The sequence below is a fragment of the Suncus etruscus genome, chromosome 4, assembly GCF_024139225.1.
Source record: "Suncus etruscus isolate mSunEtr1 chromosome 4, mSunEtr1.pri.cur, whole genome shotgun sequence".
Taxonomy (NCBI): Eukaryota; Metazoa; Chordata; class Mammalia; order Eulipotyphla; family Soricidae; genus Suncus; species Suncus etruscus.
Window position 1 is genome coordinate 95,754,491 of NC_064851.1, and position 116,020 is coordinate 95,870,510.

Here is a 116,020-nt window from a genome sequence, read left to right on the forward strand (position 1 = left end):
TACAAGCAAGAATTACCTTCTTTCAGTTGTTTTAAATAAAGTAACTATGCAAAAATAAGTTTCATGGGGCCGGAGAGATAGCATGGAGGTAAGGCATTTGCCTTTCATGCAGGAGGTCATCTGTTTGAATCCCGGTGTCCCATATGGTTCCCCCCACCCCCCACCCCGTGCCTGCCAGGAGCAATTTCTGAGCCTGGAGCCAGGAATAACCCCTGAGCACTGCTGGGTGTGACCCAAAAACCACACACACACACACACACATACACACACACACACACACACACACACACACACACACAAGTTTCCTGTTGTTTGGGGTGGGGGTGAGTTATTTGCTATTTTAAACAGTTCCTGGGCCTGAGTGATAACACAGTGTGTAGAGTGTTTGCCCTTCAGGAGGTCAACCTGGGTTCAATCCCCAGCATTCCATAAGGTCCCCTGAGCCTTCCAGAAGTAATTCCTGAGTGCAGGAATTTTGGCCCCCCAAAACAAAAATAAATAAATAAATAAATAAATATACAATTCTTGATCATGGTGTTAAAGTGCTGTCCAGTGGTAGAAAGGTTATTTGTAGCCTTCGAAAGAAAATAAGGTCTTACTGCAACAACTGTGATTGTGAAGAACTTTCACTGGGATCACAGAGAAAGACTTTGGGGTTAGATAATTTAGTAGGCCCAAAATCTGTAGTTTGTCTTATAGCAGAATGCTTCATGGGTAGGGTTCTCTGTTTTTAGGCCAAAGATTTTTCCTTTTTAGTTTCACCATATTTTGTTGTGTTTATGCAAAACTACAACAATAAGAACAACAACCCCCCCAAACCAGTCGCACACACACACACACACACACACACACAACACACACACACACACGCACGCATGCACACACACACACACACCTTTTTAAATTAAATTTATTTTTTTATTTTTTATCTTTTAAATCAGGGTTACTGTCTTTATCATAGAATCTTGGGATATGGATTACTTTGTTTTATCACACATTCACACATTTTTTTTTTTTTATAAAACTAAGAAGAAAGGATAAAAGAAAGGCTGGGGGCCAGGAGCCAAGTGGACTTGGATGCACTGGTGGGAAAAAAGTAAGGACAGAACTAAATAGTCAAGCCAAAGTCAACAATGTTAGGATAAAGGAACTTAAACTTTAACAATCTAAATTTAAATGGGCCTCTTATACCGGCAGGCCAGGGGGCAAAGAGTGGTGGTATAGGTTGCACTCTGGGGCCATTGGTGGAGGGAGAGTGACACTGGTGGTGGGAAGGGCCCTGACTCATTGTTTATCTGAAATTCAACTATGAAGGACTCTGTAGATCACATTTGTTTTAATAAAATAAAAAAAATTAAAAGAGAAAGGAAATAAGGTCTTACATAGACTTGATAGATTTCATTCAAGTGGGAGTTATAGTGCTGAAGGATCTAGCTCAAATCTAGTGATTCAAACCTACGCACTGAATAATATGCTTGAATTTATTCCCCCACTTCCCTTTGTCATTGTTGTGATGACATGGATTCGCATAAACTTGGTTGTGCTTGCAGTTGGTTGTGGTGTGTGTGTGAATGGGATGATCCTCTCACTCACTTGCTTACACATTCTGGCTGATGTGTTAGTGGAGTTGCACTACTGGCCATACTGTTCATACAGTATGAGATGAGATGATTCTGAGGTACAAAACACATCTGACTGTATGTAGAACTACATACTCTGTTGATGTGTTGGGGAGTCCCAAGCTATATAGTCTATGGATGAATGTGAGCAAACCCAGAATGGAGTTCATGCCTTCACTTGGCAAGGGCTTTTAGCTAAGGAAACTGAATTCTAAATTGAGAGAGAGAGAGAGAGAGAGAGAGAGAGAGAGAGAGAGAGAGAGAGAGAGAGAGAGAGAGAGAGAGAGAGAGAGAGAGAGAGAGAGAGAAAGAGAGATGTTTTGTTCTTTTTTTTGGGGGGGGTTGCACTCAGCAGTGACCAGGATTTGCTCCTAGTTTTGTGCTCAGAGATCACTCCTGGAAAGAGCTCAGGGCATCATATAGTGTTCCTGGAACCGAACTCCTGCTGGCTGCATGCAAGGCAAATGCCCTACCCATCGTCCTGTCTATCCAGCCTGGGGGAGAGAGTGAGACTGCTATTATCTCTCTGATCCCTCCCCATAAAATACTTTTATCATACATAAAATGTCTTTAATCAATTGAGAAGATGTTGGGACCAGTAAAAGGAACAAATTGATATTTGTCATTTCAAAGAAACAAAGCCTCATTATTTGAAGTCCCCAAACCTTGCTATTTCGCAGGACAATTTGCCTAGGTGCAGCCAACTTTATTTTTTTTTAAATAAAATCTTTATGTAAGCATCATGATTACAAGCATGATGGTAGTTGGGTTTCAGTCATAAACAGAACACCCAACTTTAGAGCGAGCAGGTCTTAGCTCAGCCAGGAGTTGGGTCCCTGAGCCGCGGTTGGCGCTCTGCGCGCTGCCGCCGGCAGGTGGCGCCCAGCTGTGGGCTCCTTCGCGACACCGCGGGGCCAGGTGGACTGGAAGGGGCGGAGGGACCAGCAGCGGCCAGTGGCGGTGCCCGGCCGTCCCCTACTTGCGCGCGGTGCCAAGCACACGGGAGGGGAGCGGGCGAGGGCGTGAGCGGCGGCCAGCTGCATTCCCAGTCCAGCCACCGCTGCCGGCGTCTCTCGCCAAGCACCGACCCCCAAGGCACCACCGGGGAGCATGGAGCCGCAAGCACAAGGTGAGTGATGGCCAAGAGTCCCGCGGCCAGCCCCGGCATGCCACGCAGAAAGGCGCTTCCCTGGACCCCAACTTTCCTTTCGGACCCAGCCCAGCCGAGCCAGCTCCGAACGGCCCCCCAACTCGCCTCCTCTGTGCGCTTGCGGGATGCATCGATCCTGCACCCCAGAACTCTGGAATTGCTGGAAGATTGGGGGGCAGGGAAGGGGCGGTGAAATAGAGGCCCCTCCGCCGAGTAGGCGCCCCCAGATGCGCATCCCTCTCTCCCCCCACCCCAGATCCCCAGCTCGTCGCCCAGGGTGCCCCGAAAGACCTGTTGTGCGGGGTGCAGGATCCGGTTTCCGTCTGTCTCTTTGCTCCAAGCAGCCGGGAGCCAGGGCGACTACGCTGGCCCCCAAGTTCAGGCCATTGCCGGTGGCTCCCAGTTTTCGAACTCAACGGGGTGGTTCGCCGCCGGGCCTGGGCTTTTGCAGCAGATCTGGGCCTCGGGGTTCCACGTGTGTCGGGGTCCCCCCACCCCACCCACTCCCGTCCGCCCCGCTCTAGGCTCCCTTTGCTCCCCCAAGGGCTCGCCTTGGCAGCCTCGAATGGTAGAGTCACACTCGGTCCTAAGATCTGGCATCTCGACGGGGAAAGGCAAGAACCAGAGCCTGGAAAGGAACTTCATGGGGAGGGCGGATGGGGGAGCTGAGGAGCCTCGAGTGAGTTTGGTTTGCAGAATTCAGCCTTTCAAGTTGTTGGCATCAACGTGTGTGTGTGTGTGTGTGTGTGTGTGTGTGTGTGTGTGTGTGTGTGTGTGTGTGTGTGTGTGATGGACAGTCAGACAAGCAGAGACAAAGAAGGGAAAAGAGGAAGAGGAGAGAGGGAGGGAGAGAGGGAGGGAGAGAGAGAGAGGGAGGGAGGGAGGGAGAGAGGGAGGGAGAGAGAGAGAGGGAGGGAGGGAGGGAGGGAGGGGAGGGAGAGAGGGAGAGAGAAAGAGAGGGAGAGAGAGAGAGGGAGAGAGAGAGAGAGAGAGAGAGAGCCTGGAGCCCCACAGGTGTCAGGATTTTCCTGAACTGCAAGAACCAGCATCCTTTATTTCCATCACCCAAGATTTTGCTGCCCTTTGAGGGAGCTGCTTCTAGTTTAGACACCTTGACCCCAGCTGGCTCAGCATTCTCTGAATAAGCCAGGAGAATTCACCAAGGCAGAGGGTCCAACTTCAAACTTCCGTTGGCGGCTCTCACCCTGGAAAGACAGTAGGTCCACACAGAACTTCACACCGACCCACAGATGAGAGGTGTTAGAAGTTCTTCCACAATCGGACAGATCTCAGCTCAATCAGTTTGTAACTCTGCACCCAGGGATTCGGTGTATTTGAACGTTTGCCAAAGCTCTGAAAGGCTGTTGCTTTAAAGCTGGAGAGAAGTTAGAAGATAGGAAATGTGCCTGCACATTCTGATTCTAGAACTGCAAGCTGGAAGCTCTGGGGTCTTAGATCTGCTTCACCAGTGAGATTTAATTGACACATTCATTCCAGGACGTTCCTTTGCCATGCAGGCATCGTAGGGTAGAAATAAACATAGACTTGACTCCTGCTTCAGGAACTTTCAGGAGAGGGAGTGATAGGCAGTCATGTGATAAGTTATGAGATCAGCTTGAAAGTGCAGCCATGTTAGAGGCGAAAGAGCCACAGAGTGAGGTAGCATGTGAAAAATGTTAGGTCCTGTAGGAGAGGGTCAAGTTAGTGAGGGTATATTTCCTGTGCTCTTTTGTCTGTTTTGTGTGTGTGTGTGTGTGTGTGTGTGTGTGTGTGTGTGTGTGCTTTAGCTGTGTTGACTCCTACAGCACTGCCATTGGTAGGTAGTGTTTTCCTCTTGTTAAAAGGGAGCAAAGCTTATTTTGGGGGGATGAAAGATTCATCCAAAGTTCCCACCTTTTCCTCAGACTCCTTTTGCCACTCTCTTAAGGATTGGGACAAGCATAACCACAGAGATAAGGGATGAATGAAATCATTCTAGTGGACAGGTTAGAGACAATCTGCTAAAATACAAAAAGGGATTGTAGAAAACCTTGAGATGAAAAATAAAAATAACCCAGGTTGGATTTGAAGAGGTTAGTGTTAAAAAATGAGCCTTGAAAATTCATACTATTTTTTAGTTTTGTGTTTATTTTGTTGTTGATTTATTTTGGGCCACACCTGGTGATGCTCAGGGGTTATTCCTGGCTATGCACTCAGAAATCGCTCCTGGGTTTGGGGACCATATGGGACGCCAGGTATGGAACTGAGGTCCATCTTGTGTCAGCCGTGAATGCCCTACTACTGTGCCATCGCTCTGGCCCCCAAAATTTATACTTTTATAACCAGATAGATATTTGCTTCTTAATTTTTAATTTCTTCACAACCCCTAATCCCTGTGTTTAAAACTTTTTACTTTAAGATGTGTGGATCTTTTCATCCAGCAGTATACAATATTTTTTAAGGATAACATTTGTCAAGAAGTTATAGTTTATACAGTTTATATTAAGGGGAAATATTTTTTGCCACTTGGCTGAATGTATGAACCCTTATCTAAGAGAGTCCCGTTGTTTTCTACGTGCAAGTTTTACCAATACAGTTTATGTTAGAATTACATAGAGTAGGAATGTCTTACCTGTCAGCATCTTAGTCTAGATACAACATACAGAGGTGAAGTGGGCAGTTATTGAGGAGCTGATCTCTTGTGCTTTGGGAGACGACCCAAGTGATAGTGGACTTAATATATACCTAGAGATCAATTAATGCAACAAGGAGACTTAGAAACTTCCACAAATGTGTACTCTAATGCTGTCAAAGACCAAATTACTCCCAGTAAAACAAGACATTCTGGGAAATTAGTAGACTGGAAAACACAGACTTGGTTGTGGGCAGAGCCATTAAATGAGGGGGCTAGGGAAGACGTTCCCCATCATGTCAGGCTTTCCACCAGCTCATTAATATTTTCCTCTTAATATAACTGATGTAGCAGAGAGGAAATTTGGTTTAAAGTATAGTATTTCCCCCAGAACATTTGGCAATCCTTTAAAATAAAAAGATTTTTCATCTTTTATGATGATGATGATGATGATGATGATGATGATGCATCAATGGCACTGCTCAGGGGCTTACTCTTGTCTCTGCACTCAGGAATCACTTCTAGAGGGGATGGCGGAGACATATGGGATGTCAGAGATCAAGGCCCAGGTCAGCTACATTCCAAGAGAAGTACCCGAGACTGCTGTACTAGCTCTGACCTGGTCCTCATCTTTTAAAACTACCTTTAGATATTTGATAATTCTGGGAAACTAACGTTTTTTAAGATCTTTTCTGATCTCTTTAAGTTAAAAAGGGAAAAGAAGTCTTTCCACTAATCCCTTGTATATATTCATCTAAATAGTTATATTAGTTTCCTTTTCTGCAACAAGTGACTAAAAATTCGGTGGCTTAACAAAACAAACATTTATTCTTTTCACTTTCTAGAGGCTCAAAATCTAAAATTGCTCTAACAAGACCAGAATCAATACATGAATTAGGTTTTTCTACAGAGGCTTGAAGTAAGATTATTGCTTGTTCCTTCCAGCTCTGGTGGCTGCTGGCACTTTGTGACCATGTTACCTCAGTTTCTGCCTCCTAGGTCACTTAGTTTCTCTTCCATCAATTAGATTATCCTCTGTCCCATGAGATTCCTTGTGATTTCACTTAAACAGACCTAGAAAATCCAAGAAAATGCTCTCAAGAGTTCTAACTTTGTTACTCATACAGAGACCCCCTTTTTAGGTGCCATATACAGGTTCCAGGCTTAGGACTCCATATCTTTGGGGCCTTTACTCAGTCTGCTAAAGTAAACACTTTTTTTTTTTCATATTCAGACAGTCTTCCCTGGGGTGGAGTGTCTCAGAAGTTTATTCCTGAAGTGCAGTCCTAATGTCAAATGAAACCTACTTATTGTGCAAATTCCATTGAACTGAAAGTGTTTATACATCTTATATTACACTTTGCTAACAGTCTGCTTTCTTCCAGAAAGAGTTTAAGATAGCTTATACAAGTCTATAAAACCCAGCATGGTAAACAAAGTTTAATAACAAGCAATAAAGAAAAGGGATGAAATGAGTGGAAAAATGAATACAATCACTATTTGAAGTAATAGTTTGAAAAGATTTGATAAATGTTTTTCTTTTTCTTTTTTAACAAAACAATTAAATATCCCTTTCTGAATCAAATAGCTTCTTCATATTGTAGAAATTAGATAACTGAAGGGGAAACTTGTCTTTTGCACATTTAAGGTACTATAATCAAAATGTCAAATGCATAATTAAACATCCATAAAGTTATTAGTAGGAGTCTTCTCACTGTCTTCCAAGCTACGTTCTATAGTTTTATTTTCCCTCTTCATAAGTTTTAAAATGAGTAGTGATATATACCTTAAATGAATGTAGTTGCTTTTTAGCAACTCATTCTCTTATAATTAAAAATGACTGATTTAATCATGCAAGTGATAGGTGTTCTATCACTTATTGATAGAACAATATAGCATAGTGAAACCTATTTTGAATTGCCTTTCCAAATAGACAACTTTTTTTTTTTAATTTTAGTTTTTGATGCACGCTTGGTTATGTTTCTGGTTTTACTGCTGGCTCTTCAGTTATGAATCATTCCTGGCAGACTCGGAGAACCATATGTGGTGTCCTTACTCTCTGGTTTATTGATCCTGCCCAACACTTTATTTTCTTAATATGAAAAATATGGCAAGTTACTTCAACATACTTAAAAGCAAGTGTGTTCATTTTTTGTGGCCTATGTTAAAATTTAGTACTGAATGAAAAATAGTAAATAATAAATATGTGCTTGAGCAAATATTGATTTAAACAATAAATATTTTAGCATTATTGATTGCTGTAAAAGGACGAAATATTTGGAAAGCACTCACTGTTCAGAGGCATCAGAGATAGTGATTAGAATGAATGAGTCAAGGCAATTTATTGGATTTTAATCTTGAAATAAACTCTTATCCATGTGATCCTGAGAAAGTTACTTGATTTCTCTGGGCTTGCTTTCCTCCTATACAAAGTAAGGATAATAATAGCACTGATATTATAGATTTGGAATCAGAATTTAATGAATGCCAACATGGTTAAAATATTTGGTATTATATAATTTGCCATGGCTTTTAGTAGGATGGGATTGACGCCCACTTTATTTTATTTTATAATGATTTTTATTTTGACCAAAGTGGATTACAAATATTTCACAGTAATATTTTAGGCACATAATGACATTGAATCAGGGGCATTCCCATCACCAATGTTGTATTCCCTCCACCTCTGGTCCCAGAATGTATCCCATATTCCCCTCCTTTACCCCCCCGGGCTGCTAGTATAAGTGGTCCCCTTTGTGTCTAGCTTGTTGTAGATTGGGTATCGATCCTGTTGTCATTGGCTTTGGATTTAGTGTTTAAATCTGATAATTTTTTATTTCTACTTAATGTTCATACTATTGTTTAGTCTTGGTACCCTCCATTATTTCTCCCTTAATTTGTGAGGTGGAACAAGATGGTTCAAGTTATGTGGTTCTGTTTGAAGGAAGGAAAAAGATAAATTGGGGCAAAAATCAAACAAGCAATAAATGGGTGGAGTCCTTCTAAAGGCTATCAATATCAATTTGAGAGAAGAAAGGGAAAAAGGAAGAGAAACCCAACAACAATACAAAAAGAAAAATCAAACAAAAAATCCAAAAAGCACCACAGCAATAAAGACAACCACCACACAATAACCACTGTCCTGACATAAAAGCAAAACAAAGCCAAAAAATGAAAACAACAACAGCAACAACAACAATAAAACAAAAAAAAAATTTGTGCTGCTTCATTTTTTTTCTGCACTGGCACAGTAAATTGGAGAGATTAGAAAGGGAATTCCCTTGGGTTAAGAGATACAGGGTTTCTCTGCCCTTGAAGTATACTGTCATGGGAATAACTACAGGCTCTGTACATGTTCTTTTACTCTCCGTTAGGTCCTTTTGTGGTGTCTAGAAATTTTTTGCTCTTTTGTGGATGATAAACTCAGGCCTCTATAGCTAGAGATCTTGGTATTTGCACAAGTCATAGGATGGAGCCTAGGATGTTGTCTTTCTTTACGGTTCTAGAAGTTCTGTTCCATTGTTGTTGTTTTAATCAGTCTTTTGTTGTTGGTGGTCTTGGTTTTTGCACCTATCCTAGGAAAAAGTGTAGTATAGAATCTTTCATTATGTTTCCAGAAGATCTGCTCAGTTGCAGTTGTCTCAGTCAGACCTCTGGAATTAGAGATCTTGGTTGTTGTACAGATCATAGGCCAAACCCTAGACTAGGGTCTTTTTTATTGGTCCCGGGATAAGTTCTGCCCAGTCATGGCTGTCACAGTCAGTCTTCTGTAGATAGCAATCTTGGCTTTTGCACAGATCAAAGGATGACATGTCTTCTGATTTAATCTTGTCATTAGATGGTGAGGTGAGACAACCTGCTTTTAGATCAAGTTGTTGCCATTTCCTCATTGTCAGGGTGTTATATCAGTACTGGTGCATGTTGGTGTCAGAACAGTATTAAGAATATCCCAGAGGGGCCAGAGAAATAGCATGGAGTAGGGCGTTTGCCTTACACACAGAAGGACGGTGGTTCGAATCCTAGCATCCCATATGGTCCCCCAAGCCTGCCAGGAGCGATTTCTGAGCATAGAGCCAGGAGTAACCCCTGAGCACTGCCGGGTCTGACCCAAAAACAAAAACAAAAAAAGAATGTCCCAGAGGGAGTTTGGTTCCTGGAGCTGTTGCAGAGAAATGTATCAGTTCTATGTCTGGAATCTAGGGGTCGAGGTTGGATGGGTTCCATGCCTACCTTTAACTCACTGAATATATACATTTATGGGGATAATTAAATCAGAAAAACTAATTGTAGGAGAAAGGATTCAGCACCAGGTTCTTATGAGTTCTTATCGCTGTATTTATCAGTGCATGAGAGCTCATGCCTGCTGATGGGAAACAAAGATGAATTGGATATGAATCATCTTTCCCAGGTCACCTAGAAATTCATCCCCATGGGTAATGCCATTTAGAACCAATGAAATGGTAAATATTTTTTAATCTCAATGGGGTCTTAGAGTGTTATTTAGAAACGATTCAGATTGAGGGCAATAATAGTATTTTAGTTCGTCATTTTTATTATGTGAGATACCATGGTATGTGCTTAAATATTGTTATAGTACAAGCAAGTGATAGGAAGCAATTTATTTTGAGTGTTACTTATTTTACAGTGAAGGACACTGAATTACAGAGTAGTTCTACAGTTTTATCTAACTTAGTTAGGACATGTTTAAGTCTGGATGAGGATCAGAGAGTCTCACACTATACTTTGGAATTTTAATTACTATTCCACATCATTTCCTTAACTTGGTAAGCAGAGGACATAGGAGTACAGTGTTATAATATTTTTGCTTTATATTTTATATGGTCAGGACATTTAAAAAGACAGAAGACAGACTTAATTGCATTGTCCTTCCCACTTATGAATAGAACCTAGAATACCTGAGTTTTGAAAAGAAAATAAAAACTAGTTAATATGGCAAAGTGGGTGGGCAGAAAGTTGTAAGATATACATTTGGTTTTGTTTTGATAAGAATTATATAAAAGTCATACAATGTGATTCTTAGAACCCATAAATAATTGTATCGTTATGTGCGAGGAAGAGAAAAAATCAGTTTCAATGTGAAATTGTTCAAATAGGTCATATCCTGTAATGTTTATTCCTATCTAGTGATCTCAGGAATTCAAAGTAAATAAAATGCACAGGATCTGCATACTGATTTTATGAGGGTGGAGTCTGTACTCTTTAAATGCTAGTTAAAGGACTCATATCTCCCCAAAGAGAGATTTTTAAAATAACCTTGTGAGAATAGTAATCACTTATTTCTATGAACATTTAATAACCTCCAAATAGAGTAGTACAGAGCATTTTAAGAAGGTACCTAGTGGGAAAAAGATCAGAACTGGATATGTTTTTAAGCTATTAAAACTATCTCTGCTTTAAGTTTTAATGGCTTGCTCCCCATATATGTGGTCACTGACCATTACTCTGGTTTAAATGCATCCCATGATGACACCTTTTTAAAGTTGTTGATAGGAGAAATTACACGCAGCAATTAAAGAAAACAATGACAATTTTCAGCACTGATAACCTTCAGAAGCAAAATTGGGGGAATAAAATGTAAGATGAGAATGATGGGTTTTAGTATAATACATGTGTAAAATGTACTGTAGGCCATCAAAAAGGATAAATACCAAATCAATTTTTGGAGAAGTGATGTAGAATTAAGAACAAGGCAAGTGCTTTTGCTAAGGGGACTTTGAAAGTATCTGTTGTGTTGATTTTTTTTCACAAAGGCTAGAAAAATATGGAAAATGCTAAATATTTAAATTCTGGAAAGAAAGGGTGTGAATAGGGATATCTATGAAGTCTTTATACTATCTTTAATTTTTTTAATTTAAATTATACTTTGGCCTATTTAACATAACTCAGAAATTCTGGGATCTGAGACTTTCCCTGAATCATTTTCCAGTGCCCTATTCCAGTTTTACCTTTGCCCTCCATATTACAGCCCCTCCCACATATTGGGGTCACCATCTCCCATACTTTGCCATAAGACTTCCTTTGTTTAGCTTGTCACCAGAGAGGGTCACATTAGCTGTCAGTGCTCTTTGCTATTGGTATTTTATGATTTTATTTTTCCTAGATAACTGATAATAATAAAAGCCTGCACCAACATTTAACTCCTCTAACACTTTCACCCCTACATTAGTCCCTTCTGATACCTTAGCTCTACTGTCAGAATCTACTCAACTATGATTGTTTTGTTTTGTTTGCTTATTTACTTTGGGATGCTTTTCTCCACATAGTGGTGACTTTATCTCATGTTTGTCTTTATTCTGACTTTATTTAACAGCATAATCCCTTCAAGTTCCTTTCACTTGTTGCAAATAAAGCATTCTTTAAGTTTGATGACACAATTAAAACACATAAAAGATAACCCCAAACAGGTCTGACATTCTACTTTTCATTGACTATTTAAGAAATTGACTGTAATTTATTTAAAAGATATGCATTTAATTAAGAAGCTTCATTAATGCACAAGGGAAGGTAGAACACTGTAATGCATTTGAATTGGTTGAAAGGAAGTATTGAGTCTTCAAGGAAATATGAATTTTAAATAGCTTTCACAGTGTGAATCATTTATAAAGTATTGCATTTTGATGTAGTGGAAGTAAAATTCTCAGAATAAAATTATAATCTTCAACAATTCCCTGCATCCCTTCTTTTCCAAAAGACAAAAACCTCATACTTTGCTTTGTGTTCTTTAGTCACATAATATAAATATATATGTGAATATATGTTAGCCTCATTGCCAAACTTACCTATGGGTGCCTGTATTATATTTCCATGACATATATTTAAAATAATGAATGGAATCTTCAAGTCCATTAGACATTGCAAGTCTTTTCTTAAAATTATCCTGAAGAAGACTCAGGCTAACAGTGCCTGCCTTACAAATGTGAGGCTATGATTTTATACCCTTTATGAGTTGAATAAGGTTCCAGTGGCTCTGCTCTGTATTGACCCCAATTCTGCATGAGGTTTTATTGTCTCCAGTGAATATGCATGTGAGGCCCACAGAGAATCAACAAGCACCAAAGTCTGTTTGAGCAATGCAACTAGATGAAGGTGATCCCCAACATGCACCAAGATAGAGTGTGTGGGCATCTCAAACCAGTGTGACTTTGGGAAAGCACTGCAACCAAGAGTTTTTTTTAATTAATATCTTTATTTAAATATCTTGATTACAAATATGATAGTAGTTGGGTTTTAGTAGTGTAAAGAACAACCCCCTTCACCAGTGCAACATTCCCATCACCAGTGTCCCAGAGCTGAGGAAAAGGGCATCACAAACAAGAACAACAGAATCACGGGAATATCATATCCAGAGAGGGAGCATCTTCTGCTTCCAAGAATGGAAGCATCACCACCAAGGGTGCCATCCCTACATGAAAGAGAGGAAACATCAGACCCAAGCAGGTTCAGCCTCCTGCAGGCATAGACACAAAGGGAAGGGGAAAGTAAAAAACAAAACAAACAAACAAACAAAAAATAACAAAAAAAAGAAAAGAAAGAAAGAAAGAAGGAAGGAAGAAAGAAAAAGAAAGGAAAGAAAGAAAGAAAGAAAAAAAGAAAGAAAGAAAGAAAGAAAGAAAGAAAGAAAGAAAGAAAGAAAGAAAGAAAGAAAGGAAGGAAGGAAGGAAGGAAGGAAGGAAGGAAGAAAAGGAAGGAAGGAAGGGAAGGAAGGAAGAAAAAAGAAGGAAGGAAGGAAAGAAAGAAGAAAAGAAAGAAGGAAGAAAGAAAGAAGAAAGAAAAAGAAAGAAAAAGAAAGAAGAAAGAAAGAAAGAAAGAAAGAAAGAAAGAAAGAAAGAAAGAAAGAAAGAAAGAAAGAAAGAAAGAAAGAAGAAAGAAAAAGTCTTGCCAATTAGGAGCACTTTCTCGAAGAAAGAAAGAAAAAGAAGGAAGGAAGGAAGGAAGGAAGGAAGGAAGGAAGGAAGGAAGGAAGGAAGGAGGAAGAAAGAAAGAAAGAAAGAAAGAAAGAAAGAAAGAAAGAAAGAAAGAAAGAAAGAAAGAAAGAAAGAAAGAAAGAAAAAAGAAAGAAAGAAAGAAAGAAAGAAAGAAAAAGAAAGAAAGAAAGGAAGGAAGGAAGGAAGGAAGGAAGGAAGGAAGGAAGGAAGGAGAAAGAAAGAAAAGAAAGAAGAAAGGAAGGAAGGAAGAAAGGAAAGGAAATAAAGAAAAAAGAAAGAAAGAAGAAAAGTCTTGCCAATTAGGAGCACTTTCTCAGAGGTCCTGGTGGTGGGGTTAGTTCATTTAAAAAATAACAACTTAGAATGGATAGTAGGAGATAGCTTCAAATCTCTCAACTTCTGAGTCCCTAGACATAAGTATTTTTCCCCATGGATTTTCCCACTGCACATGTCTTTTTTTATTTTGGTTTTTGGGCCACACCCGGCGGTGCTCAGTGGTTACTCCTGGCTCTCTGCTCAGAAATAGCTCCTGGCAGGCACGGGGGACCATATGGGACATCAGGATTCGAACCAACCACCTTTGGTCCTGGATCAGCTGCTTGCAAGGCAAACACTGCTGTGCTATCTCTGCGGGCCCTGCACATGTCTTTTTTAGAATTAAAAAAATTTTTTTTCTTTATTTAAAGAAAATGCATCACATAGTTGGAATAGTTGACCATAATACATTTTTTTATAGATAAGTGAGGGCAAAGTTATTAAGAAAAGAATAGAAAGAAAAAGAAAAGGGAAGAGAAAAAAAGAAAATTTCAAAAAGTACAGTGATAAGCAAATTTGTGAAAATTATTTTATCTCCAATGAGGTCATTAGTAAATCATTTGTTGCCATGTAGGTGAGAACAGTTATTTAAAAAAAAATAGAAAGAAAAAAGAAAAGAAGAAAGAAATTTTTTTAAAAAAAAGGAAAAAAAGAAGTACAGTGGTAAGCAAATTTGTAAAAAATCATTGTGTCTCCAGTGAAGTCATTAAGACTTTGTTGTTAGCTGTCCATTCTGTTTCCTCATTTATTTCTGAACATTATGTGACCTCAGCTACACATTGGCATCTAAATTGGTATGTTCCTATATGATCATACAAACATACAGTATCAAACAAATCAAAGTTATTCAGGAATTCGAAGCACTATTACTGATACCAAGGCTTTATGGTTTATGTTCTCTGCTGCTAGGACAACCAGAAGAAAGAGGATGTGGGGGGAGGGTGCCTCCACTTGCTACAAAAATACCCTGACGATATTACCCTAAATATTGGTGTACTACAGTTTGGTCACATTGGTGTCTTTGAAGAGAATCATGGAGGAGTGGTAGGGCAGGGCCATAGAAAAAAGCAGTCATTATGGGCAATAGATGTAGCAGGCATGGCTTCAACAGGGTAAGGGCTCGGCCTGAGATTGCTCTCCTGAGATTGCCAACTTTTCGGCTGCATAGCCAGTGTATCCATGACTTTTCAAAGCTTGGATTGCATCTCTTTTGAAAAAAGAGTGAGTCTGTGGAGCTGGCCCATTGTGAACATAGCAACTGCATTTGTGGCTTCTTAGATTTTTTTTTTTCTGTTATGTTCTTATTCCTTCCACAAGGCTGAAGAGAAATAAATATTTGGTTTCATTAAAAGTTTTTTGTTTGTTTTGGGGCCATGATTAGTAGTATTACTAGTTCTGCATTCAGGGATCACTCCTGGCGGGCTTGGGAAACCATATGGTATGCCAGGGATAGAACCCAGGACAAATATACGGAAGACAAAGTCTCTACCTTCTGTACCATAACTCTAATCTTATATTTTGGTTTAATTTAATGGGCACTATCATATGCAATGGAGTCACAGTGTTCCCAAATACTAACCTTGAATTAGGTGTCACTTTTTGTAAATTTGGAAACGTTAAAATTTTTTCTTGATCCTCTAGTCTAGAGTTTTTATTGATCTTAGCTCAAAATAATTATCTGCTTCTTTAAGTTATAGTAGCAGATTCCTTCAGGCCTACATCCTTTGTTAACCTTTCTTAACTTTTTTTATTTGTATTTGTTTTGGGGTGGGACATACCCAGTTGAGCTCAGAGGCCAGTCCTGGTTTTGTGCTTGAGGTTTATTCGTGGTGGTACCCAGGACATCATCTGTGGTGCCAGAGTTCTAATGGTAGTTGGCGTCAAGTCATGTATTATTTCTCTGGGCAGTTTTAGTCCCTATGCCAAGGTGATACTGAATGGGGACAAAATATCTACCCCGAGGGACTGGAGCGGTGGCATAAGTGGGAAGGTGTCTGCCTTGCCCGCGCTAGCCTAGGAGGACCGTGTTTTGATCCCCCAGTGTCCCATATGGTCCCCCAAGCCAGGAGTGATTTCTGAGCGCATAGCCAGGAGTAACCCCTGAGCATTACCGCGTGTGGCCCAACCCCCCCAATGTACACTGGACATGTATTAAAAAGTTATCTAAATTCATTTTCTCTATGAACTCCTCATGATTCATGAAATTCAAATTTTACTCAACACAAGTTACTCCCAGATTTATTTCCCCAGTCTGGACTTGGTGCCAGACTGCTTCCTTTATGTCTGCACCTTGAAGGTGAAGTGCTAACAGAATATCTATTATTCTCTCAATTTTAACTGTTCTGTTAGTGGCAACCCCCTTAAATGTAGAAGCCTAAAACCCAAACCACACTAAGGATTTTGTTTTTATCTATCTCTTTCTGCACTGTATCCTCATTTCCAGTTCCTTTTGGGAGTTCTTCTTCCATATTTATCTTTTTTTTTTTTTTTTTTTTTTGGTTTTTGGGCCACACCTGGCAGTGCTCAGGGGTTACTCCTGGCTGTCTGCTCAGAAATAACTCCTGGCAGGCACGGGAGACCATATGGGACACCGGGATTTGAACCAACCACCTTTGGTCCTGGATCGGCTGCTTGCAAGGTAAACGTCACTGTGCTATCTCTCCGGGCCCCCATATTTATCTTGACCTCAACTCTCCATGGTTGATTAAAATATGAAGTGAACCCAGAATTTAAAGGAGACATTTATTTAAACAGATTATTTAGTCAAATTGAGCATCCAGATTGAGAACCAAGCCACAGATTCCTCTGAGGCAGTCTCTCCTTCACAGACTTGGTTTTCATGTGTAAGTCACATTACTGCACTTCTTTCAAACAGAAGGCATCTAGATAATTCAATTTATAATAAAAATTATCACTTTGGGTCAGGAGAGATAGCACAGTGGTAGGGCATTTGCCTACCATGTGTCTGACCCCGGACGAACCTGGGTTCAAATTCCTAGTATCCCATATAATCCCCTGAGCCTGCCAGGAGTGATTTTGAGCCAGAGCCAGGAGTAACCCCTAAGCGCAGCCAGGTGTGACTCAAAGACAAAAAAAAAAAAATATATCACTTCATTTCATGCTGCTTTTCTTCCACCCTCTTCTTTTCTCTTTTGCTGCAATGACCACGGGTTGCATGTATTTGGTTGTGGTGTTCAGGGGTGTGTGTGGGGCAGATGGGGACATGATATTTATGCACCTAAGTGCAGTGACTTTGATCTGCCTTCAGGATCACACTCATGTAAATCAGTTCTCAAAATTGAACTCTTGGCCTCATTCCTGCAAGACAGGCACCCTACAGCTTGACCCACATCCCTGGCCCCCTTTATGCTTTTTCTGACATGATGGGTGATCTTGGACTGTGAGCTTTCTAGCTGTTTTCTTTGCTTTTTTGCAATGGGGTTCTTCAGAGCAAAGATTGTCTACTGATTTCCACGCATGGTAGCCTCTGGCTTGGCAGAGACAGTTCCAGTAGAACAGAGTGCAATGATATACACTCACTACATTAGATTACCCATGCATATGGCATATGCATAAGAACCTTGTTATTACTCAAACTGAGGAGAACCTAATGATTTAGATATTGCATAATCCTTTTCCATAACTTTCTTGCAGAGCTAGTGAGTTGCTGTTGCTTCTAAATAATTGATTCTTTTTTAAATTGCTTTATTTAAGCACAGTGGTTACAACATTGTTCATTGTTGGGTTTCATTCATACAATGTACATCATTCTTCATCATTGCACAGATGTCCCCCATTTTCCTTCCACCACCAATCTCTCACTACTGCCTTGCTCAAAGCCAAACAGATTGCACCCTACATCTTTCACTTCCTCTAGTTCTTTCCTTTGTGACACTGTGATTTTCACTATTGTTAATGGAGGGGGAGCCTTATCCACTGTCATTGTCAGCTCAGAGTTGTCCAGAGCCATCAGTTCTATGACTATGATTGCCCTAGTAGATTCTTCACTATTCTAACTGCACTCACTGCTCTTTGCTGTGAGCTTTCTACCCTGGGCTGAACCTCCTGATCTTGGTCTCTATTATCTCTAGGTATTATTACCGTGCTATTTCTTGTTTTTTATATCCCACAAATGGGTGATATTATTTTCCCTCTTCCTCTGGCTCATCTCACTCAGCATAATAGTTTTCACATCCACTCTTGTGTAAACAAATTTCATGAATTACTTTTTTCTTTCTTTTTTTTTTTTTTTGGTTTTTGGGCCACACCCTGCAGTGCTCAGGGGTTACTCCTGGCTGTCTGCTCAGAAATAGCTCCTGGCAGGCTCAGGGGACCATATGAGACACCGGGATTCGAACCAACCACCTTTGGTCCTGGATTGGCTGCTTGCAAGGGAAACGCCGCTGTGCTATCTCTCCGGGCCCAATTTTTTCTTAATAGTTGCATAGCATGCCATTGTACTACAATTTCTATAGCTATACAAATTTGTTGTTTTCAGATTCTGGCTGCGCTGGACATAGGAGTGTAGAGTATATTTTTGTATTGTGTTTTGTGTTCCTAGGGTCTATTTCTAAAAGTGGTATTGCTGGATTCATATGGAAACTCGATCTTTAGCCTTTTGAGGAGAGTCCATTTGTTTTCCAAAAAGCCTGAACCAGTTTGCATTCCCACCAACAGTGGGTGAAAGTCCATTTCTCCCTGCACCCATGCCATCACTGATTGTTTGTGTGTGTGTGTGTGTTTGTGTGTGATGTGTGTTAGTCTCTATGTTGTGAGATGATATCATTTTAATTGTTTTGATTTGCACCTTTCTGATGATTAGTGATGAGGTGTATTTTTTCATATGGCCATCTATATTTCTTCTTTAAGGAAATGTCTGTTCATTTCTTCTCCCTATATTTTAATGAGACTCGTTTATTTTTCTTGTAAAGCTCAATCTGTTCCTTGTATATCTTAGATATTAGTTTGTTATCTAATGAGTATGGGGTAAAAAGTTTCTCCCATTCAGTGGGTAGCCTTTGTATCCTAGTCACTATTTCACTTTGAGGTACAGAAACTTCTGAGTTTAATGTAGTCCCATTTGTCTTTGCTTCCACTTGGCTATTGGTGCTTCATCCTTAAATATGCCTTTAGCTTCAATGTCATGGAGTGTTCTGCCTACATTTTCCTCTCTGTACCTTGAAATTTCAGTTCTAATATCAAGGTTTTTAATTCATTTTTTATTTATTTGCACATGGTCCTAAAGAGAGGTCTGAGACAGATAGAATCTTATTTTCTTGACAGCATTATTTCAGCAAGACTTTGCCATAAAATCCTAGAGCCAAGACTATGTGGGTTGATAGAGAAAGTACCCTCTAGAGGAATCAGACAAGGACATTTGATAGAACCTAAGTAAGCTTTCTTGGACAGTTTCTAGAGATGGACACTTGCTAGGACCTGAGTTAGTCTCCTCTTCCATAGCCACCAGTAATCCAGATGATCTTAGAACTGGATGATCCCCTCTAAATCAATGTTTCTCAACCCTTTTCTGATCGTTGCCTTTATCTAACTTTGTTTTTCATCCTGTGGCACTCCTGTTTTATTGGTGGCCTCTCGTATTATGGAAATTTCATCTGTATTATCTTGGAATGTTCTGGGTGAACAAAAAGGGTCCAAAGAATGAGATCTAATCTATATGAGAATGGAGCTGAGCTGACACCTGAATGTAGCTTTGCAAGCCCAGAGAAAGGAACCAGGAAAGCTGTGTCCAGCTTTGTGACCCATAGAAACTATGGGATCCTCAGCATATAGCTAGTTAGGTGATGGAGTGGTGCAGCAGTTGTTCAGTGGTACTAGGCAGGGATCTGTGAGGGGAGGGAGGGTCTGCTATGCACCTTGAGAGATTCTTGTTTGGGTCTTTTCCTTGCCAGGACACTTCGTGCATTTTTCCCCTTACTTTTTGTCTTTCTCTTTTTAATAGCCATTCCCCTCTCACATGCTTATTGTATGTCTACCTAATTGATTTTGTTTATCTGTCTCTTGCCATTTCTTTTACTTGTAAGATAAAAAAGGCCAAAGTATTTTGCCATGTTTGTCACTGCTTAATCTCTAGCACCTAGAAAAGAAATTGGAACATGGTAGAGATCAATAGAGCTCATTTAGTATTAAATATGAAATGAATAAGGTAACCTACAGAATTTTTTGGTCCCTTGTTAATGCTCTGTTGAGATCAATAGATTCTTCCTACTTTTTTAAATTTAATATCAGAAAAATAGTATAAATGGGCAAAGGCAAATATAAAGGAAATAATTGATCCATGAAATGATTAAATACATGAAAAAATGATTTTCTTTTTTTCTCTTGCTAAGAACAAATTGATCCTCGGTTTGTCTATTTTTTGTTGTTGTTTTTCTTAGAGACACTTCATCGCTTAGTTTTTGAGAGAGATCATGTGGTGTTAGGGATTGAGCCTTGAGCTCAGTGTGTTTGAGAGAGATTATGTAGTGTTAAGGATTGAGCTCAAATCTCCTTCATGCAAAGCATGTATTCCAGCACTAAGTCATCAACCCAGGCTCTTAATTTGTCCATTGTATGAGATCAGAATATTGTCACTGACTATAACTTTTTCTATTAGCATCTCTCTCATTCCAGGCTACTAAGTATTTTGTTTTGTTTTCTCTTTTTTATATAAACACATGCTCATATTTCCATTGATTTTCTTTGCTCAGTAAAGGAATCAGAAAAGAAAAAATAAGTTTAAATTCCCCTTAGTCTTCCCTGTTGTCTTTCCTTTCTTTCCTTAATAGGCTGTGCTAGTTCAGTCATTGGAACAAAAGGATATTCCATAGTGAGTCAGACCTATGGCCTAAAGTTATAGTCTCCAATGGTTGTCCTTATAAATCTCAGTTTTCCTTTGGATAGTTGATTGTTCTTCATTTTAATCATTCATGTCCTGATCAAACTCTTTTGGGAAGCAGAGAGGGGACAGAGCTTGGCTGAAAATGTTTGGGTCTTGTCTTTATTCACTACTTTACTCACCTCACAGTTTCCTGTTGACACACTCCCTCCCCTGAGAGGGTTGGATCAGATGTCCTTTGAGGTTCTCAGTAGGTTATTCTTAAAAGGCTCATTCAAATTTCTTAAACTTGCTTTGTTTTACTGTGTATAGTTGTGCATTTATAGATATCTGTGTATTAAATTTCTATCTCCTAATATATGCTTGATTCCATATAATATGTGTAGTTTGTATTTAAAAAGATTTGATAACAAATAATTTGATAAACACATAATTTAATTAACAAATAATCTGATAACAGTTAAATTTAGGAATTTTTAATACCTAAAATTTACTTCTGGATGGGTATATCTCTGAGTGCATATCGACACATACTATTCCTTTAGTCTAAAGAGATGACTATGATTATTGGGAAGAAGCCAGGAGAAATAAACATTCTTTCACATAAAAAAAATTTCTAGTCTTGTGGTGATGAGTATGGATGTCATCACAAAGATTTGGATTCATGTTTACTTCATGGCTTTTTTACTTCCCAAGTTTTAGCTACTTGTCTACCAAAGGATGAAAATGGTGTTTATTATTTTTGGTGTGAGGTGTTTTGACATGAGAATACTTACATGTGCTGTCATGACAAGGAAAAGGAAAGATGGGGTTCCTTAACCTCTCATGACTGTGCATGGAGTACACTCTGTTGGCTTCTGCAGTTAGTTTTAGAGAAACAAGTGGGAGAGCTTTTCATCCTTGGTGTTGTAGCAGTTACGTATCAAACTACTTTCTTTAATATATTCTTTTATTAGAAAATCATTTGGAATGTGTACACCACCTACCCCAAAGTTAAAAATAGCATTGTAGAGTGAAGGAAAGATGAGTAGGTTGAAGATAAAAATAAACATATAAGTTGATGGAACCTGGACATCTAGCTCACATGCAGAGTTCTTTTCTGAAGCATAAATTTAGCTACTATCGCACACAGAAATTTTGCTAACAAGGGAGTACATATTATAAATGATTGTGTTTTGGTTTATTTTTATTTGATGAAAGTTTAAAAGATATGAACAGCAGGCATATAAATAACATTGGACACATTTTTAGGAAACAACAGTTACAATTTTACTTATATTTTAATTGTTTCTCTTTGCTCATGATAAGTCATTAGGGGCAAATGCAGCATTACTTATTTTTTTGATTAGCAGATCTTATTTCTCATCTCATGTGACTTGGATGTTGATTAAAACAGTGAAGCATTGCTGAAGGAATGCAAAGACAATGCAAAAGGTGTGTGCACTGAAGAGCAGAACCATGAGTGTCCTGGTGTCTGTTGCCTAGCAGCATTTTTTGAAATTTTTGAGTATTCAGAATTGCTACTAATGACAGTTGGAAAGATCTGCTTTTAGCTATAACAATGCACAAATGAAAAAAATACACAAATGATAACTTTTCAAACTATGATGCAATATAGCACAATATTAATATATCACAGAATTTTATTTCTAATTATGTGTTTCATTTTTATCTCCATGAACACGTAAGTTTTGATCAATGACTGATTAATGGAAAGTAAGTTCATTACTTGTAGGAAAGATAAATTAATGGGTGAATTAATAAACAAATGGTGGTGGATACTAGCATATCTAACTGGCAGGTTGCAGTAGCAGATAAATACTTTGTCTTTTATTTTTTTAAACAATGAAGTGTTTTCTAAGAAGATGATTATAACTTCATATAAAATCTCCTCAGATTAAATAAGTGCCACAGTGATTGTGTTCTCTATACTCATCTATTGTTATTAAAATTCTCAGCATTGATTGAAATGCTGAAAGTGATAATAAGCTTAGGAACTGGGACCTTCAAGATAAAGGTAGATGCTGAAATAAAAATGCCAACTTTATGGTAATGAGAGTGAAGGGTATTTATGGAAAGAGCAAGAGAGAAATACAGAAAGTGGGTAGAAAAAACAATCAAAAAGTAGGAGAGCGAGAGAGAAAAGAAAAATTTCTGTCTCAGAGGCAGGCAGGGGGAAGGGTGGAAGGGCAACTGGGTACATAGGTGTTGGTGGCTGGAAATGTGCACTGGTGAGAGGTGTTGTAAACTGTTTTACTAAACTCAATCATGAACAACTTTGTAACTGAAAAAATAAACCAAAAGGTTATATTATGAGCAACCTTGTAACCACGGTGTTTAAACAAAGTAAAAAGAAAAAGAGAAAAAGAATGTGAGCTCAAGGCCAGAGTGATTTTACAATCTGTAGAAAGTTTACCTTCTACTTGGCTGACTGAATTTGATTCCTGACATCCCATATGGTCCCCCATGTCCTGACAGGAATAACTACTGAGTGTAAAGCCTTGAGTAACCCCTGAACACCACCAGGTATGGCCCCCCCAAACAAAACGAAACAAAAACCCAGAACAAAAACAAGCAATAAAAAAATAAAACACAAAACCAACAAGTGAGCTAGCTAGGTTGGTTAAAAATAATAGATATGAAAAGGGGGAAGAGGCCTAGAGTTTAGCAGGGAAACAGAAGAGGTATTTCTAATGCTGTTTTCCCAGTAAATGTCATCAACAACTCTTCAGCTTTTTCTAAGCTATCTTCAGCACATTCCGCATCATTAGAATTGTAGGGGGTGGGGAGGTGTGGGATGAGAATAGTTTTGCTGTGAAACAACTTAAAAAGGAAGCGAACACTGGGTCCCCTGCACAGCATAATGGCTTGCCCACTAGCAGCAATTTCTCTATGTTCTGAATTTTCAAGGCATTTTGAATTTGTTTTAGTGTTTGAAGGATAAGCATCATAATTTAGAGCTGGGAGTCAATTAATAAGTGACTTTGTGCACTCTCCTCATTTTGTGATGAAAGCACCCCAAAGGATTAGGAGGTGGGCCAGGGCAAGGCTCATTGAAGTTGGGGCACCAGCACAAAAATAGATTTCCTGCTTTGCTTCCCTCTTCTCTTTACCAGCAATTTTTGCTTTCTATGGGCATTGTGATTGTTTTTACATAAATCACATATAAATGACTATTAGAAGGTTATTTTCATTTAAAGGTTAACATTTTCTTAATTAAAATCAGATTTATAAGACATGTGCTGCGGCTAGCTTTGGTTGTATTGTGTTAGAGAACTTCTTTGAATCCTCTCCAAAAAGTGGGTGCAAGGATGGCAAAATATGAAGAAATGAGGGACCACACAAGGTTATGTGCTGTGGGAGAACAGTGTTCTGATCTTCCTTCCTTCCTTCCTTCCTTCCTTCCTTCCTTCCTTCCTTCCTTCCTTCCTTCCTTCCTTCCTTCCTTCCTTCCTTCCTTCCTTCCTTCCTTCCTTCCTTTCTTTCTTTCTTTCTTTCTTTCTTTCTTTTTTCTTTCTTTCTTTCTTTCTTTCTCTCCTTTCTCTCTCTTTCTCTCTCTTTCTTTTTTCTTTCTTTCTTTCTTTCTTTCTTTCTTTCTTTCTTTCTTTCTTTCTTTCTTTCTTTCTTTCTTTCTTTCTTTCTTTCTTTCTTTCTTTCTTTCTTTCTTTCTTTCTTTCTTTTTTCTTTCTTTCTTTCTTTCTTTCTTTCTTTCTTTCTTTCTTTCTTTCTTTCTTTCTTTCTTTCTCTCCCTTTCTCTCTCTCTTTTTCTCCCTTTCTCTCTCTCTTTCTTTCTTTCTTTCTTTCTTTCTTTCTTTCTTTCTTTCTTTCTTTCTTTCTTTCTTTCTTTCTTTCTTTCTTTCTTTCTTCTTTCTTTCTTTCTTTCTTCCTTCTTTCTTTCTTTCTTTCTTTCTTTCTTTCTTTCTTTCTTTCTTTCTTTCTTTCTTTCTTTCTTTCTTTCTTTCTTTCTTTCTTTCTTTCTTTCTTTCTTTCTTTCTTTCTTTCTTTCTTTCTTTCTTTCTTTCTTTCTTCTTTCTTCCTTCTCTTCCTTCCTTCCTTCCTTCCTTCCTTCCTTCCTTCCTTCCTTCCTTCCTTCCTTCCTTCCTTCCTTCCTTCCTTCCTTCCTTCCTTCCTTCCTTCCTTCCTTCCTTCCTTCCTTCCTTCCTTCCTTCCTTCCTTCCTTCTTTCTTTCTTTCTTTCTTTCTCTCTCTTTCTTTCTCTCTTTCTTTCTTTTTGGGTCACACCCGGCAGTACTCAGGGGTTACTCCTGGCTCTATGCTCAGAAATCACCCCTTGCAGGCACAGGGGACCATATGGGATGCCGGGATTCAAACCACCATCCTTCTGCGTGAAAGGCAAATGCCTTACCTCCATGCTATCTCTCCGGCCCCTGTTCTGATCTTTCATGTGAAGAATCGAGGGTATATATGGGGGGTTTTGCCAGTCAATTTTTTTCTATGGTATGAAAAGAATGCTAACATTTGTTTCTATGCAACGTATAAATGTCTTTCTTGTTAACAGAAGCTTTATAAGTATACATTGTTTGATTTACAAAACAATTCACCTGGCTTTAGGTGAATTAGCAGAGCTGATGAATAGATACATTTGAAATAGGAGTCCAGAGTTAAAAAGAGAAGGTTAATTTTAACATCTCAAATCAGTTCCTGTCTGGCTAGTCTCTGATGTAAATTAGGGATTTAGCAAGGAGCTGGGTTTCCCTATTAAGCTTCCTATTTCTGAGGGGAGAGGTTTTTTTTTTTTTTTTTTTTTTTTTTTTTTTTTTACTAAGGGGCAAATAAAGGAGACAAACTATATCTAAAAGGGATGCAAATATATACCTGGTAAAAGTTCAACAGCCCAATGCTATATTGGGCCAAACCTTTTGTATATTAATTCTGAGGTAAAAATTAGTTAGCAAGTACTCAAAGTCCTTTAGAGATGTCCCCAAAGCAGAACGTTCCTTTCTGTTAAAAACTGCAAGGAATTTTAAAGAAAAAGAGAAGTTGTTTTTAAGTGTCTTTTGGTGCTGAGTTTTCCAGGTAAAGAGAAATTTAATTAAGGCTATATTTGCCAGTAATAATACTTATGTTAGAAGTAAAAAGTTCAACTATATACACACTTAATACAGCAGAAGGAAGATTCATATTTAGGCCAAATAAATGTTTGTTACTAAGGAGGAGGAATATCACCTTCACTATCAGAAATCTTGGATAGCCATCCATGCTGAGGGAAGACTTCTTAGTGGACCTTCTGACAAAATTCTGATTAGATAGTGGGACATGATAGGTAAATTTAAAAAATTTTTAAAAATTAAAAAAATTTTTTTTTGGTTTTTGGGCCATATCTTGTGACACTCAGGGGTTACTCCTGGCTATGTGCTCAGAAATCTCTCCTGGCTTGGGGGACCATATGGGACACTGAAGATTCAACCTTGGTCCATCCTAGGCTAGTGTGTGCAAGGCAGATGCCTTCCGCCTGTACCATCACTCCAGCCCCTAAAAATAATTTCATTGAGAACAATGTGAACTACAAGTCTTTCACAGTTATATTTAAGGTAGATAGTGACAGTGAATTAGGGTAATTCTCACCACCACTGTTGACCTCACTCCATCACTGTTCCCAGCATGCATCCCATACCTCCATTCTTAGCCCCCTGGACTGCTAGTGTAACAGGTCCCTTTTGTGTATAACTTGTTGTAGCTTGGGTCGCTTCATTGTATTGTTGTTGCCTTTGGGTTGGGTATTTAGTTTGATCATTTTTTATTTACACTCAATGCTCATGAGACTCTTTGCCCCTGGTACCATTCACTCCTCCTTCCCCCCACCAATTTGTAGGAAGCTGTAGAAATATGAGGCCAAACAAAATGTTCTATGGTTCTGTTATAAAAAAAAAGGAAAGAAAACTGGCAATATCCCCTGTCTAGAAGCCATAAATATAAATTTAAAAGAATAAATAATAATAAGAGGAAAAGAAATAAAGGGGGACTGATTTGGCAAGTTTGGGGTTTTTGTTTGTTTTGCTTTTGCATAGGCACAGTAAGTATTGGGAAAATTAGAAAGGAAATTCCCTTGGATCATACTGTCATGAGACTGATTACAGGGTCCGGACATGTTCCTTGTCAAAACCCCACAGTCTTTTTTTATGGTGCTAGGAAATGTTCTGCTCAGTTATAAGACATGCTTTTAAGTTTAGCCTACAAATCTAGTCCTATTGGTGAAAGTAGTATATGTTAATAACTACTTTATTTTTGTTTTTTGGGCTACACCTGGTGATGCTCAGGGGTTACTCCTGGCTATGTCCTCAGAAATCGCTCCTGGCTGGGGGAACCATATAGGATGCCAAGGGATCGAACTGCGGTATGTCCTAGGCTAGCGTGGGCAAGGCAGATGCCTTACTGCTTGCGCCACCACTCCGGCCCCTTTAATAACTACTTATTATGGACCTTTGAATAGTATTGGATGTCAAATATTATGTTAACTGATATGTAAATTAAACTGATCCTTTTTAAATGACTAACTTCCCAAGTACATAAATCTTATAAAACAAAGACCTATATGTATAAGTATAGTGAATATAAATTATATCAGTTGTCTAAAATTAAAAATTTAATAGAACTTTTTCTTTTTTTTTTTTTTCTTTTTTTGGTTTTCGGGCCACACCCGGCAGTGCTCAGGGGTTTCTCCTGGCTGTCTGCTCAGAAATAGCTCCTGGCAGACACGGGGGACCATATGGGACACCGGGATTCAAACCAACCACCTTTGGTCCTGGATCGGCTGCTTGCAAGGCAAACGCCGCTGTGCTATTTCTCCGGGCCCAGAACTTTTTCTTATAGTAACACTTGAATCAGTTAATTTAAACATTGGTGATTGTAATTATAATTCCAATAGTCTCTCTCAGTATATCCAAATCTTCCAAACATAAGATAAAAACATCCAATATTCTGATTTCTTCCCATAAAAATACCATGATTTGGTTTTTATTCATTTCTTATTAATTCATTTTAATCATTCGGTTGTTATCTAAGTCCCCAGGCAGTGTTCAAGACTCAAGGAAAAGACAGAAAAAGCAACAACAACAACAACAAAAAAAAAAATAGGGAAGAAGAGAACAAAGTGTAAACAACATAAATCAGTCAAATATGTAATTTACTCAATTTTGGTGAATTCTAGGAAATGGTAGAGTGATAAAGAGGCATGTGAAATTAAATTAGAGTGGGTAGAGTGGTCACTGTAAATGATTTTGCATCTTCCTGGGATTAAAACTATGTCAAGAAAAATTCTCAGTTAACCTGAATTTACTAACCAGCAGTGCTGTCTCATTTTCTAAGTACACATCCAAATTTGCTCAAGGACCAGAGACTTGGGTTTGGCATTGGACTCCCAGCTATTTATCATATTTACTCCCAGTAAATAAATACTCCCAGTATTTATAATATTGTTTACAAAACACCATGACTTAATCTTTTCTTTCCTTTTTTTTGGGAGGAGGGCAAACCTGGCAATGCTCAGGGATTACTCCTGATTATTTCTGGTTTCTGCACTTAGGAATCAGTGCTGCTGGGGCTTGGAAGGTGATATTAGGTAAAAGGGTTCTAACTTAGGTTGGCAATGTGCAAGGCAAGCACCCTACCTTCTGTACTATATGCTCATAACACCATGCTTTCTAAATGAAAACCTGCAGTCACTACATTATTTCTATGGGACTTTCAAATATAAACATACTTTGCACCCAACTTTACAGACTCTTGATGTAGTATTGAATATCTTATAATCTTCAGACCACTCAATCTTAGCAGAAATACTAGAATTGCTCAAGCATAAACACTGCTTGCTAATGGAGATAGGTTCTGAGAAATGTGTCGTTTAATCATTGTGCAAATATAATGGTATATATTACACACCTCACTATATGGTATAATGTGATTGTTTTACTTAATTGGGTTTTAATTTAGCAGTTAAAACTTGTTGATAGACCCTTTATATATTGTTTCTTATGCCAAAAGTTTTCTTTCTATTTTTTCAACTTTAGCTGCTCCTATGTAAAATTATGCCATACGTTTTATCTTTTAGAGATGTCCATCCTCTTTCTTTAGAAAATTTACTTTCCCTTGGGATGTGTAACACTTTATTTTACCTCATATTTCTGCATTTTTTTATAAAATCAATTCAGGGGAGATGTGGAATTAATTGAATCCCATTCCATTCAGTATATGCCTTGTTATTCATTGGTTGGAAACATATTTTAATGTAGTACCTTGAACTGGTGTTTAGACCACCTAATCCTACCTCTGGATGTGGTCTGTTTCTTCCTAATAAATAATTTGGGTCTCAGGAAAACAATGTCTTGCATTTCCACTTCCTACTGAGCATCCTGCTTCTTAGGAGCAGAAGGCTTACATGTTGGAACCTCTTTGTTTTAATTAATATTTTTATTTAAACACCTTGCTTACAAATATGATTGCAGTTGGGTTTCAGTCATGTAAAGAGCAGCCCCCTTCACCAGTGCAGTATTCCCAACACCAATGTCCCAAATCTCATTCCTCCCCACCCCCACACCCCATCTGTACTCTATACAGGCTTTCTACTCCCTCATTCATTTGCATTGTTATGATAGTTCTCAGTGTAGTTATTACTCTAACTGCACTCATCACTCTTTGTGTTGAGCTTCATGTCGTAAGCTGGATATATTGGAACTTCTGAACTTGTTTCACCCTCTTAAGTGTATGTGGATTATTTCCTACACCGATGTTTGCTTCCAGCCCTGTGTCTCTCCAGTGTCCTGATTTTGGAACTTGAGACCTGATTCTAAAAGATGGTATATATAATATTATATGCATGTATAATATGTGTATATATAAACTGTCTGTTACACTATAACAAACAGTATAGTGTAGCCAAAGACATAGGGTCAGTTTCACTCTGCCTATTGTTTGTAGTAACTATTCAGTGATAGATTTCCTAAAATGTCAGTAGAAATGACAATAATTCTTTTTTTATTAAATAATTTCTTTATTTAAACTCAGTGATTACAAACATAATTGTAATTGGGTTTCAGTCATAACAAGAAAACCCCCTTTCACCTGTGCAAACTTTCCATCGCCAATGCCCCCATCTCTTCCCTCCTACAACCCCTGCCTTTATTTGAGACAGGCTTTCTACATCCCTCACTCACTGACATTGTTATGATGGTTCTCAGCGTAGTTATTCTCTAACTGCACTCATCATTCTTTGTGGTGAGCATCATATCTTGAGCCGGTTCTTCCAGCCCTCATCTCTGGGAAACATTTTAATGTCTTTAATTTTCTTAAAAGTCATAGAAGAGTGAGACTATTCTGTGTCTCCCTCTAACTAATTTCACTCAGCATAATAGATTCCATGTACATCCATGTATAGGAAAATTTTATGACTTCATCTTTCCTGACAGTTGTATAATATTCCATTGTGTACATGTACCACAGTTTCTTTAGTCATTCATCTGTTGAAGGGCATTTTGGTTGTTTCCAGAGTCTGGCTATTGTAAATAGTGCTGCAATGAATATAGGTGTGAAGAAGGGATTTTTGAATTGTATTTTTGTGTTCCTAGAGTATATTCCTAGGAGTGGTATACCTGGATCAAATGGGAGTTCAATTTCCAGGCTTTTGAAAAATCTCCATATTGTTTTCCATAAAGACTGGACTAGATAGCATTCCCACCAGCAGTGAATGAGAGTTCCTTTCTCCCCACATCCCCACCAGCACTGATTGTTCTTGTTCTTTGTGATGTGTGCCAATCTCTGTGGTGTGAGATGGCACCTCATTGTTGTTTTAGTTTGCATCTTCCTGATAATTAGTGATGTGGAGCATTTTTTCATGTGCCTTTTGGCCATTTGTATTTCTTCTTTAAGAAATTTCCTGTTCATTTCTTCTCCCCATTTTTTGGATGGGGTTAGATGTTTTTTTCTTGTTAAGTTCTGTCAGTACCTTTTATATCTTAGATATTAACCCCTTATCTGATGGGTATTGGGTGAATAGCTTCTTCCATTCTCTGGGTGGCTTTTGTATCTTAGGCATTATTTCCTTTGAGGTGCAGATGCTTCTCAGCTTAATATAGTCCCATTTGTGTATCTCTGCTTTGATTTGTTTGGAGAGTGCTGTTTCTTCCTTGAAGATGCTTTTACTTTCAATGTCCTGGAGTCTTTTACCTATGTGTTGTTCTATGCACTTTATGGTTTCAGGTCAGATATCAAGGTCTTTAATTCATTTGTATTTGACCTTTGTGCATGGTGTTAGCTAGAGGTCTGAGTTCATTTGTTTGCAAATGTCTAACCAGTTGTCTCAACACCACTTGTTGAAGAGGTTTTCCTTGCTCCAGTTTGCATTTCTTGCCTCTTTTTTTTTTTTAAAGATTAATTGATTGTATATCTGGGGAGCATTTTCTGAATATTCTAGTCTATTCCACTGATCTGAGTGTCTGTCTTTATTCCAATACCATGCTGTTTTAATGACTATTGCTTTGTAAAACAATTTAAAGTTGGGAAAAGTGATGTCTCTCATATTCTTTTTCCCAAAGGTTGTTCTAGCTGTTCTTGGGTGTTTATTCTTCCAGATGAATTTCAGAAGTGTTCAGTTCATGTCTTTGAAGAATGTTATGGGTAGCCTTAGCGGGATTGCAATAAATCTGTACAATGCCTTGGGAAGTATTGGCATTTTAATGATTTTAATGCACCCAGTTCATGAGCAGGTTATATGCCTCCATTTCCACATATCCTCTTTTATTTCTTGAAGCAGGGTATTCTAGTTTTCTTTGTATAAGTTCTTCACATCTTTAGTTAAGTTGACTCCAAGATATTTGAGTTTGTGTGGCACTAATGTAAATGGGATTGTTTTTTGATACCCATTTCTTCTCTATCATTATTGGTGTATAAGAAGGCCATTGATTTTTGCATGTTAAGTTGGTAGTCTTCCACTTTGCTATATGAATCTATTGTTTCTAGAAGTTTTTTTGGTAGAGTAGGGTTTTCTTTTTTTCTTTTGGTTTTTGGGCCACACCTGGCAGTGCTCAGGGGTTACTCCTGGCTGTCTGCTCAAAAATAGCTCCTGGTAGGCATGGGGGACCATATAGGTCGCCGGGATTTGAACCAACCACCTTTGGTCCTGGATTGGCTGCTTGCAAGGCAAACGCCGCTGTGCTATCTCTCCAGCCCCTAGGGTTTTCTAAATATGGTATGTCATCTGCAAATAGTGAAAGCTTGACTTTTTCCTTTCTATCTGTATGCCTTTTATATTTTTTTCTTACCTAATCACTATGGCAAGAACTTCCATGTAGTGGTGGTGAGAGAGGGCAGCCTTGCCTTGTACCAGATTTTAGAGGAAAGGCTTTTAGTTATCTCCATTGAGAATAATATTTGCCATTGACTTGTGGTAGATTGCCTCTACTATATTGAGAAACGTTCCTTCTATTTCCATCTTGATGAGAGGTTTTTTTGATCAAGAATGGGTATTGGACCTTATCAAATGCTTTCTCTGCATCTATTGATATGATCATCTGTTTTTTATTTTTATTTTTGTCAATATGGTGTATTGTGTTGATTGATTTACTGATGTTAAAACATCCTGCATTCCTGATATGTAACCTACTTGGTTGTGGTGAATGACCTTCTTCATGAGGCATTGGATCTTGTTTGCCAGAATTTTGTTGAGTATCTTTGCATCTGTGTCCATCAGGGATATTGGTCTGTAGTTTTCTTTTATTGCTGCATCTCTGTCTGGTTTTGGTATCAAGGTGATGTTAGCTTCATAAAAACTTTTTGCAAGTGTTCCTATTTCTTCAATTTCATGAAAGAGCCTGAATAGGATTGGTGGAAGTTCCTATTGAAAGGTTTGAAAGAATTCGTTAGTGAATCCATCTGGGCCTGGGCTTTTTTGGTGGGGAAGACTCGACCATTTTAATTTCCTCAGTAGTGATTTGTCAGTTTAGATATGCAGGATCATCCTGGTTTAACCGTGGAAGATTATAAAGGTCCAGGAATTTATCCATTTTCTCCATAATTTCATGTTTCGTGGCATAGAGTTTCTCAAAGTAGTCGCTGATTACCCTTTGAATCTCTGCAGTATCTGTGGTGATCTCACCCTTTTCATTCCTAATCTGGTGTATTAGATTTCTCTGTTTCTTTTTGAGTTTTTCTAGTGGTTTATCAATCTTGTTTATTTTTTTCAAAGAACCAACTTTTGCTTTTGTTGACCTTTTAAATTGTTTTTTAGATTTTCATTTCATTGATTTCTGCTCTGAGCTTTGTTATTTCCTTCTGCCTACCTATTTTGGTTCCTTTTGTTGGTCATTTTCTAGTTCTAAAAGCTGTGTCATTAAGCTTTTTATATTGACCCATTATTCCTTTCTGATGTATTCTTGCTAGGCTATAAATTTTCCTCTTAGTACTCCTTTTGTAGTGTCCCATAAAACCTGATGATTTCTGTCTTCATTGTCATTTGTTTCCAGGAATTTTTTTATTTCCTTTTCGATTTTATCTCTGACCAACTGGTTGTTCAGTAGTGAACTGTTTAGTTACCAGGTGTTAAAGTTTTTCTTCTGTGTTTCCTTGTACCTCACATCTAATTTCATTTTCTTGTGGTCAGTGAAGGTAGTTTGCACAATTTCTATCCTCTTGACTTTATGGAGATATGTTTTATGGGCCAGCATGTACTCTATCCTAGAGAATGACCCACGTGCATTGGAGAAGAATGTGTAAATCGTTTTCTGGGGATGGAGTGCCCTATACATATCAACTTTTTTCCATTTCTCTTTTCAGAGCTAATATATTCTTGTTGGGTTTTAACCTGGTTGACCTATCAAGGGATGTCAGGGCAGTGTTGAGATCTTCCACTATTATTGTGCTGATATTGATATCTTCTTTCAATTTTGTTAAGAATTGTATTAAATATTTTGCACGTCCAACCATGGGTGCATATATGTTTAGGAGTGTGATTTCTTCTTGTTGTACATATCCTTTGATTTATATAAAATGACCATCTTTGTCCCTTATGACTTTTCTGAGTCTAAAGTTTGTTTCATCTGATACTAATATGGCCACTCCAGCTTTTTTTAAGGGTGTTTGCTTGGATAATTTCCCTCCAGCCTTTGATTTTGAGTCTATCCTTTGCTTTGATTACAAGATGTGTCTCTTGTAGGCAGCAAAATGTTGGATTCAGCTTTTTGATCCATTTTGCCACTCTGTGTCTCTTAACATGTACATTAAGTCCATTGATGTTGAGAGAGATAATTGAGAAATGACAATTATTCTAAAGTACTTTCTAAAATAAAAACCTTTCTACAGGGATATAAGAGATAGTAGAATAGATATGGTACATGTATTGCATGAAGTCAACATGAGTTTTATGCCCAACATCCTATAGGGTCTTCTGATCCCTACCAGGAGTGATTCCTGAGTACAGAGTCAGGAGAACCCCATGATTACCACCAGATGTGGCCAAAACAAATTAAAAACAAGCCAAGAGTGATGAGTGCAGCTAGGGAAATAACTGTACTAACGGCTAGCGTGACAGTGTCAATGAGTGAGAGAAGTAGAATGCCTGCATTGAATATAGGCAGGGGTGAGGGATGTGGGAGGGGGAAATTGTTGGTGGGAATGTTGCACTGGTGAAGGCGGAGTTTTCTGTTTATAAATAAAACCCAACTACCATCATGCTTGTAATCATGATGCTTAAATAAAGATTTAAAAAATAAAAATAAATAAATTAAAAAAAACAACAAAAAATAATTGCTATATAAATGTTACTTTTTCTTATAGTTGCTGGCTGAAGTAGATAAATCCTACAAATGTAAAATTTAGTAATAATGAAGATAGTTGAAAAATTAATAGGTATAAACTATATAAAATATATAAACTATATATAATATAAATATAAATATATAATATTATATATAAAATATAAAAATATAAAAGTGAGAGGCCAGAGAGATAGCCTTGCAAGTGGTCAACACAGGATAGACCCCAGTTCAATTCACAGCATCCCATTTGGTCCCCTGAGCTTGAGGTGTGGGTCTGGAATTGTATGGCAATCTGGAAAATCAGAGAGAGAGAGAGTGAGAGAGAGAGAATGAGAGAGAGAGAATGAGAGAGAGAATGAGAGAGAGAGAAAATTTTGAGGAGTTTCCTTACATTTTTATTCTTAGCTCCTAGAAAACCACAGCACTAAGCTGCCAGCTCCCAGGAGATCTGGAAAAGTAAGAGAGCTACTTCTTTACCTAGTATTTAATCTGAGAGAAATCATCACAGCTGTTCTCAACACCAATGCAAAGTGCTACATTCAAAGCTTATTCCTATCAATGAGTAACAAGGCATAACTAAGTAACTGAGTGAGTTAGTAACGGATCAAGCTCGTAATCCCACAGTTAGCCTCTTTGCAAATCTCTGAAGATCTATGCTGGTAAATTTTCATTTCCTTTTATTATTTTTTTTCGTCTTTTACCAATGACATGAAGTAAAACTGTGTGGTGTGAAATTTGAGTAGAGCTGATATAGCTGATGTCTGGTTTGGAGGCTGTGGAACCTGGAGGTGTAAGGAAATAAGCAAAGAAGTGCTTTGACAGCTATTTTAATAAGAAAAAGAAATTTTTACCTGGAGTCTCAGCTCTCTAACCAAACTGAATTTGAATATAGACTCACAAGTCCTTCTTTAACATCTTTCTCCACCATAACTCTGATTATTGGAGTTCTTCAGTTTAAGTTTTAGTATGTGGATAATGTTTAGTCTTTTTTTGTTTTGTTTTGTTTTGTGGCACTGAGGGGTTACTCCTGGCTCTACAATTAGAAATCACTCTTGGCAGGCAAAGAGTCCAAGTGGGATGCCAGGAATCGAACCCAGGTTAGCCTCGTGCAAAGCATATGCCCTACCCAATGTGCTATCACTCTGGCTGCCAGAATCTGCTCTTTAGAATTCCTCAAATGTCTCAGTTTCCTTCTATCTTTTAAAATTACTGCTGCATAAACCCTTGCTTATTCTATGCAATTCTTAGTCTATCAAACCTCACCTTGTTAGCTAATTGAACTCAATTTAGTCCAGCTTGTGGGGTAAAGGTGTTGAAAGGGGAAAAAAGCAGTCTCATGCCATTGCCATTGTATTTTCAAAAATAGATTTTATTTTTGAGTGTTGTTTCAATTACCTACCACCTTCTGTGGTTAATTGGACACAGTGTCAAAGCAGAGTTTAAATGCCTGTATACTTAAATGCATATATACATAATACATATATATATATATATTTAGCAGTTATTTTACTGTAAAAAGATGAAAGAGTATTAATCACTCCTTTCTGGACAAATGAACTTGCAATTGAAAACATGGAGTGGGATGGTTTAACATTTATACAAAACACTTGCTTTTGGGTTGTTGTAATGATACATTTAGGTGTAAAAATGCTTTCTATTTACTTGCTCAAACTTCTTTAGAATAAAGAAATAGACTCACACCAGCTTTCTATAGAACTATAGGCAAATAACTTGCTATTACCACGCACAGATCTTTATATTTGCTGAATATTTTTTTTTCTGTACATCTAATTGTCAGTATTCATGGAGCTTTCTGGTGGTATTAAAGAGACTGGTGTTATTCTTGTGCAGATTATAAGACTAGAGCCAGAAAGGTGAGGGACAGGATGACTTAAAGCAATCTTAGAAATTAGGTTCAGTCTAGTTTATTTTATTTTTTTCTTTAGTACCTAGAAAACCAAAAAGGCTGATGGGAGGGAACCAAGTAATAGATCTAACTTGATAAATAATCAAATTACTTTTACTGATAATATGTGATCAAGATTATAGCATAAATAAAGATGTGCAGACAAAAATTATGTAAGACTCAGTGACCAGAATATACAATACATCTGAGCATCTGAGGTATAACTTAGGAATCATGATTCACTATTATAGTAAGTCAGGGAGCAATGTAAATAATAACACCATTTATATTCACAAAAGACTTTGGCTAAGTTATAACAAATAGCAAAGGAATAATAGAGAGAGTTTCAAGGCTGATTATCTTTTTTTTTTTTTTTTTAAAAAAGGCATCTAGGGCCGGGAAGGTGGCGCTAGAGTTAAGGTGTCTGCCTTGCAAGCGCTAGCGTAGGACGGACCGTGGTTCGATCCCCCGGTGTCCCATATGGTCCCCCCAAGCCAGGAGCGATTTCTGAGCGCATAGCCAGGAGTAACCCCTGAGCATCAAACGGGTGTGGCCCAAAAATCAAAAAAAAAAAAAAAGGCATCTAATTGTATGCATGCTGTTTTCTAGAGAAAAGATAGGAAACCAAATGAAGACTTAACTATTATCAAGGGATTTGAAAATTTTCTGAGATAAACAAAGGATTTGATGCTAAGATATAAAATTGAGCATTTTGTACAAGCACTAAGGTCAGGCTTAGAATAAAGCAAACTTTATTTTATTTTATTTTTGTAGGGAACACTCAACTGTTCTCAGAGCTTAATCCTGGCTTTGTTTTCAGAGACCTGGAGGGCTCAAAAGACCATAGTTGTGCCAGGATCAAACCCAAGTGGACCACATGAAAGACAAAAGGGCTACTTGCTTTACTATCTTTCCATCTCCAGCACACTTTATGCTACTATTTGTTTACTTATAAACATTTAGTAAGTATGCTCTGTGTTCTTGGCAAGGCACAGATTACAGGACAAGAAAGACAAATGGAGACTGGAAAGATGACTCAATAGATTCAATGCACGCCTTACATGCAGCTAGAGTTTGGAACTCCCCTGAGCACCTTCAGGAGTGACTCTAGAACAAAGAGTCAGGAGCAGCCAGATTTCAGAATCTCCTGGAGTGCCCTCAACCCCAATAAAATGAAAGGCAGATGACAAACCATTCATAACACAGATATCTGCATGCTTAAGGTCATAGATCTTGGACTGATTTTTCTCTTCTATCTGTTTGAAAAAAGTAGGGTTTTTCCAGGAGAACTGGAATGAAGGTAGCAGTGAACCAAATGAGTCTGAGGTCATAATTATTTATACTTTGTTGTAATTAATTGATAGTAACTCAGTAACAAATCTAATAACCTGTGATCTAAACAGTTAGTATAAACTATAAAGCTATACCTTGAGACTACCTGTACTGATGCCAGGAGTCTTGTCACATGAGCATGATTCTGGGGTAGTTTTCTTTCAATTAGATAGATGGCTTTGGACTGCCCTTCCCTGGGGGCTCCTATTTCTTTCATACTTTGTACAGTTTTTATGGGCAAAACTGCCTTTAGGACACTTGTGATTTAGTAAGACTTAGTGTGTCTGCAACTTGAATCCAGTTAAGTGTAACCACCATCCAGCTAATTGTAACTACCAAGTGTCCTTAAAAGCCAGGTCAGCACAGTTGCTGCGTCACTGCCAGAAGCCTTCATTTGAGCCAGTAATTGTCAGTGTGAGTTATTGGACTAGATATGGTAAAAACACATTTAAAAAGAAACTGTGCTTTCTCTGCGGTAGATGTGATAGCACTGAAAATACATAGAACTGCAGAAATATGTAAACCCTGACCAAAGCCATGGAGCTATATCACCTGCACCATGTATAAATTCCAGCTGCCTCTTTGAGAATCGTGAGCTGGAGTCGTGAGCAAAATGTTGTAGGAGTTGCATTTTTAGAGAGCGTGTGATGGAAAGTGCCACTTTCTCAAACAGGAGAGGATTGTTGAGGGGGTGGTGTTTGAGAGTTGGTTAAAGGTAAATTGGGAGGGAACCTGCCGTTTGGTTGTGTGAGGACATTTCAGACATCGAGTACAGCTTCTTAAAGTAGCCATGGCTTCAGGGAAATAAATTAATTTGGCTGAGAACAGCTGAGGGAGGCAGTAGGATAGCAGCTTTGTCTTGGCTGTCATAACTCATTATTTTTCATTATTCCTACATTTTCCTAACCTCAGGACTCTGGAACAGAGCTAAGGGGACATCGATCAACATAATCCCACCGAACATTCTCCAAAGTATCTCTCTGCTATAGGTGATAACACTACCACTTCACAGATGGAGGTTGTAAAGTTCACATAATTCACAGATTGAAATAAGATATGAAGTATATGCTCAAAAATGCCGTGAAAATGTTTAAATACCATTTGAAAATACCTCCCCACACACGCATAGTGATGATTAAAAATAGAAAGATTCTGGGCTGAAGCGCCTTGCATGTAGCCAACCCAGGTTTGATGTCCCCCAGGTTTGATGTCCTGCACCCTATATAGTCCCCTAAGCACTACCAGGAGTAATTCCTGACTACAGAGTCACAAGTAATCCCTGAATATTACCAGGTGTGGCCCCAAAACAAAACCCCAAATAAATAAAAATGAAAAGATTGTTATTTTTGAGCACCATGCCATGTAACTACATTATAAGCTACCAGAATAGTACCTTAAAAGAATCTCTTCGTCTTTCATTTTGTGTTTGTTTGTGTTTCAGACCAAGAATGCTCAGGATTTACTTTGGCTTCTGTGTTCAGAGATTACTTCTGGAAGTGCATGGGAAATAAGGAAAGCATATTATCTATTGTACTATGGTGCTATTATCTATTTTTTAAAAGTATTTTAGTACAATCAATCCTTATTCAATAAGTTGTAAAGTAGAGAAAAATGTAAAGTAGATGAAAATGGAAACAAAAAAATTACTTAGGAAGCAGCATTAAAGGTACATGTAAAACAGTGAAGAATCTAGAAGATTCAGATTGACTATGTAGAAAAAACTTCCTGGAAAAGTGAATTTGGAGCCAGGTTTTATACTTTAAACTGAGAACTTAATACATAGTCAGAATAAAGACAGCTAAATGTTGCCTAGCAAAGTGTTCTAAGGAAAAACACATAATGATTATTTCTCTGCATGGTTTCACTGGAAGATATTAACTAAAATACTTTTAAGAAAACAGCAAATAAAAGCATCATGGGGTTGTATGAAAATAAAGTTAATGAGATTCCTTTACAAAATCTAAAGTTAATAAAAGAGATATGGGGGCATTGGTGGTGGGAATGTTGCACTGGTGAAGGGGGGTGTTCTTTTTTTATAACTGAAACCCAATTACAAACTGTTTGTAATCATGGTACTTAAATAAAGATATTAATTTAAAAAAATTTAAAAAAATCTCAAGGTAGTAACACAACAGTAAGTTTAGGATCAAATTTTAGCAACCTATTTTTATATTTTTTCCCCTGCAGACGTCATCTATTCCTGAGAATGTGGCTGGAACTCGGATGTGGTTTAAATGTAAATAAGTAATACAAGTAATTAGTAATATGTAACAGGAGTTAAGTGTGGATTTCTGATAAAAAATAAATGTTAAAAACAAAAGTGTTTAAAATGCAAAGTATAAGACTATTATTATCTCAGGAGAGTCTGAAGTCTACAGGGAGACGGGTTATCTCATTCAGGGTATAACTTGCAGAGAACAGAATTCCCCAGTGGTGTTAAACAGGAGGATATTGTTATGGAGCCACAGAGCATGACCTCAAAATTCTTGCATTATTGAAGTAGTTGACTCTAGACTAAGATTTCAGGAATAATTCTCAAAGCTATTTCTCAGAATTGAGGCCCAGATTACTGTTGCACTGTTTTTTTCACCAGAGTTTATTCCAGAATTGTTCTACACTGCTCCAGTCTGCACCAGCAAAAAGGAGGGGTCACACCTGAAGTTGGAGTAGATGAGAGGGAGGCACTGGGACCTCAGCCATAGAAAAGCTTCTTCCCCAAAACTGTGTTTTGCTACAGAAACAGAAGTGGCTGATGTTCAGCTTCTCAGATTGCACAAATCTGGATAGGACCTCTTCTGACTGACTAAACCTAAGTTACATCTGGCTGTGTGGCTTCTGGGAGACCAGATCTGGGACGTCACTGCCCAGACAGACATATGCATACAAAAAAAGAATCTAAGCTCCTATCTTGCCAGGGCAGGCATTGTAGACTAAAACATCTGGAAGGGAAAAAGAGTTGTAGATGGTAACACACATTTGAATTCTAGTTGATAACTAATGTTAAATATTACATATCTTTTTTTTTTTTGTTTGTTTGTTTTTGGGCCACACCCGGCAGTGCTCAGGGGTGACTCCTGGCTGTTTGTTCAGAAATAGCTCCTGGCAGGCACTGGGGACCATATGGGACACCAGGATTCGAACCAACCACCTTTGGTCCTGGATTGGCTGCTTGCAAGGCAAACACCGCTGTGCTATCTCTCCGGGCCCAAATATTACATTTCTAAAAAAAAATTTTTTTTAGTTTTGGGACACACTCAACAGGGCCCAGCATTTTTTCTCAGCTATGTGCTCGGGGGTTACTACAAGTGTTGCTCAAGGGACCATAAATGGTGCTGCCCTTTAGCAAGCCAAAAGTATTTCATGTACTATCTCCTTACCCCCATTTTCAGAAAAATTGAATGAGGTAATTGTATAGGGAATGCCACAATTTAGAGAACTGAAAAGAGTAGTTGAGTTTTGTAATTAGCAAGGAAAAGCAAACATTTTGCCAAGCTGCAATATAGGGAAAACAATATAAAATAAGCAGAACTGTAAATATTAAAATAAGAGGGGTGATTAAATAAGTTACTGCTATATTAAAAGTGATAAGTTGGGGCCGGGCGGTGGCGCTAGAGGTAAGGTGCCTGCCTTGCCTGCGCTAGCCTTGGATGGACCGTGGTTCGATCCCCCGGTTTCCCATATGGTCCCCCAAGCCAGGAGCAACTTCTGAGCGGATAGCCAGGAGTAACTCCTGAGCGTTACCGGGTGTGGCCCCCCCAAAAAAAAGTAATAAGTTATAAATGGTTTCACTTAAACTATTGGGGTAAAATTAAAACATATATTATAGGAAATAAGCATAAGTAATATTTCTTAAATTTGAATAAAGAAATGGAATAAAATTATCCATGGCAAAGAGTAAACAAAATTAAAGAAATGAAGAAGACTAGCTCTCAGAAAGAAAAAATAAAACAGTAAAAAGATGTACAATTTGTGATGTAACAAATTTCTATAATCAAATGGAAGTTAGAAATACATAATTAAAATTATTAATTTAAAATTACAGAAAGAACTCTTCAAGGATGCAGTTTTATGATGGTATATTTAATGACCAACTAGTAGAAAGTAGGTAAGAGCAAAAGGTCTTGAACAATGTAATTAAATTGACTTAATAGCATATATTATAGAATTTTATATTCTTTCATTTTTGGGGGGCACACCCTGCAGTGCTCAGGGATTACTTCTGGCTCTACACTCAGAAATCACTCCTGAAAGGCTTAGGTGACCATTCGGATTGGCAAGAATTGAACCCTGGTTGGCTGGGTGCAAGGCAAATGCCCTACCACTGTGCTATCACTCCAGCCTCCAGAATTTCATATTTTTTTCTTTAACTCTCTTGATGGCACAAAAACATTAGGAAAATTAAATTAAAACATGACCCTAAGAAAAACTTTGAAAATTCCAAAGAGCTTCAACATATCACATTATCAAATCATTCTAACAAATTTGAAACTAAATATTAAAATATAATTAGTTATTTGAAAGAACCTGCATATTAAAAGATACATTTAAGCTAAGGATAAAAATTTAAAAAAAATTCTGAACTGGCCTAAAAAAGACAATGGAAAAGAGAGCATTCCAAAACCTATGAATCACAGAATGGGTGCATTAATAGAAGTTAATAATAAAGTAACCAGGGACAAAAATACAAAACAGGAAGAATTTGAGAAGGTGAAAACTAAAATTAATTTGAAAACAAAAACAAAAATAGAAAGTATAAAATTACACAAAAGAATGAATAAATATAAAAGTTATTTTTATAAATATTCAGAAACTTGGCAAACTAAAAAAGAGGGGAAAAATTAGGCAGGGAAATAAAGTAGCATAACAAAATATTAAAGTCATTAAAATACTTGCATGAAAAAAGGAATAAAATAGGCAAATAATAGATAGGGAGAAATAATTTTGTTACATATGGTATTCAATGCGTTTAAACAAATAAAATAGGAAATATCTAGTAATTTGAACTTCCATAGGAAAAATGAAATGAATTTAATGAACTAGTTATAGAAAAAAATTCAGTTGAACAAGGGAAGATAAAAAAGGCTAAATAATATATATTTTGTAAAAGTAGATATAAATAACAATGTCATACTACGTTATATATTTGGGCAAGTAAAAATTTAAAACTATAACTCCAGTTGCTGATAAAATTGGAGAAAGGACTTTCAGATATAGTTAGTGTAAGTGTAAATTGCTGGGCCTTTTTTTGGGGGATAACAACTGAGCAGCATTAATTTAAAAAAATTTATTTTTTTTTGGTTTTTGGGCCACACCTGGTGGTGCTCAGGGGTTACTCCTGCCTGTCTGCTCAGAAATAGCTCCTGGCAGGCACGGGGGACCATATGGGACACCGGGATTCGAACCAACCACCTTAGGTCCTGGATCGGCTGATTGCAAGGCAAATGCTGCTGTGCTATCCCTCCGGGCCCAGCATTAATTAAAATTTAAATGATTTTCTTTGAAATTTTGAAATGAAGACTAAAGAAACTGAAATAAACAAATCATGCACAGATATATCATTGCAGCACTGATTATAGTCATCAATGAACAAAAGTGATAAAATAAAAATTTGTTAAAAGGTCAATGTTTAATACATGCAGCATTTGTTTACCCTGAAACTGTTACTATTAAAATGCATAGAAAATATTTGACAAGGTCTAGCATCCATTTATGATAAACTTTACCAACAAAATGGGAATTGTAGGAACTTTAATCAATATAATCAAAACCATTTACCACAAGCCCATAAGCTTTATAGGCAACAAGTAATAGCCCAAGATTTCCCTCTAATACAGGACAAGGCTGCCTGTTCTCATCACTTCTATTCATTATAGTCTTGGAATTATTTGCCATACCAATTAGACAAGCTATTGAGGGCAACTAGAGAGAAAAGGAGGAAGTCAAACTCTCACTATTTGCTGATGTCATGATACCATATTTAGAAAACCCTAGACTCTACGAAAAAGCTCCTGGAGATAACAAGTTTGTTTAATTATGTGGCACTCTACAAAATTAATATTCAGAAGTCCGTGGTTTTTTTATATGAAAGTAATAAAAGAGAAGAGCTAGATATTAAAATAATTTCACTAACAAATGTGTCTCAAAAATTCAAATACATAGGAATCAGATTATCTAAGCAGGTGAAAGAACTATACAAAGAATATTACAAAACACTACTTTAAGAAATAAAAGCAATCCACTTTGCATAGCTTGGGAGAATTAATTATCAAAATGGCAATGTTCCTCAAAGCATATTCGTTCTATGTTCATTGCAGCACTATTCACAATAATACTAGTGAGTGGGAGGAAAATGGGGGTGAATTGGGGCATTAGTGAAGGAAAGTGGACACTGTTGAAGGGATTGGTGTTGAAATTTTGTATGCCTGAAACCCAATCATGAAGAATTTAATTTCAAAGTGATAAAATTAAATAAAATTTAACAGTTATTTTTAAGTGAGTTATAGTTGCAGTGTTAACTAGTATGCCCTATATGAGTTAAATAATAATATCAAGTTTCAGAGGAATATATAAGTTTTTGGTTTGTTCAAATGACAAAAGGTGCATGAATATATAGTTATATAGTTTTATGTATACATGTTGCCAAAGAATAAACGACCTTGTATTACCTCTTTTTTCTTTGAGGGACACCTCCAGCAATACTCAGGGCCAAAACCTGACTATGTTCTCAGAGAACCATATAAAGTCGAGTTCTGGACCACAGCCACACACTAGATGACTGCCTTTATCTTCGTACTCTCTCTTTGGTCCCTGTGTTATTTTAATATCCATAAATGGCTAGATATGTGTCTTTCTGGTAGAATAAATTCCTTGTATGCGTCAAACCCTAGGTTTGATTCACCACACTGTACATTTTAATGTACAAAAGCAAAAATAATTAAATGCGCTTAAAAAATTTTTTTTGATGTTGAGGAGCAGAAAATTAGTTGGTAATTAAAGAAGAATAAGGAGAGCATTTCACATTTAAGACTAATTATAGAGATTAAATAATGTAATTCTCACTTTACATTTAATACCAATAGTCTTTTTTATTCTAAAAAGTGTCCATGTGATATATATATATATATATATATATATATATATATAGCCTTTTTATGTTATTGAATGGATATTTAGGTATATTGTACATTCAGTTCCTAAGGTCTTAAGAGTTGGTTAGACCTCAGGACAAGATAGCATACCTAAGAAAATTAGAACTTGTAATAAAACTGTACAGTTCTTCTCTCCCTTGTTAACATATTCATGTCATCACCTTGTTATCCATGTGGAAAGGCACATTTTTATCTGTCAGTGGTTCTGTCTTCATGTAATATGTGTGATTCTTCCTCCTACCACTGTGTTCTGAGTGTAGCTAAAATTGGTCTCACTCATCCTGTTTACTCACACTCTTACCTACTTGGTAAAAGAAAATTATAGTGATTATATGTGAAAATTCAGATAGTATATAAGGAAAATAATTAAATATTCATCATAGAAATGTTGTAAATTTTTTAACATTTTGATCAAAAGTAACAGATACCTTTTTTTTGTTTGTTTGTTTTTGGGGGGTCACACCCAGCAGCGCTCAGGGGTCACTCCTGGCTCTACACTCAGAAATTGCTTCTGGCTGGCTCGGGGGACCATATGGGATGCTGGTATTCAAACCATCGACCTTCTGCACGCAAGGCAAATGCCTTACCTCCATGCTATCTCTCCGGCCCCACAGATGCATTTTCTAAAAATTATGTTGTGCTATGTTGGTGTCTTGTGTGTGAATAACATTTTATAAAACATTCCTTTTCCTTATCATGCACATTCCTAATAGTTTATACTCTATGTTAGTAAATTCATTTGACGTGCTTTTAAAAATTCTGGTCACAGTCCATGAAGTTGACTTAGTGACCCATTAATCCAGGCAGTGACCTGCAGTTTGAGAAAAATACTGCATCAACAGACTCCTCCCCAAACTGCGCACATGGCATTTCATGGTTAAAAGATTCCCAGTGGGCTGGCAAAGCAATTACCCAGTGAGGTCAAATTCAGGCTTAAGCATGTTTTGCTTCAGGCCAGCTTATGTGGATGATATTCTGTTAGCAAGATCCTTAAGGCAATTTTTTTTTTTTTTTTTTGGTTTTTGGGTCACATTCGACAGCTCTCAGGGGTTACTTCTGGCTCAGAAATCGCTCCTGGAAGGCTTAGGGGCTTAGGGGGCCATATAGGATGCCGGGATTTGAGCCACCATCTTTCTGCATGCAAGGCAAATGCCTTACCTCCATGCTATCTCTCAGACCGCCTTAACGTAAATCTTAAGGCAGTTTTTAAGCCTTGGCTAAAAGCACTGTGAAACTATAAGAGAGTTTAGTTTGAATGGGGAAGATAAAGGGACCAACTTTGCTTTTACTGTTGTTTAGATCACTGAGATAGTGCCTTTTCTTCCATTGTTGAACTATCGTGAAAAGACTGGTCATCTTGGTATTAATAGAAGACATGTCAGTTCATTCCACAGCTGACATAAGCATTCTTTGATCATCTTTCCCACTTAAACTTTAAAATTATAGGGTATAGTTGATACAAAGAATTTCAAAGTCCTAAGTGTATTCTTTTGCAGTAATTATACCAACAGACAAATGTGGTGTACCCCAAGACCCACCCATATCTGGGAGGAGTTTTGGGAACCGGATAATAGGTGTAACTACCTGCAAGACCTCCCATTTCTGGGAGGGGTCTGGAAAAGGATAGATAAACCTCTGAGCCAGGGGATTCGGCCCTTTTGCCGTTTCTCTTTTGGCCCGGCTTGGTTTCCTGGCTTTTGGATCTTTGGGCCGCATGGAGCCCAAAGGGAAGATGGCTAACAGGAGATAAGATGCAGGGCTAGCAAAATATTGCTGAATGCTTGAAAGGTTGACATAGGCCACACACCTGTGGTGGCAAGGGCATGAATAAAGATGATTCTTCCTGAAGCCTGCGTGTGAGTGATTTCACCTGGGCCTGGAACTCGCCGGCTGCATGGAGGTTGCAGAGCCATGTGGGCTGGATGGCATCATCCACCATCCAGCCCCATCGTTATTTATTTAACACAACATCTGGCGCTCCGAACTTTGACCTGAATCCTGGACCCAAGAAACCAGCAACAATGGTAACATTTCTGCTTTTCAGTTTAATTTTGGCTCTTGTCGGGTGCACTGAGCCCAAAACCCTGGGCCACGTGCAACCATTTTTAAAAATGGCCGACACCCCATCTGGGGGTTCAAAGGCCATTAAAACAAGAGAGGTGAAAGCTTGCACCACCTCTGGCCAAGGCCCAGAACTAAAACTTTGTTACAAAAACCAAAAACCTCGGCCTCTTCAAAAACTTATTAAAAGTCTAAATTGGAAACGGAGGAGAAAAAAGACTGTATTTAAAGTGGACTGATTTTCTAAAAATGACCTTTGGCTTGAATTTGGATTTCGACTTTGGAAATTTCGAACTGAACTTTTAGTTTAAATCACTTGAAACTCTGAACATCCATAAGCTGCTTCCAAAGTGCGCCCGGAGGGAAAAATAAGGCAGCGGTGAAGCCCCTCCAGCATCAGAAAAGTGGCCGAAAACTTGCTTGCAAAGTGCGCCCAAAGAAAAAAAAAAGCTGCGAAAAGCTCCAAGCGGCTGGGCTCGGCTCGGCTGGAATCTCGGCTGGGATCGGCTTGGCTGGGCTCAGCTTTGCCCGGAAAAGCGAAAAACCTGGAATCCACGCTCCAGATCACAAACCGGCAGCGGAGCCTGGAACTACGGAAGAAAGCCACGTGGTAAGATCAGCGTGGGACAAACCAACATCTGAACTTTAAAAGTTTACAAAAGCCACGTGGTGAGATCAGCGTGGAACAAATTAATCTAAACTATGGTTTTAGGTGTAGAAAATTAGTGGGTAGTAATATTTTACTCATAGTTGGTGATGGAATAAGTTTTAATTAGTTAGTGGTTAAAAAATAAAAATATAAGGGAGGTAATACAGATTAGCCCATTTTAACATCTAATTTCTAACCACCTGCATCTTTGTCTTAAGTCATTTTCTTTATAATTTAAATGTGTTTTGTTGTCTTTCAGAGTTAATATTTTCAATTGCAAAATGTTTTACTGTGTATTTTAATGTACTTAGCCTGTTTTTAAAATGTATGTTATGCATGTATGCTGAAGTACTTGTGTATAGGAAAAATATAGGAACAGTGAAGTTCCCCCAATATAGTTTAAAAATATAGGAACATGAAAGTTCCGAAATAGTGCTTGGTAAAAAAGCATTAATAGAATTTTAGGTTACAGGTGTAAAGTATATTTTGCAAATAATATGTTTTTGAAAAGGGCTGGTATATTAATTTTCACTTTATTACGTTGGCGCATGAAAATATTTAAAAAAGGGGGAAATGTGGTGTACCCCAAGACCCACCCATATCTGGGAGGAGTTTTGGGAACCGGATAATAGGTGTAACTACCTGCAAGACCTCCCATTTCTGGGAGGGGTCTGGAAAAGGATAGATAAACCTCTGAGCCAGGGGATTCGGCCCTTTTGCCGTTTCTCTTTTGGCCCAGCTTGGTTTCCTGGCTTTTGGATCTTTGGGCCGCATGGAGCCCAAAGGGAAGATGGCTAACAGGAGATAAGATGCAGGGCTAGCAAAATATAGCTGAATGCTTAAAAGGTTGACATAGGCCACACACCTGTGGTGGCTAGGGCATGAATAAAGATGATTCTTCCTGATGGCTGCGTGTGAGTGAGTAATTTCACCTGGGCCTGGAACTCGCCGGCTGCATGGAGGTTGCAGAGCCACGTGGGCTGGATGGCATCCTTCACCATCCAGCCCCATCGTTATTTATTTAACACAACAGACAAAAATTTAGAATGAATTTGTCTTAGGAATGGTAGAGATTGATCAAGTACCTATTCTGAATACAAGATATGTGTAGGTAACTTACACAGAGGTGACTTATATGCAGGCATCTAAAGTGGAAGTATATTATTAAAAATGGGGGCTACATCAGTGGTGCTCAGGGACCACTTCTGATTTGGAGCTTGCAAAACTATTTGCAGTGCTAGGGAACAAACCAGGGTCAGCTGCAAACAAGACAAACACTTTACTCTCTAAACCCTGGATCATGCTTTTGACCACAAGGAAAATGAGGTGTATTATATTGAACTTGCTTTTTGGGAGCAAAACATTTTTTTAAATCAGCTAGAAAATGAATTTGCCTTCAATATCCTTTATAGTATTCCGAATTTAAAATGAGTGTAAGAAACACTTTAGGTACTCACTAAAAATAAAAGCTGTTGTAGTCTTCTATTAACTTAATTTTTAAAAGTGTAAACCACCTTTTTTTTCCTATTGAATAACGATGTCTTAGAATTTGTGGGTGTTGTCAAAAGATAGTTTATTGCCTGGGGGAAGACCAGAGATGAATACTGGCAACATCTTTTTCTTGGTACTTTTCCATAAAACTCCTTTCACCAACTTCCTTGTTATTTATTTCCTTTGTACTCTGAAGTAGCTCCAAATCTGATAAGTAGGAACTTTATTTTATTTCCTAGTGGCATGGCTGTTTGAAATAAACCAAGTCAATTTGTTTTGAAGTCATTTAATAAGCATCTTAGGTAGAATGTAAAGTAAAAGCAATAGCAACAATAAATTAGAGTGGATAAAAAGCACATCGACAGATGGAAGGAATTCTGAGCTGTAGGAAGTTCAGTTCTAGATATGTCCCCAAATTCACCCTTCCATTTTCTTTCTTTATTAGAATTCTCTATTGACACTAAGGTATTTGGGGCTTGAATTTAAAGGAAGATCACAATTCCTGCTCTTTAGATATCTGCCATGTCCTTTATTAACTTTAACTTTTTACAGACTGTAAGTACGTTCTGAGCTACATTTTCTATATTTGAACTGTTTCTACTAAGAGTGACTTTGTAAAAAAAATTAATATGACTTTCATGGTTTATAGAATTGACAAAAACAGAAAATAAAATAAATTACAAAATAGAATACAAATAAAATAAAAACATATTCGAATTTTATAAAATAAAATGTATATGACACCATGAACTCAGTTCAAGTGAAACAGGTTGATGCTTTATTTTCAGGATTACTCTGGTTCTTTTTTTCTGAAACAGAAGTAAAGTGGCATGTGGAATGACTGTGGCTACCAACAGGTAATAGAGTATCACAAGTCCTAGGGACGATACTGTTATAGCACTGGAATTTGCTCAATGCAATCTATGTGGCAGTGTCCAAGTCTGTTGTCCTTACTTGTTAGTGATTTTTTTTATTGTATCATATGGTATTGCATAGAATCTGATGGTAAATCAAATAGTTTTTCCTAAAATGAAATATTATTAACTGACTTTGGGGCTTCATTTTTAGGGTGTGCGTGTATGCATGTATGCACCTACACATGATGGAGTTATGCTATTGAGGTTTCTGGTTTCTCTATTTTCTTCTTTATTCTACCCTTACAAATTTTATTTTCTAATGGCTGATTTTGCTGAAAAAATTGTCTTTGGTCGCTTTCATCTCACTTGCTGTCTACTAACTTGATGTGATTTTGTCAGCACTACTGTAGTAGCTTTTTCATGTTTGTTTCTTAAGTGATCAAATGTCTTTTTCCAGGTTTAACCAATACTGGAAATTAAGTCTTCCTTAATTTAGGAAGAACATGGTAAAGCAATAATGTGTTCAGATTCAGGGAAATATGGTAGTACTCTTTCTAACTGAAATACTTGAAGAGCATAGCAATTCTCAGATATCACTGTTATAGCAAAATAGATGCCCATGTGCAGGAGCATTTTAAATTTGTTTTTTCTTCTCCCACACAGCCCAAGGCGTGGTATTCTGAGTGTAGGCACATTTACTCTGAGCATCAGAGGGAAAGAAAAGAAAGCTCTGTAAAATAAGAGAGAAATAAACATCTGTAGGCTAGGACCTCACAAAAAGTTTTGGCCTTCAGATAATTACCAGTGTTGTCTCTTCCTCCTTTTGTTCAGTCACCAGACTAGCCTATCATATGTGAATCAAGTCAGAGGAAAGAAAAGGCCAATACTTACACAGTAAAATAGCATAGAGAGTGTACTTTGCTATGACAGAAATGATGGAAAATTGTGAAAGATTTGGTCAAAGTTATAAATGAAGGTCACATGAGAACTAATCTAAAGCCATGGATTTTCCTGATGTCTTCTGTAACCTGTTCTATAACTTGCCCTCATCATTGTTCCCTTGGGATATTACAAGAGAGTAGTGGGAATATCTGAGGACAGTTTTAGCTGCTAGTGGAAATTTTTGTTTCATCATGAAACCTGTTTAGCACTTAAGATACCTGACATTTAACTTCAGACTTAATACTGTACCCTATTCATACAAAGACAGCTGCCCTTAATGTTCTTAATGCTAGCTGATCTGAGCAGCAAGAAGTTTGGTGGGGTTAATTCAGAGCCATCAAGTATTTGAGAAGTAATGAAGAGAAAAAGGTCAATGGGCTGAGCACATGCTATGCATGCACAAGGCCTAATTTGATCCCCAGCACTGCATGGTCCATAAGCTCTACTGGAAACCATCCCCCCATTCCAGTACAAAGCCAGGAGAAGCCTCCTAAAAACATACTGGCCTTACAAGGGTGTGACCCAAAACCAAAAGTGAAAAATTGAGAAATAGAGAAAATATTGCTTTTCCTTATATGGCAGTATACTAACCAGATACACTAACATATCTTGCTGTAACTATACCTAGGCCACCAGGGGACGTGCTATTGCCAGAGCTCTTATGTGTGTGTGTGTGTGTGTGTGTGTGTGTGTGTGTGTGTGTGTGTGTGTTTGAAAAAATTATACTAGCCTGCTGTCCAAAAAAAGAAAGTCATGAAATTGGCTTATACATGTAAGCAAATTCATATGTATAAGGAGAGTATTATGCTATACAAAATGAGTCAGATTGAGAGGGATAGACATATAATGATTTTGTTCATTTGTGGATATAAAATAACAAGATAGTTTAGTAATAATCCCCAAAGACAATAGAAATGAGGGCCAGGAGGACTGGCCTATTTTATGAAGTTTTCCACAAAGAGTGGAGGAATGCAGTTAGGGCAAAGAAGACTCAACCATGACAGTGATAGTTAGAAATAATCATTTTAGACAAGAACTGGATACTGAAAGCAGATAAAATAATATACATGATACCCTTTCAGTAACAGTATTGCAAACCACAGTGTCAAAAAGGGGGAAGGGAGACAGAGGGAAAGAGAGAGAGAGGAAGTGAGAGAGAAGTAAAACGTCTTCCATAGAGACAGGCAGTGGAGAGGACAGAGGGGAAAAGCAAGAAGGAACCTGGACACTAGTGGGCAATGTATGAATAAAATTAATAAGAACTTTGTAACTGTATCTCATGGTAATTCAATTACAATTATTTTTAAGAAAGAAAAAAAGGTTGATTTTTTGTTTGTGTTTGTTTGTTTTGCAGCAGCATCTGCAATAATGACTTTTCTGTTGTTTATCTCCATTTCTAAGAAAATGGGAATTGCTTCTCCCCCTTGTGCTTACTTGTCAGCAAGGAATGAATCCCCATTTTTGAGAGTTTGCAAGAGTGTGGAGAGAAAGCCATCTCATTAACCAGGAATTTGTCTATAACCTGTTTTCATAGTTGATGGGATTTGGCATGGACACTTGCAGACTCTTCTCCACACTGCTTTGATCCTGACTCTAACAAACAGGTCAAGGCATGCTCACTCCAGTGAGACTGGATTTGTCATAGAGGCCCACATGATTTCTTGAATGATGCTATTTTTGCATCTTGTCTTCCTTTCTTTTCTTTTCTTTTCTTTTCTTTTCTTTTCTTTTCTTTTCTTTTCTTTTCTTTTCTTTTCTTTTCTTTTCTTTTCTTTTTTTTTTCATCCTACAATATAATAGAGTATATCTATGGATTCTGGGGAATAGAAAATAAAATCTTTTTAGGAGGTTATTATTCTACCTACCCTATGCTTTGTAAAGAGAAAAAAAATCTTTCTACAACACCGAAAATATTCTAATGTAAGGAGAATTTTTTCACATACTGTATTTTTTTTTTATCTTAAACACCACCCATCACCAGTGCAACATTCCCATCACCAATGTCCCAAGTCTCCCTCCTCCCCACCCGACCCCCGCCTGTACTCTAAACAGGTTCTCAATTTCCCTCATACATTCTCATTATTAGGACAGTTCAAAATGTAGTTATTTATCCAACTAAACTCATCACTCTTTGTGATGAGCTTCCTGAGGTGAGCTGGAACTTCCAGCTCTTTTCTCTTTTGTGTCTGAAAGTTATTATTGCAAGAATGTCTTTCATTTTTCTTAAAACCCATAAATGTGTGAGACCATTCTGCGTTTTTCTCTCTCTCTCTGACTTATTTCACTCAGTATAATAGATTCCGTGTACATCCATGTATAGGAAAATTTCATGACTTCATCTCTCCTGACAGCTGCATAATATTCCATTGTGTATATGTACCACAGTTTCTTTAGCCATTCGTCTGTTGAAGGGCATCTTGGTTGTTTCCAGAGTCTTGCTATGGTAAATAGTGCTGCAATGAATATAGGTGTAAGGAAGGGGTTTTTGTATTGTATTTTTGTGTTCCTAGGGTATATTCCTAGGAGTGGTATAGCTGGATCGTATGGGAGCTCGATTTCCAGTTTTTGGAGGAATCTCCATATCGCTTTCCATAAAGGTTGAACTAGACAGCATTCCCACCAGCAGTGGATAAGAGTTCCTTTCTCCCCACATCCCCGCCAACACTGTTTATTCTCATTCTTTGTGATGTGTGCCATTCTCTGTGGTGTGAGGTGGTATCTCATCGTTGTTTTGATTTGCATTTCCCTGATGATTAGTGATGTGGAGCACTTTTTCATGTGTCTTTTGGCCATCTGTATTTCTTCTTTGTCAAAGTGTCTGTTCATTTCTTCTCCCCATTTTCTGATGGGATTAGATGTTTTTTTCTTGTAAAGTTCTGTCAGTGCCTTGTATATTTTGGAGATTAGCCCCTTATCTGATGGGTATTGGGTGAATAGTTTCTCCCACTCAGTGGGTGGCTCTTGTATCTTGGGCACTATTTCCTTTGAGGTGCAGAAGCTTCTCAGCTTAATATATTCCCATCTGTTAATTTCTGCTTTCACTTGCTTGGAGAGTGCAGTTTCTTCCTTGAAGATGCCTTTAGCCTCAATGTCCTGGAGTGTTTTACCTACGTATTGTTCTATATATCTTATGGTTTTGGGGCTGATATCGAGGTCTTTAATCCATTTGGATTTTACCTTCGTACATGATGTTAGCTGGGGGTCTAAGTTCAATTTTTTGCAAGTGGCTACCCAGTTTTGCCAACACCACTTGTTGAAGAGGCTTTCTTTGTTCCATTTAGGATTTTTTGCTCTTTTATCAAAAATTAGATGATTGTATGTCTGGGGAACATTCTCTGAGTATTCAAGCTTATTCCACTGATCTGAGGGCCTGTCTTTATTCCAATACCATGCTGTTTTGATAACTATTGCTTTGTAGTAAAGTTTAAAGTTGGGGAAAGTAATTCCTCCCATATTCTTTTTCCCAATGATTGCTTTAGCTATTCGAGGGTGTTTATTGTTCCAAATAAATTTCAAAAGTGCCTGGTCCACTTCTTTGAAGAATGTCATGGGTATCTTTAGGGGGATCGCATTAAATCTGTACAGTGCTTTGGGGAGTATTGCCATTTTAATGATGTTAATCCTGCCAATCCATGAGCAGGGTATATGCTTCCATTTCCGCGTGTCCTCTCTTATTTCTTGGAGTAGAGTTTTATAGTTTTCCTTGTATAGGTCCTTCACATTTTTAGTCAAGTTGATTCCAAGATATTTGAGTTTGTGTGACACTATAGTGAATGGAGTTGTTTTCTTAATGTCCATTTCTTCCTTATTAGTATTGGTGTATAGGAAGGCCATTGATTTTTGTATGTTAATTTTGTAGCCTGCCACCTTGCTATATGAGTCTATTGTTTCTAGAAGCTTTTTGATAGAGTTTTTGGGGTTTTCTAAGTAGAGTATCATGTCATCTGCAAACAGTGAGAGCTTGACTTCTTCCTTTCCTATCTGGATTCCCTTGATATCCTTTTCTTGCCTAATCGCTATAGCGAGTACTTCCAGTGCTATGTTGAATAGGAGTGGTGAGAGAGGACAGCCTTGTCTTGTGCCAGAATTTAGAGGAAAGGCTTTCAGTTTTTCTCCATTGAGGACAATATTTGCCTCTGGCTTGTGGTAGATGGCCTTAACTATATTGAGAAAGGTTCCCTCCATTCCCATCTTGCTGAGAGTTTTGATCAAGAATGGGTGTTGGACCTTGTCAAATGCTTTCTCTGCGTCAATTGATATGATCATGTGATTTTTATTTTTCTTGCTGTTGATGTTGTGTATTATGTTGATAGATTTACGGATGTTAAACCATCCTTGCATTCCTGGAATGAAACCTACTTGATCGTAGTGGATGATCTTCTTAATGAGGCATTGAATCCTATTTGCCAGGATTTTGTTGAAGATCTTTGCATCTGCATTCATCAGCGATATTGGTCTGTAATTTTCTTTTTTCGTAGCATCTCTGTCTGGTTTAGGTATCAAGGTAATGTTGGCTTCATAAAAGCTATTTGGAAGTTTTCCTGTTTTTTCAATTTCATGAAAGAGTCTTGCCAGGATTGGTAGTAGTTCCTCTTGAAAGGTTTGAAAGAATTCATTAGTAAATCCATCTGGGCCTGGGCTTTTGTTTTTGGGCAGACATTTGATTACTTTCTTAATTTCCTCAATAGTAATGGGTGTGTTTAGATATGCTACATCCTCTTCATTCAATTGTGGAAGATTATAAGATTCCAAAAATTTATCCATTTCTTCCAGGTTTTCATTTTTAGTGGCATAGAGTTTCTCAAAGTAGTTTCTGATTACCCTTTGAATCTCTACCATATCAGTAGTGATCTCTCCTTTTTCATTCCTAATACGAGTTATCAGGTTTCTCTCTCTTTCTTTCTTTGTTAGTTTTGCCAGTGGTCTATCAATCTTGTTTATTTTTTCAAAGAACCAACTTCTGCTTTCGTTGATCTTTTGGATGGTTTTTCTGGTTTCCACTTCATTGATTTCTGCTCTCAGCTTTGTTATTTCCTTCTGCCTCCCTATTTTTGGATCCTTTTGTTGAGCACTTTCTAATTCTATGAGCTGCGTCATTAAGCTATTCAGGTATGCCCCTTCTTCTTTCCTGATGTGTGCTTGCAAAGCTATAAATTTTCCTCTCAGTACTGCTTTTGCTGTGTCCCATAGGTTCTGATAAATTGTGTCTCCATTGTCATTTGTTTTCAGGAAGGTTTTGATTTCCTCTTTGATTTCATCTCGGACCCACTGATTATTCAGTATGAGGCTATTTAACTTCCAGGTGTTAAAATTTTTCTTCTGTGTCCCTTTGTAGTTTATATATAATTTCAGGGCTTTGTGGTCAGCAAAGGCAGCCTGCAAAATTTCTATCCTCTTGATATTATGGAGATATGTTTTGTGTGCTAACATGTAGTCTATCCTAGAGAATGTCCCATGTACATTAGAGAAAAATGTGTATCCAGGCCTCTGGGGGTGGAGTGTCCTGTATATATCTACTAGGCCTCTTACTTCCATTTCTCTCCTCAGGTCTAGTATATTCTTGTTGGGTTTCAGTCTGGTTGACCTGTCTAGTGTTGACAATGCCGTGTTGAGGTCTCCCACAATTATTGTGTTGTTATTGATATTATTTTTCAGATTTGTCAACAGTTGTATTAAATATTTTGCTGGCCCCTCATTCGGTGCATATATGTTTAGGAGGGTGATTTCTTCCTGCTGTACATATCCCTTGATTAATACAAAATGTCCATCTTTGTCCCTTACTACTTTCCTAAGTATAAAGTTTGCATCATCTGATATTAATATGGCCACTCCTGCTTTTTTTTGGGTGTTGTTTGCTTGGATGATTTTCCTCCAGCCTTTTATTTTGAGTCTATGTTTGTTCTGACTATTCAGGTGCGTTTCTTGTAGGCAGCAGAAGGTTGGATTGAGTTTTTTGATCCATTTAGCCACTCTGTGTCTCTTAACTGGTGCATTTAGTCCATTGACATTGAGAGAAAGAATTGTCCTGGGAGTTAGTGCCATCTTTATATTAAAGTTTGGTGTGTCTGTTGGTAAGCCTTGTCTTAAAGTATGCCGTTCAGTTTTTCTTTTAAGAATGGTTTTGAGTCTGTGAAGTTTTTGAGCTGTTGTTTGTCTGTGAAACTATGTATTGTTCCTTCAAACCTAAAAGTGAGTTTTTCTGGGTGCAGTATTCTAGGCGAAGCATTTATTTCATTGAGTTTTGTCACTATGTCCCACCACTGCCTTCTGGCCTTGAGTGTTTCTGGTGACAGGTCTGCAGTAAATCTCAAGGATGTTCCCTTAAATGTAATTTCTCTTTTCGATCTTGCTGCTTTCAGAATTCTGTCTCTATCTATGGGATTCGTCATTGTGACTAGGATGTGTCTTGGGGTGTTTTTTCTGGGGTCTCTTTTAGTTGGCACTCTTCGGGCATGCAGGATTTGATCACATGTATTCATTATCTCTGGTAGTTTCTCTTTAATGATGTTCTTGACTGTTGATTCTTCCCGGAGATTTTCTTCCTGAGTCTCTGGGACTCCAATGATTCTTAAGTTGTTTCTGTTGAGCTTATCATAGACTTCTATTTTCATCTGTTCCCATTCTTTGAGTAATTTTTCCATTGTTTGATCATTTGCTTTGAGGCTTTTTTCCAATTTCTTCTGCTGTATGTAATTGTTATGTATCTCATCTTCCAGTGTACTGATTCTATCCTCAGCTGCTGTTAACCTGTGGGAAATCTCAAACATGTTTTTCTTCAATTCATCTACTGAGTTTCTCAGACCTGTTATTTGATCTGAAATTTCCGTTTGGAGTTTTCTCATTTCTATCTTCATATTCTCCTGATTCTTTTTAGTTTTCTCTTCTATACTTTGTTTGAGTTCTTTGAACATGTTCCATATTGCAACTCTAAACTCCTTATCTGAGAGACTGACTAGGTGGTTGATCATGTTCAAGTCATCAGAGTTGCCATCTTCATTCTCTATGTCTGGCACTGGCCCATGTTGTTTCCCCATTGTCACACTAGTACTGCGTGTTTTTCTACGTGTTGTGATTGTATTCATTGGCTAAATGCTGTGCACCGTCGCGAAGGGGAGTGGAGCAACCGTGCTCCTCTGGCTTCTCCCTTTCTGGGCGTGTCAACTCACCTCCACGGAAGGCTCACAGGAAGGCAGGCTGGCAGATGGGCTGCACCCAGGATGAAATCAGGCCAAAAATGCAGGACAGCAGAGTAGAGAGGCAGAAGGGTGCTGGCATCTGAGATCCAGCGAAGTTCAGTGGCTCCTCCCTTTCTGGGCGTGTCGACTCACCTCCACGAAAGGCTCACAGGAAGGCAGACTCCCCGGAAAGTTCACAGGAAGGCAGGCTGGCTGATGAGGTGCACCAAGGGTGAAATCAGGCCGAAAATGCAGTACAGCAGAGTAGAGAGGCAGAAGGGTGCTGGCATCTTCTTTTCTTTTCTTTTCTTTTCTTTTTTTTTTGTGGCTACACCCGTTTGGTGCTCAGGAGTTACTCCTGGCTAAGCACTCAGAAATTGTCCCTGGTTTGGGCGGACCATATAGGACGTCCATTGTCCTTCCTTGGCTAGCGTTTGCAAGGCAGACACCTTACCTTTAGCGCCACCTCGCCGGCCCCACATCTTGTCTTTCATAGGAGACATTTAAAGGAACTTATAGCTTAGTTGACTTACACCTTTCTGGTTGTTTATATTTGTTGTGACTAATTTATTATCATATATGCTAAATATTGTATAGCTTGAACAGTGTAATCTCATTTACTTTTGCCATTAACCATTTGCTATAGCTGTTATTATTTTCTTTATCTTAAAAATAATAAAAGGAGAGGTGGAGCAGTGCCACAAATGGTAAGGTGTCTGCCTTGCATGCACTACCCTAGGATGGACCATGGTTTGATCCTTGGGTGTACAATATGGTCCTCCAAGTCAGGAGCGATTTTTGAGCGCATAAACACGAGTAACCCCTGAGCATCACTGGGTGTGGCCCAAAAACAAAAAAACAATGATAAAAGGTAAGCATATAGAAGCTAGATGAGAAAGACCAAAATTATTTGGTCCTTTTGTATGTTGCTAAGATTAGATTTAAGCTCAGTTGGGGCCGGAGAGGTGGCGCTAGAAATAAGGTGCCTGCCTTGCAAGCGCTAGCCAAGGAAGAACCACTGTTCGATCCCCGACGTCCCATATGGCCCCCCAAGCCAGGGGCAATTTCTGAGCGCTTAGCCAGGAGTACCCCCTGAGCATCAAACGGGTGTGCCCCCCCCAAAAAAAAAGATTCAAACCCAGCTCATTCCAAAAGTCACACTGTTGATTTGTACTGTAATTCTCAATTTGGAGTAGTAACAATTGAGGTAGAGAAGAAGGACTTAAAATTTTTCAAAAGGGTTTTGTTTTCATTTCCTTGACTGTTTGTCTCTTTTTCCCTTCTTCTCTCTATTCTGATTTGTTTTCTGGGTCGATACATTGGTAGATATCCCTGTCCTTTTATTTGAAGATCACCAGCGCACGGAATCATTGATCCTGAGATACCACAGCAAGGAACATATCCCTCAGGAGTTTGTTGATAGAAAAAATATCAGAAATCAGTGGGTTGAAGAGTGGTTGACAAGTACCAGATCAATTTTGTGTGACTTCCTTTATGAGGAATTTCTTCTGTGATGGTGCAGCTTCAGGTGGCACATCCTGCTGCAAAATGCCAAGGAATAGTGGGAAATAGTTTTTCTTTATATATACAGTATTTCTTATCTACTCATGTATATATAAAACATGTATTCAAAGTGCACATATGTGTATAATACACACATGAAAAAACTAATGAAAAACATATGCTAACATATCGGTATATATTGCCTTCTCTTTTGTTTTTAGCATCAATTGTTAGTAATGGTGCAAACTTGCTGCATTCTCTTCCCTTGAGCCCCCTGGAGTGCATGAAAGAGGTGGGAAGGCCATCCCAAGGACATCAAGAAACTCACAACAGAAAGGGTTTTTATTTGTCTTGAAGATAACACTGACAGTTCAATTTATAGATCAGGCCTCTTAGATTATTATGATTTAGACAACCGTAAATTCTTTGGAAAATGTTTTGAAGGCATTAGTAGCAGCAATAAAAAAAAAATAAATAAATAAATAAATAATAAAAGCTGAAAAAATTCTAGTTCCTAAGAGTTGACTGGGACCACTTTTGGAATTGCAGTTTATTTGGTTGTAAGATTAATTTTATCAGGTGTGACTATTTTTTTTTTATTTTTATTGGCAGATTCTAGTTTATAATCAATTAAAAAGGGCAGCTGACAGCCCAAGAGTTCAGGAAGAAATACCAGCTCTATATTCACAGCATTTCTGAGCTCTGTTTGTTTAGAATCGCCATTTATAATTCCATCTTTGATTTCATCTATAAAATAACTCACAGGACCAGGAGAGTGTTTCTGTGTCCCTTCCACCCCCACAAGTGCATGCACTTCATCTTATTCTCCCACTCAAAACCCTCTGAGCTTCCTGCTGATTCCATCATCCTTTATTCCTTTCCTTTTCTTTTTTTCCTTTTTTTTTTTTTTGTTGGAAGACACAATTAACTGTCCTCAGTGCTTCTGGTTTGCACTTGGGTATCATTCCTAATAGAGTTTGGGGATCACATGGGGTGCTGAGGATCAAATCCAGGTCAGCTGTGTGTTAGGAACTTGCCCCCACACACTGCACTAACTCTGCAGCTTCCCCATTATCCTTTCTATGGAATTTAAGGCATGCTTTTGACAAAACCCTATGGTGTATTTCCTGCTCTGGAACCCTAGCTAGGCAAACAAGTCATCAATATTTTTTTTTACCATTCCTGTGATTTCTTGGTTTTGATTTACGGAAGCTCTACCTTACAAGATGATCTCCTCATCATTCTTTATCAAAATTGGCTATTTTGCGAGGCCATGCTTGAATATTAACTCTATGAAGACCTTTTAGGATTGACTATAGGAATTACAGATTTTTTTTTATCTATGTATGTAGATAGTACTTTTTTATGCCATAGTCAAAATATTTAGTTCTTTCTTGGCTAATAGTCTGCTATTTGAGGATTAGGAAGCATGCCATGGGGTGTGAAAGAGAGAGAGACAGAGAGAGAGAGAGTTAGAGAGAACACAAGAGATAAAGCATTTGCTTTACGTGAGGCAAACCTCTATTTAAATCTCTGGTACACATTAATGTCCCTTAAGTATCACTGTCAAAGGGTATTTCTGAGAACAAAGTTAGAAATAACCCCTGAGACCTGAGAACGCCTATATATGACTCCAATATATACATCCAAAGGAAGTGTCATGCATTTTTGAAATGAGAGAAAAAATTGTAGATACCAAGACCACTTCAAATAGTTTAATATTCAAAATAAGGGAACAGAAAAAAATCAAACAAAAATAAATTCAAACAAAAATAAATAGACTCAGACTATAGATTCAAGGTTACCATAAGAGGAAGGGCTAAATTGTCAGAGTGGAGGAGAACCAATGCACAATAAGTAGAGGAATGGATGTTATCATTTGGTTGGTGGGTATGGTATTACATATATTTTAAAGATGTTTGAAATAATAGTTAAACACGGAGAGTCTTGCAAATTAAAATGTTCTCAATTAAAAGATAGAATAATGAGGGGCAAATTTAGGAGTTAAGAGGCACATTGGTGGAGGAAAGAGCATACTGGAGGTGGGATTGATGCTAAACACTGTATGTTTCAAACTACTCTATTATGAACAATTTTGTAAAGCATGGTATCTTAAAAATAAATTCTAAAAAAGCTTATCATTAAGCTAACTTTATATCTAGGAAAAATACTATAACTGAATTTTTCGGTAACTTTAAAAATATTAGCATCCTTGTCTTGAGTTGATCTCATCAATGATCACTCTTTGAGAAACTTGAATGGTTGGTATATCTAATTATTTGCAAATGTGTTAGGGGTATTTGTACTAACTGCTTCCTCTGCCTTGAAATGTATTTTCTAGTTTGATATGACAATTTATTCTCAAGTGAACAATTTTATAGTGGGTTCATTGGATTTTTAAAATAATTGTTGTTCTCATATTGAGAAAGAAGCCTTGTCTCCATCACTTAATCACTGTATGTGCTATAATATAGCACTTCCATAATCAGTGAAGTGGCTGCTTATCTATTAATCAAGTTTCTTTTTTAATTTTCAAATAGAGCAAAAGCTCTGATTTCCCTTGTAGCTAGCTCAGTGTCAACATTTACATAATCATTACAATTACATCATCATTAAAGTTATTTAAAATCAGGGGTTTCCATTACTGATTTCCCATCAGTATCACCTGTGGGGCTTTAAAGAAGAAAAAGCAACAAAGCAACATGAAAAGCTGACCTCAAATATTCCAACTAGATGCATTATTCCAACAACAGACCCATCAGCAGAGAGCATGCTTTCCTTCACCAGTGTTCCAAGAACCTCTCCCCCATCCAATGTGAGATCAGTTGACAATTAAAGTCTTCAGTTCAGATGACAAAAAATAAATCCAACCCACTAGGCTTTAAAAACAATGCTTTTAAATTTAGCTCTATGTGTCTGAATTATCACAGGCTTAGTAAAACAAGGAAATATAGGCTTCCTATTGCTTTCAAGTATTGGTGTTCATTTTTTTTTAAGACTTTCTGTATCTTATTTTAAACCATCATCTCATATCCTTAATCTTGTTACTGTCACAGGGAAGTAAAAACATAAACATACATTACATACAAAAGCATCTGGGTGTAGTTCTGGAGTTCTAATTATTGTTTCAGTGGTCTAGGAGCTTAATTATAGTTTTAATGGATAAACAAGTTTTGGTATGTTGCTCTACAAATAAAGAAAATAAATAGTTATCCAGAACTCTGTGTGAATGAGAGGGAGAAGCATTTTAATATTTTAATATTAATTATTAATTTTAATATTTTATTATTAAATTTAATTGAAATAAATTAAACTTATTTTAATATTAAAATAATATTAAATGATTGTCTATTTATATAAGATACTAGATATTAAGTAATTTAAAATTAAGGATCATTTATGCATATAATATACTCGGCATTTATCATATTTGTACAAAATATAGTACTTTAATTTTTCTCATGTTTGTGTATTTTATAACAAATCTTTTTTTTTTCGGGCCACACCCGTTTGGTGCTCAGGGGTTATTCCTGGCTAAGTGCTCAGAAATTGCCCCTGGCTTGGGGGGACCATATGGGACACCGGGGGATCGAACCGCGGTCCTGATCCTTGGCTAGCGCTTGCAAGGCAGACACCTTACCTCTAGTGCCACCTCGCCGGCCCCTATAACAAATCTTACTCTTAAACTCTATACCCCCCTCAATACTATTTATTTAAGCACACATAGTATATATTTCTGCCTGCCCTTAACTAACACATGAGCTTCAGAAGAAAAGTGAATAAGGATCTTGCTCAGATTACTTGCCCAGGTAATAGCAAACCTAGCATGAGCATTCCTCTTAAATTTAAAGTAGTCATTGTGTATCTTATTGAGTAGGATAATGTAATAAATGACTTTATACTCTTTTGTAGAGTATCTGGTCAACTCTTTGTATTTAATCAGAACAGCCTTGCAAGCCACCTCCGGTGGTTCCCAGAAGAGCTTTCTCCAGCCTTTTCTAGATCCTGAGCAAGTGCATTTAATTTGTAATCTTGAAATGTTTCCTGTAACAGATTCACAGTCCAGCTCCTCAAATTTGGTTATTCTTGTGAAGGAACTGTCTTTTTTCCTTTTAAACACATCTCTGAGCAAAGATAACTTTACTCCAGAATAAACTCTGACTTCTTTTGGTTTCCTTTTCAACCTGGTAAGCCCTTGAACTATTTCAGATTTTTCATCTTCCTAGGTCTAGTTTTTTCATATTAATCCTGAAGATGAAACCTATACTCAACTCAGTTCAATACAGAGTGAACTGAATCAAGCTCATCAGTTAAAAAATGCAAGAATTACAACTTTCCTTACTATTACCGAGATTATTTCCATATCCATTTTGAGTTCTTTTCCAACCAGGGAGAATTATAGATTCTCTGAGTGAAAAGACACTCTCTATTTTCCCATAACTCCCAAAGTAAAGACTAATTAAGCACAAGTTGGAAAGATTTTTCAAAGAAAAGTTTATTTTCTGCCAGGGAATAATAGAATATTGAAACATTAATTAAGTATATAGAGTTCTATTTTTAAAATAAGATATATTTATTTAATCTTTTCTTATAAATCACACTGGGAATAAATGCATTTTCAATGATTGCTAACAACTATTTATACTCCATCCAAAAAGTTTTTAATGACTTCTTAGGTTACTTATCTTTCCATGTTAGCATTAAGTATTCAATTGGGTAATAGGAACTAAACAAGAGACAGGATACATAATTGGGGGAATTAAATAGTACAGAATAGTACACAGGAAATAAAACCATTTGAATCTCAGCTATGAGATATTGCACCAGCCAATATTCAAAGAAATTAAGAAATGCATTCAGGGAGTTAGAGGGAGAGAGATAGACATAGAATAATCACACTCATCTGTGGGGTATATAAAAAGTATGGTACTAATATCCGATGATAATAGAGATGAGGGCCAGGAAGGTCCAATGAAAGGAAGCTTGCAGTTAGGGCAGAGAAGGGACACTATGACAGTGATAATTAGAAATGACCACTCCTGACAAGCACTGGGTACTGAAAAGAGATGAAGTGATATACATTATTTCAGTAACAATATTGCAAACTACAGTGTCTAAAAGGAATAAAACAAAGGAATATAGAGAGAGAAGAGAGATGTATGCCACAGAGGCAGGCAGAGGGTAATACATGGGGGAAGGTAAGTAGGAAGGAAATTGGGGACTTGGTGGCAGGAAATGAATACCCATGAAGTGTGTTGGACATTATATAACTGAAATTTATCATGAATAAATGTTCATTTATGTATCTTCTGGTGATTCTATTAAATAATTTATTAAAAAAATAGGGGCCAGAGAGATAGCATGGAGGTAAGGCATTTGCCTTTCATGCAGAAGGTCATCGGTTCGAATCCTGGCATCCCATATGGTCCCTCGTGCCTGCCAGGAGCAATTTCTGAGCATGGAGCCAGGAATAACCCCTGAGCACTGCCGGGTGTGACCCAAAAACCACACACACACACACACACACACACACACACAAATAGACAGTATCAAGAAACTGAAGCAGGCAGGCAGACAGACTGGCAGGGGAGTCCTTTTTGTGACTTGGAAGACACATTTTCACACCCAGGTCAGTCAGTGTTTCTCAAGAAGAGCTTGGCCAGTTTGCTTTGCTCTGAGGCCATGCATTTCTTCCAGTCAAAGAGCCACATCAACACATAAAAAACACTGCAACAATGCAAAAGTAACAATAGGAAAAGAGAGCAACACAGAATCCCACCACATTTAGTGAATGAAGGTTGTAGTTCTGAAGACCTGACTAGTATCAGCAGCCATCTATACTGCCTTTCTGATAAGGATTTTAATCCTGTGAGTCTTGTCTATCATACTTCCATGTCCCACCTTTGTTCCTGCCCTCCCTGCTGTCTCTTACCCCATCTCAGTTTTGTCTGCAGAGCGAGGGATCCACCAGTCCCCACAATCAAACACAGCCAGTGCCACTTCCAAAGTCTACCCCAAAGCTGCTTCCATGTCTCACCACTGGTCCTGACTTCCCTGCTGTTCCTTTTTTCTTTTTTTGGTTTTTGAATCACACCTGGCAGCACTCAGGGATTACTCCTGGCTCTACGCTCAGAAATCGCTCCTGGTAGGCTCGAGGGACCACATGAAATGTTGGGATTCGAACCACTGACCTTCTGCAAGGCCTTACCTCCATGCTATCTCTCTGGCCCCACTCTGCTGTTTCTTGTCCCATCTCAGGTTTGTCTGCTGAGAGAGGGACCCTGTGACCCCTCCCATCAATCTTCTTCTTCTTAAAGACATTTCAAAAAAATAATAAACACATTTTAATTTATATCAGATATTTCCAGGCAGATTGGACCTAGCATTTCTTACTTTTAGTAAATATACAACTCCAAACAAATCAATGAATTAGTTGGCAATATTTTTATCACACTTAAATAACCTCACATTTTGAGGAAAATAACCTTAAATGCAGATATACCTCTAGCCACCTTTTATACAATCAATTCAATAGATCACTACTCCAACATTACAACTCATTAAATGCAAAAACAATGAAAAAACTAAGGAAAAATCTCCAGTTAGGGATATGGAGATAACCTCTGGCATATTTCCAAGCCCACCAAAAGGACTGAGCCTTATAGAGGAGGACGTAAAATCAACACTTAATGTTTCAGCAACAGAAATCAAAGAGTCATTAGCCTGCGAAATTAAGCAATTTATAAATGAACAATTCAATCAACTGAAAGAGGATGAGAGAATCCATACAAATGGAACTGAAGAAACTAAAAACATGTAAGCAAGCCATAGTACAAGAAGTACATAGGCGAATAATTGCATAGATGAACTTGAAGACCAATTATAAGCCAGCACTAATAAAGAAACAGTCAAAAAGAAAGGAGAGACAAAATAATGGAAGAAAATGTAAGGTACTTAATGAACAAAGACAAAGAAATAATGTCCAAATTATAGGATACCAGAAAGGGAGAAAAGGGGGAAAGGAAAGAACAAGTATTTAGGGAGATAATAGCAGAGAACTTTCCCACTCTCTGGAAAGAGGCTGCTGTAGAATTCCAAGAGGCAAAAAGAGAGTGCCAAACAATATAGATTCTAATAGACCAACACCAAGTCAGATAGTAATTCAAATGACAAATAACAACAACAAAACAGAGAAATGGACTCTTTAAATCAGTAAGGGAGAAAAAAACTTAAGTATAGAGGAAAGAACATAAGAATCAAAACATATATTTTCCATTTTAAATAATTTTGGCAAGAAAAGAGTGGAATGACATATTCCACTACTGAATGAAAAGAAACAAAGAAACTTTCAACTTAAGAGTCCACTATCTAGTAAACCTCTTATATACATGAGAGGGAAGGGTAAAACATTCTCAAACGAAAAAGAACTGGTGACATTCACACTAACTAAACTGACTCTAAATGAAAAATATAAACCAAATACCCAATTGTATTAGCAACAACCTTACAATATAATGGCACAACAGCCCTTTTTGTCAGTAGTTTCCTTAAATGACAATGGACTAAAGTCTCCCATTAAAAGGCACAGTGTAGTGGGTTGGATCAGGAAACAAAATGCAGCCATCTGCTGCATGCAGGAAACACACTTAAAATTTCATGATAGACACAGGCTCAGAGTAAAAGGATGGAAAACACATACACAAGCTACTGGAAAACAATAAAAAACTGGGACAGCCATACTTACATCAGATCAAATTGCATTCATCCTCAAGAAAATACTTAGAGACAGGATGGACTTATTGATCAGGGGAACAATACAACATGAAGTACTAACTGATCAAAACTTATGCACCAAACGTAGAGTTAGCAAATTATGTAAGGTTTTTGCTCACAAACCTACAAAAACATGGATGGAAACATGATAGTAATAGGAGATTTTAATATGCTACTATTGCCACTGGACAGATACACTAAGCAAAATACTAGCAAAAACATAAGAGCTCTAAATAAGGAACTAGAAGATTTGGGACTCATGATTTATACAGGGCCTTTCATCCTCAAAAAAAATGAATATGCATTCTTCTTAAGGGCTTATAGAACATTCTCTAGGATAGACCACATTTTAGCACACAAATCTAACTTACATAATTTCACAAATATAGGAATTATGCCTAATTATTATCAGACCACATATATCCTGTCAGACTAGATCTCTGACTGATTGTAAGAAGATCAAGATTGATTGTAAAATGAAGATGTGGAGAAAATCTAACACCTGAAGACTAAACAACATGCTGCTCAAGAACAAGTAGATCATACCTGTTTCTGAACATACAAGAAAAGCTCCTTACCTCCAGTTGTACTTTTTTCTAGTCCCCTTTACTTTTTTTCTTTTTTTTTCTTTTTTCTTTTTTTTTTTTAGTTTTTGGGCCACACCTGGCAGTGCTCAGGGGTTACTCCTGGCTGTCTGCTCAGAAATAGCTCCTGGCAGGCACGGGGGACCATATGGGACACCAGGATTTGAACCAACCACCTTTGGTCCTGGATCGGCTGCTTGCAAGGCAAACGCCGCTGTGCTATCTCTCCGGGCCCCAATCCCCTTTTCTTTTCTTTAACAAAATATATGTGTGTATGCGCACGTGTCGCGTGTGTGTATAAAGTTTAGTTTGCCTTTAATATGTAAATGAAATGATCGTTTTATTTACATACATACATCATGAAATATTGAAAATCAGATTTGATGAATTTATTATGACAGAGATCAAACTCATGACCTCACACATGCCAGACATATACTTTACCATTGAGCTATATTTCTAGGAAAATTTAAAAAAAATTGAAATTACTTTGCTCAGGTGTCCATATTGGAGGGATGCGAGGATTGAACATATGTCAGTCTTGTACTACATAAATGCCCTTCCAACTATATTATTTTTCTGGCCCTGTGCTGGCACCTTTGTAAATGGAATTCCTATGTCTGGTGAGTTTGCTGCCTAGATCATAGGCGGCTCTTTTCCTGTGTGGTGGGAGAGATAAGAGAGTTCTCTGGGATCTCCTATAAAAGCAATTCTGAGCATTACACATTCAGGACCTAGTTACTGTTAAAGGCCCCAGGTCTTTGTATCATCATCATAGTGAGGATCATGGTTTCAACAATGAATATTAGAGACACAAACATTCAGTTTTTCATGCATGCCATTTATAGCCAGTCAAGCCACAAAGGTAGAGAAAATAAAGTTAACATTATTTTTCATATTGGTTATTGCATTAACCAGAATTACAAATTAAGTATTTTCTCACCTCTCACAGCACGTGTACAAATAGAAACATTCATAATTGTATATAAAATGTTTTTGTTCAACAGAGCACTGTTACTGATTTCAAGGGAGCAAAGTACTATGTATGTATTTCAGGTTAGTACTTAAAATACTTTTGTCAGTTGCATCTTGATTTCATCTTGCCAAGAACAAAATACACCAGTCCTAGAACAATAAAGGCTTTATTTGCATAGAACAGGAGTCTGTATAGATAGATCCATTTTGGCTAGCAGTTCCCCTTAATCTCCCTGGTTGACTCAGGGAAAATAGTCTGCATGCAAACCTCTTATTTTCTACCAACCTTCTCAGTTTTACCTCCATTGTCAATGTAGAGGAAGAATTCTTCCCTTTTTTTGTTTGTAATCTGAAATATTGAAATGTGTCATGTTGGATGCCCATTAACTGAAACGGAACAAGAGAAGTGTTTAAACCTGAGGAAAAAAAATGATATTCTCTTAGAAGGTAATTAATCCTGCACAAAATTTTTCTCTCTTTGGAAGGAAGTATGTGGACCCAAAACTTATTCTCTTTTTTTAATAATTTTTTTTAAAATTTATCAGTGGTTTTTAGCAATGTAATTATAATTTGCTAAGAGTAACTAGAGAGTAATGAATGTTTCTGAACTGGAAATTTAGTCAAGGGAAGACTCTCTATTCTTTTGATCAATGTTTTTATAAGGTAACACATTCTAAGTCTGATTAGAGTACCAAAAGGTATGATTTTCAGCTGAACAGGATTGGCTGCATTCCTGCCTCATCTATAATCATCGCCGTAGGTGTAATGTTTTGTAAACTCCTAAAAACTTTAAACTTCTTAGGTCTATATGGTATATTCCTTCTATATGTACCTTTGGTGAAAAAATTATATTTCTACTTGTTTAGTATCTTAGGAAAATTTTATACAAAGAATAATTTTACTATTTTTTTTGAAGTTGCTCAAAAGGATGATCTAACTCTTCACAAAGACTTAGTGAGCACACAGGAATGAATAAGATTTGAGCTCTAGCTTGGCCAGCAAAATTGATCATACACATAGCACTTGTCTTATTCTCACAAAGGTTGGATGAGCTAGAAACTCCTTCCTGAGCCTTGGGTTTCTGGTTGGGTATTTCGAGATGACTTCTCAAATAAATTAATGAAATCTTGTCTCAAGCTTATTTCTGACAGTTAAAGAGGGAAAGAAGTTTTTTTGAAGTGAGTGAAATTTTTATGTTTTATTTTTTATTGTCTTTTTTTTGGGGGGGGGCAGAAATCGCTCGGCACCATATGGGATGCCGGGATTCGAACCAACATAGGTCCTGGGTTGGCTGCTTACAAAGCAAATGTCCTACCGCTGTGCTATTTTTTCTGACCCCAATTTTATGCAGTTTTTGACTTTAAAATGATGCAATAACGTGGACTTTTCTCTCATCTAAGTAACACTATCTTCCTTTTTGACAAAAACACAACTAAGGGCTGGCTATTAAATAGACAAGTCTAGATTTGATCAGGATTAGCTTTTTTAAATAGAATTTTAAGGAAGTAAATTTAAATTTGTGACTAGGATGGGTGTGAAATTAGGGGAAGGTACAAAAAAAAACGTATTAGTTAAAGATTCAAATCACCTACCTATTTTTGTTTATCTATGCATTTCTGTGATTGTTTGATTTTCCCTTAAGCATTGTCAAAGTTTATTTAGAGAAGGAAGTTCCTAGAGTCAGTTCATAAGAAGCATAACTTATGTTTACTTTTTTCCATAACAATATGTTTAGGTCGTTATTCAAAATATGCGGCTGCTATGTTTTATGACTTTATTTTTGGTTTGTTTTGACCTGAGTTCTGCTGTGACTTGTGTGTATGCATATCAAACTGTTTTTCAAGAGGACCAAATCATGATTTGAAATGATGAAGCATATCCCAAATGTCTAATATTATACTTGAAATATAAGTACTTAGAGAAACTTAGGGGTTGGTTTTCTAAATGTTATGCATTTTAATTGGAAATCAGGGCAGTGTTTTCTTGATGGTCTGAGTATGATTCCTGAAATGCTCACCAGCAGATGAAGATGTCACTGGGGGCCAGGTCATGTGACCTCCTGTCAGGAATAAATGCACAAGTCTGAGCAGCTCCCTCTGGCTCTGAGTCAAGTTGGTCCCACAGGATTGAAGTTCAGAAGCAGCCTCTGGAAGAACACATCAACCACATCAGCTGTAAGGAACCTATATTTCTTTCTTTCTGACTTTTATTTAAAAAAATAAAAAACCCTGGTGTCTTTCTACTTGACACTGAGGCTGCTTATATTTTTGAAAAATGACTATCACAGTTAACCTAGATATTTTTTATTCTTATATTCTACAAAACATAAATTAGCATTGAAATCAACATTACAAGCTCTATGCTGTGAACATGAAAAAGCATCTTTCTATAGCTACCAATGCAACATATATAATCAATTTTTTTTTTTTTTGGTTTTTGGGCCACACCCAGCAGTGCTCAGGGGTTACTCCTGGCTGTCTGCTCAGAAATAGCTCCTGGCAGGAGCGGGGGACCATATGGGACACGGGGATTCGAACCAACCACCTTAGGTCCTGGATCGGCTGCTTGCAAGGCAAATGCCACTGTGCTATTTCTCCGGGCCCCATAATCAATTTTTAAATAGCCTGGCTATCTAATAAAATTCTACTGTAGCTATTTTTTAAGATTTTTTCTTGGTGTTTTTGATCACATCTAATAGTGCTAAGAACTTACTCCTGACTCTGTGCTCATGGATCATTCCTGGCAGGGCTTGGAGGACCATATGAGGTGCCAGGGATGGAGCCCGGGATGGTCATGTGCAAGGCAAGTGCCTTAGTTCTCATATTCTCTTTCCGGTCTTGAAACTGTCTTCTGCAAATAAATATAATTTTTATTCTAACATTACCCTATAAACCATGAAGATGTCTTTTATATTATCTTTTCTACTTATAGCTTCTTCAAGGAAATATTGATGTCTTATATTGTCTTATCTTAGACAATAAGATTTGTCTTATCTTGGACAATAAATATATAAATTTAAGTAAAATATTGATAAAAATAGGGGCCGGATTTATAGCACAGCAGAAGGGCATTTGCCTTGCATGAGACTGACCTGGAATGAATCAGAGTTCAATCCCTGGCATCCCATATGGTTCCCCAATCTGCCAGGAGCGATTTCTAAGTACAGAGCAAAAAGTAACCCCTGAGCACCATTGGGTATGGCCCCAAAACAAAACAAAACAAAACAAAAAGAATATTGATAGAATGAAGGCCTAGACTCTGTCCAAACATAATTTGTGGAAGGACTAGATAAACAGTAATGATGAAATGGTATCCATATGGTTGGTATTCTGATATATATTCTGATGATATTCTGGTGTACCAATTATGACTTTTCATAAAGTCTGCTATCTGCTACTCTGCCATTGGCCTTTGCAACAGTTTTAAGTTTGGTCATTTCAGCGCCATGAAAAGAAAGCTATCCTACTGACTAAGTATTATATTTAATTTATTGACACTTGAATAAAATGCTTAAAGTCATGAAGCTATTTGAACTATTTCATAAATATTTACTAAGTCCCAGAATTAACAAATTAATAAAGTTCCCAATCTCATAAGGAAGAGAAAAGACAACCATGCAGATAAAATTTAGCACTTGTGCTTCAATATCTTAAACTTATCTAGCTCTCTTTACTCTCAGTTCGTATCACATTATATTTTGTTGTTCATTTGATTTCTAAAGCAAAATTTTTTTTCTAAAGATGTAGAGTACAGAAATTACCACGAGATAATAGAGTTAACCTGGCAAACTAGTTCCCTGAGTTATGAGAAGCTATTGTTTAAGTGAATGGCCATGGCAGCATGGATTGAGAAAATAAAATTTCTGCAACAAACCATAGCTAATATCTTGGAGAGTGTTATCTGGCAAATTTGTAGCCATCCTGCACATTCTCACCTGAATAACCAGCTGTTATAATCATCAATATTGTGCCTTTTTCTATTTGACCAGTAAAATAGGGCTATAAAGCAAGCTACTCTACCCTGGCTGTGGTCAGTGTCAGAGTAGCCTAACAGCCTAACAGGCTTGAATCTTCAGCCCCACTATACCTTTAGGAGCATTCTTGATGCATGGATTAATCTTGAGAACAGAGAAACTTAGCATACATGAAGTTAGTTCATGCTCCCTGGAATTTTTTTTTTTTTTTTTTTTTTTTGGTTTTTGGGCTACACCTGGCAGTGCTCAGGGGTTACTCCTGGCTGTCTGCTCAGAAATAGCTCCTGGCAGGCATGGGGGACCATATGGGACACCAGGATTCGAACCAACCACCTTAAGTCCTGGATGGGCTGCTTGCAAGGCAAACACCGCTATGCTGTCTCTCTGGTTCTGGAATTTCTTACCCTAGTGTCTGCTGAATTTCTATTCAGAACTTAGCCCCAGAAATGATCATTTAAATATTTATGAGTCCCTAATTGGTTGACGCTTCAGGGTTTTCTGTCCTTACCAGACTACTGGTTATATTTTTTGCCTATTGGGTGGCATATCTTTCCTACTATCTTAGTATTTTATTGAATTCTGTTGATGTCAAAAGTGATAGTGAACTTGAAAATTTTATTTCAAAGTTATATTTCCTCTTAAAATCAAAAGAGGACCAATTTATGTATATGGGTGAATGAGAAACAGAGAATTATTTCCATCTATTTCTCAGACTCTATAATAAGATGACATATGTCTTTTGCCAAAGTTAGGTTTTGAACATTACAAATTTCTCTTTAGACATAGTTTTAATTTCATAAGTATTCAACTATTTAGATTATTACCTTAGCATATATTTTAGGAGGAAAAGTGGAAATATATGATTTAAAAACTTATTTAATTTTATTTATTATAACCTCAGAAATTCTTTCAAATAAAGATGCTTAGAAAAACCTATAAAATCTTTATTAGTATACTTTTTGGCTTAGCCTTATAGATGTGACTATTTTTTAAAGCTACATTAGTAAATGAAAAGATTTATAAAACAGAACTATTAATAGTGATGACTCATGTGTTCTTTATATATATAATTTTTTTTGGTTTTTCGGGCCATACCCATTTGATGCTCAGGGGTTACACCTGGCTAAATGCTCAGAAATTGGCCCTGGCTTAGGGATTGAACCGGTCCTTCCTTGGCTAGAGCTTGCAAAGCAGATGCCTTACCTCTAGCAGCACCTCGCCGGCCTCGTGTTCTTTATATTTTAAGAAGGTTAATAAATGTTTACAGGGCCCGGAGATATAGCACAGCGGTAGTTGCCTTGCAAGCAGCCGATCCAGGACCAAAGGTGGTTGGTTCGAATCCCGGTGTCCCATATGGTCTCCCATGCCTGCCAGGAGCTATTTCTGAGCAGACAGCCAGGAGAAACCCCTGAGCACCGCCGGGTGTGACCCCAAAAAACAAAAAACAAAAATAAATGTTTACAGGACAGTGTCTGAAATATTTTCTTCATAAACTAGTTTAACTATTATAATTATAGCTATGTATAGCATTTATGTTCTAATGCAGTTTACAGTGCAAGTTTAAGTAGTTTATAGTATTCAGAAATTTATATTCTTATACAAATAGATATAAAATGTCAATATTTTAATTTATTTTTACTAATGCAGTATGACATGATACATGATTTTAACATTGTTGACAACTTGGTAACATTATTAGTGGAGAGGCTGAAGAGAAAGAGGAACAAGGGTTTTGAGAATGAGACCAGCAATAAAGTATAGGATTAAATTTAATGAAGATTATTAAAAGAAGCTGGAATTGACAGTTTGGCACTTTTGGAAGCTGGAGTGGAAAACTCAGGGGCCAGCTAGTTGAGATCATCACTTGTAATCACCATGAAATCTTTGAATGCTTGTATAAGAATTTTAAAATTTAGGTTGGAAGTGATTCCATCCATTGAATGTTTTATGAGTTAGGTTTTGGCATGATGAAAGTAATATGTTCAAATATTAATTTTAATCTTGTGTAAATTGAGGAAAGTGAGGAAAAAGAATGAAAGCAATGAGATAAAATTTAGTTAACATTTTAGGAGTTTTGTAGTGACAAAAACCTAATCTTGTCATAGCATTAAAAATTAAAAGAACTAGACAGATAGCTATCATAACAAGGATAGCAAGAAGACATGTTGTTTGATTTACTATATTAAAGGTTGTATCCAACAGATATTAAGTGAGCAATCTCCCTAAAGCTGAAAGCCCACCAGGACTCACCTTGGGATCAATAGAAGGAAGGCTGCAGATATTAAAGCTACAGAACTTGACCTTCAACAAAAGTGAATATTGAGGAGTAGGTTTTTGAGGGGCAGCAGAAATTTGGCAAGATCTAGAGAGAGATTCTAGTCTTGTTCAAGCTCTACATGCACTATGATAAATTTAAAAAGTATGAATTCTCTGTGACATGATAGATTTATATTCATACCTAAAGTTCAGTGCTTAGAAACTCCTTAATTGGCCAGACTGACTCTTAATGTATACAAGAGTTTATTAAAGATGTTCTAGTTCTGTGCTTGATATTTTGTAAAAGTGTAATTCATGACAGCTGACTACTGAAAGTAGACATTACTTTATCCAATCTATAGATGAAAAGACTGACTATCACAAAATTAAAAATGGATGGAACTGAAATTCTTCCTGAAACTAATACTCTTTAAAAATTCCTTCCCAATATCACGTCACCATTTTACAATCAACCACAGGATGTGGTTTTGGACCAATTAATTTTAGATACACTATTGGATCAATTGGAGACCATCTAAACTGTTTGATTTCTGCTTAGATGAAAAATATCAGAAAATAGTTATCTTAAAATATCTCATGAGACATTGATCTTATTTTTAAATATATGGAAATATAGGTCATATTGATAATATATAGATATTTCTTATACCCATACATTTTTGTTTCTTTGTTTTTGTTTTTGGCTCACAGGGGTTATTTTTGGCTCTGCACTAAGAAATTACCCCTGGCAGGCTCGGGGGACTATATATAGGATGCTGGGATTCAAACCGGGGTCTGTCCTGTGTTGGCCATGTGCAAGGCAAACACCCTACTGCTGTGCTATTGCTCCGGCTCCCATATGTTAGATTTTGAAAGTTATATTGGTAAATACATTAAGGTACAGATTGTTTTATATTCAACTAAGAAGTTAAAAAGTGCTGCAATAAATTGTAAACTACCATTGATTGAAAGAGTCATTCTGATTTCAAAGATGTTAAGTAACAGTTAAAACTGTGCACTGCTGCGGTATTCAGGAGAAACTGGAAAGATATACAGTACAATTTTGTAGAGATCTTTGAGGGATAGAAGGATGGTTTGCCTTTAATTGTACTTATCTGTGGAGGTAAATTTTCTCTCTGCTCTACTCTACCATGACTTTCTATGGATAGAAGTAGGTAATTTCCACCTCTGGCAGACAAGTTATAAATAAAACATGCAAGTGTAAAGCTCTCTTTGTTTCTTTATTTTTCTCTGTTCTGTATTTTTGGGCTTTTGACTATTAGATATTACTAACAGATTATTTCATAAATGCCTAGAATTGTATAGTTGCAGAAATTAAACCTGGGTTTCCCACATTAAAAAACTAGCATCTGTTAAGCTAACTCCCCACCCTACTTTGTTACTTTGTAAAAATTCACGAATGAGATCAATGGGTATTTTGTCTCCTCCTGCCTTGTTTTATCTTTACTCATTGTTGACTAGTAGCATTTCATTATGTATATACACCACAGATTTTTTATTCATTCTCCCGTAGTTAAGCATTTTGGGTTGCTTCCATGTGTTCAACTCTGATTTCTAAGAATTCTTGTAAGCGATACCTTACTCCAATTAATGACTTGTCTTTTCAAAATTTTCTATACAACATGCTTAGTGAAGACACCTTCTCAGTTTTAGTCATAGTTTGTTTGTTTGTTTGGTTTTTGGGCCACACCCGGCGTTGCTCAGGGTTACTCCTGGCTGTCTGCTCAGAAATAGCTCCTGGCAAGCACGAGGGACCATATGGGACACGAGGATTTGAACCAACCACCTTTGGTCCTGGATCGGCTGTGCTATCTCTCCGGGCCCAGTTTTAGTCATAGTTTATATCATGGTTTCTCCTTTCTCATGTCTTGTTTAGAAAATCACTTCCTGAGTTTGGAAAGATATTATGTTGATTAAGACATTTGACTTCTATATAACTATCCCTGGGTTAATCCCTAACACAGCATATGGTCCATATTTCAGGCCCTGCCAGGAATAACAGCTAGGAATAAACCCTGAGCACACTGGTGTGGCCCCAAAACAACAAGAACAAAAAGGGCTTGATTTCCAGAGGTTCATAAAAAGAAAATACTTAGATATTTATCATTGCATCTCTGTGAAAGGTAGAAGTATTCAATTTTTTAACATGTATAATATACTTATTTTGGGATAGTTAGAAAGACCTTCCACTCTGGGTGATGCGTGTGGTGTTAAAATGATATATATCATAAAAATCATTAACAGTCTTGAAAATCACAGTGCCTCAATAAAGATTTATATATATATATATATATATATATATATATATATATATATATATATATATATATAAAACCCAAAGCTAAAATTCATCTGGGTGTCAGAGAATTCATAAAAAGTGTTTGTGTTCCTGTCTTCTCACTTCCTTCTCTAGTTTTATTTGCTTCTTAACATTCTTGACTTGTTTGTCAGTTCATCACATATTTAGAATAAACATTTCCCTTTGATTTTTTGTTTGTTTGGGAACCACATCTTGTGATACTTAGAGCTTACTACTGGCTCTGTAATTAGGAATCATTCCTGATGTGGTTTGGGAAATCATATGTGAGTGATCTCATGGGTCAATCCCAGGTTAGCCATGTGCAAGGCCAAGTACTTTGCTGCTGTCTGCCCCTTTTCTGGAATTTTCAATATCTCTTGGGAAGGTCAGTGTAACTAGTCATCTGGAAGATAGAAACAAATTTCTCTTAAAAATTGCATTTTTTTTTTATAATCTTGCCTGAAGGTTTGCTGGAGACTGATCCACTGCAACGAGATGAAGATGCAATAGCCAGTGCTGACTTTTCTAGCACGCTCTCTGAGGAGGAAAAAGAAGAGTTAAAAGCAGAACTAGTACAGGTATGTTTAGTAATCTCTGTAAAGCTATTGTTTTCACAGAGCCTGAATGTTTGACGCTTGATATAAGCCACATGCTATAATTTTGTGTTTTTTTTTTTTTGCATTAAATAAAATTAAACAAAGGACATATTACAAGATGATTCTTTTTCTGCAGTATTTCTGTAATACTAATTATCTTTTACCTCTTGATAAAATGAATGGTTGATCATATGAATGGTTATGTATCTGAAGTAACAATGACAATTGGTTGTAAAAACAAGGCTAATAATTTTTTAGTCTCACAATGCTATGAATATAATACTTTACTTGTGCACTCAGTGGAATTCCTTAGAGGTCATGGAACTAGGTATCAGCTGCTATTTTTTTAGAGCCAATCTTGTTTTAGGCTATAACTTAGCACAACAAATGCTTTAAACATAATTAGATCTTTTGTATTTTTGTGGGATTCTGAACAAGAGACACAGAAAATGCTTTGCTTATGATGATCATTAATCTCTTTTCCAAGACTTTAGCTGTAGTACCCAATAACCTTGAAATACTTTGCTAAGGAACATTTACACTGTAAAAAGAAAAAGCTGGTGAAAGAAAGTTTTTTAAGAGATTGGCAGCTGGGTAGAAGAAAAAGAGCCCACTTTCCTTTACATTTTGAATCCTAGACACTTAGAGCAGGAAGTTCATTATTTCCTAGAAAAATCAAAGCTCTTTTAGCTTCTTTTTCTAACCTCTTCCCCTGACTGGGGACACCTTCACACTCCATGGCAGACTATGAGATCTGTTGTCCTCATAGTATGTATCGTGACAGCTCATAAAAACATAGACCTATTAGGTATTTATTTTCACAAGGCACAAGCCCTCAAATACCATCATTGTGTGTCATCTTTGCGCAGGGGCCACGCTAATCTCTGTATCATTCCAATTTTAGTATATGTGCTGCTGAAGTGAGCACTCAAATACCATCATTGTGAAGGAAAAGAACAGCTGTTGTACCTTTATGCCAGTAACAGTGCTTCAAGTCAAACAGCCTTGTTCTTTAGCTAGGATTGTGTGGCCGCTGATCCAGTCATCTGGTTCGCTTAAGGCTGGCCACACATGCCAGTGTGCACAGAGCATAGGCAGCCTGAGCTGGAAATGTATTAGCTGCACATTTTCTTACAACCTGAAATTCTGGTTCATGGCCGGTTCGTGTCAGTTGCTGTGCCCCAAAGTGATATGCTGCAAGCTAACTGATTCTAAAGCCAAAAACTAACTTCTTCAGGCTTAATTCTAGTTTTAGTTCAGACACGGCCTCTAACAAACCAACTTAAAAAATGATGATGATAAAGATGATGACGATGAGGATGATAATAATGATGATAATGATGTCTCTCTCCCAAGCAGTGAATGCTCAACAGTCTCAGGGACTCCACTGACAATTCTTAGTCAATTGAGCTGGCAATTTATTACAAGGGACCAAGGATGTGGTGCTGTTCTGACCCTGAAGTTTCAGGGATATTTGAGCCTCTCAGATGGTGTTGAGCCACACTTGTTAGTGCTCTGGAAACCTCCAACACTCACCAAGCAAAGTTCAGGAGATCATGTTTAGAATTGAACGAAATAGTGTACATGCCTCACATGCTATTTTCATGCCCCTATATTCTTTTTTTATTATTATACATCTACAATAGTTTTAGGGTTTATGGTTTTGATGTGAACAATTAATACACTTTTACTACAACCAGAAATGCTCAAGATTTCTACCACAAAGCTTCTTTTATCAAAGTCTTGCTTTTGGGGGTGCTTCTGCCATTCTGGGTTCTGGAATGAGCCCAAGTGTATGTATCGATGTATGTTTATTTCTGTGCATTCTGTTTTTGCCATATGTCCTACAGTGAACATGGATTACTGCTATCTTCAAGAAAAAAAATCATTGGTTTGACATGAATATTACTGTGATTTATTAAATGTTTTAGTGGTTTTATCAGTAATTGTATCATGTGGTCATATTAATAACCTCTAGGACATCTTCCTAAATTTTTCTGAACCCAACTTGTGAGGAAAAATACCAAATTTTTGTTGTGTGCTCAAGTTACCAAGATTTATGCTATAGATTTAGTCTTTGGAATTAGTTAGCTCTGTGCATCCTATCTCTTATCTCATTGAAAAATGATGGTGTCTTGCAAAGGTAGCTTGGTAACTCATGGGCACAGCTGTACACCCAGGCAACAGAAAAGTAATTAAATTTTGTTCTGTTTCCTTTCCACATTTCCATTTACTCTATTTTTCACAAGGCCATTTCTGTTTTGTGTTCACGCTCTCCCTTTTAATAATGGTTGTGGCAGAGACCTCCGAATAGATCTTAACTGGGCCAGCAGTTTAATGCGCAGGCCCATTCGTTCTGTCGTACATCCTGGATCTGGGATCTGGGATCCAGGCATCCTGGCCATGATCTGGGACCTCCAGGGCCACACTTATTGTGCTTAAGACTCTGTCACTGCACCCTAAGATTCTCTGAGAAACAAGTAGTTTGAGGTATTCTTTAGCCTCTCTACAATAAATATGGTTCACTTACTCTTTTATTATGTCATTTCCCCCCACTTTTCTATAAAGTAACACACATATGTATTCCTTTTATTCATTATTTTAGATGATAGGTATATTAAAAGTCAGATTTAAGATGCTAAGGTTTTATTATAATAGGAATATGCAGAGAACCATTTTAGTAATCCCATATTGTCCTTCCAAAGGACATATACATCTTAGATTCTCTGCCTCAGTTCTCCACATTCTTTCTGGGACCTTGGTCTCTTAAGACCTGCTTTACTTCTAAGGGAAGATCTTTCTAAATCTTTTACCCCCTTGGGTAATGGGATACCTCATAGGCCAGCCTATAACATTATTCTCTTTCAATTAGGCAATCCAATAATTTACCATGATTTTTGTATAAAAGTACTTTTATCTCACACTGTTCTTTCCTCTTGGAGTATCCACTCTCTTTTTCCAGTTTTCTTCTCTCTCTAAGTTTCCTCAGATGGTCCTACTCTTTTCTGGTTCTTTTTTTATTTACTTTATTTAAAATAATTAAACACTGGGGCCGGAGATTTATTTAAAATAATTAAACACTGGGGCTGGAGAGATAGCATGGAGGTTAGGCATTTGCCTTTCATGCACGAGGACAGTGGCTCGAATCCTGGCATCCCATATGGTCCCCGAGCCTGCCAGGAGCGATTTCTGAGCACAGAGCCAGGAGTAACCCCTGAGTGCTGCCAGGTGTGACCCAAAAATGAAAAACGAAAAACAAAAAGTTAAACACTATGATTACAAAGTTGTTCAAAATTGAGTTTCAGTCTTACAATGTATGTCCCCTTCACCCATAGGCCTTTCCCACCACCAATGTCACTGGTTGCCCTCCCACCCTCTCCCCTTGCCTGCCTCTGGGACAGGTATTTTGATCTTATCTCTTTTTCTCTCTCTTCTTTTATTCATTTTTAGACACTGCTTGCACTGTTGTTAATGAAGAAATACCGTATATATCACTTTATCTCCATCAAGTAACAGTTATTGTCCTTAGTTATATTCTGGATCATTTGCTTCCTTTCTCACTGAACTGTTTTGTTATCCATCCATATTTTTGTGATAGTTATAAACTATCTTTATGGTAGCAAAAATAAAAGAGTGCAATGTTGGCCAAAATCTTTGCATTTTAGATAAAGTTTGTATTTTAGAGGAGGAACCTGTATTAATATAGTTGGTTTTTCAGTGCATAGTGATCATGCAATATATATGTTTTTAAAAGTTCTACGAATTTTTAAGACAGAAGTTGAAGCCATTATCACTGCAGGTGTAGTGGTTGTGCACAAAATATATGAAATTAATAGTTTTAGCTAATGAATATTTTGTAGTGCCAGTCAATTCAGATGTGTATGAATATCATACAGTTATAAATTAATAAACGTTACCAACATATAAATAAATACTGTTTGTTTCAGGTATTTCTTCTTTAGTCCTTTCATTAGCTGTTTTTCATATCTTTTCTAAGGTCTTTGCATCTTCATTCTCTGAGGCTTCTCACCTTCCCTTCTAATAGCATTACTCAATCTTTCTGTGCCACTAATTTCCCATTCCTACTTTCATTTCACTGAACTGTCTTTTATGCTTAGTATTCCATAATGTGAATTAAGTTTTTGAAAGGAATGAAATGTTGGCAGTAGTATTGTAAATCTGCAATTATGTAACAATCAAATACTGCCAATGTTCCCTGTACAAAATGACTTAAGAAAAATAGGATTTAATAAAAGGAGGAAAAACACCAGACGGCATTGTCAAGTAGTTACCGTCTATTTTCAGGCTTATTCTATCTCTTTTGACTCTCCTCTCTTCCTTTTGTGTGTGATTGCTCTGAGGAATAACCAGTAACCTTAAAAGAAGGTTTTAGATTTAAAAGAAGTGCCTTAGACTTTTAACCTTTCTCTTAGTTCTTTTTTTTTTTCTCAATTGAGCTGTGAACATCCAAAGTTTTCACAGACAATAAAGCTTGTTATAACATCCCTCTATATAAATTAGGATTCGCAAGAGAAGCAGAACCAATATGTGGATGGGTGGACAGCTAGAAAGATTTATTATAAAGAGTTTCTCTGTTTTTATTTTTGTTTTTGGGCAATACCAGGTGCCACTCAGGGATTACTCCGACTCTGCACTCAGAAATCGCTCCTGGCAGGCTCAGGGACCATATGGGATGCCGGGGTTCGAGCTAGGGTCTGTCCTGAGTTGGCTGCATGCAAGGCAAATACCTTACCACTGAACTATTACCCTGGTCCCTATACATTTTATTAATGTATAAATTAATGTATAAATTTTATTAATGTAATCTTGGAATCTGACAAGCCAAGCTCACTTGTCAAGCTTATTATTCAGCAAACTAGAAACTAAAGAAGCTCCTTACATATCTTCATTGTGAAGGCCAGCAGGCTGGAAGAAGCATACGTTACATTTTGAATCCCAAGGCAGGAAGGGAAAAAGATTCAGTCTCTTATCTCAGATGCTTCCATGCTGGTGTATTTTCCACTTGTTCAAAGAAGGATTATCCTTAATTTCTGTTAAGACCAGTCAGCCAATAGTAAGAACCTATCCATTTAGGACAACTTGCCTAATCCCTGGCATCAAAAATGAAAGACATTTTTTTTGTTTGTTTTTGGGTCACATCCGGCTCAGGGGTTACTCCTGGCTCAATGCTCAGAAATTGCTCCTGGCAGACTCAGGAGACCATATGGGATGCTGGAATTCGAACCAATGACCTTCTGCATGCAAGGCAAACACCTTACCTCCATGCTATCTCTCCAGCCCCATATGAAGACATTTTTATTCCTAACCATCATATATGAATATTTGTAAAAATATTCCTTGGTTTTTTGTTAGATGTTTTGTGTACTCTTAAAATAGAAACATAAGCTTAGTGCTCTAACAAATTTCAACTTGACTAATTCATTAGCCAATTCAGATAAATATAAATACTTTTGTATATTGTGAGGTTGATTATTATTATTATTATTATCATCAAATTTTACTGTTTTTAAAGTGAATAATTCAGTGCCAATTAGTTTTTTTAAAAATAGCATAATGATCACTGCTATCTAGTTTCACTAACAACACAGAGTAGCAAGCATCTCAAAATAAAACTCTATTCCATATTGTTTTCCATAAAGGCTGGACAAGATGGCATTATCACCAGCAGAGAATAAGAGTTCCTTTCTCGCCACATCCCCACCAGCACTAATTATTCTTGTTTTTTGTTTTTATGTATGCCAGTTTCTGTGTTGTGAGATAATAACTCATTATTGTTTTTCATTTGCATCTCCCATATGATTAATGATGTGGAGCATTTTTTCATGTGTCTTTTTGGCCATTTGTATTTTTTTGAGGAAGTGTCTGGTCATTTCTTCTCTACATTTGTTGATGGGGTTAGAGTTCCCATATGATCCAGCTATACCACTCCTAGTAATATACCCTAGGACAAAAACACAATACAAGAATATCCTCTGCGTGTGCATATTCATTGCAGCTCTATTTACAGTAGCCAGAATCTGGAAACAACCCAGATGCCCAACAACAGATGAGTGGCTAAAGAAACTGTGGTACATTTACACAATGGAATACTATGTACTGTCAGGAAAAATGAAGTCATGAAATTTTCCTATACATACATGAACATGGAGACTATTATGCCTAGTGAAAGAGTCAGAGGGAGAGATATAGACACAGAATAGTCTCACTTATCTGTGGGATTTAAAAAAAAAATAAAAGACAGCATGGGAATAATACTCAGAAACAATAGAGATGAGGTTTGAAAGAATCAGCCCATGATATGAAACTTACCACAAAGATTGGTGAGCACAGTTAGAGAAATAATTACACCAACAACTATTAACATAATGGTGTGAGTGAGAGAAATAGAGTGCCTGTCTCAAAGACAGGAGGAGTTCGGAGGAGAGGGGCATTGATGGTGAGAAGGTTGCACTGGTGAAAGGGGAGTGTACTTTTTATGACTGAAACCCAACTAGAAATATGTTTGTAAACATGGTACTTAAATAAATATTTTAATTAAAAATAAAATAAAAAATAAAATGTCATACCAAAATAAGAAAAGAGAAAGAAAACCCAACTTTTATCAACTAGTTATTTTCCATAAAAGACTGATAAGAATATCTAGTATTTTCTGTGGTAAGAACAGTAGAGACATCACTTGGAGAGAGGTTAGACAGGTTAAATGCATAAAGATACATTGCTAAAAATGAATGAATAGATTGTTATATGATAGCAAAAATTTAGAGAGGCTTTAAATTTTAAATAGTAGCATGTTTTTATTTAATGGAAAAACTGAAAGCATTATCTCTTTAGTGTTCCCAGAGTTTACACATTTTGCAGTAATGAATTCATATAGGCTTACTAAAGTCATGCACATAAATATTAAAAAATTTAGATCAAAGCTTAATCATTTTAGTGCATATCTTTCTCTCACAGGTCTGATTTCTGGTACCACATGGTCACCTAAGAACCACAGTCTGTGACCTGTGAACACAGTGCTAAAAGTAGTCTCTGTTTCTTGACAACTGCATTTAATCTGCCTAATATTGAACACTGCTGAGTGTGATAAAGATGGAAGGAAGGAAGGAAGGAAGGAAGGAAGGAAGGAAGGAAGGAAGGAAGGAAGGAAGGAAGGAAGGAAGGAAGGAAGGAAGGAAGGGAGGGAGGGAGGGAGGGAGGGAGGGAGGGAGGGAGGGAGGGAGGGAGGGAGGAAAGGAGGGACAGAAGGAAGGAAGGAAAGGAGGGACGGAAGGAGGGAGGGAGGAATTATCAACTAAGTAAATGTTTTATTGATTTTAACAAACCCCAAATAATATGTTAGAAGAATTTATAAAGATTTTCATGAATATAAAATTTCATAAACATATAAAGATGCATAAATAGACCTCTAGGACATTTTGCTATCATTAGAAATCTTTTTATTCTTTCCTAAGGGTGTTACAGTGTTGCCTGTTTCTCATGCCATGTCTATGAAGCTTTGCATTACTCCTGCCTGCTAACTTTGATGAAAAGTCTGTCTTGAAGAAGTAAAAAGACTATTTTTGCAAGTGTGGCTATCTCTTTGGAGGAGATTTTCAGGCAGGAATATCTCTGATGACCAAAGGCATTCAATTGCAAGATGACACAGGGTGAATGGTGCAGTCTGTAGTTAGAAGCAGAGATTACTTTGAATGTAAATGAGAAACAGTTGCCCCAATTGTTTTTTTTAATGATAAATTAAGAGTATTGGGTTTTTATTTTACCTCTATAATAGCTCAAGGAAAGTTTAAAGTATCTCTTCTGGCTTCACAACAAAACTCTCAAGTATTTATACATTTTAGAAAATAAACACAATATTAAGCGATATTATTACAATAATACATACACTATTAAAACCAACTAAAATGAAAGGGTTTTTGGAGTTTTTAATTAGTTTCAATAGAATATTGCAATACTCTAAAATCTAGGGTATTTCAAATAACATTTGTAAGAAAAATTTTACAATGTTACATATTTGAAATTTTCAACTTTGGGGAAAGATAAATAATTACCCATTCAAGTTTTTGCACATAAGTCTTCAGGGCACCTTATTTGAATTTGCCAAAATTAAATGTCTTTGAAAAGTGACTAGATAATACAAGGAAGACAGCTATAGAAAGACAACCATTTTATAGCCAAAAATGCAAAAGAAAGTTTAATTGAAGGAAGTCAATAAAATTGAGGAAGAACGAATATATGCTGTATAATTCAATTTCTATTTCTAGAAAATATATATTAAATTCTGAAGGAATATCAGTGTATGGGAAAGAAGTAATGAAAAATAGAAAAGGAAAGAAGTGGAGGGGCACAGGCCTTGCATATATGTGGCCCTAATGACAAGTGATGCAAAACTCTTTTACATATTCCTATTGGTCTTTCCCCATTTTTTTTTAGGTGGTTTGAGTTTTTGGTTGTTGTTGCTGTTCTTAAATTTTACAAGTATTTTTTATCTACTTTGGATATTTATCCTTTGTTATCTGAGTAGTGGGCAAAAATTTTCTCCGAGTCTGTGGGGGTATTTTTTTTTATTCAGATCACTGTTTCTTTTGAGGTACAGGAATTTACATTTTGGGGATTACTCGTTGCTCTACACGTAGGTATCACTCCTAGCAGGTCTCAGGTTACCACATGTGGTACCAGCATTCAAACCAAAGCCAGCTTCATTCAAAGTAAGCACCTAACTCATATCTTTCTGACCTCTATTAGCTTGGCAAATGACATTGAATCATTGAAAATGTGTCTAGATTCAGTGTCCTAATGTGTTCTGCCTATGTTTGTCAATATAATTTATGACTTCAGGTCTGATATTGAGGTCGTTAATTCATTTTGAATTGACCTTTGTGTATGATGTGAGATAGGCATCTGAGTTCTATTTTTTAAACAAGTAACTGACCAGACTTCTTAACATCCTGTACTAAACATGCTTTCATTGTTCTACTTTATAATCTTAGTTCCCATGTGAAAAATTAGATAACTCAAGACTATATCTCTGAGCTGTCAGTTTTATCCTATTGCTCTGAGAGTTTGTTTATATTCCTGTACCATGTTGTCTTGATTACCATAGACTAACAATACATATATGAATATAAGAGAAAAGAAAAGGCTCCTATCTTATTCTTTCTAGAAATCTTTGCCTATTTGTGGACAGAGGTTGAGGAATTCATAAGGTTTATTACTACATATAAATTTTGGCAGCATCTAGTCTATGTCTATAAAAATACATGGTAAATCTATAGCAAATGCATGCATCAACATATTGCTTTGAATAAGACTGTCATTTTGACATTATTAATCTCCATAATCCTTGAGAAGGGGTATATTTTCATTTCTCATTTGATATATATATATTTTATACATATTACATATATATATATGTATTGGTTTTTGGGTGACACTCAGAGGTTACTCAAGGCTATGTGCTCAGAAATTGCTTCTGGCTTGGGGGACCGGGGGATGCCGAGGGATTGAACCACTGTCTGTCCTAGGCTAGCACGGGCAAGGCAGATAGATAGATGCCTTACTGATTGTGCCACCGCTCTGGCCCTCTCTCATATTTTTAACAGTAAATTATAGTTTTGTTTTTTATTGTAAGTCATTCACCTTTCTTGTTAATCTAACTCCCCTGTACTTGAGTTTTTGAGGAACAATTATAAATGGAATTAAAACATTTTTTCTTCCATTCCATTATTTGCACATGACTGCCACTATATTTTATTGGCCACAATATGGTTCAAGTTTAATATTTCTATGAATTGATTTTTATAAAAATCTTTAGTTTCCTAAATCATTAGTTTCATAATAATCTTTAGACTTTTCTAAATCTTTAGAGTTTTCTCATCTGAAATAATGATAGTTTGACTTCTTTCCAATCTGGATGCCCTTAATATCACATACTTGCCTGAGGTAGGACTCTAATACTATACTGGATATTAGTAATGAGTATGGCTAACTTGTCTTCTTATAAATGAAAGAAGAGAAAAGGCTTTTAGTTTTTACCACTGCATATGTTTGCTGTGGCTTTGTGGTAAATAGCTTTAACTCTATTAAGGAAAGTTCTTTCTAATACCATTTTACTGAGAGGTGTTTTATTAAATTATGAGTTGGCATTGGATATTGTAAAATGTTTTCTCTTTATTTGATTATGATTTTTATATTTTTAATATTTATATGGTGCATATTTTGATTGACTTGCATATATTAAACTATCGTTGAATCCCTGGGATAATACTTATTTAGAGTGTATGATTTTTGTGATGTATTATTGTATTTGGTTTGCTAATATATTTTAGGATCTTTGCATCTATATTATTCAGGGATAGCAGTCTATAATTTTTTATAGTGGTGTCTCAGGCTGTTTTTGATACCTGGGTAATATTTACATGATAAAAACAGTATTTCTTTAATTTTATATCTACTTATCTATATATGATGAATTTTGTCTAACTAAGTATGGACCTGAAAATGCAGAAGCACGATTAAGCAGAGCTATTTTTTTTATATGTCATGTTTTCTTGCTCTAACATAATTCTCACTTTTTAAACGAACATTTAGCTAGAAGACGAAATCACAACACTTCGACAAGTTTTATCAGCAAAAGAAAGGCATCTGGTTGAAATAAAACAAAAACTTGGCATGAATCTGATGAATGAATTAAAGCAGAACTTCAGCAAAAGTTGGCATGACATGCAAACTACTACTGCGTAAGTGCACTAACTGAATTTTTTAAAAAATGCTTTACTACCATTTGTCCATCGATTTCTTTTCTACAAAGTTTTGTAGGAAAATTTACTCTAGAGGCAAAATAAATAAAAACAATACTATTATATATATTTCATATGAAACGACTATAAAGTAAATTCAGGAACTTATGCTTTATCTATTAAATTCTGTTTTCAACAAAACTTTTAAAATTTAATTAATTAATTAATTAAAAAAACCTTATACTTTAATTTACTTTTGTTTGGGTCCACACCTGCTCAGAGCTTATGTCTGGCTCTACACTCAATGTCTACTCCTGGAGGGATTGGGCCCGTATGTGGTGCCAGGGATTAAATGCAGGTCAGCCATGTGTAAGGCAAATTCCTTATCTGCTATTATCACGCTAGCACCTAAAACCTATACTTTTTGTATTTATGAATGTGTTTTCTATTCTCACTAATCTTGAATATATAAAAGTTTTAAAGATATCTGAAATCATGGGAACATATAAGCATATTTTTGTACATTTCCTTGGTTTCTGACACATCTCTCCTAAGGTCCTTTTAATTTTCCAAATATAAGAACACTCATAGTTATCTGCAGTTCTAATATTTATGTGTTAACTTTGTTTCCTGTTATATAGTTCGTATACCTACAGGAATTTCCTAGATAATTGGAGGATCTTTCATTATGATAAGGTGACTCTTGGTGGCTCTGAGATGGGGTCAAGTTTTGAAGATAGAGGAAGCCATGATTAGGACCTTAGAATTTTCAACTCTTTCTGCTTTCCATCTGGCAGAGCAGAGTTGTTGGAGATGAAGTTAACAGGTGATTATACCTATTGGTGAAACCTCCATAAAAATTCTAAAAGTATAATATTTTGAGTTACTGGGTTGTGGGGGGGGGTGAAAATAGGGAGGAACTGGGAGAATGGCAAGAAGGAGAAGCCAGGAAATTGCCCAACCTCTCACTCCTTGCCCCATAAATCTTTTCCATCTTAAAGTTTACTGTAAACATGATGTTTAATTTATCATCTCCTACAATAAACTATTACACATTTTAAAGTAAACTTCTTTCTGGAGCTCTTTAAACCATACTTGCAATTAGTGAGTTCAGAGAGGGATGATAGTATTCTCTAGTGTTTTGTCCTTTCTTTGAGTTAGCTGCACAGATAAAAATAGTGTTTTGTCCTTTCTTTGAGTTATCTGCACAGATAGAAATTGGGAGTTTTGATTGGCATCTGAATAAGTGGACAAGAATTGAGGGGTTTGAGCCCTTAAAGTTTAGATATTCCTGATGAGTCAAACCTAGCTATTGTCAAGAGTTATTTGGTGTGAGAAAAATCCCTCCAGTACCTTATGTTGAAATTGTGAGTGCATCCTTGAGTGAAAGTGTGTGAAATCTTGTGTGAAAGTAAAGGAGAAATTCAGAATTAATTTTTCTCGTTGAAGAGAAATTATTTTATCTTTGTCATGTTCTTGTCCTCTTTTTTCTTTTTTGATTTTGGGCCACACCCAGTGACGTTCAGCTCCTGGCTTGGGAGACCATATGGGACACCAGGGGACTGAATCTCGGTTTGTCCTAGGTTAGCATGTGCAAGGCAGACATCCTACTGCTTGTGCCACTACTCCGACCTCATATTCTTGTCCTCTTATAGGCAACTGTGGATACTCAAAAGTCATACTTTTATTGGATTTCATTTTTAATAATGTAAAATATGTAGCTTGTGTGGTAATTTTTGAGTGATTAAAAACTTTTTTCATTCAAAATTTATTGTTGGCAGGTAGTCTTGCACTAAAATGAAGAAAGTGACTACAAATAATGATGCGATTTTTTTTCCTTTGTGCGTTAGGGTTAAGGCTAGATGAGAAAAGCATAGAAGCTTATCCCTAGTATTAAGTTTAAATCCATATTTTGCTTTCAAAATTTTATATTGACTATTTTCTTACCTATACTCACATATAGGTAAAGATTCCATTTCTAAAATCTGAATGAGTATCATATTTTCTCTTTTTCTAGAATATTTTTCCCCAGGCATAAAATCTTGGTAGTAAGGATGGTATCAGTGATGGACAGCAGTTATTCTCAGTGTTGTAGAGGAGACAAAGTTTGCCTGATGGTTTTGAGAAATGAGTTGTAAGATTATGTAACTATGTGAAAATATTCTTATGCAACTATGTGAAAATATTCTCTAGTATGAGGTGTTAGATCTAAAATGAGTCTGGAATATCTCCATTGTGGTTCCTTGACATTACATGTATAAGGTGAATGTTCTCTCCCCATGGAACACCCAGCAGTTCTATTGCTTGTTTTTTGGGTCTAGACCTTATAGTTCTTAGGAGACTCTCTTGATAGTATACTCAGAGAACTATGTGACATTCGGAACTGAACACTGCTTTTCTGCATATCAATAATATGTTCCAGACTGTTGAGCTTTTTCTCTGGTGTCTAGTACTTCTAACTTATCGATGTGTGCCTCCAAGTTCTCAGCCATGTATCATCAGTACACAGCCCAGAGTAGGGCAAGATGGACACAGGGAGTCCAATCAGCTTATGTTTAGGGCCTCACCAACTTTCCCAACCTGATAATGGCAATTACAGAGAAAAATAAGCAACACACATTGGCGATTATCAATTTTTAAATTTATTACAGTGCTATATGAACAATCTCTAGAAAGGTATAGTTGAATTTTAAGATCTGAATTAAGTGAACTTCTATGACATAAGTTTTGGCTTATGTCTTTGTACTTTGTAGGCCTATATCAAAGGAATGTCCCTTGTGAATGTGATGCTGAGTAGTCCCCAATGCCCTCAGTCTGGTTGCCTTTGTATTTAATCCAGGTCTGAGGATTTCATGTCACACTGATCTGAACTTTCTACTGGAATGTAATAACCAAGCAAAATCTTCCTCCTTGGTCTCCCTAACCACACTTCATAGAAGGTCAAATCAAATGTAGAAGTAGCAATTTTGTTGCCGAGGGCAGGAGGGCTAAAGAGTATCTATGCAGTAGGTGTTTCAAGTTTTCCCCAAGACTGATGGGATGGAGCTGGCAGAGAATAGAAGATTCAGAGTCATCCTAGGGTATGTTCAGGAAACATTTTTAGCCTTAATACCGTAGAGAATCAGTCAATGTGTCACTTAATAATAAGTAAATGTTCTGGGAAGTTCCATCTTTGCATGAACATCATAAAGTGTGTTTGTACAAACCTTTAGTAGTATAGCAATATACAGAGTTTATATGGTACAGCACCATAATCATATATGCCATTTATTACTGACCAAATTCATTTTGACAAAAACACTAAGTTGTGTTTTTTTCATGTTTTCAAAAACAAATTAGTTTTGCAGTCAGGTAGCATAAAAACATTGACCTTTTTTGTTATCTTTGGATAACTAGAAAATATTCTCTAGAGTTATGAAGTTTCTAGCATATTCATGGAGACATTATTATATTTTTATTTTTATTTATAAGTTATTATAAAAATTGCTTCATAGATAAACATGAAGGTAATGTAAAGAAAAATGTAGGGTATTGTGGGACTGTGAAACAGGAGGTTGAAGCATACCTAGGGTCTCAGGGAAAGGTTTCCAGCATGAGTGGTTTAAGCTGAACTCCAGAGTTTAAGACTGAATGTAATAAGTTCTGGAATGTACTAAGGCCACCAATGTCAGGGTACCCTCAAAGGGAGGTATTGCCTGGTGATGGCTCCTCCCAGTGGAAAACTGTTCAGTTAATTATTGATGTTGAGATAGCAAGAAAAGGGACAGGGGTCACATTGTACAGGACCTCATGGCATCTGTTATAATAGTGTTATTTGTTACACACAGACAGGAGAAAGCCATTAAAGAAATTGGGATATTTATTTTATTTGCCAAATATTCATGAGTATCTATTTTTGTCCTTATTACCCAGGGTAAGCCCGCAGGATATTAGATTTCATGCAATGGTTAAAATTCCTATTCTCTTTAAGAGTTGAAAAGAAATATAGAGCATGAAACAAATAACATAGCAAATGAGGAAATTACAGGGCATACTATAGTGAGAATGGCACAAGGCCATACACTGGAGAGGGATCTGGAGAAGCAGGCAGTAGCTGCTTCCACTGTTTCTGTCAGGGCCAGTCTATCCTTGGACACTACTCTGAATGAAATTTGAATGACAGGAAAGATCCTGAGCTGTGAGAATACAGGGGTGATTTTTCTGTCCCAAGTAAAAGTTGCTACCAAGTGCCCAAGTCAAGAACTAGTTTTGCAAGTTCAAGGAGCCAAAAGGAAGTAAATGTGTTGAGTGCAAGAAATTCTATTTGTGTCTCTGGGGAGTCACAGGCTGAGGGTAGGAATATGTTTTAGATACTATTGAAAGATTTGAGATAACCATTTACCTTTTTAAAGAATAACTGATTACTTTGTGTAATAGAGATTGAAAAGAGCAGGAGTAGAAACTAGAAAATTAATTTTGTGATTAGAGCAATTATCCAGAAGAAAAGGTGGTTAAGAAAAGTAGTGGAGAGAGAAGGCATAGAATTTGGTGCCGGGTCCACATAGTTTTCAGTGTTCTGGAGGCTGGAGGATAAGGGAAATTGAGAAACCTAATATGACTCAGATCTTCCACCTGGGGTATTGGGTAAGTATTTCCCTGCTTGTAACAATACAAGTAGAGGGTTTTTGGGCTCATACTGGGCAGTTTGGATCTCAGTATGCTAATTTCAATGTAGGTAAAAAGGTTTCATTTACAAATTTTGCCAGTTACATGTAATTGAAATCTGACATATTGAGGGTATAATAATATAATATACATTATGAAAATATAAGCATGTAATTCAATTGGATCTAAAAGAGGAGGGGATTACAGGCCACTAAGGTGAGGTTTGGGAATAGGACCTCTGCAGTTTGATGTCATGAAGTTACCTGTAAAGGCAGTCCTCAGACAGGTCAGAATGCTTCTCTGTCAGAGCTCTAGCATTAGCAGCAAAAATATTGTCTTATTTGTGGGATCTAAGGAAAATAAAAGATAGTGAGGAGATGATATCCAGAGACAATTGAGATGAGGATTTGGAGAACCAGACCATGGTAGGAAGCTTACCACAAAGAGCAGAGTGCTAGAATAGAGAAGGGTCAAAAACAAAAGGGACATTCATGGCACCCCTTCATTTGCAGTAGTACAAACCACAATGTCAAAAAAGAAAATGAGAGAGGAGAGAGAAAGTGAAGGAGAGAGAGATGGGAGAGAGAAGAGAGAGAGGAGAGAGAGAGAGAGAGAGAGAGAGAAAGAGAGAGAGAGAGAGAGAGAGAGAGAGAGAGAGAGAGAGAGAGAGAGAGAGAGAGAGAGAGAGAGAGAGAGAAGCAAAATGTCTGCCCCAGAAGCAGGCGGGAGAGGGTGGGTGAGAGAAAGCATCAGGTAGAGTGAAATGAACACCTAACATTAGTAGGGAAAATGCATTACTGGTGAAGGTTGTTATACATTTTATGACTACCTCAATCATGAACAACTTTATCTGTGGAAAAACTGTTTTATGAACAACCTGTAACCATGGTGTTTAAATAAAAAATACATTTAAAAAAGGAATATGGAGGAGGCTTTAGAGACCCACAAGCCTCTGAAGAATGTTTCAGAGGGCATGAACCTATGTAGAAGACTTCAGAGTTCAAAATACCCAGCTCAGACAGTATTATTGCTTGCTAATTTTGGGGTCTTGGCAAGTTAAGAATTTATCTGTTCTTCTCTGGTATATCTATTTACTGAAGTCAATGTAATAAGCAATCACTTTCATTTTAAATTTTAAATCATTTCATATTTCATAATAATCATTGTAAATCATTTCATTTTAAATTTCTAAGTCCTTATATAATATTGATACAAGTCATAGGATTCCAGTTGCTTAGACTGGAAACTGGAATATAACCCCCCTCCCCTGCACCCATGAAATGAGATCATATTTGTTTCTATGAGGTAGTTAGGATCCAAAGTTAATATTTGTAAAGTATACAAGGCCTTGTAGATATATTCTCTGTTTCAGGACATAGCTCTAGTAGCGAAGCCAAAAAATTCTGTGTAGGTTAAAGGAATTATGAAATGTCTAAAAGGCAAACACATTTATGCACCAAGAGAGCAACCTGGGGAAAAATTTTACAGAGGATATTAGTGAGCCTTCTACTTGTTGTCACTGAATCAAAGAACTGAAAGATTTTAGTGGAGATTATCTAACCTTTAGGAATGGAATGGCCATGGATTCAATAACCTTTGGGGATTCTATGAATTTTCTTTAGTAAGGAAGATTCAGTACCCCTCATAAAAGAGAGACATCCATGTATCATAATCATAATTTATAGAGAATATTTTTCCCAGTCTTTATTCTTAGTTGCTGAATAAAGGTGAAATATGTGAATTGCATGTTGGGGGATGATGACAACAAAAATCTAAATTTGCTCAAGTCATGAGTTTCCTGTTATTAGTGTCCAGATCTATTCTAGCACAAGCTCTATATTTCATATGATAAAAATTTTGATGTGAGAGAATTGGTTTAGCTTGGATAGAATAAGAATTTCAGGCACTGAAAGGAATTTTAGCTGTCAAAGGAATACAGGTTATTCCCAGAGGCAGTACTTTGCATACTGATGAGGCAATCATGGCCTATTTAGTTTGATTTATAATGAAAAGAAATATCCTTGATATGATAATAAAATATCTTGACATATTTTACTCTGTAGCAAGGTTCAAATTAGAACAGAACTAGATGAATAGAAATAGTTATGCAGCCAACTGACATTGTCTGTTTTATAGAAAAATCAGAAAACAGGTATGTCAGAGATCATCTGTGTCGATTATTTTTGCTGCATCTTTTAATATGCTTTGATTTGAGAGAATTTAGAAACACAAAATTTCACAAACTCCCATTTTGTTTGTTTCTTCTTCTGCTGTTTTATATTCTCTTCAAGCAGATACTGTGGAGAGGTGAGACCACTGTCGGAGAAATTGAATTCTTTAATAGGGAGAAGGAATTAGAATCTTGTTGTAAACTATACAATATGATACAATTCTTATTTTCTTTATTTTTTTAGGGGGGGGAGTTGTTTGTTGAGTTGTTTGTACCATACCTACCAGATTCAGTGTTTACTTCTGGTTCAATGCTTAGGGATCACTTTAGGCCCTGGGACTTGAAGTGATGCTAGAAATTGAACCAGGTTTGGCTACTGTACAAGGCAAGCAAACTGATCCCGTACTGTCTAACTGATCTCAAAATGCTTTATTTTAAAGTGAATGATCACCCATGAAATCCCCACACTCATAATCCTTTTGCAATGTATTATAGAACAGATTGTAGGCCTACAAAGAAGAGAAGAATTTGGAAAAGACCATCTCCCTTCAATCACCTCAGACTTTCATCATTCTCCTCTTGTTAGAAACATCATTCAGTAAAGGCCTGTGAGGTGCAGAGGAATTATAGCAAACAGATACGCACATACTAATAGCTTATTGAAGCTGCTTTTTCTGCTACTCATAGCACAATTGATAGAAATATGAGGCCATCATATTGCTTCTTTCATTTAGGGAAAATGTATTTGTCTTCTGCTTGATCAATTATGTGAGGAGAGATGCCATATCATCTCTAGCTTAAAGTAAGAGATGTTCCTTATCTAAAACGTTAAATGCCATTGACATTTAAATTTCAAGTTTGTCAAGTAAAGCAGAAGGTTGCCATTTGAGTTGTTTTTCACTCGTTGAATATTATCAAACATTATTTTAAAGGGAAGGACTGAAAACAAGTTTTAATATTGGTAGAATATTTATAGATTCATAGTGAGTTCCATGTCTTAATCAAGGAGGTGAGAATATGTACCAGCATCACAGCCATAGCCTTAAAGTTTAAACTTTATAAGCCAAAAGCATATTAACCTTTGTCCTTTCTCTTTGGCCTTCATCTCATTTATTTTTTATAGACATGTGAGCTTTGGTTGTGATGCATGCTTGAGTCCTACAAACTCTGTTATGGTTCTGGAGATCCCTATTGGCAGAGCCAGCAGAATCACATTCAATGTGTGGAGTGGTGCTGGTGATCAAATTCATGATCTCATGTCTGCTAGGCAAGGCACTCTACCACTGACCTGTTCCTGGGTCCTCAGAATAATTTTTTTTCCTTTTGAGTCATCTTCAGGTCTAGATAGAGCAGGGTGACTGCCCAGTAGACTTCCTTTTGCCACTTTACTCTTTTCTGCCTATTTCTCTATCTTCACCCCTGTCACTTCTGGATCCCAGCTGATCCTGTGACATTCATTGAACCAAGCTCCCTGGGCATCTGGTTCTGACTGGACAAATAACAAAGGAAGACATTCACAGTCAGGTGCTGTAGAATTAGATCTTAATTCTTCAAAGTGAAGTTTCTAAACTTCAGTAAAGCCTTTCTGTTCCCAGATTTGATGGCATGCCGTAGTGGAGCAGCTGGAGAGAGGTGCTGATAGCTAGAGAGGACCTGAGGAAACCAGAGAGAGTCAGAGTAGTTGAAGCAGAGTGAATAAGCAGGTGGGGAGTAGTGCTAGGAGGGGAGGAGTGCTAGGATGTCCTTAAGTAAGAGCCTCTGAAGGCATGTTGTAAGACTTTGACTTACTTTCTTTCTTTCTTTCTTTCTTTCTTTCTTTCTTTCTTTCTTTCTTTCTTTCTTTCTTTCTTTCTTTCTTTCTTTCTTTCTTTCTTTCTTTCTTTCTTTCTTTCTTTCTTTCTTTCTTTCTTTCTTTCTTTCTTTCTTTCTTTCTTTCTTTCTTTCTTTCTTTCTTTCTTTCTTTCTTTCTTTCTTTCTTTCTTTCTTCTTGTTAAACAGGCTTTCTGAGTGAAATGAGGAGCAGTTGTGAGAGTTAGGACATGCAGGACTTAGTATTTTAATGGAGGTTTTATTATTTTATTATTTTATTATTTTAATGGTGTCAGGAGGCCAGGGGACACACAGAAAGCTGGTTCAAAGCTCTTGCAGTAGCCTAGGTAAGGGAAGTCAGGTGAACTGATGGCAGAAAATCTCATATCTACTTCAAAGAATGAAGCAATAGAGTTCCTTGATAGAATGGCTATTGGAACAGAAATGGCAGAGATAATATTGTTTTTGTAATATTTCATGGATTTTTTCTATTTGCTTACCAAAATATATGAAAATTTTTTACATAGAAAAATGATTTTTATGGACGATTTTTAGAATTGTAATGTCGGTAGAAGTAAAAATCCTGAATTAGGCCTAATCCTAAAAATCATGAAAACATTTTCATCTATATAGGATATTCTTTCTGTACTTCCAGTTGATGGTTGCCTGTTGAAAAATGAATCTCACATTGGTCTGATAGCATATTTAGGACTGATTGACTTGTGGAAGAGGTGAAGCACGTGCAAATGGACAAAAAACGTTCCTGTAAAACAGATTTCATGTGGTATAATGTTTTCTTCAAGATAGCATATCTATATCCATTAATATGTGAGTGCTCCAGGCAAGTGTCAGAACGCTTTGTTAAAAATCACTGGTAGTTCTTGCATTTACAAGAAAACAATAATTTATTATAATAATTAGTTTCTTGAATTTGTACATTTTAATCTTTTAAAATCTGTACATTTTTAAAATCTGGGTTTTTATTTTTTATTTATTTTTAAATAATATTTTTATTTAAGCACCATGATTACAGGCATGATTGTAGTTGGATTTCAGTCATAAATAGAACACACCCCTTAACCAGTGTAACAGTACCACCACCAGTGCCCCCATCTCTACCCTTCCCCACCCCTGGACTGTATTCGAGAAAGGCATTCTACTTCTCGCACTCATTAACATCATCACAATTGTTGTTAGTGTAGTTATTTCTCTAAATGCACTCACTACTCTTTGTGGTGAGCTTTATATTGCCGTTCCTTCCACCCTCATCTCTATTGTCTCTGGGCATTATTAAAATAATGTCTTTTATTTTTCTTAAAACCCATATATAAGTGAAACTATTCAGTATCTATCTCTTTCCTTTTGATTTATTTCACTCAGCATAATAATTTTCATGTCTATATATGTATAGGAAAATTTCATGACTTCATCTCTTGTGTATAATAATATTTCATTGTGTATATATATATATATATATATATATATATGTATATATATGAAAGGCATCTTGGTTGTTTCCAGAGTCTGGCTATTGTAAATAGCACTGCAATAAATAGAGGTGTGAGGAAGGGATTTTTGAATTGAGTTTTTGTGTTCCTTTTGTTGATCATTTTCTAATTTTATAAGCTGTGTCATTAAGCTATTTATTTAGGCCTCTTCTTCCTTTGTGATGTGTGCTTGCAAAGCTATAAATTTTCTTCTTAGTACCACTTTTGCTGTGTTCCGTAAATTCTGATAGTTTGTGTCTTCATTGTCATTTGTTTCCAAGAATGTTGTGATTTCCTCTTTGATTTTATCTCTGACCCACTGGTTGTTCAGTAGTGCACTATTCGATTTTCAGGTGTTAAAGTTTTACTTCTGTATCTCTTAGTTCACTTCTTATTTCAGTGCCTTGTGATTTGAGAAAGTAGTCTGTACAACTTCTAATCTCTTGACTTTATGGAGATATATAATCTGGGTTTTTAAATGATCAAATTTGTTTATTTATTCTTATTATTTCTTTGTTAAATAGATTTATTACATTTTATTAAATTACTGATAAATTTTTCAGCCCTTATTGCCCTTCCTGTCACCATACTTAAAACTGTTGGCCAAGCTTCTTGTCTTCTATATGTCATCAAGTCTATTTATCTCTGTAATTTTTCTCATTTATCTCTGTTCTTACTGCCTTGACTCCAAGTTTCAAGATCTAGAGGACTATCCTTTTTTGTTAACTCATTCATTTGTCTGTATTTATTGAGCTTTTCTAGTGCCTTTGGTCAGATTCTGGAGACATAAAAATGAATGGGTTATTTGCCCTCAAAGAATTAGTGTAGATCTGACATCATTTTATAAACCCATTATTCTGTTATATATTCCTACAACTAATAGAGGGAAAAGTCACTGTATTTTTCCAAGATCATATGTTTCCTTTTCCCTAGCTGCAAACATTAGTAAAATAAGTTAAATATCTAGTTGTAGTTTTCATATTTCTGAATATGTCAACCATAGGTAAAGGTTATATTTTCATTTGAAATTTACATTTTCTAAATTGTGTTACTTTGGATAACAAGAACTTTTGTTGAAAGCTTTTGTTCATAGAGTTTTTACACTTATATCAGAATAACTTAATACTCTCAGATGGAGTACACTAACTGAGATTAAAGATCTGTATTTTCAGATTTGCCCTTGTACTTCCTGAATTCAGATTTAGTGGTCTGATCTTAACTTTGAATGAGTGGCAAGCAACTCATTATCCCCAAATAATAAACTAAAACCACTTCTGCCAATCAACTTTGTCTAAATAAGCTCAGCCAAGGGAAGTTTCAAAGGACGGAAAGAGAAGAACTATAAATATTTCATGGACCATTAAGATATATAAAATGTCTTACTATCATTCTGTTTTACTTGTAGCTACAAGAAAACACATGAAACTCTGAGTCATGCAGGGCAGAAGGCCTCCGCAGCTTTCAGCAATGTGGGGACAGCCATCAGCAAGAAATTTGGAGATATGAGGTAATATGAAAAGGAATTTTTGCATTGAAAGTCTGTAGGTTTCTGAGGGAAGAGAATTACCTATTTGTTCATTTTCCTAACATATTATTTTAAACTTCTCATAGAAACTATGTGTGGATAAAATTGATGGATGGCTAAGATAATTTGTTTGCTTTTTTTTTTTTTTTTTTTTTTTGGTGGTTGGGGATTGTCCCTCATGAACTCATGAATGTAAAGATACCTTGATAAATGTTTTATGCAGATTTTCCTCCACTTATTATGGAACCATGTTCTGATAATTCTACTATATAACTTACTCATTTTCATTTAGAATATTTTAAACTTAACTTGAACTTACCAGGTCATAACATAATTCTGAGTTGAAAATATCAAGTCAAAACTGTATTTAATAAACATAATACCAAACATCTGAGCTTAGTCTAGCCTTCAATAAATGACAAAACTTTATATTAACCTAGAGTTGAAGGAGATAATTTAATACAAAGCCTGTTTTATAATAATGCATTGAATATCTATTGTAATTTATTGAATATGTAAGGTACTAAAAGAAAAAACAATGGTTGGATGGAATCTCATCATTAGTGCATCAATCTAATAGCACTTTGGGCTTGAAAGATGATATAGCACTCAACTAAAATGTTGCTGCATGATGGGATTCTGAAATGGTAGAGCCACCCAATTCTCTCTTTTGGTAATACCAGAGAATAGATGGTAAGAGATAAATAGATTATGCTTGTTTATCCTCCTCTTGATTGAGTGAATCAAAATCACTTTGTCCAGCATTAAGGAAGAATCACATCACATATCAGTTGTCCAAGGAAATATCAAACCTGAAAAAAGATAGACAGTTTCTACTGAATGTGTATTGTTTTTGCACCACTGTAAAGTTGAAACATCATAGATTGAAATATAAAAACAATCAGAAGCCACCTATATTTGAATATTTTCTGCATGATATTTGGGGAAATGAGATGGGTACCAAAGATGTCCTTTACTAACCTTTTAAAAGCAGGAGGTAGAAAGAGATTAAAATTAGAGGGATTTCAAAAGAATGCAGCATATACAAAATACTGGTTATTGCCATTTGAACTACAAGGTAAATGGTACATTCACTTCTCTGTTCTGAAAAATTATTGTAGAGTATATTTTTTATGCATGCTCTAATTTATTTTTCTATGCTAAATGATTACATTTTATCCTCTTACTCCAAAGAAAGGTACCATATGACATATTTCTGGTAGATTTCTTTCTTCAGGTTAATAAATACTTATGACATCTTCATTTGTAAATGGCTTTATCATCTCTCAGCTCATAGCTGTACCAAGACACAGAAACAAATTCCTTTATATTTTGGATATTTCCAGGTTTTCATATTTTATAAAATAGGATAGACTTCAAGGTAAATTTGAATTGAGAATTCAATGTCCTTATTATAAACACTATAAAAACAATGTAGTAATTGCCAGTTTTGCTTTTGCGTCTTATGTATATTTTGCTTATTTAAGTACCTAGTATAGTTTTATTCTTATTTGGCTTATATGCTTGGAAAATTTTTTATTGCAAACACATTTAATTTTTCTCTATTGAAATCAAATTATTTAAAAAAAACCTTTCATCTTCATTTAGAAAAACAATGCATTTTCTTTTACTTGATGTTTAACTTATTACTTTTTCTACTACCCTGCAGCTTTAGTACCTAGCACAAATGTTTATATCTTTGCGTCTTTAAATTTTTAGCTTAAATTTTTTATTGATTGTGCTAAACATTCATGCAGCACTTAACAATCTGGCAGTGTTTATAAGACTAAAGTTAAATAAGTGTATATTTCTGAATCTGAGCACTTTGATTTTAATCTTCATTTGTATTTATAATAAAATAATGAAGAGAATTGGAATTCTTGAGACAGCACGAACAGATAGGCTATGTTTATTAATAATTAACCTTCATTAGATAGAAATAAAATTTTAATTCCAAAAGAGGACATTAAAACATTTATCTGGTTAAATAATTCTAGAAAGCAGAAAAGATCCTTTTACCTCATATATTTTCAAACATGTTTTTGCCATGGCTGTTATATTTGTTTTATACATATTACATTTACATACTTAGTTGAAATATTCCAGTTGTATGTAGGACCTCAGCAAAGAGGTAGAATAGTGTTGTTCTAATTTTGGGAAACCATATAAATGCCACAGAAGCTTGTTCAAATGCATATTCCAGCTTCTACAACTCCAAAATAGATTCTTACTGAGTCTTGGATGAAGTCTGGGGGTCTATATTTGTAACAAATTCCCCAAATTCAGGTCATTAGATTATAAAGAGTCCAAAGTAATTTAGCTTACTTCTACCTAAGCATTCACTATTATACAATGCAGTAGGAGGACTCAGATCATCAGGCATTATAAATGTAGCAGAAAAGAGTCTGCTATGTATCAGGCACTCAATAAATGCTAATTTTTTTGTATTTACTAGGTGATGCTCTCAGTTACAAGATAGTCCCATAGATCTCCCAAGATAAAAATTAGGGAGCTTTCATGAACAGGAATGCACTTAGTTTGTAAGGGTCCAACATGTTGATTTTTTTTAAGTAAGAAAGAATGAAGCTTGTTTTTCTGCAGCATGTTGATTGAAGCATGTTCATATTTTTTTTTGGGGGGGGCCACACCCGGCGGTGCTCAGGGGTTACTCCTGGCTGTCTGCTCAGAAATAGCTCCTGGCAGGCACGGGGGACCATATAGGACACCGGGATTCGAACCAACCACATTTGGTCCTGGATCAGCTGCTTGCAAGGCAAACACCGCTGTGCTATCTCTCCGGGCCGCATGTTCATATATTAATGGCTTATCATGTCAAAGTTGTGTTGCCTGTCTTTTCTATTTTCAATGTGACTCGTACTGTAATTGGTATTTTCTAAGTGTCCTAAACTTTTCATTAGTTGCTGGAAAGTAGCCTATTTTACTAGATACTCAAATTTGGTCCTGTAACATGTTGTCAAGTTTGCAAAATTCAGAGAAAAAAATTTTCTCAAGGTATACTAACATTTTTATTTTGATAAATAACATTAACTCTATAAAAACAAGCTTTGCCAAAGCCTCTTACTATTAAATCGCGCTGAAGCAAATTATATAAGTAAAGGTCAAATTTGAACTTATCTAGGCTGAATCGATAGTTTCCTAGGTTAAAAAAAGGGAATTTTTTTCTCACATTGATTTACTATTTTATAAAATGAATATGGAGAAATTTTCACTTTCATCAGACATTTTTCTTTGAATTACTTTTGGTTTAAAAGTGTCATTGTTCTAGGAGTTGGAGAGATAATATAGAGATTAAGGCACTTGTATACTGGCCAAGTCCGATTCAATTCCTGGCATTTTACATGCAGTGACCCCCCACCCCCACCCCACCAGCATGGAGACAAGATTAAGACATGAACACTACCCCACCCCATACTCCACAGAAATCTTTTCTTTAAAGGTGACGTTATTCTATATTTTTGTTAGTTAAACTATAAAATCCTTCTGTCCCTTCTGAAACAAATTTCTAAACTTGTTTAAAAAGATCAGCACCATCTCTCAGATAGCTGGGAAATAGAAAGTTTCCGCTCTTTTTTTTTTTTTTTTTGCCTATGTTTTTAAAAAGGCACTCTTTTTCAAGACAAAGTTTTCATTTTAAACCTCTAGGTGCAGACCCCTCAATCATGAAAATGCCCCCTCTCTCCACTTCTGAAGTGACCTGGTTAAATACTACTTAACTAAAATATTTCCTGTGACAATAAAATAGCCATGTTCATGAAAAGTATTCTGAGGAAATGAAAGTTACTCGAATGTTTTAGATAATAATATGATAACTGCTGGAGACATTTCAGAGAATTTATTCAAATTGCATGTGATCTGGTAGCAATTACATGTTTGCAAGGGGAAAATAACTTGAGTACAACATTTCTATATATCCATAAGAATAATAGTTGAATAATGAATAACAAATTCCTAAAGCATGGCAAATTGAAAATCAGTATACTTGAATCATGAATGGAGTTACCTCATTCTTCTTTTAGAGCTCTTGAAAAGAGGTCTGAAGGGGTAATGTAATTATTTCTTTGCATCCCGAGAGGCTAACTCTGCTCTTGCTTTCTCCTTGTGCTGCCCTGGCTGCAGGTCTCACTCCATTGGGTAAGCATTCCTTGCATACTCTGCCTCATATTGCCTTTCCTTCCCAAATCTCCTATTTCTTTCCCATTCTGGGTGCACTGCAACTGAAGCACAGATCTCTTTTCTTGCAGATATGCCTGATCTAATAGATCCAAAGCTATTGAATACCTTTGAATTTGTTTAAACATATACTTAATTCACTTCTGAATCATTTTTTATCAAATTCACTTGTTGCACAATCACTTAAGAATCTTTTCTCTGTTCAATTTCTTCCTCCATTAGCGGAGTTCCAAAGAATTGAAATAAGGAAAGGGAAACTTGAGCGTTGTATTTTCTTTTAAATAATATTGTTAGAAAGGAGTGTAAAGGAAAAATTACTTTCTGTAGATGATTGTGTTGTTTTTATAAATTCTCATGATTGTTATTTCTCTAGATGGCTTATCTTCAACTTTCTGTATACTGGGAAGCTGACTAGAGAAAGGTTACTGAAAATATGTGTTAGTAGTGTGCAGTTGTCAGACTTCCGCTCTGAATTAAGCCTCTCCTTTGGAATTTTACTATCGTATACTTTGGGCAAAGTAAAGGAAATTTTTTTATTTAAAAATGCCTGTATTTAACAAATAAATATGTTTATATATATTTTTTGCCCACAGCTAGTAACACTCAGGGTTGACTCCTGGCTTTGTGCTCACTCTTTGTGGGGCTTAGGACATCATATATGTACCAAGGTTTGAACACAGGTCTTCAATGTGCAAGGCAAACCACCTGTGCTATTGCTCTGGATCTGCAAATGAATTTCTATAGTAATTCTTTTTGATGTAATAATTATAACCTTAGTGGATAGTGGTGGGGAAGAGTGGTGAGCCGATCTCTTACTTACTAGGTTATCAGAAGAAGAGAAACCAGAGACTGTTGGAAATGCATCGAAAGCATACTTAGCCAGAAAAATGGGCCACATTTTTTCCCTTCCTAGACATATCTTGATTTCTGGAAGTCACATAATAGCTATAATAGCTAACTATAACAGCTAATTAAACAGAGGAAAGAAGAGCCAGTGGCTATAGAATTAATAGTGCTAGAAGGCTGGGTTTTTTAAATTCTCAGAAATGTTAATATGTTCTAAACAGTGCCAAATGTTCTAAACAGATACAGAAAATGTTGCTCCCATGTTAAGATGTGTGCATTTTAAGTTCTGTTTCTCCACAATGACATAATTAACTTTCCACTGCTTGACTGTATGTCCTGAGTCCTGCCTTTCACTCTGACTGTCTTTCTGAACAGGAAAGTGAATGAAAAAGGAAATTGGAACCTGCACATGATGCCTACTAGCTACTGGGTTCATCTAGGGGAATACAATCTCAGATTTCTGAGAACCTACCAAAAACAGAATAATATTTAACCACCTATTCCTTTGGATGCTGATTGTGGCCTTTCTTACCCAGTGGAAATTAAATAGGATCTTGGTGGGGTGGGCAGATTATACTTCAGTTGGTAAGATGGCTGCTTTAGCACTATGAATAGGGAGTTTCTTGTTTACTTATGTTTTGTTCTCTTATTTTTGTCTTTCTCTTTTCTCTCCCCTTTAATTTGCTTTTATCCTGAAGCTACTCCATTCGCCATTCCATAAGTATGCCTGCTATGAGGTAAAGTGTATATATTATTTTGCATAATATTAATACAGAATATATTTAAAATTATTATCTTGTTAATATTTACTCTGCTTTTTTTTCCCTTTTTAATGAAAGGAAGTACTATTACCAATTTCCTTGTAATGTTTTTCAGGAAAAAAACTGATAATTCTTTAGAACTATGGTATAATATACAGGGACTTTTAACCAGACACAGTTTTAAATTCATTATTTCTGTGTGTGTGTGTGTGTGTGTGTGTGTGTGTGTGTGTGTGTGTGTGTGTGTGAGACTGAGACAATTTACTTAATCTATCACCATCAGTAACTAACCATCTCTGTTCTCTTATCTGGACTTCTGACTCTGGGAGGATTTAAATTTACTTCATAAGGTTATTTTGTGACTCAAAATTACCAGTGTAAAAGCAGTTGGCAGAGGGTCTGGAACATTCTTAGTTCTCTTGTAAAGATGCTAATACATTTCATACTTTACCAAATTAAATGCAAGCCTAGGAGGAAGTTTAAATGAAAGACTAAAAGACCAAGAAGGCTGTCATTTTAAAAAAGGATAACATTAAGATTTTTTTAAAGGCAGAAGTAAGGTACCTGTTCAATAATAAAAATGTCATTCAAATTACTGGATAGATAACTTCAGAAAAAGACATTCCCCATTTCAAGTTGAAGGATCAGGAATATAGTCAAATGAAATAATATTAACAGAAATGTAAAGGAATAATTTCCATTGGTAATAGGATTATAAAGGGTATAGCCCAGTACTAAGAATGAACTTTCAACCTCAGGAAAGTCCTATAAGTATTATCATTTTCATCAAGTTAAAATAAGAAAACAAGTCTATTGTTCTTTCATAGTGGTCCCTAGAGTTCCAAAGCCGTCAGGGCTCTTGGGCTACTCTAGCAGAAAGGGAAATCAAGGCTTTTGGACTCTCCGCACTTCAATCAGAACTTAGCCTCTTCTATTTGCCTTTTATTGTTTTATTCTATAAAGATATAATAGAATGGGTTCACTTACTCTCAATAATTTGGCACCATAAATCTAATTTTTTTCTGGAGTTATTTGCAATGCTAAAAATTTATAGTTGGATATTATACAATTAAATGAGTACACAGTTTTTTCCAGTACATATTTTATTATAGTTAGAAACATTTTGTTTTACTATGTATGATAGTTTTAGACTGAGCTTCTTCGCTTTCTTTGAAAATTTAATCACAGTTTTCCTAATTTGGTGGTAGAGAGAGAACACAGATCCAGCATTGCTTAACGTGTCTTTCTTTGGCGATTTCTTGCTCTAGCTTGAGTGCATCCAAACTGATTAGTGTGATGAGTGGCACTGAGATCCTTTATTGGTGTATAGCCTGAGTGCCTAAAGAAGGCATTGAAAAAAAATTTTAATGGAATTTTCTCTCTGATTTAGGAATCCATTGAATGATGTATGGGTCACTGCAGTCATCATGAACTTGCCTAAAATTAATTTTTAGAAAATGACTAGATTCATGTCATTCATTCATTCATTCCTTAGAGAATTAAGTTGAATTTTCTGTCTGGTCCCCTGTCACAGGAAATCTTATGACATGACTAAATAAAACCTACAGAGGTTTTATACTTAATATGTGAATCCTTGCCAATAAATATGTATTTTTTAGTCATTCAAGCATAATTTCATAGATATTTCATCATGCAATACATGTATTATGGAGGCTTTTTTGTAGGAACTTGACTCATGTTTGAATCCTATACAAAGCACTATTCCATAATAGTGTCTTTTTCTCTTTTTCCTTTGTATTTTGAGCCACACCCAGATATGCTTAGGGTTTATTCCTGGTTCTGTGCTCAGTGACTGCTCTTGCTATGTGAAGGAAAAGGCCTTTAACTGCTGTGTTTTCTTCAGCCCTCACATTTGAATCCTCTGAGCTCACTTCATTCAGAGTCTACTGCAAAAACATTTCTGGTAATTTAAAACATCAGTCTTAGGAGATACTCCCTAACAAAGCCACATTTACTCAAAAGTCTATTCTCTGTTAATTCTCTCTTGATATGCTTCATGAAGTTCATATTTTTCAGTCATTTTTCTTTATAAAGTTTCTTTCTCTAGGCCATTTTCTCCTTTTATTTCTTTGGCACTAAAGAGAAAAAAGCAAGTAGTTTATCAAATATAGTAACATTCAGTTGAATTATTTGACCTGAAAAATGATGGCAATTGATGCTGGAAGTTGAGAGGGATATGAGATTTAAAATACATTTTTAGTTCAGTTTCTATTTCTGTATTTGGATTTGGCATTACTTCTAATGGAAATGATGTCATTAGCCATAATATTATGTGGCCAAAACTAATATAGAAAACCAAAAGTAATAACCAAATGAAATATCTAATGCTCAAAATAACAAGATGATACATAGATTATTAAACACAAAGAATGAGTCACAAAATGCCAATAGCCTGAAGAGGTTCTTCTGTATGATAATAAATAGAAATATATATCATCATTGGGAAGAAAAATCATATGTGCTTATAACTTTTGTATTAACACTGGATGGGTACATTTCAATTTGAAATAATGAAAAATTCCCAGAGATTTTCAAAGCAACCAAGCCTCAAGATAGCTATCAAAATTATTACATCTTGATGTATGAGAGAAAAAAAAACTTAAGAATCTTTTCCCCTTTTACTAATTCTGTCTTGTCACAAACTCACTGAGTAACTTTATTTCAAGTTGAAAAACTCAAAAGTCACTTTCTTCAGACAGACTTTCCATGGCTTCCTAAAAAGAAAAAATAAACTTAGTTAAATAAACATTTGATTCTGCTTTTGATAGAAACAAGTAAATAGTTAAAAAAAAAAAAGCTATCACACCTTTGACTCTTTGGCAATAATGTGTAACACACCATGACATCACTGTAGTTCTATATTAACAAATGCTTTGTTATTTATTCTAAGAGTAAGTATCTGCTTTATATAAAAAATATTAAGGTTTCTGGAATTTAGCAGGTGAAATACATTTTATAATATTTATTTTTATTAATTAAAATTGTTTTGTTTTGTTTTGGTGAACACAGCTGGCACTGCTCAGCTCATCAGTGCTCAGTGACTATTTAAAACATGTTTAATGCAGATGGCAAGCTGACAGTTGATGCAGAGGTGATACAAGTAAGTGTAGAATATCAGACAGCACAGTTGCTAAGACCATAGGTCTTTGGAGCTGACCTTTCTTTCTCTATTTTAGGAATTCTCCTACTTTCAAATCTTTTGAGGAGAGGGTTGAGACAACTGTCACAAGTCTTAAGGTACAGATGAAGTGAATTATGTGTCATTGGGTCATTGAACCAGGACAGCTTAACTGTGGCTGCCATTAGCTCCGAATACAGGGCTGCCAGCATTCTCTGCAGCCAAGAAGGAAAACTTGAATGCCAGACCTGTCTTTCACTGTATTATCACTAAGATGGGAGAGTGTTGCTGTGTCTAACAGAAACATCCATATCAATATTCAGGGGCTAATTATTTATCAAAGAAAATTAGCAACTGGCTCATCTCTTCACTGCTTAGCACCTCCCTAAAAATGTGAGAGGGGACTTTGGACTGGACAAGGGAAAGGTGAGTTCTGAATACAGGTATAAGTGAAGGTTCACTATGAACTCAGTGACTCTGGTTCTAAGATGGACTAATAAAAGTGAATTCCATATATTACCCTGCCATTTACCTCCATCAATTACCTAGACTTAACTATGAATCCACATGTTCAATAGGTGTCACAGAAAAAGAAAGTTGGAGTCTCAGATGTGCTCCTTTGTAATAATGTATTTAATCCTTCAGTATAAAACATGTTTATACAGTATGTTGATTATAAGGGAAGAGCTACAATTTTATTGAATTTATGGTTTGAGAATAGATTTTGTATACAGAAGGAAAAGCAGCAAAAATAAATCTGTTTCAATTCTAAAATGCACTGAACACTTAAATAAAAAAAAATTGGAACTACTCAAATTATTTTTAGATATCACCTTACCAGTGACTTAATTATATTTTAACACCATTATAGTTGTTTTATAAACAATTCTGTTTTGTATTTCCTACTTCTGGTATAATTATCAACTTATATATTCTTTAGCTAGATCAAAGTAGATATATAATCACATGTACATTATGCAGCTGCCCCTGAATTCCCTAAATTATTACTTACTAAAGGACCTAGGAACAATTACTGCTTTTGTCTTGGGAGACTTTTCTCCTTTAGGGAAGATCTTTCACATACCTTATTAGGCCTCTGATTAGGACATTATGGCCTTAGTCTGATACAATGACTCAGCTCTTGTCATACTTTCATTAGTCTGATATAGTGACTCAGCTCTTGTCATACCTTCATTGAGTTCATTTACTGTAATTTCTACTTGTATCATTTCATGTTCTGCTTATTAACACCATTTGAGTGTATAGGATCTTGTATGAGTCTAAATCACCTTCATTTGTCTGGAAAATTATGATCAGGAGGTACATACAGTGTCACCATCATATTTTGCTAGACTATCTAGTATTAAAACAAGAAATTCCAAAGGGGGAAAAAAAAAGATTCCTGAGTCAGTTCTCAACCTTTGGTTCTTAGTGTAGACAGTCCAAGGAAGATGGATTCTGTTGTTTTATTGACAAGGTCTGACATAGGACAAGTTGTACTTTTAGGTTTTCTTTAAAAGAAGAAGATATGAAGAAGCAAAAGAAGAATAAAGAACAACCTATTATCATTTTCTTTTAGGAAACTGGTAAGCTTATAGCTCACATATGATTAAAGTGTTTGATCCACACTCAGCCTCTTATCTTTTACACTTTTTCTGAAACTGGATGGTAGTTAGTGTCAAGACTTTCTTAAAAACAATTGCATGGATGTCTGCATGGCTGTTCTTGTTTTTTTTGTTTATTTGTTTGTTTTGTTTTTCGTTTTTGTTTTTGAGTCACACCCAGCAGGGCTCAGGGGTTGTTACTCCTGGCTCTATGCTCAGAAATTGCCCCTGGCAGGCACAGGGGACCTATATGGGATGCCGGGACTCGAACAACCATCCTTTTGCATGAAGGACAAACACCTTACCTCCATGCTATCTCTCGGCCCCGGCTGTTCTTGGTTTTAACAGAACTTAACTGAACTCACATTCCTCTTCCTTACCTATGTCACAGCCAATGACAAGGATCCTCTTTTTCTGTACAACAAGCAGTGGCTAGAATAGCAAATCATTATGTTTTATCCAAAGCCACACATTTCCTCAATATTATGAATTTCTGATTCATTTCTTCCTCTTGACTAAATAATATATGTATAAGTTAAGTACAATAACAGCTCAAATAATATATATAAGTTAACATGTATAAACAAATTAACAACATACTGATATATATATATAATGTATATAAGTATTACTGCATAGTTTATATTTGTGTATATAATATTCATATCTTCTTTTTCTAAATTTTGGACACTAAAGCTATTTCCTTCTGAGGGATCGATCCATAAACCAATAAGGATGAGTGAAATCCATTATACAATTATATGCAGAATTTCCATTCACAATCCTGTCTTGATTTAGGCTTGATTTTACAATACATCTTAAAGAGAATTATGTTTGTGTTTTTTCAAAATTATGTTGTTTTGGAATGCATGAGCTACTACAAATATCACCTCCAATCTATCACATACCATGTTATGTGCAACTGACAGTATTTCTTTCTTTACTTAAAACTTGATTTTACATGATATAAGCTTAAGTATTTATAGTTTAATAAATTTATTGAGTAATATGAATAAGACCCTTAAAAAGAAAAAAACATATATTTGCTTACTCTTTATTTATTGGTATTTTAGCCAGCTATTTGATTATGAAATTAAAAAGTCTAAGTCTTTAATTCAAATACAATTTTATACAAAATCCAAGTGTAATTTGAGGACCAAATGATAAATTCTTGGATGAAATACCATTATGGAGCTTAAAGCTTAGTGTTGACACATTCGTGTAAGTTAGTTCTTGCCCAAAGCACCACAGTGTGTGGTCATTAAACCTAGTTAGGAAAACCTTTTATTCTATCTACTCTTTCCTATGCCACAGTGCTTTATGTCAAATAGTTCTCTCATCCTATATTTTTCTGATTGATTTGATAAAATCAGAGGCTAGGAGGAAAATAATTAAAATCAAGAGGAAATCATCAGTAATTGATTCAATAATGTATGCCATTTCTATTGCAAAAGAGAATGCACATTAAAATAAAAGAGGAACACAGTTTTCACAGTGTAGGTTACATTTAATTAATCTATGTCTCTGGAAATAAGTGATTATAGTGAGAAACCCCATGATTGAAAACAATCCCTCCTTTTCTAAGATAACAGAGTGGTGGGTAACCAATGTTCCATCTCAGGGATCTACATCCTAAAGCTTCCGCGCCAAATTCAACTGGTTGCCTATTTTTGAATGAGTTTTAAACTAATAAAAGGTTTTTTATTTGTTAAAAAAGTCAAAAGAAGAATAATATTTTGTGCCTTTTGAAAATTAAAAACTACATAACATTTACACTTAAGTTTCTATGGTTTGGGTAGACACAGCCATATTCATTAACTTTGTTGTTTGTAGCTATTTTTAGCATTTATGACAAAGATTGTGTGCCTTCACATCTAAAAATATTAAATATCTGGTTCTTTTTTGAACAAGGTTTTTGATCCCAGGCAGAGTAAAGAAGTTCTATATTGTAGTTTAATTTAAAGGGCTGAGGGGGATGTAATGACATCTGGAGATAAGCCAAGGGTTACTCCTGGCTATGTGCTCAGAAATAGCTCTTGGCTTGGGGGACCAAATGGGATGCCAAGGATTGAACCCAATCTGTCCTGGGTCATCTGCGTGCAAGGCAAACACCCTACCACTGAGCTATCGCTCCAGCCCGGGCCTGGGTTTGTTTTTGAATGGCAGATCAGGCAAAACATGCCCCATTATAATTTTTTAGTGATCATTCAGGATAGTGAAACATATAAAGCAGTTTGGGAAAAAACAACATTATGATTGAGTCCATAACTTCTTCCCTCTTGATAAAGATCAGTGTGACCATTAGGAAGACTTATATTAAGCATTTTTAAACATTAAATAACCTTTCAAAGGGCTTTTTAAATAAGGAATTTTCAAAAATACTTCCCATATTTTTTGATTATATTGATTTCATAGTTTATTCATCATGAATAACAAGTATGTAAAGAAAGGAAGCCTGTCAAGCATAGTAACTTGATGTCTCTAAGAACAACTGTATATATTTTTAATTGAGTACCTAGCGGTACTCAAGGGCCAATCCTGGCTCTGCACTCAAATCACCTCTGGCAGGCTGGGGACCATATGGGATGCTGGGAATAGAACTGGGTCCATTCTGGGTCTGCCGCATGCAAGGCAAACGCCACACTGCTGTGCTATCTCTCCGGCCCCTACACATGTATATTTTTTTAAATAATTTTTATTTAATTAAAGCATCATGATTTACAAAGATATTGATAGTTTAGCTTTAGGCATAAATTATGTCAACCACCAATCCAGCTGTTAACTCCCATCACCATTGTTCTCATACTCCATCATCCCCACCTCCTAACCACTCACTCCATATTTCCCCGATGTCACCTTATCAAGCACATAATAAAATTCAGTGATAGCTATAAATCCAAAGCACAGACTCAACAATACACGCACCCGATTAAGATAACAGTTCTTAAGGGATCAGTGCTGAAGTCTTGATTCAATTCTCAGCTTTCTAAGTAGTTATCAGAAATAATACTCAGTTGAGCCACATTCCACCTTTTCATCTCTCAGAAAGCCAGATTTCCTTAGTGAATCCTAAGTAGAAATCATAAGTTGAAGTTACTTAAAGAAGGTTTATGCGTTTGTCAGTTTGGGTGAATATTTATTTGATTAAATCAGTTCTCTGTGTGAGCTGAGTGCAGATCCCAGATCTGGATTAACTCCTGGAGGAGCCTCCTTTCGAATTCTCTTCCAGAACCCATGCTTGACTGTGAAGAAACTTGATAGGACACTACATTCTTTCTCAAGTTATTTCTGAATTGAAACTTATTCAAGTTTTGGCATTATTGTTTATTTTTTTTAAATAAACATTACAGAAACTGAATCTTTATCTTTAAACAAACGGTTGCCTTTTTTTCAGACGAAAGTAGGCGGGACGAACCAGGGTGGAGGCAGCTTCGAAGAGGTGCTCAGCTCCACTGCACATGCCAGTGCGCAGAGCTCTGTGGGCGGCCCCCTGCACACTGAGGAGGAGCTGCAGTGCTAGAACCTTTCCATCGCTCTGGACATCCTCACTTGAAAACCAAGCCCCCTCTGCGGAGACCTAGGCCTCAACCCTCATCTTCAAATAATTTCTCTCCACTGATGATTAAAATGATTTCCATTTGTACGTGATCCTCGTACAACACACCTGACCATCGCACTTGAGTTTTCATCGTCAACTTTTATCATTGCCTCTCTGGAAACATAAGGATTGGCATAACCCCAGCCTTGTGTAGTTCAACGGAAAGTTTCCAACTCTAGCTCGTAGATGCTTTGGGTGATTCCCGGGACTGCTTCCCGGAAGTGTGTCTTGGCGGGTTCTCCACTTGCTAGTTCTGTCCCTGCGAGTTGGAGCATTAATACCATTTGTAGAAACGGGAATCCTCATTGCACATCTTCCAACTGCTTGTGATCTCTCACTCACATCAATTATGTACGTTTATTTAAGCAATTAAAAGTAATTGGTTTTAATGAGGTCTTTGAATTCTTAATTTAAATCTTCAGGGCTTTGTCTGAATTTAGAAGGTGGTGTCTGTGATTTTACAGAGGTTCTTTTAAGTCAAATCCTGTTGATTAGGTGAATGAGGAGGAGATAAAACTGTAAACTCAGCTACTTGGGCTGCTAAAAAGATCTCCAATTCTGAACATCTTTTTATGTACAATGAGTAGTGAACTTAGGGGAGAGATGTCTATGAGGGCAAGTAGAAACTGGGAGAAGCAGAGAGCTGCAGCCCCTTTCTCGTGAACTTCTAAGTAAGCAGTCTAATTTTAGTAGTAATAATTCTTACCTACATTATCGGATTATATTTGTTTCTAAATGGGGACATTCAGTAGTTATTAGGTGGCAGTGAAAAATCTTAGATGTTTTTTGTTTTGTTTTATTTTGGGGCCACACAGGGGCAATGCTCAGGGGTTATCCTCCAGATAATTTTTTAATGTGCTGAAAAGGTCTATTAACTAAAATTCAAAATTAAGTGTGTACAATTTACATTATTAATTTGTGTATTTTGTTAATTGTTCATTTATTAAATTATGCGAATTGGATTTGTGACCCTTCCATAATACCAATCTGAGCCTTTCTATTAATATGAATGGAGTACACCTAACTGAATCACTTCAGTTAGGGACAGTTACTCAGAGATAATTTGGGGCTAGAGACGAGCCAAAGTAGACAAATGTGGACAAAGAAGACTGTGACAGACAGTAAGAGTCTTTATCCTATGTATCCTTCTACTCTGGATTAAAACCAAATCCTGTTCTGCTGCCTTGGGCAGCAGCTTACTCACTGCTGCATGCAGGTATTCATTCTCTGTGCCCAATCTGCACCAACCTGTGACATTTGAAATAGTCTTTAGAAAAACCTGCCTATCTTCTTATTCACCACATTAAAGTCACGGTGCCATAAACAAATATTTTCATTCACCAACCAACTTTTGTACACAATTCTCAGCATTGCAACATTAAAGAGTAATAAAATTGTATACAAAATTAACCTTATAAATGTGGGCTAAGAATGTGGTTCAGTGTTGGAGCACATATATACCCAGCATGTCTGAATCTCTGAGCTGGAAGCCCAATACCACAAAAATAGGAGGAAAAATTAGTGTTTACAATCTCAAAGTTTCCAATTCTATTTAACTCCAAATAAGTCTTCCACAATGATTACTTCTTCAGTTTTGTAAGAATTATATTCGGGTCATCATAATAAAGGAAAATATTTTTATTATTTTATTATTTAGGCAGGGAGTGATAAAATGGCTAGGACCTTAAGTTCTTTTCTATTCTGTCATAT

General features: G+C 36.6%; 1 protein-coding gene and 1 pseudogene across 1 annotated transcript; one reads left to right on the forward strand and one right to left on the reverse strand.

The window, feature by feature from the left end:
- Positions 1-2,569: 2,569 nt before the first annotated feature.
- Positions 2,570-114,704, forward strand: TPD52L1 (TPD52 like 1). Its single transcript, XM_049771148.1, has 7 exons — positions 2,570-2,748; positions 77,649-77,761; positions 88,388-88,536; positions 100,052-100,153; positions 105,907-105,945; positions 109,167-109,227; positions 114,107-114,704. The coding sequence occupies exons 1-7, from the start codon at positions 2,730-2,732 to the stop codon at positions 114,230-114,232; spliced, it is 609 nt and encodes a 202-aa protein (XP_049627105.1). The 5' UTR covers positions 2,570-2,729; the 3' UTR covers positions 114,233-114,704.
- LOC126007602 (uncharacterized) lies at positions 78,607-78,707 on the reverse strand (annotated as a pseudogene).
- Positions 114,705-116,020: the final 1,316 nt, after the last annotated feature.

What these genes read in the sequence shown, in the direction of transcription:
- TPD52L1 (XM_049771148.1), top strand. An exon ending in TAAAAGCAGAACTAGTACAG is followed by an intron (nt 77,762 to 88,387) that starts GTATGTTTAGTA and finishes ACGAACATTTAG; the next exon opens with CTAGAAGACGAAATCACAAC. An exon ending in GACATGCAAACTACTACTGC is followed by an intron (nt 88,537 to 100,051) that starts GTAAGTGCACTA and finishes TTTTACTTGTAG; the next exon opens with CTACAAGAAAACACATGAAA.